General features: G+C 42.3%; 2 protein-coding genes across 4 annotated transcripts; one reads left to right on the top strand and one right to left on the bottom strand.

Moving 5' to 3' along the window:
- Positions 1 to 1,390: 1,390 nt before the first annotated feature.
- USP22 (ubiquitin specific peptidase 22) lies at positions 1,391 to 100,382 on the top strand. Of its 2 annotated transcripts, XM_027469146.3 has the most exons (14): positions 1,392 to 1,663; positions 39,060 to 39,192; positions 50,442 to 50,555; positions 51,102 to 51,146; positions 55,859 to 55,960; positions 74,796 to 74,965; positions 81,727 to 81,874; positions 88,525 to 88,630; positions 90,313 to 90,471; positions 91,231 to 91,357; positions 94,052 to 94,143; positions 95,637 to 95,699; positions 97,586 to 97,735; positions 99,771 to 100,382. In XM_027469146.3, the coding sequence occupies exons 1-14, from the start codon at positions 1,538 to 1,540 to the stop codon at positions 99,811 to 99,813; spliced, it is 1,578 nt and encodes a 525-aa protein (XP_027324947.1). In that variant the 5' UTR covers positions 1,392 to 1,537; the 3' UTR covers positions 99,814 to 100,382. The 2 variants fall into 2 exon arrangements, with proteins under 2 accessions (XP_027324950.1, XP_027324947.1); XM_027469149.3 differs by lacking the exon at positions 51,102 to 51,146 and having other exon boundaries at positions 1,391 to 1,663.
- A 4,049-nt stretch (positions 100,383 to 104,431) lies between these two features.
- On the bottom strand, positions 104,432 to 111,180 carry TNFRSF13B (TNF receptor superfamily member 13B). 2 transcript variants are annotated; one of them, XM_013099438.4, is made up of 5 exons: positions 110,535 to 111,180; positions 108,743 to 108,883; positions 107,820 to 107,936; positions 107,129 to 107,377; positions 104,432 to 105,864 (listed from the first exon to the last, which is right to left on the bottom strand). In XM_013099438.4, the coding sequence occupies exons 1-5, from the start codon at positions 110,839 to 110,841 to the stop codon at positions 105,590 to 105,592; spliced, it is 1,089 nt and encodes a 362-aa protein (XP_012954892.4). In that variant the 5' UTR covers positions 110,842 to 111,180; the 3' UTR covers positions 104,432 to 105,589. The 2 variants fall into 2 exon arrangements, with proteins under 2 accessions (XP_012954892.4, XP_071879950.1); XM_072023849.1 differs by having other exon boundaries at positions 107,129 to 107,380; positions 110,535 to 111,173.
- Positions 111,181 to 113,363: the final 2,183 nt, after the last annotated feature.

Below are 113,363 nucleotides of genomic sequence, written 5' to 3' on the forward strand. Positions count from 1 at the left end.
CAGCCCTCCCAGGGCTTGTGAGAGCCTAGTATCCCCCACAGCACAGCCTCCTGCGTCTCCTCACAAATCAGGGGAAAACTCCCCTTTTTTTGCCTCAATTCCCACCCTTTTGCCTCATTCCCCATCCTTTTGCCTCAATTCCCACCCTTTTGCCTCATTTCCCACCCTTTTGCCTCACTCCCCCACCACCTAACCGCAGCCCGTGGAGCCCCCACACTTGGAACTCTGCACAGATTCCCTACAGACCCCAAACTCAACCATTTTTCACCATTTTCCCCTTTCCCCGTGCAGTCACTGACAGGAAAAAATGACATGACACCCTTTTTGGTTACACAGAGCTTTTATTTCTTCCACCACAGCAGGGAAGGGGGGGCACGGGCGGGCCTGAGGGCGATGCGGGGCCGTGCCCGGCACCTCACCGCCGGTTGGGGCCGGGTACCCCGGGGGGGAGCCGAGCACTGCCCGCCCCGCGGCCCCGCTCCCCTCAGGCAGCCCCGAGGCCGAGCCCGGCGGATGTGACAGCGCCGCTTCCCCCACAGCGCAGGCTGCCGCTGCCGCTGTTGGGAGGCACCGCCCCCGCCGCTCTTCTCCGCCAATCGGCTCGCAGCTCGCTGTGCGATTGACGGGTGATATAACCAATCCGAGTGCAGCGTTCTAAACGGAGGTGCTGCCTCTTCTTTCCGTTGGCTGTGAGACCTGTCAGTCAGACGAGCTCTCCCCGCCTCTATCCGGCAGGGGGAAACGCTAGGTAGGGAGGAGGGGGGAGACGGTAACGAGCCAATGAGACGAGCCTCAGCGGCTGAGTGACAGGCGGGCGGACCAATAGCACCGCTCCTCCCCCCTCCACCTCCCTCCCGTGCGGCGGGGCCGATCACTCCCCCATTTCCCCGTTGGTCTGTCCCACCGCGGGCCTGGCGGGCTGGGTTGACTTAGCGGCTCGGACCAGCGCACCCGGCGGGCGGAGGGGGGTGGGCAGGAAAGGAAAGAAGGAAGGAAGGAAGCAAAGCGGGGAGGGAGGGGGGGGGGCGGCGATTTAAAGAGACAGGCCCCGTGCGGGCGGGAGGGCGGCTGCAGGGGAGCGGCGGCGGCGGCGGGCGGGGCCTCGCTTCCCCCCCCCCCCCCCCCCCCTTTTTTTTTATTTTATTATTTTTTTTTACTTCTTATTCCCCTCCCGGCGGCCTCTATGAGGTAGAGGGCCGCCTGAGGGGAGCCCCCATCTTTGTGTGTGTGGTGTGAGGCTGAGGCAGCGCCGCCGCCGCCTCGCTTTTGTTCGGGGGCCGGGGCTCTATGTGGGGGCGGCGGGCGGCGGGAGGCGGCGGGAGGGGCCCGAGCCCCTGAGGAGGGCGGGGGAAGAAGGAGGGGGGAAAGAGGGGGGGTGGGGGGGGGGCTACACGCGTGCCCGGCGCTGCGGAGGAGGAGGAGGAGGAGGAGGAAGGAGGAGGAAGGAGGAGGGTGAAGGGGCCGGCTCGCTGCCCCCCGGCCCGGCCCGGCCCGGCCCGGCCCGTTCGTCGGGCGGATTGATGTGGGGGGGTCTGACATGAGTCCGCCGGCGGCCGGGTGCTGCCATGTGACCGGCTTCAAGGTGGAGAACTGGAAGCAGAACCTGCGGGCCATCTACCAGTGCTTCGTCTGGAGCGGCTCGGCCGAGACCAGGAAGCGAAAGGTACCCGGGGGGGGGGCGGCTCACCCCCACCCCCCCACCTCCCCATTAACCCTACACCCTCCCCTCTCTCCTTCAGGGGGCTTGGGGGGGGGGACCACGGAGCTCCCGAGCCCCCCTCTCGCCTCCCCATGAGGCCGGGGGAGGGGGCAGCGGGGTTGTAGCGAGGGGCCACGACCCCCTCCCCTCACCCCCTCCCCTCACCCCCTCGGGGGTCTCCTTTCCCTCGTTGCCCCCTTCCCTTCCTCGCCCCCCCCCAGCCGTGCCGGGGCCGTTCCGCAGCGCCGCCGCCTCCCGGAGGTGCGGGAGGCACCGGAGGCTTCCCGGAACCCGGCGGCGGGGGAGGGGAAGGGAAGGGAGGGGAAGGGCCAACAGGGGAGGGGAAGGGAAGGGAGGGGAGCCCCGGGGCCATGGGCACGGCCGGCCCGCGGCCCGGCTTTGTGGGGCCTCGGTGTGTGCTTCTGGGGGGGGGGGGGGGGAAGCCTCGAGGCACAATGGCCGTGGGGTGGGAGGTTTGGGGGGGGGGGGGTGGTTTATTTCCTTTTAAAATGTTTGATCCTTTTTCAAAATCCAGCGCTGCTCCTTGGGGTGAATCCCTAGGGAAACGGGATTCCTGCTGCAGCGGGGTTTGGGGGAAGGAGCCCGCTGTGTAGGGCATGAAAAGGGAAAGGGGAGTTTGTGCCTGGGGTGTGTGGGTGCTCAGGGCAGGCACCAGGAGGGAAAAATCCTCCTGAATTGAGGGGATTCCGGGCTTTTTCCCACGTATCGTTGAAAATTCAGCTCCTGGCCGAATGCACGTTGCTGGAGGATGCCCCTTAACTGTTCACCTCGCTGCTGTTTTCCCGAGAATCAACTAGTTTTTACTTGGAAGTGACTTTGCAGATTTCTATCGGTGATGGTGTTCGTGGCCCAGAAGGGGAGCGCAGCAGCCACACGTAGGAAAAGTTGGGGTTTGGGACAGCCCAGGTCCTGCTGGTGGTGAAGCAAGCCATGAAAAACTTTCTGCTCCTGGTTGGTGCTCGTTATTCCTAACAGAAGCGGTGATGGTGTCGGTGATGGTCTTCAGGGGTGAGGCAGTTCACAGCTCTCCTGTGTTCAGTTTGTGTTCTCAGGACAATCCAGTTGTCCGTTTTTTACTTAAAGGGTAAAAAATGGGATCACAGGAGAAACATTTTAAGTGTAGTCACTCAGTTGGTAGCCCTGCAAAACGTCGCCAAAGTTGTTTTCAACCTATATAATCCATTGCAAACGAACATCATGAAGTATAGTGGTATACATCTGGCTCTATTTAACCTTAAGTATGTCAAAATAAAAATGGGTATATGCTGTGGGGTACTGACAGCTTAAATAGAGGAAAAATACATGTGTGTTTTGGAATAAAAAATCTAGGTGAGGAAAGAAGATGTCTCAGGTGCATTTCATCAGTGAAATTAACACTTCAACTTTCCTATTTTAGTATGGAGCATCCTTGGTAGCCTGCATATCATTGGTATGCTGCAACAGTTTGTGTTTTGTTTTTTTTTTTCTTATGAAATCTAACAGTAGTGATGTGCTCATTATTGGTTAAAAATCAGCTGGCAATAAATAATTTCCTACTGTAATCGGCCTGTTCTCAATTCCTCTTTACTTCTTTGTACAGTCAGGCTCATAAAGCAGAACAAGATTGTTTCAAAATTATCATCTCACGGAAAACATCGATTTTCCAAGTATATGATAAAAATGCATTTATTTTTTTTTTTAAAGCAGGTTACCACCCACCCTGAAAATAGTTGGATTCTTGCATTCAGCCAGCCTGAAACGTGTGGGAGTAAGTGATCACAGACAGAGAGAGACTTTGGCTAGATGAATTTGGGGTTCAGTTCCCAGTCTGCATTCATAAAGACTGAAGAAAGTGCTTAAGCAGTAACGGTACTTAACTCTCCTGTGTGTGGACGTGAGACCTTCTCCTGTAGATTTTTTCTTTACCAAAATCTCTGTCCATATGTGTGCCCTGCAGCTTTAAATGTAAAATTTCATAAACGGCATCTTCTGTTTTGAGGAATATTTGCAGTCTAATAACTAGAAAATCCACTCTCCTTTATATGGGGTTATATATGTACACAGACATACATTCTTTATATATAATATATAGGGCGTGTGTGTATGTACATTTTAGGGGCACGTCTCTGACTTCTTGAGAGTACCAGTGTGTTGGCGAGAATCCCTGTTCTTAATGCTAATCAAGATGAAGAAGTCAAATAAAGGTTTGGTGGGAGGTGATTGTCGTTTCTGTTGCAAAGCCAGGGACAATCACATCGGTCAGGTACCGCAGGAAACATTCAAAGCAGCTAGGTGATCATTAATAGGAAACGTTGATTAATTTAACTGTGATTCAAATGAACCTAGGTATAAAAAAATGTTTTGGCTGTTGGTGCTAGGTAGCCAGATGTTAAATTGTTAGGTTTCTGGAATGCTAATGTACCACCTATCCCTCCTAAGGCTGTCTTAAAAATCGAGATAGCAATAGAAACTGCAGGGGGCAGAAAGTGTCCATTCCTCCCGCTTTACTTAGGCTGCTTACTGCATTATGATTTGGAAGACCATTTTAACACTGCTTGCTGTTTGCTATTAATTTTTAATACGTACCTTTCCCGCGAATAGCCTTTTATTGGCTTTAGCTCTCAGTTCAGCACGCTTTACATCCAGGGTTTTAAATAAAATAGCTGTAGAGCATTGTTTGTGGCTGGAAAGCTATCTCCTGAATGTAGATTTGATTTCTCAATAGGAAGCGAGAGGTAAATACGAGTATACCTGTGAAGATGCTGGAATGCTGGTGAAGGGTTTCAGGACTGTATTTGCTTCTGAAGCGTTGCTTACGTGGGATTTCAGCTCTCAGGCTGGTGCATCGTTGTGTCTGCATCAAGGAGCTAAGCTGTCGCTTGCCTCCCTGCATCTTGGCCAAAGTAGTAAGTGCAGCAGTCGTGCTACGTGCTGTTAGTAGGAAGAGGCTTTGCCGTGGTGTAGATGTGCTGCTGATGGTAAAGCAGAAGTGAAGACAAAACCCGAGCCTCAGATTGTTTGAGGAGTGGAACAGGAGAAGAGGTAGAGGAAGAAATCAGAAGAATGGGTCTTGGAATTGTAATAATAGTGACAAAAAGTTGGAAGTAGATTTCAGCACTGAAGGTGTATGTCAGGTGACACAAAATCAGTGTTGACTGTCTTGACTTTGGGACTTTGACCAGTAAGCCTTGATATTTAATTTGTGGTAGTATCTGTTTAATGAATAAGAGCTTTGCCATCAACTTCTATAGTTCATGGGCTTTACCTTGAGTGTTTTGATGTAGAAAATACCTCCCAAGTAACACTGTATAGGAGGTCTTTAAATTTGACAGCATTGCTCCCTGCTCAGGAATTATGGAAGAGGCAGAGGATGCTAAAAAGACTTACTGCCAGCCCCTCATGTCAGCTTCTCCGTCTTGTCTGTAGAGTCACACTTGAAAAGCTTTGCTTATTCCTTTGCAGTTACAGATGAGAAAATCTGTTTTGCAGTGCTGAACGGTTTCTGGTCCCCATCAGAGAACATTTAGACATGTAGATGCATCTTTGTGTCTGGGAGTCGGTAAGTAATGGCTTCAGCACTTGAAGGGCAGCAGTTGGGCCTCCTGCCTTGGAGGCAAGCTGCCCTCCTGGTTCTGAATGGGTCTTAACATCACTGCTCTGAAAAGGTGCTTGATGTTGTGATGAAGTGATCCGCTAGTCATGAGCATGGCAGTGGTACAGACAAGGTCCTGTCTGAAATCTCAGACTGTTCTGTGTTTCTCACAACAGACCAAAGCACAATTGCCTGTCCCAGGCTGTACGCTCTCTTCGGTAGTGGGTGTGTTCTAGCGTATTTCTTCCTGTTGTTTTTCCATTATTCTTCCATCACATGGACGCTGCAAGCCAATGATGCTCTCAGAAACATTCTCCTTTATTGGTGGTAATCTTTCTGCAGGTATTTCTTCTGACTTTGAATCCTTTCTTCTAATAATTCGCAGAGAATTAATTCATAGATACTTGAAACCAAAATGGCTTTGGTTCATTTCCTAACTTTCAGAGTAGGAAAAGTTTCATAATCTAGCAAATAAATGCTGTGTCATATTTCCAGTAGCAGGTATTGTGGTTCAGTCTGTATTGATGGGTTAAGTTCTTGCTGAAGTGACCTTCTCCTTGAATGCCTGTTGAGGCACGCTTGCTCTCTTGCTTTCTCCCTTGCAGCCTTGCCTCACGTACCTGTCCAGGAACAGGGAAGTGTTGCTGAGGCAATTTGCTTTTTATCATAACAGATGGGCAAAGAACCTAACCAGGCTGTGCTGCCTTCTCAGACGTGGTATTTTTATTTCTTAAATTAATAAGGAAATCTTAGCTTGTTTTTCTTTAACATTTTTAGCATATGCACCAAACTTCTGGATTACAAATCCCGTGGAGAATTTGAAAGAGGATTCCAGGATTCGAGAAGCATGTCTCTCTTTCAGCTGCACGCTCCGCTTTGGCTGCCTGTGTGAGCTATCTGATTCACTCAGGAGGGATGTTCTTGCCATGTGTTGTGGGGACCACCTTCTCCCTGAAGGCCCGTAAGAAGTGTCAAAATCAACTGCAAGCTTCATTATTCAGAAAGCCTCCGGTTTTGTAAACAAACAACCTTCCTTAGCCCTTAACCTCTAAGGAGTAAAAAGGTCCTTAAACGTGCTGAAGGTAATGTTCTCTTTCCTCTGGGAGTGAAGGCACAGCCTGTGGTACAAGAGTGCCCAGGCGTTAGATTTTAGCTCTGCACACAGTAGAGCCTTGCAAAAAGTCCTTCCTCTTCTTGTTGCTCTGTGTCCTGTACCATGGATTTTAAAGAAGTGGTTGGTTTCTTGGCTGAAGGTTAGGAATTAGCCTTGTGCCATGAACTCCAGAGTAACGAGTCCCAGTTCTGAAGCTGTGGGATCCGAACCATCGGGACTTAGCAGAACGCTTGTGCCCACCCTCCCAGGTCAGCACTTACAGTCAGATGTCTGATCCAAAGGTTACACAGGTCCTTATCGTTGAGGCTGATTCATGAGTAGTAAGTAGTTCTGTTCCTTCTTAATAGGGATGGAGAGACAAAAGGGCAAAGGAAACGCAGACTTCCCCCGACTTTCCTCTGAAGAAAGCTGCTTCTTTTTCCATATAGTGCTATCAGGAGTAAAGGTTTCCAAACAGCCAGGCTGTTTTCTGGGAGGCCACTGTAGCATCTCTTTAATTTTGTCTGAAGTCAATGATCTTACTTGCTTAAAAAATAAAAATAAAAAAACACGCCCAAAATGTTGAAACCTTTAAAACCAGAATGACGGCTCATAGCGCGAAGGTGAGCAGAGCAGAATGGGTTTGCTTGATTTGTTGGACTATCTGCTGAGCTTTATTTTAAGCCATCAAAGCTTTAAACCCCAAACAAAGGCTAGCTGATATCCTCATTTTTGTTTCAGGCCTTAATCTGTAGCGCTAACATGAAACCAGGGCTGCAGATCAGTTCTAAACCTTCTACCCTTTTTCTTTCATTTGAGGATTTTCTGTCTTAGTGCTGCAGTAACAAATCAGCGGGTAAATGCTACAGACTGGTGGTGCAAGTCACCTGCTTGCGACTTTGACTCCCTTTCTCCTGGCTTACTATTTCTTGAGTCTTTGAGGAAAGAAAAAAAGCAAGTATGTTTTCTTTTGGATGTGCTCTGCAGGTCCTGCTTTGTAACAATCACAAATGTTTGTGCGAATCCTTGTGGTGGCTGGTCTGTTTTAAACCAGAAAAGGATTATCTCAGGTCAAATGTGTGTGTTTCTCACAAAACATAGCACCCATGGTTCTGTCTTGGTTTTGCATGGTTGACTTCTTGCTGCCTGTTTATTTCCTGGTAGATGCGGAGATGTGGTGCTCTTAACAGCCTGATGAAATTGAAGGCATGGCTGATAACAACTTGTATTTTTTTTTTTTAATTCTTGTATTCTCGTGGTTCTCCAAGTACTTCTGATGGATCTGTAGCATATGGCAGCATCGAAGGTGAGGAGATGCATGCACACTCCTGCTTACATCCGTCAGTGGCATCACAGCAAAGGCAATCTGAAGGTGACCTGTGTGCGTTCTGCTGGATTTACTAGAAATGTACTGTAAAAAAAAAAGTCATCTTTGGTAGAGCCTCTCTGGGGCTTGGACAGCACGAGCTGCCTAGAGCAGCTGTCTCCAGGCTCTTGTTAACCTGTGGGCAGTGGAGCTAAGTGAGTGAAATGCTACGATGGCATTACAGCATATTTTGTTAGCCTGGCCTGTGTTGTCAGCAAGCGGTGCTGGAGTGCGTGGAGAGCCAGATGTTATCCGAGAGGGCTGAGCTGGGAACCTTCCCTGGGCAGAATTGGTTCTGGAAGCTGATGGATGTATTCGGACTGGGTGAAAGCTTTGTCTTGGTAGTGGTGTTCTTCTGCATATCGATCTGGCAGTCCTTTATGTACACCCTGCTTAATTCAAGATAAGAACTTCGCTGCATTAGCTCGTAGTACAATCAAGGCTGTAACGAGTTAGTCGTTGCAAAATTAACCTCTGTTCTCTTCAAAACACGTTTCCAAATAGTGGTACCAGGTGAATGCAACTCGCAGAGCAGCTTCGGAGTGACGCCTGGTTTACTTCAGTGCCAGGACAGCCTCTGCCGTGTCGCTATCTCCTATTTAAGAAAAAGACTTGTTTTATCTACTCAAGACCTATTTGATGATCAGTAAAGTGAACTGTTACCAGACACCAATTGACTCCGGGTAACCTGAGATTCACTTTATCAGTAGGTGACTGATTAGCAAGCAGCCTGTCTCCTCACATTCTTTTGTGCACGAAATAAAGCAAATATTCAGACTTTTTTCAGTTCTTTACTTACATAGAGTTTTAGTCAAGGTTTTTTGAAAGCCTGTCAGCTATGTGTAACACTACTTAAAAATTCTTCTTTTTTTTTTTTTTCTGAATATCTGCTGATTTTTTCCAAGTTGGTAAAGATTTTTTTTGTTTCCTTCTTCCTTTCCTGTGCTTAATGGAGCTCGAAATTAACATGACTCTTCTTGTCTGCCTTGTGCATGGCTGGTGATGTCAGCCTATCCCTGGGAAATACTCCTCTGAAGGTCTACAGTGTACTAAATCTGTCACTGAATTAAAAAATTGTGTATTTGGCAAGGTGAAACACAAAAAAAAAAGAGTGGGCATGGTAACAAAAGTTGTTTTCAACACACTTAACAAATGCAGTATCTCTTTTAGCTTAAACACTGGGGCCAGGGCAAATTCTGGTGTACTGTAACAAATTCTGACAACACAAAACATGCCAAATATTTTAAACATCCTCGTATTCTTCACGGCAGTGAGAAGCAGCTGGCTAAATGTGACATTGCCTTAATAGTAAGTGCAGAAGAGAACCTGCGTTTCGCCGCGCTCCCAGCCCCGTTCTTCCTGCAGCGTGGCGCTTGGTTTCCGTGCCCAGTTGAGCTCTTCTGCTCCTACATGTAGGCTGTAGGAATCTGTGCTTATTCCATGAGTTGTATTTCTGTAGACTTAACTAGTAGAGGTGATTAATCTACGTTTCTGTTTATTAGAATATTTTGTCTTTTTCATTATTGCTGTCGCCCAGAGTTCTGTGCTGCAGTGCATGCCCTGGTGCATTAAACCAATTGTTTTCATCCATGTGTATGCAAATCCACAGGTTGGAAAGCAATATGTAGAACTGTGAAGAGAGAAAATTACAAAATCAGTAATAAGAAATATTTATTTTGCTTAAACACACAAAAGACCTAGTAGTACTTGGTTGCAGCTAAGTGGATAACGGAGTATAAAGCGCTCGGTTCCATTTGTGGTGATTGCCTTGCCTTTCACTCAGGAGTTCATGCATCTAAGGAGGCTTTTTGTTGGGATTTGGCATCAGATTTTTCTTTTTGAATGTAATGTCAGGGCTTTTATATGTATGTTTTGCTTCTGTTTATAAAGGGCTTTTCTTTTCCATAAAATATAAACTTGGGTTGTCTTAGTGCAGTGTGTTGGCACAGAGAGAGAAAACGGCATCTATATAACCTTTATTATTGCACTTCCTCACCCCCTTCCCAATAATTTCTGCAATAAAAATAGAGATGATTCCTCCCATCCCCGTTGTGTCTTTGAACCACCTAATGTTACTTGACAGAGTTACAGTTTGGGCTCCTGTCCTGTGCATTCAGACTTGTTATTGCACGCAAGTGAGGTTTTAAAGGATGTTCTTCAGAATATGCTTGGCAAATAAAAGTAAGATTTATCTCACACCAGATGTATGACAGCTTTATAAGCGAAGACAGCTGAGATAGCTGACTCATTCCGATACCTCCTTTCTGGTAGGTGAGGTTTTGTGACCCTGTGCCCTCTGGTGACAAATGCAGAATTTGTCTTAGGGTTATGTGTTTTTCTTTGCCTAGCTGGGCTTGGTTATCTCCATAATACTGCCCTGTTATGTTCTTAAACTGGCTTGCTCTCCTGCTGGGCAGAAAATTACTGGGGTGAAGTTCTCATGTAGATGTGTTTTCTGTACATCGCTGACCTTAGTCGTGCTCACTTAACAGGCATTTTTCCTCCCCCCAGGTTAATTGTTGGGTATTTTTCATTGTTAACACTGTTATTTCTTCGGGCATTCCTGACTCCAGTGTTTGTGTTATGGTAGTGGGATGATCTTAACAGTGATTTGGAGAGCAGAATAGAAAAGGGAATGAAAGTAGTTTCAGGAGTTATTGTGAGTTGTGTGTAAAGAGGAACAAGGTTTTGTTTTGTTATATGAGGTCATTCCATAAGGAAATTGGTCTTAGTCTTCGTCCAGCGTAATTTTATACTACCCTTAATGATTTGTTTCATTGCCAGGTAGTAATTCTGCTTCTTGCGACTTTTCTTGATGTTTAATTTCAGTGTTGCCCTCAGTAAATTCACTTTCTTTTCTTTATCTCCTTAGAATTTTCTGCATTGATTCAGTTGCCAGGATCGATTCAGACTTGCACGTGCAGAGGAGTCGCTCTCAATCACTTGTTTGCTAATTGAAGGGGCCTGAGTCACAAAGTGGAGTGGTACCAAAATTCATAATTCTATGGAGTAGCAGTGTACGTTTGTGAAATAGTGCCAGGTTTAGAAATAAAAATACACCTGGAGCCTTAGCGAGCTTGCTTTACGATGCTACGTAAATCTTTTGTCCATCCGTGTGGCTAAGTATTTGGCAAAAAGGAAACTTAAGGGAAGGGAACATGTTTCTGAGCTCACAGGGACGTGTCATGGTTGGTATGCGAGCTTTTCAGGCCCTTTATGAAAGGTTTCAGGCAGTAGGAGGTGGGGTCTTTGCCTCTCGTAAAGAGCTGCATACTGCAGAAGTCTGACTGCAGAGGAAGAAGCAATCAGCAAAGAACTCGTTTTGCACTAACCTGAAGAACAACTGTGTTAGAGCAATTCGTTGTAAAGCCAGGCAGTTCTGGACGTGCGTTGTCCCTGCAGGTTGCAGCTGTTGTGCAAACAAATTGTTTTAAGCAGTGGTAAAAAGAACACAGGAAGATGACATCAAGCAGGAAAACACAAGGTAGGAACCTGACAGACGTTAAAAGCTGGAGTTAAAATGTAAAAGCGAGCAATATCTGGGTCTTTGTGAGACACAAACATGTTAATTAGCACACTTTTTGGGTGAGAAAGATCCCTTCAGATACAGTAGGGATGTAGCAGGGCAGCATTTGACTTACTGGACGAACAAGAGACGTGAAGAGACGTGCTCTGGGCAGCGTGTTCTTGCTGTCACGCCATTCACTACATCATATTGGTGTGGTTGTGCTGTGAACCAGAAAGAGGAACAGATAAGGATGAAAAAAACTTTTTTTTTTTTCTTTTTTCTCTCAATACCATTTCATCTGGGTTTGGCTGTATGCTGCGTGTCAGCGTGGGGCTGAACGAGCAGCTGTACAGCTGGTAGCTGGCGGGGAGAGCAACGCCTGGGTGATGGGAGAGGACCTGAGTGCTACTGCTTGGAGGATGCTCAAGGCACTTGGAGTAGCAATCGCTGCAGCGTGCGACTGCAGCCTTTCTCCCGACTTTGCCGCTGACAGATCCTGTTTGAACGTTCCCCACGTACTCCTTGTCTCTTCTGTAAAGCGTGGCTCGTCCCTAACTCCAGCTGAAAGGTGCCGTGATGGTACCTGCTATCGCTGGTGCGGCGTGCTTTCACGGGCGTGCTGCCGTGTGCTGAGCCCGGTGTCTGACACGTGTCTCGTGTTCTGCAGTCATGGGAACTTACCCCTCTATGCAAATAACGCGCTCCTACTCCGGTTTCCTTGTGAAAAATAAATGAACCGGAGAGTGTAGAATGCCTGTAATTTGTGATCAGCTATTACAGAAAATCCACTTTTCACATTGCATTTAATTTAATGAAATGAATAGTGTTTTTCTGAGTAATCAAGTTATGAGCACTTGTTTCCCTATTAACAGGCCTGTCTCTAAGTTAAGATTTCTGTCTCTTATTATCAAACTCTGTTAAGATGTTTCAACTCTTTTTTTTTTTTTAATTTTTAATTTTATTGTTGTTATTTTTGTTTAGAGCATCTGGTCACGGGGCGTGTGGCTAGCTCCATACTGCATATAGTTGAGGATGATGGGATAATGGGATTGTAAATTAGCTATTTATGGTACTGGTTTTCCTCTGGCCTACTCCCTTGTGTAGTCTAGAGCAGCCCGAAGGCTGTTCTAAACTGTGCCAGCTGGCTATAGCCCTGAGGGACTGGGATGCCAGATGGAGACAGCAGGAGAATAGCAGCACTCCAGTAAAACCCCAGCGCACCCATCCTGGGGTCGAGGAGAGGTGCTGGTGCCCTGCAGCCCCACCAGGACATCCTTGGGCAAGGGCTCGTGCTGGTCTCATCCCTCCGGTACCGGAGCAGCCATCAAGGGACTGGATGAGCATCTGTGGACCTGCTGGTGAGGAGATGCGCAGTGTGGCGTGCAGCTCCTGAGATGGTTTGAATGTGTTAGCGCCTCCTTGTTCCCATTTCTGTGTTTCCTTATTGTATCTGCAGAACAGCGTATTCCTTAGGTTGTACATATAATCAAATCAAAAATGTCACAATATTGAGCAACTGCAATATTACCTGATGTGTTACCTTGTTTTTTTTGCCCCACTATTGAAAAATGCTGATATCTATAAAATAGCCAGAAAAGCAGCTTGTAAATAAACACTGATGGGTCTTCTTTTTTCAAAAATACCCTTCGTATTACTGCATGAGAGTGCCTACTTTAAGCATGCTCAAAGTCGAAGGTTTCAGAAGTCTTAATCACTTCATGAGCTGACTTTCTAGCTTCTACTGAAATAAATTTCATAGAAAATCAGTGAAATGTGTGGTTGGTGCTATGGCACTAGGTAGGCCTGCTGGTCCACCTCACCCCTGCACCCCTCTTAATCCTTGAGCTCAGAGACAGTGGTCTTCCAGCAGCAGCTTAGCCTCATACACAGAAGATGTTCTTTGCAAAAAAAAACACCCATTTGGAGATTTCCATCTTGTGGAGGTGAGGGTAGTGAACAGGTGAAACACCTTGGAGAATCCTATCAACTGCTGGCTGCTCAAACAGTAGATGTTTTCTAGAGGAGCTCAGAGCCTCAAACTACCTGATGTTTCATCACACTCTTGCCCCAGAAGGCATTACTCTCGTTGCCCCATTAATGCAGATAACGCTTCTAATCCAGCTGCCTGAAATAGCTGTCAAGCCTGGATTTTACTTCGGTGGCATTTGCCACACAGATAGTTGATGTAACTCAAACAACTGAACTATAGCTTGGAGAAAAATAATAAAGGGGTATAATCTTATTTTTGTCAGATTTAAGCGTCTGATTGAAATAAAACTAATAAACACAACTTTACGTATAGAAGGCCTTTCAGTTCCCTAGAAATGCATACATTCCTTGAGAATAACAGATAAAGAAAGGTGCTGGCCTCCAGACCCCTATGGGTGCCAGCAGGACTAGGTGAGGAAGGATGGATGTGCCCTTCATCTTCCATGCTCCCATGCTTATCCATGCGGGAGGAGAGCTACAAGCAGAACAGACCCCAGAAAGCAGTGACTCACATCGTCTCCCTGAATAGTCATTGTCTCCCTAAATAGCATCTCTTGCTCTATGGCCCAATCTTTTTGTAATCCCCTGGGATGTTTCTGAAATTTGGGATTTGGCATTTTGTCTTTGGTGGAAACGGTGAGTGACTTAAAGCTGTGTCTATCAGAAGTTAGCTTGAAATAATGAAGTACTGGGAAGGAAAGTAAGAAATAAGGTACAAGCAGCCCTGGAGGAACTGAGGACAGAGCTTTCAACACTAGCACGCAACACAGAAGTGGAGATGGTAAAGTAAGTTTCTGTTAGAAAAGCCCACCACCAAATCTATTTTTTTTCCTTTGAGCAATCCATTTGGGATGGGTGCAGGAAGCGAGATGTGGATCAGTGCTGTGACGTACCTGGTGCTGCACTGCAGGGCGGTAGAGTGGAAATGGTGGTGCCGTGCCCCAGAACGCTGAAATCTGGTCTGTGGACACTTCACGTGCAGCTGTGCCCCTGGATGAAGTTTGGTCTTCCCAACCAATACAGCTTTAATTTAATCATTTGAAGCTGCTGTCAAGAAGCTCTAGATGCCCTCTCCTCATTTCTTTCCAAAGTAGATCTTTCCAAACTGACTTCAGTTACAGAACCTGCTGCAGCTCACTTTACTTCTCTTTGCTAGGCGTTTTCACCAACTTTTTGCGTGTAGAGATGAGATGCATCAAATCTCCAGGCATTGGTACTCCCTAGCAAGACATGGGATTAATTATGACCACTTGCTCACAAAATCTTCAGTACATACTGTAACTTAATTCTCTCTCATGTTGTCATGTTTGAGAGTTTAGAGGTATGCTGTACGTACGTATAGGTGTGTGTTTCAACTAAGGTTTTTCAAGGAAACCATAACATTTCTCTTCTGGCATGCAGAATCCTACTTTCCATGTAAAATCATACTGATCGTGATGCCCGTTAGACTGTTCCTGTAACTTGAAGCATACTTTTATATCCAGCAAGTCCTAATTGTGAGTTAGGTGTTTTGGTTTTGTTTTTTTTTAAGAGATTAAATACTCTTGTCCTGGTTTTCTTCGTTGCTGAATGCCATACCCTCACTTACTCATACGCTTCAGGTCATCCTGCTTAGCCTTTGGGGCTCAAATATTTCTTTCAAGTTAAGATCTTGGCTGCAGAATGCTTAATCTGTGAAATCGATTCTATCAGCATTAATATTTTACATTTCTGGCTCATGAAGCAAAATAAAGCTGCGCTCTCTGTGTGGCTGATGGTTGGTGGAATCTCATAACTGCCTCTAGAGAAAAAAATCTAGCAAACCAGATCAAAGACTAGAAGTCATGCTCAATAGTCCTGCCGATTTTGCGAAGCAAAAGGAGGTGTAAATATGATGAGCCTTCAAGCAAGGAGGAGTTCCCACCATGTTTTCATCAGCGTCGTGGCTTTCCTCACTTCTCCCTGTGTTTTTATTTTTATTTTAATGTTAAACTTGTGTTGAGGTTTCTCCTCTCAGTGGTCATTTAGCCGGAGGAGCGGGATGGCAGGAGTCCCGAGTGCAGCTGGTTTGGATGTAATATCTCTGACCTTCCCGTGAGGCCAGAGGTGGCTTGAAGCTGCAGGTAATGGCACGCAGCACTTCAGAACACAACAAATTTGACAAATGCTGAAATACAGCGTGAGTAATGGCCTCGGTGAGTGTTTCTCTCTGCAGTTTGCACCTCGCTTTTGGGGCAGCTTCCCCTGTGTCAGGTTGGTTTGGATGCTCGGTGGTTTTGCTCTAACCAGAAACCTGTCGGGCTGTTCTGTGGTAGTTTCCATTCTGTAACCGGTCCTCAGAGCGTGGCCTCCTTCATGAGCAGCCTTGTTTTCTAGGGCTGCATCCTCTCCCACCCCAAATACCTTGAGTTTCACTTGGTGTTCCTACCTCTTGGGCTGCCTGCTGCCTTTTTCCATGGGAATGGTTTGCTTCCAGTTCAGGGACGTGCCTGCCTTTCTGCGCCATACAGCCCTCACCGGGAGCCCACCCTTTCAGGTCTGGTGCTGGAGCGCTGCTCCTGGCGCTATCTGAGCAGACTGCTCCCCGTGCCAAGGTTGGAAGTGTTAATCTTGCTGCAGACCGGGGTGATAATTCATTGCTGTCACAGCAACACATGCTTAAAGTTGCCTCTTGCCAGATTCGTTGGCTATACGCTGCACCAGAGAAAATTATTTCAAGAGTCTTATTGCATAGCCAGATGCTGTAGGACTCGTGCAATCCACCTCCCTTCCCCCTTTTTATGACTTCAGGGAGGAAAACAGCTCTGCAGTGAGGCACGTTCCTGCCGAGCGCGGGTGAAGAGGTAGAGGAACTTCTGCTCACGGCTACGTTTTCTGGTTTTGCTTTGAGGGAAGTCCTGTTTTGTGCTCAGCCTAGAAAGGACAGAAGGAGTTTAAGGTAGGGGGAGTAGAGTTTAAAAAGAAATAAACTAAGCCAGCAAGGGTGCTCTGTTCATGCTCTCTGCAATAGTTAAGCGTTGTGGAAGTTTTATGTTTTCGTTAAAAACGTGCTAATGACTAGATGGGCTTGACAAACTTTTTCTACCATCTGTGTCTTTTCAGTCTTTCAAAAGAAAGAGAAATTGTGTGAAGTCTTGCACGGGAGTGACCAGCACACCTAGGTGCTCTGCTTGATTTCGTTAGAGCCATTTAGCTCGGTTGTTAGGTTGTTCTAATAGGACCTCACCTGGAATTTTTATTCTATGTAATTGGGCTCTGTAAGTGCCCGAGGATACATATCTTGCTTCTGGTATTTATGGCTATAATTTACTGACTCTTTGTTATTATTTGGGCTAATTGGAAGGTGATGCTGCAAGCCGGATCACAAAGCAGAGGCCACCAGTGTTGCTTGGTCTCATCTCTATCCTTTGCAAGTCTTCTACAAGCCTCTGTATCAGTGGCTGTTTTGTCTCTGGGATATTGCAGACCTCTGAAGAGGGAAATGGGGAGCTTTTTGTTGCAGGATCTAAGGTCACCCAGGCAAGTTACTTAATGCACAGCTTCTGAAAGAACAGCATTCAGTGCACAGTGGTGTTTGATTACCAGGGAAGGGAGATGTGCAGGTTGTTTAGTAGGACAGAAACTTGCTGATGCTCTTCCCAGCATAAATGTCATAATGCCTAGTGGCTAAGTGTTGCATCACCGATAGCTATTGTCTTTTATTTCTCAGAGAAGTTGCTATGGAAGTTAAATTATTCTGGATGCACTCCCGTAGATCAATATCCAGGCGAAAATGTGATGCTGGGAAGTTTGCCGTAGTGTCACGCATGTTATACGTGTTGTGCTACTTTCCCTCCTTTTCATTCTTTGTGTCTTAATTATTTGCACTGCCAGATTGTAAAGAATGCTGTCTTGAGAAGCACATCTGGGAAGGACTTCTTTGGGACCTGTGTAAACCACCTCTTTACTTGGCAAAGATAGCTTTTAAGCAACTTGAGATACTCTTGAGAAGGCCTGAGGCAGTACTCTCAAATTCTTTTTTTAATCCTGCTGTAAAGCATAAAGGCAATGTATTTGTCCACAAAACACTGCACATGTTTATAACCATAGAAACAGAGCAAGAGATCAGGACTCGAAATCTGTATGGATTCGCGTTTAATACTTTTGCTCAAGTCTACGTGAGATTACTGGCAATTTGCAATTGTAATAGTTTGCGTGAGAATCCCCTGGTCATGCTTCAAGCTCTGAACTGTTTTTTTTTTTTTCAAGTGAGGTATGCCAGAGCAATTCTCTTTTGCAGAGGTAGAAGGTGTAGGAATTCTCTTTCACTCCCACGTTTTCCCATCCCAGTGCAGTGGTTATTAGCCCTTCGTTTTTCTGTCTACAGGTGCTTTAAGAACCCAGACAACTTCGTCCTGCTGCCCAGGTAGCCTGCCTAGTGCTCAGGAGCTGTCTCACTGCAGAGAACTCCAGCCCCTCTCTGAGTGAATGATAGATTGAGGTGGAACCTGTATGGCCACGTGTATTGTATATGATGACTTTAGTGCTGGTACCATTTGGGTGAGTACGGGAACAGAGATTTGTTTCGAACAAACTGCAAGACGAGTTCTCTGTTCTTACCAAAATACAGATTGCTCTCTGGCTATTTTTGATGGCAAAGGCAGCTTCATTTTCTTTTTACCAATGCCAAGCGTGCATAAACTTTTGCTATTCTGTTAACTTTAGAGAGGGGTCTGGAGTTTTTAACGAGCTGTTAGTATGCCAGCTAATGCCCTAACCAGCAGGAAGCCTTGGTAAGTAATCTTCGTTTTGGAAACAAGGACAAGCTAGATCAACAGAAGGGCATAGTAAAACGTCTGCCTTATCTGCCAATGAACATTTGTTAGTATGGTGGGAGTAATAATTGTTTTTGAAAGCTGATAACGTTCTTCTAAGTGTGGGGAAGAACAAGGAAGGCAGATAATGATATATACCCTAGTTCCCCGACTCCCGGTGAGGCTGCAGTTTCAGATCCTCAGGTCCAAAGATTACCATCTCAGCAGCCGATCCTCCCCTCCCGAATTCAATTGCTCAGCTGGGAGACGAAGCATTAGGCTTATCTGTTTGCTGAACTGATTGATTTCAGACCTCAGTCATCTGCAGCTTTGGGGCAGGGCTTGCAGAGTCCTACCTTTTGATGACATTTCCCCGTTGGAATGCAATGTGGTAACTTTCTGAGATTGCATCAAATTAGTTCCATACTGAAGGGGAAGCTGTGGATACCGGCAGACCATCGTGTTGATCTGGGGAGAGAACTGAAACTCAGAAGAAAAGGCAGGACACACAGAAACCCTGCCATCAATCATTTGACTTGTTCAGTCATCTCCACAACCCAGTCTTCCGCTTATAGTCCCTTTATATCAATTTCTTACACAGCAAAGGGTGTGTGCGTGTATGTGTGTACATTATATGTATGTACACAGTCATTCCCAGTTTCGGTATGCAAGGTAAATAAACTGAAAATAGCGAGAGATGGAAGCACCTACAGCCCCATATTCAATGTGGGAGGGTAGAAATGTTGGAAGCAAAGCCTCTGTGTTGTGTGTGTGTGTGTCCATGGACAATTTGGGAACCCCTGGTGTATGAAATAACTCAAGCTATTAGTTATTCAAACAAGCTGGAGCGCTGTTCAGGTGTAACGATGCCTTTAGATCTTAAAGGTGAAATATGCTTTTGGCTGCCCAGAGGCTTTCTGTGTTAGAGCTGATCTGTCTGTCCCAGCAGTGCGGGTGGCAAAAGCTCTTCTCACACAAGATTGCCAGCACGAGTCCTTGGAGCCGATGCTGTCAGCCAAGTTTCATTTCCCCAGAGTTTCATTTTCCCATGTAATTATGTCAGGCGAAATTACAGCGTAGACCGACCCTCCCTGTTTGTGTGCATGCACTTTTTCACACTGATGGTCCTTCCTGGTTTTTTCTTGGTTTAAATCCTTAAATTTTGTGCAAAGCCTGTGTAATTGCGTATTAAACGTAACTGGTACCTTTACTGTTGGCATTTGCGTGTGCTGAAACTCAAATCCCCTTAACAAAAGCAAATTTTATCAGTCTGAAAAAGAAGAAGCTGTCACTTGAGTGCTGTGGTAGCACGTCAGATCTGTTGCCTCTACTGCTGCCTTCCTTGTTTTTAGAGGAAATCTTCCAGTAATGCATTTGCTGTTGGGAAGCCAGTTAGAAGTCACTTTCTCTATTGGAAAGCCAACCGAGTATTCTTTTACTTCCCTCAAAAGCACTGCTCATGGTATGTAATGTCTGTTTATCATTTCTTATGGGAAGTTATGGATGTACTACTCACTGTACTAATTTTCTACAGCTTTTTTAATTAGTCCGCTGATTTCGAAGTATCGATTTGTGCCAAGGTACACCAGGGTATATTTGAACAAAATGCAGAGCAATAAATTTGTAATTGTAATTCATGTCTGATGAATAAGCAAAGCATTAATTTTATTAGCTCTGCTGGCAGCCTCAGCGTTCGAGGAGCGTGGCTGGGCTGTTTTTAGGGCTGCGCTTCATGGAAGTCCTTTGCACAGCTCTCATATATCAGGCGGTATCTGGCGTTGAACTGGTGTTTTCTAGGTAGGTGTATATGTTGGTAATCAATTGCCTTTTTTTATAATGTCTAGAAATGTATGGAGAAGCTTGCTTAGTAGTTACTTCAAGTAAAGCTTTCTCCTTCTTTTTATGGTTAAGACAATTTCATGGAGAAGAAAAACATCACTTGGGTTGTTCCCGTTGGCCAACATGTGGTTGTAAGTTCTGGTGTGCTGAACAGTCGCTGCTCTGTGTTAGTGTTACTCATCCTGTGACTTCATCTGCATTGTTTTACTAAAAATGCAGATAATTATTGTAAATGGTTTTTAAAAACTGTTTCTCATTTCCGTAAGTCTCATAGAGGAATCCTAAAGAACTTTGTCTCATATCAAGAGAGACCAGAACTATGTGATGAGAAAAGATTTCAGTGATTAGAAGCTTGTAAGAACACATATTATTCCTTTTGGGGACGTTGCTGCTGGGTATAGATCAGGTGTTTCCTAATTTTCTTTTTTTTTTTAGTCTAAATTCACATTTGTTGGGTTTAATGCGTCATTTCATTGCACGGAACATCATTGTCATGGATTTTGCCTTCAGTTATTTCCATTTTGTGCAGCTGTATATTTTTGTTTGGCTATATATATTTATGGTCGAACAACGGGGGGAAGGGTATATGTAAAAATAAACCAAAACAGTCCAACAGCAGTAAGGTGGTAGTATAGTTGATGGTAATCTGCTTAACCTTGGGACGGAAAAGTGGAGCATGGTAATACGAGATACTTAACAATATGTGGTATCCAGTATTGTACAGAATCTCTCTTTGTCTTTTAAGGATCAGGTTCGCTAATTTAAAGATTAATTATAAAGGATTCGAGTCAGCTGTGTTTTGTCAGAGCAGCACAGTGAGGCCACATGCAGAACTTTTTTCCCCCTTTATCTGTCTTTGTTCATTTCTTTGGATGTACGTGACTGTTCATGTTCCTGTCTCTTCTTTGGTTTAAAGAGGAGCTCAGTAGTTTTTTTTAATTACATATGATATTAATGGTTACTCTGAACTTTTTTCCCTTTTACGAGAGTGTTTGCAAGTGAAAGAACTGCCCAAAACCTTCTGAATTGAAGAACTGCAATCCATTGAAATAGTTGCTCTTCCTGACTTTTTTTTTCCGCAGTAGAAGCAGAATTTAGCTGCCCATGGAGAGAATCTTCTTTTGCTGTAAAGATGGCAAGATGAAACTGCCTCAAAGAAAGGTGAATAGAGATGGTAGTGCTTTGTAAACGCGTACACCATTCCGCTGTTCATTCCCCAAGAGTCCAGTTCAAGAATGATTACGGTAGTGGTTGCTTCTGAAAGATCATTTCTGCTTGGTAGGGTGCTGGTCTTCAGCCCCTTTCGGAAGGATGCCTCAGGAAGAGAAATACAGGAGGGCACACACTTGCCAGGCCTGTTCACATAATGTTTTAGTCAACTTTGGAAAATCTTCATTATTGTGTTGACTGTTAGAGGTAAAGTCTGACCTGTACGCAAAATGTGAAAGCACCCACTTCTGCAGTGAATTTGTGACTAAGACAATGCAGGATTTGTTGTCATTCTCCAAAACCTTGTTTATACTGAAAGTGCAGTGTAATGGCTGGTGAGGATGGACTGTATTTTGAATATTTCTCAAACACAACAAATCTGTATTTCAAGGTGTTGCAGCTGACCGTCTCGTAATGCTTGCAAATCTTTCATGGTAATAAGCCCTTCTCTGAAGAACTGTGGAGTGATTTCTTCTCTCCAAATGGACTTGTGGTTATTTCAACCCATTATCTGCTCACCAAACAGTCTTAGATAACTGAAATTCACCTGTATAGGACTATTTTCTATTCTTCCTCCTCTTTACCTATTTTCCATTGGAGTCCTTAGATACCAGATTTTTGCTTTCCAAATAAAATACTCAATCAAACAGTTATGTTCCTACAGCTTGCTTCATCTTTTCTGCTTTACATGAAAATGCATGCACACCCAAGTACCCTTAAACTCTTTTGATAAGATAAATGTAAATTGTACTTGAGAGTGTTTCTTTCTGAAAAGAGCCTCGCTCTATTGTACAGATGTTCTTTTGGAAAATGGAATGCACTTCTCTTAATTATTAGCGCTGATGGACATGCTGCGAGCCCGGTATTTGCTGATGTCAGGTAGAATCGAAGATCTGGGTTCTTATGCTTGACAAATGTGACAGTAACTGTAGTCCTGGCTGTCTCAGCTGAATGAATCAATCTCACATGCACGAGTACTTATCGGCAATCAGCTATACTGCATAAGCAGACCATCTTCCTTCCCTTATTTTGAGCACAGTCTGCAGGCAGCGTTATTTCTAAAGCACTGCATGCCCCTGATTTGTTAGGTGCGGGAGCTCCGGCTCGCTCTTTGTAGCTGATGAACGTCTTGTAGCTCTTCTGCGTTTCTCTCTTTCTAAAGGTCTCTCTGCTCTTGAGAAACTGATGCACTTCTGTCCAAGCGCATAAGGATGACTACTGAATGTCTGTGGCATTAATATATGTAGACATAAATAGAGCAAGTCCTCTACAAAAAAAAATGTATTTCCCCATCATATCGTATACCTGTATTCAGATACTATTTTTGGATAGAAAATTTGCAAGGACTTCCTGGAGCTCTGTACGTACTCAGGAGTACGTAAACTACCTTCTGAAACCACCTGTACAGGAAACTGAGATTCACATGTCTTTTTTCTTCTAAGTAGAACGATTACATTCATTGATATATATATCTATATAGAGATAAACACAGATATATATGCTGTATTTTCAATTTGACAAGGAAGATTAATGTAAGGACAGTTCTCAAAGGCCAAGGTTTGTCAAGAGCCAGCGGAGGAAGAGGGAGACATGAAAGGAATGGACTGAGACAGTTCTGATCTTATTTGCAGTACTGCTATTTTGTAAGATATATAGAGAAAAATTATTTTTTCTTGGAACACAAAGACTAATGGGTTGCCTTACAGAACTTGAAAGGCTATATACAAATAGCTGTTCTGGCTTACTTGTTATCAGGGTTATTATTTGGAGGTTACAGTCTTCGGTTTTATGACGTAGCTGAAGTTTAGAGGACAACAACGTGTGGGTTTTATATGAAATTGAAGGTAAATCTCTACATTTATGGAGAAATGAATTTTCAGCTGCAATAAATGCTTGCATAGTGAAACGTTCTAGCAGTTGGACACTCGACAGAGCAGCATGGATATGTTCTTCACGCTTCTTGTACCCAGTGCTAAAGGACTTGCCTGCAGTAGTGCTCCTCAGAAGTTTTCTTCATTAGAGTTCTGTTTTTCCCCCTTTCTCCAATGCTCCCAACCACTCAGTGTGATTTTTTTCCCCTTGGTGTCTCTTGTTATTATCATAACTTGACTTTTCGTTAGCAAAACTGTAATGATGAGTTTGCTGTGCAAAAATATCTGTCCAGAGGGTCACGTGGAGTATGAAAACATTTGGTAAAACTTTGTTGTTTTTCTTCGGAGATAAGTTTCACCTGGGGCTGATGAACTGGGGATCTTGGACTAAATCACGTAGGCATTTATTGTTATCCCACATCTCTCCTTCAGTCCCGACTGCCATCACTTGAGTAGCAGAAGCAGTGCTTTAATTCCAAGAATGATTTCATTACTGAGAAAAAAAAAAGAAACAAGGCACATATTAACCGTTCTGATGAAAAACACTTGAACGTGCCTGCAAACTTTCTGAAAAATTTCCCCTCTCTTAGAGAACCTTTTCTCCACGTTCTTAATTTCTGCGTGATTAATCAAAGAATAATTGGGGTAATTCATTAGCGTTGACAGGCAAATTGTCTTCTACATCAAAGTACTGTTCTTTTAGCTCTCTATCAGTGGACAAAATTATATTTCTAATAGAAATCTGAGTCTTCAACAAAAAGAAGAGGAAAATGTTATGTAGCATTGTACTTCTTGCTTGCAGGACACAGGCATTACAACTAACAGAACATCTGAAAGGTGAGAGCATTGTGTTTGAATACCTCGTTGATCTGACACCGTAATGGCAGTATTTAAACTGCTGAAGGTGAATCCATTTGCATTTCTTTCTAAAATCAGGCCTTTGTCTTTTGCTGAGCATTTTTAAATTTGGTTATAGTTTTAAGATGTTCTTTCTCACCTTCTGTAAGCTTTTTTCTTTGTCTTGTAGCTTGAATTCTAATATTTTAATTTCAAGAGCATTCTGTTGCGTGAACGTGAAGCAACATGCGTATTATGAGCTCTAAGCTATTGTCAGAAGGATGCATCATGGAATGAAACAATGGCATTATGTCCAAAGCTGTCTGTGTTGGTGGATATTGTTCTGCTGAACGCTAAATGCTTTCAAAAACTGCAATAGTTTCAGGATTTTTATTTCTTAACCTCAGCTTTTCAACTATGTAAGTAAAAGCTCTGTTCCTTTCAAAAAGTTGCTAACAAAAGTTTGGAGCTGTTGACCTCAAGTGGTTCTCAGAACTCCCCCAGTGTTTTGTTTTGTTTTGTTTTAATTTTTACTTTTTTTTTTCTGATGATACTTGATAGCACATGCCAAGTCTGCTTTTTTTTTTTTTGCTATCATGAGGGTGGACTGGTCCTTTATCTCACCAGTATTGGGTAGCACTTCACCAGAATGTCTTCCTTTTCCATCTTTCATATTCTAACAGAGGCATCAAGTAGCATTAGGAGTTTATGAAACCTAATTAGTTCAGAAAGAAACTGGTGTTTTTACAGCCGCCCTATGATGCTTAGGGCTCTGAGTATGCTCTCATGCTTGATAACAAGGAAGGAAGGGATGGTTTTGGTCCTGAAAGTAATGTTATCTGCACTTAATTACATTTTCACCTTTTCTTGTGCTGCCCTTCCAACATCTTCCTTTGGAACAGTAGAGACAGGCTTCCCTTTGAAATACGGCTAGTAAAATGGCAAAAGAGGAGCCACGTTTTTGTTTTATTTTCTCCTCAATAGGGTAAGAAAAATAGGAAGAAAGATCTCTTGCTGATATGAAATAGGCCTTTGCTGTAATGAATGGCCCGGGAGTTTTTCTGCTTGCTTTTCTTATCCCCATATTGCGAAAGCTTGCTGTCCTGCTGGATTTTTTTTGGAATGCAGAGGTGTGTTCTGGCTAAAAAAGTATGTGCTTTGCCTAACAAGCTTTCCTCACCATCCGGCCCAGCTGGCTGCTGCAGTCTGTATTTGTTTTGTCTTCACTAATTTTTATACCCATGCTTTAAATTAAACTAACACTTTTTGCATTAAGTGGCAACCCAAGCACAATGTCCATAAATGAGACCAAGCACTATAATCTACTAATTTTTGTTTTCAGTGTGCAGCGTTATGTAATCGAGCAGCCTACTAAAAAGGAAGATGTGGAAATAACACTGGTGGCGTGTAAATGGTGCTGAACTTAAAGCGATCGGCCTTTATTGAAAGAGATATTTACATTGAAAAGATATATTGGAAGAGATATTTACACTTCCCTTGGTACGTAGAGAGGACAAGTGAAGAGGGCAGGGTCTGGTCGGTCAGCACAAAATCTGTTCTCGTTACATCTTTGCCTTTTGCTATAGGAGATTACCCATGCCTTCAGCGTGTGGCATGTATTGGAGCCTTCTGGTGAGTTTATTTCCAGGGTTGCCACAATCTTGCATCTGGCTCCAAGTTGAGTTTCAAACTCTGAAATTCAGCTGTGTGCCTTTCAGGTTTGGTCCAAATTACGAATGAACAGAATAAATATTAGAAGAAATGTTAGAAAGACAACGAATGGAATAAAAGTAGTCATAAATTCCTTTTAAATAAATACTCCTTTTAAATCTCTTTTAAATAAATACTCCTTTATAGGATGCAGAAGCTGCTTCAGAGTTAAACAAAGAAACAACAAAACATAACAGACAAACCAAACCAAACCAAGCACCAGGCTGTCAGCAGAATCGCAGAATGGTTAGGGTTGGAAGGGACCTTAAAGATCAGCTAATTCCAGCCCCCCTACCATGGGCAGGGACACCTTCCATCCCGAAATACACATCTTTTTCTGTTTGGATATTTATTCTCACGGTGGTAAGGGCAGACTCTTTTTCTTCTAACGAGTTCATGTAGTATGCTGCTGTGAGCAGAAGCTGCTTTCTCCCTTTGCTGCTGGGGTAAGTGGCACCTGACCTGCACAAAAATGTTTTCCTGTTCTTGTATTCGTTGTAGGCAGCACTCTGAGCTAGGTCAAGATGAAGATTTGAATCTATTTGATGGTTTTCCATGTTACTCTCCAAAGAATTGCATTGCAGTGAGGCTCTAGACTTTTTTTCCTTTACACAAATGTCAGTGGACAGATTTAGGGCCTGGATGTCAATTCAATTCACTTACAGGTTTGCCTCATGTTTATTAAACTGGGCCTGATCTGTATCGAAATAAGTTTCCTGAAGTCAAGATGACTGACAATGAAACCTCACAAAGATATAAATAATTGCATTTGTAATTACACCATTAAGAAAAAAACAAGGCACATTTTTATGTGTGATTTAAAAAAATAATCTTCTAGCACTCCTTTCAGTACTGTGCAGAACAGACTGTTGAAATATCAGGGATGAATTTCTCTACACTTAATTTAATCTCAATACAGAAATGTGTCTGTTTAGGTCTTCTGAACTAAGCACTGATGCTAACACATGAAATGTAATCTGTTAATGGCTTAAGGCACATCTGAGAAGAGAATATATGGATTTTCACTTAATGCCATTGTTCGGCATATAAAAAAGAACAACAAAATATTGTTGCATAGTTGGACATTGCTGGGAAGAAAATAGGAGTATGACAAGGAAATCTCTTTAGCTGTAGTCAACAAACTAAGAACAAACTAAGAAGAGGATCGAAATGAGTATTTCTGCTGTGAGGTTGTTGTCCAAACTTCTGAGCAGAAGGGTTCAGCATTACAACTTAAACCTCCTTCAAAAAAAAAAAAAAAAAAAAGTCCTGATGTCCATGGTGGAGATTCAGAAAGTGCTTCAGAGGCACTCTGAGTTTTACAGTGTCAAACTCATCCAAGGATTGCTATCCAAACTTCTCAGTAGCACTCGGAAGTCATCAAGAAAGTGTCTTTGTTTTTTTTTTTTTTAATTTGCTGCTGGTCTGTATTTGCAGTTCTATAGCATGAGCAGAATTGAGGCTTAACCACAAAATATAAAGGTGTTTTCTTATACTAGACATTCAGTTCAAACACAGGTAAGGTTAAAGGTGCTTCAGGTGTGAGACTACAGCAATTTGCAAACTCTTTAATGGATGCAGGAATAAGCTTTACCGTTAGAATGCTCATTTCCCATTTTTTTTTTCTGAAGATGCTTTCCTTCATCTTCCTCATGACTTAGTCTGAGTAAGAAATGAAGGCTACTTATGTCTTCAAAAATGTATTGTATGTTCTTGTAGGTCAGGAAAACTTACTGAAGTATACTTGCATGTCTGTAGGGCTCAGAATATCCATCTGTCTAAAGCTTAAATCCTTTAAAGAGTGAACTGCGGTTCTCTGGCCACCTCTCTGTAATCTGCATAACTTCTGATTTGTGAATGTGCATGAAAATTTCCCAGTGAATGAAAGACCTCGTGTTTTGTTCTTGTAAAATGAATTATTAATTTGTTTTGTACTGAGGTATGAGGAAATAGAGCTCCGGTTTACTAGATTATCAAAGCGTGTTCTGTACAAGCATATTGAATTAGCTTTCATTCTCTGGATGTTCCAGCCACTAGCACGCTCGTTGGCTTAAAGCATTCCTATACTCGTGTACGTATAGACATAAATACTTCCTCCTGCTGGTGTTACAATATCACGAGTGGAAGTAAATTAAACTAAATTAAATTTCCAGTTTGGCCATTATGCTTCTGTTCTATGCAGCATGCTAGTGAAAGCACTGTTGTTTCAGACCCCGTGAATGTTCTGATTTTCTCCAAAATATTTGCTGTGTAACTTTAGAGGATTCACTTATCCTGTGATAAGACTACTCAGTGCATAGAGGTTCCTGTGTCTGCTTACGTTGCTTGCGTGGTTTTGACGGGGAATGTGCTCTTTGGAAAGGGTTTGTGGTGCTTTGGGCAAATCAGTCTTTGGAAGCAGAAGCAGCAAATGCTGTGCATAGCTTTCCGAAAACTGAAAGGGAAGATTATTGTTTTGTAACAGTTTTTCTTGTGGGCACTGTGAGGGGACTAGAACTTGTCTTCAGCTCCTATTAGACAAAAAAGTTTTATTCTTATGGCAAGAAGCGACTTTGGCTTGTATGCCTTATTTGTTTGTTATATGCATCATCACTGAAACCCACAATTGTCAGAGAAGTTCTAAGCAATGGGGTAAATTTCTGTGCTACCAGTAGGCTTGTTTTGCTACAGAAAATATAAAAACGTCATGCATAATAACTCTTAAAGTCTTGACAGAATGGTGCATAGCTCCTAGGAAGCTTTTAAAAGCAGAAGTGTTTCCTACCAGACTAATGCCTTTCTGGTTAGGCTCAACAATGGTTTTACCCTATTTAGTGTAGCTTTCTTTTTTTTTTTTAATAAAACAAATAGTTGCTAATAGATGCACTCTGTCACTCCATTGCTGCTCATTTTCTACTCGTCTTCCTTTTTTTGCTGAGTGTATTTTGCCTCATAAATAAGTCATGCCACAGAGAGTCTGTGCTGTAGCATTTCCCATCCATCTTTCCTACTAGCAGAATCGCTTTGACTTTGATGTGGACTAATTAAGTTCACATTTTTTTATGGACATCTTAGAGTAGTTAAAGGAAATATAGCTGAAATCTCTCTGCTTTTCTAAATGAGGCTGTAGGACTTGTTAGGACTTTGATCTACGTATCCTGAAGTTTTTTCTTTTCTGAAAGCATGCTATCGAAGTATTTCCATCAAAGTTGTATGGCAAACTTCCCACGAGCATACATCTTCTCATAGGGAGAATCGGATTTCTGTGCATTTTGCTCTGTGTACAGCTATCTCCGCAGCATGGGCAGTTAAATAATGCTTCTCTCCACAACACCGGGCGGGTTTGTCTGTTTAGCCCGCTCCTTGAATTGCTTCCCAAGTCATGTGCTCGCAGATTAGATCAATACATTACCTAATAGGCCGGTTAAAAACATTTCCCCGATCTGCTGACGTGGGGGAACGGGGAGGTAAAGTAATAGATTTTGTACTAGACGTTAGAATACACTACTGCGGTATTGGCAAGCCCCTTCTTCTCATGTGAAATTTGCTACTGCAGTGGTGCATTGCAGGAAATAGATAAAAATCAACTCACTGCACATATCCACACATCATTCATATTCTGTGAGAAGAGGCATGCCTTCAGAACCCGGCGTAGCTTACGTGTTTTCACACGGCGCTTGCCACTTCTGAAAGAATGTTACCGTAGGAGAACATGCAATTTAATTTCAACCTGATCCATTATTTAAATAGTTTAAAAACACAGTAGGCTCTTAAATGCTTCTTTTGTCGAGCACTGGAGAAATCATTTAGACTTGTAAATGCTAGTGGGTTGGGAGGGCACCTACCAAAGGAGAAGCAAATAAGCTATTTCAGCATAGTTGTTTGAATGTAGGGGAACCGCTCTATTTCTTGTCCAAGTGTCACTTTCTATTACTGGGACTTCATATGGGAAAGCCAGAATTACCTTTTTGGAGTATCCTCCTATTTTTCCTCTGGCCTGTGCTTTTAAATTGTACAACTTTTTTTTTTTTCCTACCATCAATTTCATTTCAGCCTTATACCTACCTGCTATGGAATTGCATGTGAAAAGGTTAATTAAAAAAAACAAAACAAACAAACAGGCACAAACATAAACCAGCATCACCACAACAAAATCTGATTTGGTGCCCAGCCCTTGGCAAGGTGCATAATCCAGGGTAAGAAGAGCAGGCAACAAATCTATACGGATAGGTCAAATGATGACTACTGAGATCTTTGATTCACCCTCAGACACGATTCTTAATTTCATCAAAGCACTCCGGCGTTGGGCTGACTCACTGCTCTCTTGAGAAGAGCCTTTTAATCAAAGCGTTGTTTTTAGAGCTTAGGTAGACTTTGGCTGCTATGCTGCTCTCATTTAAGGGCCTGCCTTTGTGCAGCGATGATTCAGATTAACATGTTGTCTCTTCTGAGTGCCATCCATCCATCCAATCCGTCATCCATACCTACAATCCCTTCATATCAGGGTGTTGGAGCCTTTACTGTAAACCCCTTCAGGGTGCAGACACTCCAAGCTTAACATAGCACAAATAGTCGATAGGAAAAACTCTCTGGCTGCATAGCATAATTGTTTCAGAGCGCGGAGGCGTGATTACAGCACAAATAAATACCTGCAGTGCTCTACAAGTGTCGCTGCCCTTTGCTGGGAGACGCAGCACCAAGAGCCAAGGCAGTGGAACAAAGGATGTGAGTGCTCCTCGTCGCCATCCGTGGGAGGTCACCTCTCTCAGGTTAGAAAAATCTGTATTGGGAGCAAATCATAGAGGCGAAACAGGGCAGTTGAAGACAATTCCTGCTCGTAAGAAGGGGACAGATGTGTAATGCAGCCCATGTTGGGAAGCCTGCTGGCTGGGATGAAGGGTAGGGCTTCCTGATGTGCTCATTTGTGGTCTTGCTGGTGCCCTGTGGTATCCCCTTTTTTATTTTTTGTGGGATCAGCATCATTCTTTGTGGGGCAACACGGTATAGAAGACAAAACGGTTTAAAAGAATGGTGCCGTGTAAATTTAGATGGATCAACAGAGACATCTGAAGTGATACTGAAAGTCTGGGGGAAGACGCTGCGGTGTCAAGAAGCTGGCATCTCCGCATGAATCCGAGGCCTTATTTAAAAATAAATGAAGTCTTCATTTCTGAAAAGAAATTTTGCAGGAATTACTTGCTTGGACACTAATAGGAAACTGTTTCATGGGGACAAACAAGATGAATGTACTGATGTTTTCCATCCTGCCTTTCAGTGCAGAGCCACATTTGGGCTTTGATCTAATTGAATGAAGGACCACATAAAAGCAAGTCATTATTCTTGTTCTGAATCCTTGGGGAAAAAAAAAATGACTTCCTTGAAGTAGCTCACTCTGGAATAGGGAAAGGTCACTTTAGGATAGGGTAATCCTAGCATCTGGCTGTATAATGGCTTATAATATTAGGAATTACTAGATCAAGTTTTGTAGGTGACAACTAGGCACAAGGCCTGGTTCTTTGTGGTTTAAAGCTAGCAGCACGCTTCCAGGAAGGCTTTCCTGACTCTTACAGGTTGATCTTTGTAAATATTAATCCAAAATCCATGTTTATGCAGAGGAAAAGAAGGTTCTTTTCTGAAAGAACTTTTTTTTTTCCGTTCTCTTACTGATTTCAGAGCAGCTGTAGTGTGTTGGGGCACACTGAAAATGGTCTTTAACTTGTTTTTCTAAATTAATGCCCTGCCCACAAGAATTCAGGGAAGCATGTGGAGTTGTTCAATAGAACAAACAAACCCGGTATTACCTGATATTTAGTATATGTGGAAGCTTTTTAAAAATTTCTATGTGGAACTTGTTTGCAGGTGGGTTTTTTGTTTGTTTCTGGCTTGGGTATGTTTTGTTTGTTTTTTTTTTATTTATTTTGATGGTCTCAAAGTTATTTAAGGGTTGCACCTTACAGTGCAGACTGAGCCCTAGACAGGACCAGTTTCCACCTGCTGGCTAGGGAAAAATTCCCCATATTTTCCTTAATTGTGCTAGGGAGTAACCCCCTGCCAATTTGGTGCTGAAATCGTCCTGTTATGTGAATGAGCTATTCCAGCAACTGGTCATTGTGCTCTGGAACCGTTCCCTAATATCCATTCCTATTGTACGGAGAGTTTGGAGAAGAAAAGTGAATGGTCTGGCTCCTGAGTCATAAGTCCGTGGGCACTGGGATAGTACTGGCTTTGTGAAAATTCCTGGGATAACTTGATCCAGACTTTTAATCCTTCAGCGGAACAGCCAAATGTTACTTCAGAATTACTCGGAGCGTTTCTGCTTCCAGTGGATTTGATGGAAGATGTTTTTATAGCTGGCCTCTTCTCAGTCGTGTTGTGGAGCAGCCCCTCCGTGTTGCTTGCAGTTCATGAACCTGAGGGGTTCACCTGTGTGCCTCCCATGCCTTTGGGTCAGTATACTGGCTTTCTTACTGACAATTCACTTTTATATACAGCACTTTTCTGGTGTTCAGCTCTTGAAAGCGTTGTGCCTCGTATCATCATCCCTCCCTTCGAGCAGGAGGGTCCGAAGATCCACGACAAAATACTCTCAGATGGGCTTCCGACGTCATTTTTGTGGTTAACCTTACATTTGAGAAGATGTGAGCTTCAGGAACTGGAAGCAACTGAGCCATTCTGATTTCTCTGGATGGGGATCCTGGTCCAGTCAAAATATTTGGCCAGCTGTGCGCTGGTTCCTGGTGGGTTAGCCACACTGTTGTGACATGTCGTCACTCCCCGAGAAGGTAGCTCAGGCTGCCTTGTTCATTAGGATAAAATTCCGTTCCTCCAGCCTCCAGAAAATTTGTCAGCCTGGCAGCACAGCACCCCAGAACACTTAGCAGAGGCTCGGCATTGCCAGATGAGGAAATTGAGATAATTTGTCAAGACCAAAAAAACACAACTGAAAAAGGAATAGGATTAGCATACTTCTAAATCCTTTGGACCAAAACATACTAATTAAGGACATCATTCAAAATACTCTGATACTGGCCTCCAACGCTTCGTCTCCCTTGTGTGGTTGCTAATGTGTCTTCCATGAAGATAGGAGGAGAAAAAAAAAAGAAAATAAAGGCAATTAAAAACACTGCCTTCAGAATTTGATTAAAAAATCAGAAAGCAAAGACTGCAGAAAAAAATATATTTTCCTCTAGCAGTGGTACTTTGCAAGCATACTTTGCACAAGTTTAATCCGTTTGGAAGAAAAAGGAAAAAAAAAAGATGTCTCCACAGCTTCTCTTAAGCATCTTTTTTCAGCAAGTTCAGCAATGCTTTTTCCCTCTCTCATTTTTTTCCCTCTTTTATTTTTCCCCCCTTATAGGCAGAAGTATGTTCTGTCAGAACTTGCCTTGGGTTTAAGCTAATCTACATAAGGACAACAAACTGCTGGTGTGGTCTGATGGTATATTTTTGCTCCTGCTTGAGAACTGTGATGTTTCTTAACTTTGGCTTTCTCGTGTTGAATTCTCACTTTCCACACCGTTGTGCTCCAACTTGTGGTGAGATGATCGGAGCCAGGCGTCCTGCGTGGAGCACCCGGTGGCAGGAGGGAGCCGGCCAACGCACCGGCGCAGAGCAAACGCCTTGTATTTAATGCTTGCCGTGGAACAGAGCTGAAATAGCTAACAGTCTTTTTCTGCTGCTGTAAGAGATCTAAATAAATTGTTTGGAATAGCCCAATTTAAGAAGTCACCTGTATTTGTCTTTTTTTTTTTTTGAAGGTGACTTTCTGAACATGAGTCAAACCCACAAAATTAGCGCACGGTTTTGCTGGCACTGGTAAGCCTCTCACTAGGACCCCTGACCCTAGTGGGACTGGAAAAAAAAGTGCAGAATTGATAAAATGTTCTTTAAAAAGCAAAAGTCTAATCAGACAATACCCTGATTAAGACTTGGTTGCAGGAAGTGAGTGAACAATACTCAAGCTGATTTTTTTCTGAATCTGATGTGTCAGAAACGTGCGCTTACTCAGAGCAGCTCTGAATCATCCTGTCAGCGCGGGGAGGAGAGATTTCTGTGCCGTGCCACAGACCCGAGGAAATCAGTCCCCTGGTTTTGCTGCTTGAAATCTAAGAGCTCTGCTTTCAAGTTTTAAGTATTTAAATTTGCAAAATACCCCAGCCACCGTATTGATGGATGATGGGTCGGTGGCATGCCTGCACTAGGAAAGCAAGACAGTAAATCTTGAGGTAGATTTGGACTAAGAAGTGATAGAAGAGTGTAAGGCAAATTTGACCTGAATTTGTTACTTTTGAGGTACAAAGAGTACTCCGAAGATTACTGAATCTTGTCAGCTGTGCTCTGCTGTTGGTTTTGTCTTCCCACATGGCCAAAGCAACACTGCTGTTTGAGTAGCCTCGGGGTCTCTGTCTTCAGCACAGGAAGAAGCAGCGGTCGGTCATATGATCTTTTGGGTTTATCTGTCCCTTTTTCTTCAAAAAGTAGGCTCAGTGAAGCATGCTGCTCTTCGCTTCATGTGCTGCTGTGTCTGCATTACATTTGGACAAGAATTGGTTGCAGGGGCTTGGCCGTGGTATTGGGCAAGCTGATGCTCCTCCATCGCTTTTCTCCTACCCACCTTTCCCCCAGTGTATGGAAAATATCACTGTGAGAAGGGGATGGGACTTGAATGGATGTATTATCTCATAATATCTAGTTTAAAATCTAATTTGAATACAGAAATAAAATTGGAGCAGGAGGGAAAAGATTGAGAATTACAGGTAACTCCACTTTGAGGCATCTCATGGTGTTGCCACGTTTTGCCTCTGTACATCAAGCAGAGCACCTTATTCTGCCTAAATCGCAGCAGGAGTGTTGGAAGCAATGCTGGCTTTGGAACAGGCTTCCCGATTTCTGACAGAAATCCACTTCGAGTTCAACAACTGGAACTCCTCAGCATCTCCCTGTGACTGGAGTTCACCTGTTTTTGTTGAAGTACCACCTTGTCAGGAACGGTTTGTTGAGCCAAAGTGACGTGGTTGCAGAACAGATGTGCCTCTCTGGGGGCGAAGCAGATGATGGTGTGACAGACGTGTGCTAGGAGGGAGAATTTCCCACATACACCTATATGCTGTGAGTAGGCATATTTAGAGCTGCACAGCAAGTCCCTTAATTGGTGTGGACTGTGATTAAAGATTTTTCTGAAAAATTAGACTTGGTTTGGGGCTGGAAATTTTGATAATATATTAGAAAATGAAATAATCTTATCTCTTGTTTCTGATGTGGCTCAATATCTTCCAACCTAGAAATTCTGTGATTCTGTGAATATTGTGTCTTGATTTACACAAAGCTGACTTCCAAGCTGGGGAAAGTAAAGTAGGTTTATCGTGGGAAAATTTTACTTTCCTAATACTTGTGCTCCTGCAGAAGAATTTGTACATGATAAAACACTTGCGGGGTTCCATAGCTAGTTTATGGGCAATGTGTTAACTGCTTTGAGGGTATCTTAAGAATCTGCTTTTCTGAGTTGTGAATACGTATAGTGTGGCAACACCTTTCTTATGATCTTTTAACCTCCCGAGCCTCCCACTGTCTTGTAAGTGTTACCTAGTTCATCTTTTCCTGGGGACCTTTGTGGTGAATATGGGTTGCAGATCGCGAAAGGTAGGAGGTCTTTGGCTCATAAATTTGTAACTGAAAGCAGCTTTATCCTGAAGGTGCTTTGATATATTTGGCGTGAGTGTAAGAGTGCAAGACTGCTGAAATACCCTAATGGAAAACTTCTTAATAAAGATGTTTTCTTCTCGTGTACAATTAAATAAAAACGGAGCCTCTAAAGCTAATTCTAGAATAGTTGGAAATGTGGAAGAATGATTTGCAGTGGCTAAGGACTATTGTATGGCTCCATTTTTTCTGCACAGTTGGCTTTGCAGGAATAGCATATTGCCATTCAAAGCTGCTATTTGCTGGTTTGAGGGGCCGGTGAGATGTGAAGCTGAAGCAGGTTTGTAGGTTTTTGAGCACCTGACACCATATGCCCAGCGTGACCTTCTTGCTGTAGGGGGAGCCTGTGCTGACCTGGAAAATGAGATTTGGGACTGAAACTGTCAGACAACGAACTGCCAGGGCAAACCCGAGTGAAGATGATGCGCTCGTTTTCTCCACCACTGTTTGGATGGTAGAATGGTAAACTAATCATAAGCTGTTCTGACAACTTGGAGAGACTTGAAGTGTCAGCAGACTCATTCGTTTAACCTACTAATGCCTGCTGCTTTTTTTTTTAACTCACTTCATGTCACAGCTGTTAACAATGTCACGAGCAGGTAGCCTGCCAGGGGTGGATTCTGGATACTGGTGCTTTGTGGTCGGTTCCCTTTTGTGCACTAGGTTTTACATCCTCATTTGCTAGGCTGGTTAAACCTCCTTCAGAAGGAGGTACAGAGCCATGGCTGGGAGGTCTGGACTTGTCAGCTAACCTTGTTTTATATAGCAATAAAAGGAGATTAGCAGAGGAAAAAACACTGCTGAGGAAATTGGGCTGCGTAGCGGTGCTAACTACTGTAGTTCTGTCAGGAATCGTGCTAGTTACTGTGGGTGCCCGTACACAGCTTAACAGGTGTGGGACCATTATTTCCAATTTTCTGTCACTTTGAAACCTGCCTTTAGTATTCTACTGGACAGAAAGTGGTCAGGGCCTCTTCTGGTCTCCCCATGTGGTTCATCAGAAAGTCGAGGCAGAGCTAAAGGGGAGCAGACGGACAGAGGCTCCGTGTGGCCTGAGGAAAGGCTGGCGAGGGATGGGAAGGGAGAACGGGGTTAAGGGTGGGGAGCGGGATATCTGAGGGTCGGGAGTGTAAAGGAGAGGCAGGATGGAGCCCAGCAGTCATGGCGAGGGTGTAGAGGAAGGGGGAGACCTCAGGTTTACACCTCTGGGTGAGGTGAGGGGCGTTGTGGTGGCAGGGCCGTACCCGGGGCAGGAGCAGAGGCAGGCTTTGGGCTTTGCCTTCCCTGAAGCAGCAGGCCGCGAGCGGGACCGGGCTCGCTTTTTGGCAAAGTCGAGGCTTGTTTTAAAGCAGACTTGTGGCTTTGTGGGTCCGGCCGATTCTGATTACTCATTTGCAGCGTTCTGTTGCCTCTTAGTCAGAGCGTAGCCTCAAGAGATGGGAGCGGGGTGGGAGTATTATGAAACACGGTAATTGGATTATTTGGGGGGGGGGGGTGGCAGGGTGGCAGCTTTGTTGTAACTTAGCAAATTGTTTAAAAGCACATACAGATGAAAAGGAGACAGCTAATCTGGTTAAGAATAGCCGCTATGGTTTTTGATATCGATTTCTTTCCTCACTCTTGTCTTTTAACCTTGTTTTCTTACAATTTTAGAAAAAGAGTCTTGAGCGATACTGAACCGATAGAGGATTTAGATAAAAACAGCTTCTTTAAATAAATGATTGAACTTATTTTAACTGACTACCGAGTTCTTCCACATTCTGACATTTCTTTTAATTTTCATTCAAATGAAAATTAATATCCCAAGAGTTTTTGTCTTTTTGCCTAAAATGATCAGTTTTTACATACTTATGTCATCTGTTTACAATACATTTAATGCTAAAAGATTTATTTTTAGCTGGCTAAGTAAAATAGCTAGTTGCTCGAGTTGTTGTCATAGCAGCAATCTTAACAGATAGGCTGATCCTATTTAGCTTTTGCAGCCAAAGAGCAACCGTTAGGCAACAGTTTGACAGTTCTGCAGTATTTTTCTAAAGATGGAAATTGTGCTGCTGGTGGTGTGTGTTTTTTTTTGGGGGGGGGGGGCTACTTTAAAATATTTTTCTGTAGGTGTGTAGAGTTTGTATCAACTGGTTTATTTTCATCTAACAACTTCGGAGAACTTTGGATGCATGGCATGTGAAATTCAGGATTTAAGTCTTAATTTGTAGAAGCTTGAAATTCACAATGCAGGATATTGCAAGCTGCTTTTTTTTTTTTTTTTCCTAATTTATTTTAAAATGTTTTATTTTTAAAGCCATGAATATTCTGAAAGAAAAATGCCAGACTAGAAAACAGCATTGTGCATCACTTATTCAGCACTAATTTTAAGTTGTGGCAGACTGGGCAAAGTTCTTCAGACCGCTGAAGAACTTTGGGGCTTGTCTTGGATTAACTTCGCTGCCTTAGTTAGTAGGTCATAGCCCTCAGTGTTTTAGTAAATCCTGATTTTTATTATTTTTTAATGTGAAAGGGGAAAAACTGCTTCTACATTGATGAGCAAAGGTATTTTCAAATCAGTCTATGAAATAAGATGCAATCAATGCCTCTACAAGTGGTATTTGTAGCTCTGAGCTGCTACAGAAGTCCAGTTGCTCTTAAACTTGTTTGAAAGTAGTTGTCTGTGAGTAAAGTGAATTTATTTGCAGTGAGGAATTCTTCATGTCTGGATCTTCCGATCAGATGGTATTGGACTTGAAGTCTTTTTGGTGTTACTGAGCAAAAGGCTTATCTCTCAAGCCCTCTGAAGTCTCTGACTAGACAGCCATTTTTCGGTGGATCTGTTGAAGCACCTGAGTTGAATGCCAATAAAAGGTTTCGGGTGTTGTTGGCTTAAAGAATGCTTTGAATACGATGAGAGTCAAAAAGTCCATTTAATCTTCTGGTTGTTTTGTGCAAGCCTACTTAAAAAGTATCGTTGTCTTAGGACTGTAAACTCTCATGTCAGGTTTATGTACTTATTTCAACTGAATGAATCACGGTAACTCATTTCATATTTTCCCATTTTGCATCTCTTGGGAATAGTCAGCTCTTCACTTGCCAAACTTGAATCAAATCCAGTCTGTGAGAGTGGTAACAGCGACTTCTGTGACTCCCCACCTGGAATGAATTTGCAGTTGCACCTCTCTTTCATGGACTGGTATAAGGAAACATAATGAATGAATCTGGCAGGATCTCCTGGCAGAGAAAGAAAGTCATAGAATAACCCGAGTTGGCAGGGACCCACAGGGATAGAATCAAAGAATCATTAAGGTTGGAAAAGACCTTCAAGATCATCTGGTCCTATCCCTCTACCACCAATATTACCCACTAAACCATGTCTCTGGATCATCAAGTCCAACTCCTGGCTCCACACAGGGCCACCTAAAAAACAAACCCCGTGTCTGAAAGTAGCATCCAAACACCTCTTGAACTCTGGCATGTTCAGGGCCATGACCACTGCCCTGGGGAGCCTGTTTAGTGCCTGACCACCCTCTTGGGGAAGAACCTTTTCCCAAAGAACCGAGAGAGAATGCATCCAGATCTCTCCCTGGTCTCAATATAAGGAGCAGTGCCTGCTTACCTCTGCTTAAAGGGTTCATTAAACTACAGGCTGTAAATGGTTTGGCTGTCGTCAGCTCTTAGAGGAGACTTACTCTCTGTCAAGACTTGGAAATGTATTGGGTAAATGGAAGAGAGTTCTCTGATAATACATCTAATTGGTGGTTTTGTCACATGGAGGCAAACTTCTGTTTCTCCTGCTGGCCTGCAACATTCAAAAGGCATTGAGTAGTGGTTTGATGTACATCCACTTAGTTGGACTTGGACATATATATAATTTCTGTTGTTCTTATAGTGTGTATCTTTCTCTGTTTCAGGCAAAGTCGTGCATTTGTCATATGTGTGGTGCCCACCTGAATAGACTCCACTCTTGCCTCTACTGTGTCTTCTTTGGCTGTTTTACAAAGAAACATATTCACGAGCACGCGAAGACAAAGCGACACAATTTAGGTAAGCTGTCATCCTGATGTACTCACCATTGCTTTGTAGCTCGCTGTGTTAGCCTCTCCAATTCCAGGCCAGTAAGGTGGTGTGTTCTTGTAGCAAGCTCATTAGACAGGAAGATCAATTTTTTGTGTTCTGGGTTGATGAGTGGCATTATTTTAAACCTGGTGCTTAAATTTGCATTGTATTACTGATAAGCTTTTTGTCTACAGCTTACTAAAAAGCAGCAATTCATTTTTTATCTTAGTGTTTTCAAATTAATATAATATATGGGAAAAATAACAAAAATGTGTGTAGATAGAGCTGACTTTTTTCTAAGTTTGAAAAATGGTCATTTTAGTGACTAAACTGGAATGTTTATCTCAGAGAACTTTATTTAAAGGAGGTGATATTTTTATTTTGGTGTGTGGTGGTTGTTCTTACTAAGGGGGGAAAAATCATTCTTATTACTTGAATGAGAATTAATTAAACTTTTAAAACTTGTTTTCTATATTGGCTTCTTGGGGTTAATAACTGAAATAATAAGAAAACTGAAATAAGAAGGTGTTCCTGATAGAGAGCACCTTTCCCTCAACTGCCTCAGAAACATCAGTTAAAATGCTAAGCAGTTCTTCCCTTCTGTCAGCCTTGGTACTATGTAATACTCAAAGCCAAAATAATTCAACCTTGCTTTCGGATAAATATACTTATTTCTTATAGTTTAGAACACTGTTTTGTTTTGTCTTGATGCTCTAATATTACAAAAATTACAAGAACAATATTCACTGTGGTTCTGCTCTCCCTAGCCACTTGCAGGGAGGGAAAGTATCCTTTTCTTCTCTCCTTATTAAATAAGTTATACTTATTTCCAAAAAATTGAATTCTGTTTACCACATTTAAGTCCATGGTAGCCAAACTTCATGGAACAGCTCTGCATCAAAACTTTTTTTTTGAATAACTGTAATCAGGCATTTCAAGTTTGTGTTGCAGTTGTGTATGAAACCCCTTCCCATGAACAGTAGCACTAAAGAATTACAGGGACAAATGAACGCCTGTTATTTCATACAAGTCCATACATTATCCAAAACATTTTCCTATCCCTTTTCCAAGATCAGGTCAGCTTTGCAAATTTTCTGGGTTTTGAGGTTTTCCTTGTACTGCACTTCCATGTTGTGCTTGTTACTATGACACAGTGATATCCTGAACAACAATTAGCCCAAAATAATAATAACTTAAAAAGTTATTCTTCTTTCCTTTTTTTTTTTTTTTTTTTTTTACTTTATTTGGAGGATGAAGTCACCAAGGTTGGTTCCAATGGGACTAAATTGGTTCTGAATGTCAAATGACCATGACCTATTTGTGACAAACGTTTATTAGCTTATGTAAGGAAAATGAGGATGCTAGACCTTGGGATTTCGTGTTGCTTAGCTTGCTACTTAAAGCCACAACAAAACCAGAAGCAAGCACTGGTTTGAAGGAAGAAACCAGAAGAAAGCATTGGTCTTGAAAGAAGGAAGTAGTGTGCAGTACAGAGAACATCTTTAATGAAATATTTATTGAGGGGGGAAATAAGATCATGAAAAATCAGAACTACAGTTGAATCCAAATTTGCTTGCTATATAACACAGCTTTTCTTTGAATGAAGGAAGATATGTTCTTGATAGAATGATACAGGAAAAAAGACATACTTTCCTGGAATAAATTTTCTCTTTACTGTTGTGGCTACCTTCTCATTTCACTTACTGTAAGTGCTAATGGAACAGTCTTTATTTTCCTTGAAGACAAAGGTGCACTATAAGGCCATAGTGCTGTGTAATGCTGCGCTTAAGAAACCGGTATGTAAGTTTACTGTTTATGGAAAAGATGACTTAAACCAGCAAACTGTTATACTTTCTTCCTTCATGTGTCAAGAAAGAAAAATGTAGACTTTGTAGTGGTGTAGCTTAAGTTTCTAAACTCTCTGAAAAATAGAATACTGTAAAAATAGTACTGAATATCCACAATGCTTATGAAATTGCTGGCCTTTTAGAGAGTGACATGGTCATAATTCTTAGCGTCAAGGTAGGCATCAATATTCAGTACAAACTGAAGCCCAGATAGCTGTACTGTAAATAAGAACCGTAAGAAGAAAAATGAAATGTGCTACTGTGAGAAAACACCTGACATCAGTGAGCACTGATAAGGCCACATCTGGAAATGTGGATGTAGTCCTGGGCAACGTGCTCTAGGTGGCCCTGATGGAGCAGGGTGATGAGACAAGATAACCTCCGGAGGTCCCTTCCAACCTCAGCCCTTCTTTGAATTTTTTTTCTTTGCATGATGGCTCAGTGGCAACGTGTTGCTCACTGTAATAGAAAGGTTGAGGTTTGGAAGTGGGTTGTTGTTTGGTTTAGAAATGCTGGAAACAGAAGTAGGCCAATGAAGTCATATTCCAGGACGCACAAAAAAAAGGCAACCAAAAAACCTACATGATATTTTAAATCACTTTTTACAGGGTATAATCTCCGAAGAGCTGTTAAGGTCAGTTCTTTTGGTTAGGTTGCTTGGGAATCTTTACCAATGCAGAAGTAGAAATTAGTAAAACTCTAAGGATTTTACTCTAGTGAAAAAAAAAATAATCTAAGTTTTTCTGGTAATATATATATATATGTATAAAAGACCACTTTGTGCCACTTTAAGCTTATGGACAGCCTTAGGGTTTAAAAAAATATAGTGCTAAATTAAGACCATTAGAAGGTATTTGGCTATTTATCTGTGGATACTGCGTAAACACTGTAATATTTTTACCTTCAAGCTTGCTGTATTTAAGGACAGCTCCTTTAAAAGAGCCTTTTAATTGTATGAGTTGTGAGCTATGTATTTGGGAAGCCTAAATTTTTCCATGCTTATTTTTGTGCAAGTTAGAATTCGCTGGTGTCTGTTATAGTGAAATGTCTTGGGTTTCCTTGGAATATAGGAAAAGCAGAAACTGGACAGAGGAGGTAGGTGCTTTGAGGATGCACTCTTGCTTCAAGACTTAATTGTGTCACACCATGAAAATAACTGCAGAAGTGCGTAAGAGAAGGTACTTACCAAAAGATACACAGCCTTTGGATAAAAAGGGGCAAAGTTGACACAGATTATCATCTAATATCATTCCAAAGAAGTATTTGTTTGTGGTTAAATGGAAAGTACTCAGTGCTCACACGCTTACAGTGTGAAGATAGTACAACTGACTGCTTGATTTCTGCTTTTGGAGGTTCCTTTTTTTTAATGTATGTTTTGGTGTTTAACTTCCAGCTGCATGTGAAATGAGCTGTAAAAATGTGTAGTTTTGCTAGTATTTTTGGTTGCATTTACTGCTGCAATTTTCGTTGGGGAAATAACATCCGATAGGCAGAAATGGGTTAAGTGCTTAAAAATTTCAAAACGAACAGGAATTATTTTAAAACACTTGGTGACTTTTTGCTGAGCCAACATCAGTCTCCATGGAGACTAGCAGGAGTTGCACACTTAATCAGGGTTCTAAGAAATATCATAGATTTCAGCTGTAACAGCTGTCTGAGCACTGGCAGTGATGTTTTTTCAGCTAACTGCTATATGTTTCAGGAGCCTTCAGGATCGCAGTCTAGAGTGTTCTTAAAATACATCCCTTGTTATCTCTGCTTCCCTGAGCAATACAAATTAGACACTTGCATCATGACCTTACAGTGATACCTGTGCTCTTGCATCTGCTTGCCTGTTAATAATACTGTACTTACTTGAATACATTCCTTGAATTGTGGATATGGGTGGTGGGTAGGTGAAGTAAAATCCAGCTATACGGATTTTTTAACCCCCTTTTTTTTTTTTTTTTTTTAACCTTCTGCATTGCACAGGCTCACCATGGTAGGTTGATACTTCCACTAGGATGGGAATTGTTCGAGCAATATGCAGTTTCTACACAGATGTGAAAACTTTTAGGAAGTGGTATATAAAGCCAGCCTTTCCAGGACCTCAAAGTCTTGAGGCTACTTGGATTTTTCCTGTTCTGTTTCAGAGCTATGTTGCTGTTAGGTAGTTTTTCGGTTTTATTTTTAATGTTCTCTGTGAGTGAATAGTTTGTTTCCTTTACATAATATCTAAAACTTTTTAGGGAGGTTTATCGTATGAGAAAACAAAATTGCTGATTTTTCAGAATGGAATATTTATGTGACCTTGCTTGGCAGTTTTCCCCCACATGCTTTTATTTTTATATATGAATGCAGACATGCATGTGTGCAAGAAAAATAACTGGTGTGAGGCTAAGGAAGATCCACGTTACAGATACTCTGAGTTAGATCAGTTCACTTAAAATGTCAAAGCTCTGTAGACCTACTCCTTGGTAGGAGCCAACTCCTGCATTTCCATACTATGCTTGTATCTGTTTCAGATACTCTCTTGACACGTTTAGTAGTATCTTAGAATGGCACCTAATATATTTTTTGGTTGAAGTCTTGGTCTACTCTGAAGCCCTGTTAGAGATAAGTGAACCAGAAGGACAGGGGTTCGTTGGTTAAAAGACTGAATAAGAAAAAGCTGGGAAACTGACATACCAATTGGTTTCTAAGAAGACTGGCAAACATAGTCCTTTTCAAAATGAGTCCTCTTAGAGTGCATTCATTATTTATTAGATCACAAACTGTTTGTTGAGGAACTGGTTTTTCTAAGTATATGCTCCTATAAGTCTGTTTGTGGTGAGAGGAACTGGATGGGTGAGCACAGTGGTAATGCTCGTAGAGTAAGGTGAGGGTGTTTGTTTGTAGAATTCAGAAAATTTCCACTTTCCTTACAAAACAACTAAAAATGTTCATCTGATTCAAACGAAACAACAAAAAAATGGTTTCTATACTTGAAGTTGGTCAAAGGAAAAACAAAATCCTGTCACTGCTGCTAATGTGTGGCTGCCTCTTAGAATTTAATATGTAGAAACAGAACAATTTTATGTTAAGACATGACAGTAAAAAATATTTAATTTCCATTTGAGTTGGAAAGCATTGACAGTAATGTTAATTCTGCAGGACGGCAGCAAAGTAGAGTTCTTTTGTAAACAAGTGAGACTTTGATTGTACCTCTCTGCGCGGAAGGGCAATTAACACAGCTCCCAGTGCAGTGTATCGCAGTGCTGGAGTAGCAGTCTGGTTTTTCCTTTTGCATCCACCTCCAGAAAGGGGTAGAAAAGGTCATCTGGGCATTTTACCAGCCTCTTGATTTGACTTCGGTTCTAATGCTTTGCTTTACTGTAGGTGTTGGAGCAAAAAGCCTCTTAAGGAGATGAGGGCAAATGGAAAATAGGATTTAATATATTACAGTTCTGTCAGAGATCGATCATGTCAGGTTAATGTCTTTCTGATAATTGCTTACTTCCTTTCTCTTAAAACAAACAAACTGAACTAATTTGTCTAGATCAAGTGAAGAATTTGACATTTTGTTCCTTTGGAAATCTCTACTTGGGTAGAAATGACAGGGATTAATATAAGAATTGTAGATGTGAGGCCAAATAAAGGGAGGCTGATGACAAATGCATTGAAAGTAGTGTGTGCAGGATGCAGCCTTCACTTGCAGAACCAGACCACGTTTTCTGCTATTTGGCTGAGGAGAAGGAGTTAGGTCTCTGGGTGGAATTTGTGGCGGTCACAAAGTTCAGAGGTATTGCTTACACCGAGGAGGGCTGGGTAGTCCCATGATAAGAACTAAATAGCCTCATTGCCTACAGGAATAAAAATGATATGAAACTTCATAATAGGAAGCATGAACTCTTTGTATCTCAACCTAATAATATCCTTGTGATGTGAAGCAGAGGAGGAGGAAAGCATTTTGGATATGTTGGTCAGCCATAGGGGGTATGAATGTGAACCTCCGTTGTTTCTCATAGCCATTAAAAATCTGTTCTAGGATGCATCATGCAAAGTATTGCATTAAAAAAAAAACAAAAAAACTCATTTGCTTCTACTGTGGCATAAATTTTACAAACCAGACTGAAGTAGTAAGAAGCTGGCAGGCAGTTGTTTATTGCAATTTGTCTTTTGCTAGGAGCTGCTCTGGTAACTGTGCAGGTGGTTGCGAGCTCTTGTAAGTCTTCTCACAGAAGCTCTTCTTGGTATCAGAAATGACTCCTGAAGAGTTCTCTGTGCTCCTGGACTATTCTTAGCCCTCGGAAAGCCTCCTCCTGAATATTGTCAGCTTGCTCCTTGCCTGCATATTGTCAGCTCTGCATACATCTGCTTGCCTCAGCCCCAGCTACTAACTTCTGTGCAGTTCTGGATTTTACTGCTGCATTTTTTTTGAAGATGGTGCTTTGAGGGAAGTCTGCATTGATCAGATGAGAATATGCAGATGAGTGTAAGCAGTTCGCATCGTGTCATATGGAGCAGCACAAAATCTGGTAACCGACATCGGGATTCTGTCCCCAAATTTCAAAGGAAGATTGCATCTGCAGCGTTTAACAATTTCTCCCTTTTAAAGCTGAGTAAAATTTTGTGGGATCAAGAAAAGGTGCTTCAGCCACAAGGCCTTTTCATCCTTTTAAATTTTCAAAGGTTTGCTGCAAACAAGGGAATGGTTGAAGTTTGTAAGGTCACAGAAGGGCAGGGAAAAGACTGGAAAAAGACAAAGCATCTTGTACAATAGGAACTGCAGGGCAGCTTTAGGTATAGGCTTGCAATGGGCTCCTCTTTTGTGTACTGTGTGCATCCACACATGTGTAGGTAGTGTGCGTGTATATGATACGTATATTTCCTGAATGAGGTCAAGTTGGAGTTAATATTTTGTTCTTAATAAATGCACAGAAATATTCTAACAGACCATGATTCCTATAAACTAACAGTTAAAAACATTTTTGGTGTCTAGACTCCATAAGGGTTACCAGGGCATCTCTCTCTCTATATGCACACATGCTTGTACATATACCTGTTGTGTAACTTGGGGGCTTAATAACGCTGCAATTGCTGTGACAAACACAAAAGATGAGGGAAAAGAGTAAGTAACTAGCCTTTAATGTGTCTGCTCACCTTTTCCTTGTAAAAGATCAAGTATACAAGTCAATGAATGCTTCAGATGAGTCTGTTAGGGTGTTTTGGTGTGTGTGTGTATGTATCTTTTAATGGAGATCAGTGAGATTTTGTCTTGCCTGTAAATTTTAATATCTTATCAGTTAAGAATCTTATCTGTGGTGAAGTTTCCAGGTACGAGGAAAACAGGAAGAAGGCAATCAGAAACTTACCGTGAACTTGAGACTAATATCTGAAAATGGTTTAACGATTAACAGTTAAGGTGTGAAACGAAAGGAGTATGAATTAGCCTAGAATATTGGCTTAGAATACTGTCTTAAAAACTAGCAATTTAGTTTATATGTTGGAGTTGGACGGAATATAAGTAACTTGGAAAGAACGTGCATGTGTGTTGATTTCAGGTTGGTAACATGCCAAGATTGAGTCGCAGAAATTCTTATCAGAATTAATTTTATTATAGGTATCATCCTAAAATAAAGGTGTGAATTTAGCATAGTAATTCACAGACCTTAATTCTGTGTTGCTGTCAATTTTGTTGTCCTTCAATGCTGTGAGCTTTCCAAGGAAGATACCAAAATGTGAATCACAAATAAGTCACCTAATGAAAGGCTATCGTATATTACACTGAAACATCCCATGTTTAGCTGAGCAGCATTAGTTCTATTCACCTGGGCCTTTCAAAAACTAAACATGCACGTTTCTTACTTAGGTAAGATTTGCATGCACACGTGCTCTAGGTGTGGCGTGGTTTTACCTGCTTTTTTACGTACCGTTATCTTGTTCCCACTATCTGATCTCAACATTTTCACGAGGACGTCAGTGGATATAGTTGGCAAAGTAAAGCACTCAAGCTGAAACAAAACACTTCACATGGCTCCCAGATGGGGAGGGGTTGAAGACCTTTTGCTGCCTGGATTTATACTTTCACCTCTGAATTGTTGTCTTTTGAAATTTATTGTCACTTGCACCGGTTGATAAAGTTGCTCTTGTTCTTGCATGGTTTTCTGTGGTGCCTATGTTTCTTCTGGCCGATGGCTTTATTTTAAAACAAAAATATTTCGGCTTTTTCTCTGCTTTTGTTGCATCTGTTTAGAGTTTTATATATGAAGGGATATGAGGAGAACTGACTTAGAATAATGGTAGCCTGTTGTCAGTATAGAAGGTATAAAAGGCAAAGAAAAATGTTACGTTGCAAGAGGCCTTTTCATTATTGAATTATTTTGCCTCTGAACCCCTAAATACGTATTTTGTGTTCCTGGGTCAAGAATGCAGAATAATAAAATTTAATAAAATGACATGACATGATATTTTTTTAAAGCTTCTGGTTCTTTCCTATTAAAGAAAAAACCCTGTACTTCTACTGAATGCATATTTTAGTTTTGCAGAGTAATCAATTTTGTATGTGTATTAAGATAAAAACTGAATTAAAATACACTGATAAGAGCTAATTAAATGTTTGCTTTGATTTTTGGAGGGAAGAAAAGAAGTATCTTCAAACTCATGAATTGTTTCTTGCTTGTTTTCAGAGGGGGGAGTAGTAGTGTGAAGAAAAGCAGATACCTGGAAGGTAGGAGTAGCAGCCTTACAGAGGAGCCTAGTAAAAGGGACATTCATAGTGAGGAATGTGGGACATCGTGGCAAAGTTGGCAGTAGTTTAATCTGAAATGTCTAGGCATTGTTTCTAGGTCAGTAGCTCCCAAACTTCTTATGAAATTGAGGCCCATTTTTGTTAGGTTTGTGATCCCAAATGCTAATGTGAATATGAAATTCATAAATGTGCATTTGCATACTTAACTGTTGTAGTGTTTTTTACTGAATTTTCCGGTTGGTGTTTCAATTTGAGCTAGAGCCTCAGAGCAATTCAGTTTAAAAATTCAAATCACACTAATTTGAAACTTACAGACCTTACCAGTGGGCTCTCTTTTTCTCGGATCCTGAAACTGAGCAGCTGTCTTTTGTCTTTCATTAGAAATTCCTGCCCTTCCTCTGCGTTACAATCAGGCCTGTGTAACCTCCTTTTTATTGGTGCTTGAGGTAATTTGTCCAAAACCTATTGCAGTCTTTTTAATGACATTAAAAGTGTTGGCATATATACAACTGTATTGTTCACATAAGTATGCTGAAGAGAGGACGTTTTCTCAAGAGTCCTTAATCAGGCAGTGGACAATTACGGCTTTTACTAAGCCAGTGTTTCTGTTAAACTTTCTGATTCTTTACACCAGAAATTCATTCTGCTCTGAATAAGTGGCTTATGTAAGGTGATCTCTTGTTGGTTTTGGTCTTGACATTCATCACTCACACGTGTAAAGCTAGAAAGCTTGGAGAAGTAAGGAAGCACAACATACGGCTACCCTTTCTGATCATAGAGTGAACATATTAGTGCACACAAAGTGCCCCATTTATCTTATATTCTGCTAGAATCTAATACTCCAGCCTTTTTTATTTGACTGGGCTGTTTTGGGGTCTTTTAGAAGTATAAAATGTAGAGGGCAACATGAGATTTTATTTTTCAAAACTGATACTTGAATTTTTCTTTTTTTTTTTAATAATTGTACATAACTGGTGGTGCATTAGATAATAGGGTAAATATTGTTTAACTCTGAAACTGGGTAGCTTAATTGTGATTTTTTTCTAGCATAGTGCTTTGTTACTGGTCTCCATTGCAGTTAAGGTTCTCATCCCTTTCTGTGATAACCTGTTAAAGGACTTGACGTCTTCCAGATAGCAGGGTGAAAACCCTGGTGGCCCAGACATTACACAAGGTAATGCAAGCCGTCCTTATCCTTTTCCACAAACTGATTGTGGTCCAAATACACAAAGCAAAAGAATAAAATAATGCGACAGATAATAGACGTTACACAAACTTCTTTAAAGTTACTGATCTATTTATTACTTAACAGAAGTAATAAACAAATTGACCTAATGATTGAAAGAGAGATCTTGAAAGAGGAGGAAAAAAGGACACAAAGGACTAAATGATAGGGGTAGAGGCCGTGAAGGATGAATGAGATATGGTTAGAAACCTTACCAATCTTAATTTTATTACTGAAGTTAAAAGTGGAGCACTAATCAGAGCCCACATCTGATACCGTTGCAACTTCTAATTCCACCTCTGCTGAAGCTGATGGGTTTTTTGCTGCTCACAGTTGCTGCAGATTGGCTTGGGCACAGTGTGGCTGGAGCTGGTCGTGGCACCGTGAGCGTGGAAGATTTACCTTTGCTGCCTGGTAGCACGGACGGCGGAATTCCTGCCGTGTGGCGTGTGGTTACGCTTATTTACGACTTCAGAGTAATTCGGTGCTGTTTCTTGCAGGCCACCTAATGTGGTAATCGTTTCCTTTGTTTAGAACTAGTTTCCACTGCAGTGAGATTATTTTCGTAGTATTTTTATCCAGAAATAAAAGGAATTTAGAAATAAAATAAATGGGGGATATACTCCAGAGGGAAGATGGTGATGTGCTACTCAGCTGTTTGCTAGATGCAGATTGTATTTTATTATTACTATTTTATTTACTGTTTTTCTTTTTGGCTTTTGTATGTTTCAATGTGCTGGAAAACAGCAGTTTGCTACAATTAATTTGCACTTTATTCCTCCCTCGGCCTATCTACAAGCAAAAGGTCATATCCCAGTTAGCTGATTTATTTTGTTTATTGGCTTTATTTTCTTTAGGGTTGTGAAAGAAAAATGTTGTTAACATTCATATGTCCATTTAAAAAGAACATTTTAAACAAAGCGAATTGTGAGATACCTAACCTGTGGAATAAACTACTGCAGAAAACTGTGTCCCTGGACAAGTATCTGATAAGTTTTCTATTCTGTTTGAGTTTTCAGTTGTTTTTTAAATAGGTGCTTTCTAATCATTCTAATGGCTTTGAATATATGTCATAGAAGAAACTATTCAATATCAAATCTTAAGATTACGGTACAGTGCTAGTTTTGCATATAGAGCAGTCAGTGACTGAAATTATGACTTTTGGTTACTTACGTCTTTGTCTGAAAGGTATATTGTGAGTTGCCAACAATTTTGAGGCAGCTAGCACTTTGTTGTCTTGCTGTGCCAGAAGCAATTGAATAAGTCATACAATCACTGGAAAATTTGTTTTTTCTGTTTTTTTTTCTTTTTTTTTTTTAGACTCTAAGGTACAGATGTTTTGTTGTGGAATGTATAGAAGAAGGAGTGCCTAACTCAGAAGCCTGCTTGTAAAATGTCTTCTAGTTTATGAACTCATGTCTTTTTCCTCTTCCCCAACTTCCCTTCTGTTTTGCAGCCATAGACCTTTTGTATGGGGGTATATACTGCTTTATGTGTCAAGATTACATATACGACAAAGACATGGAACAAATTGCCAAAGAAGAACAACGAAAAGCTTGGAAATTACAAGGTTTGGTTTTCCTGCCTGAATTTCTTGTTTGTTTTTAATCATACCTGTCCCTCCCATTTGTCAATGGCAAAAAACAGTAAGGGGAAGAAAAGAGCTCTTTAGAAATAGCTGTGCAGGCCATGGGAGAGAGATGTTTAGTGCTTTCCAGGAGTTAGACTGTTAGTTTTTAACATGTGCGCCACACCTAATTGTAGGTATTGTAAAAATATGTTAGTTTTAATTGCAAAAAATATATATAAAAGATCTAACATTAATCCTGCAAAACGTGCATATCAGTCAGATCTGTACTAGGTAGAAAATGTGACGATCTGCTCCTTTAGGCTAATGTGTAGGTGTTATAGGCAAGAAGTCTGTTCCCCTCACATGAAATGCCACCTTTGTGTGTGATTTTTGTTTTTGTTTTTTAATAGAACGTGCCAGCTTACTTTCACACCTGTGCTTTCACGTTACACGCACAGTATCTATGTAGAAATATTTACACACAAATATATGTACACACATTTGTTTTATTATTCAGTTTGCTTTCCCTAATTTTTTCTTTTTTAGCCTTCACCCCAACAGTGGTTTCTCACTACCAGTGTACAATGACAGGTAAGAGGCGTGGGCTGGCGACGCACTTCACTAACAAGCGTCCCTTTGCTGATTATCCTGCCATTTTAGACATGAATCACAGTTAAGAATGCCAGTTTTATCATGCAAATTGTTTTCCTCTTGTTTGGATAAGTTCCAATGAGTGAATAATTACAGCAGACTTAATTTCATATGCCCTTCCCATGACAGAACTACTCCAAAACAAACCTTTTGTCTTTTTTTTTTTTTTGGAAGGGAAAGGAAGTAGCATTTATCTTAAACCAAGTAGTTTTTAAGCATCAGTGACAGTAGCTCATCATCCATTTTCAGTGGCCTCTAGGGGTGTGTTTTCTTAAAGTGGGAAAGTCTCTATTTGAAGACAGACAACTTCTGTCTACTAATGTCTCGTAGTGAATCCACGGCATCCTGTTTCAATGTGACAGCCTTAGTCAGGGCTGATATGACTTCAAACCATTCTTAACCTCATTTCCAATTTTAAAAATAGCAGCTAACATCGTATTAACTAGAGCTTTTCTGATGGTCTATCAAAAGTACAGCTGCTTTTACTTAGTTCCTACTACAGATCGCGTTCTGCTTTCTGTTTATTCGCCGTTTTGAAGGAGTTCAGTCAGAGGAAGGGAGGACAGAGAGGTTGCCAGTGAGCTCTCCAGAAAGTAAAGAATAAAACGCATTAGCATAAAGTACTTTTCAAAGCATGATGAAACGGAGATGTGGTTTTGGACCTCGCATTTAGGCTATGCCCCTCTTCTGAAGGCTCCTTCAAACCTTTCTAAAATGTGTTGTTGTCCTGGGTCCCAGATTAGTCAACTACAGCAGCATAACATGTGCTCACGATGCTCTAGAAGAGCAAGGCCTCCCACTTCTTACTTCTGAATGTGTAAATTCAAAGAGCATTTTCTTAATTATGTCAGCCTTAATGAATGATAGGCTCGTGCCTTCTGGACCAAGAAGCAGCCAGTTTGTCCTCCGGCCTACTCCCGGCTGCTGTAGCATGTATGCTGAGGTAACTGGTGGTTTGTCTTGTCCCCTTGGGCCATGAAGGCATGTGGTGAAGGGAAGAGTCATTGAGGGAAGAAATGCCAGGCAGAAAGCCTCCTCTGTACTGGTTAACTGGTCTCTGTATTGGTTAAATGGCTAGTTAGTGGCACGGCATTTGTTTGTATATACACACACATACATCTATGTATGAATGCACGTTGCATCTTCTGTCCCCAGAGAGCAAATCTGTAATGACCAGGGAAGATGCAAGATGGAGGAGTAGGCAAAAATACATTTTAGATTACTGGAGTACATCCTATAGGCATTTTTCTTTAAAGTTGTGGCAAAAAAAAAGCTTTTGTTTTATGGCTTTGCATTGTGAAACCATGCATGTTTCTTAGCAAAATTTATCTGAGGAATGAAAAATAAATACGTATGTGAGAAGTAGTAGAGAATTATTCCCTTCTTTCTCCATTGCTTAAATCCATCTCCCCCTATCTGGAAAATCACGAACTATAAAGTGGGAGGGAACCCTCCCTCTTCCAAAATGAATGACAAGATCAGTACATGTACATATTGTCTCATTTTTATATTTCTATGAGAGAGTTAATTTATGTTAGACCCTGTTACCAAATAAAAGAACTGAAGTATGCAAAAACTGAGATTGCCTTAAAAGTGAAGTGTAAATGTTGTATATTTTCAAGCTTCTACCTACAGTACTTGAAGGGTATTAATATACACTTTTAATAATTGCTCACATAACAACATGATGCCTGGAGAAGAAACTTTAAGAAAAACCCCAAATATCATGAGAGTCATTTCATAGTCTTGTAATGTTAACTGTTACAGTACGATGAGTTTACAAGCCCAACTATAGTTCAGGGTTATGTGATATAACTCTGAACAAGTTGTAACTCAACTCAACCTTTTTTTTTTTTTTTAATTCAATATTCTTTAGTAAGGAGGGAGATGAGAATATACTGGGCCCTTCATTTTATTTAATGTTTGGATTTTTTGGTGGGGATGAAATGGGGTTTGCTAAAGGATTGCAAAGTAAGCAATCCATGTTAATGTTTATTTGCAAAATTATGATTTTTATAAACTAGAGCCTTAATTGTCTTCTACTTCATTCATCCCTGATAAATTCTCTGAAAAATGAAAGTCAGCCTAATAAAATTAATTCTTAGGTGGAGATTTCATATCCTAACTTGAATCTCTGGTTTTTCATCTTTAAAATGATGAATATTCACTCTAATAACGCTACTTTCCCGTAATTATAAAGAGTAATCTATGCATGTTTTGCAAATCTTTAAGGTAATTTATATTGGATTTTTTGGCATGTTTGTGGGTGTTATTAAACTTTTTTTTTACTACTATATATATATTTTTAACTTTAAAACATTGAATCATCCCTAATAAGTGGATCTGTTGTGTGTTTTTTTTTCTTTTTCCAAATTTTCAAGGGTAATGAAGTCTAAAGTCTCAATGTTCTTGTTAAAGTATACAGCAGGAACAGATTTTTTTTTTTAATTATTTTTAGTTTCAGTCTCTGGCTTAACTTGTACTCTTTCTAATGAAAGAGTTCTGTAAGAAAGTTTTGTCTGTTTTACGCTGTTTGTTGTGACATTAACTGTACGTGTTTTTCTGTTTTGATTTCATTTATTTTAACTGAACAATATTCAGTTCACCCAGAATCCTGCAAAGTAATTCAGTCTGTCATATTTAACTTTACTTACTTGAAGAGTTGCTCTCATGAAATGCTATTGTTACCATCCTCTATAAGCATTTAAGCCGTATAATTATATATAGATATATATATTTATATATCAGTAGTCTCACTGATATGTGGGACTATTGCATGCCTAAAGTTGAGCGCACATGTGTTTCCAGGTGTTAATTGTTTTTAATTTTTTAAAACCAGGATTTTAACATATCTGAAGTTGTGTTTTTTTTTTTTTTTCTTTTTAATTTTGATTTTGAGATCTCGTTTTGCTCTCACTCTGTACTAACTTCACCAATATGTTTAAAGTATGGTGAAACCAAACACAGGAATTTGAGTTTATAGTAGACCAGTGCAAGATCTGGTGCTAACAATGTGTTGAAAATGATCTTGAGTTCTTTTTTTTTTTAAAGACCAATTTCTGTAAATTCCTAAGGGAATGTTACAAATACGAAAAGGTTGCTGAAGACATCCAATATAAAACTTATTGGAGGCCAACGTTCTGTCATATGTTAACTGTCCATATGTGCGTCTCTAAAGTTGCTTCATTCAGTGTTTGCCTATGCATACTATATAGCGTATTCAAAGCACTGTGGCTGTTTGATCTCATCAGTCTGTTACGCAGTAATTAGTTCCTTTTCTGTTTTCCTGGGTGTGGAGCTTGATGCTGAACCTTGGATAAAGGAAAGGGACTGTATGATTCTGGTATTCTTTCTTATGCTTCTTGCATAATATATTGTTGAATCAAATAAAGTAAAATAGAGAGGTGCATCCATGTAAATATGAATTTTCTTGTCCTCAGGAATCCAAAAATGAGACCTTTTATTGCTAGAACCTGGAGGGTCAGTAGTAACTATGAATTGAACAGTTTGGGGTGGGTAGGTTCTGACAAGCATAGCTATTTCTGAAAATGAAGATCAAAGAGCTATTAAAATTTAATGTATATTATGCAGAATGTGTAAGCCTCTAGCTATATTTTCTACTCTCCTTCTTTTCATATGTATGATTTATAATTTATTTTCTGTAGCACAGCACTGCTTCTGCTCCATGCATTCTGTGAAAAATAACTCTTAATTGACTTTAATCCTCAGTTTTAGAATAGATTGCTTGTCATCTTATTATTCTTTATTTTTAATGCCCAGATGCTTTTGTGACTCACTATAATTGACCTTGCATAGTAATTTTTCTGTGCTACATAAAGCGCTGCAGCAATACTTAGCTGGTCAGCACATGAGTCTGCATTGTTTTTCTTGTATCAGATTTACACTGAGCACAGCTCTGCTTACTTCAAATAAATTCGCTGCACTACTTAACTGATTCATTTCTACTGCACTTCCCTTTGAACAAAAGAAGTGTATTGGAAATAACTGTTAATGTTTAAACAGAATACTGACAGATTATAGCTGCAGCTCATGAGACAGGGCAGATAAGTGTTTGGAGAGTTTGGTTGGTTGTTGCTTTAAACCTACTAATTGTATTTTTAGGTAATATTAGATATGTCATTGAAAGTGAATCTTTAAGTACTAAAATTGCTAATATCCAGTGCTGCATAAGGAGAAGTTATACTTAGTAATAATATATTATGAAACAGGTAGTAAGAAAATATACCTGTTCAGTACTAATTCCTGCTGTTCATCTGTAAAGATAAAGACTGTACCTGTCCATTAAGTTGGCTCAGTTTGGATTTATTTAATAACAAGCCAGAATTCAGTGATGAGATTTCTTGGTTATCCTTTACCTTCTCATAAAATCATTTCCTTTTAACTGGAAGAAGGATTATAATCCAGTAATGGAAGATTAATTTGAGCTAGGTATTTTTTTAGTTCTTGTTTGTTGGGAGGTTGGCTGCAGTCTTTTTGAAGAATTTTTTTTGGAAATCCGTTTCCTTACATAGATTCTGTCTCAATTACATTGGTTCTAACTTAATGGACAGTATGTTGAAATTTTTAACTTGAACAGAGTTTTTAATACTTTTACTAAACAACTTCCTGAACATTTCTTTTCATCTGCTTAGGCATTGGAGAGAAGTATTCAACATGGGAGCCAACCAAACGAGAGTTAGAATTGCTACGACACAACCCCAAGCGGAGAAAAATAACCACAAATTGCACCATAGGTAAGTTCTAGAAATCCTTTCTGAAACTGATTCTCAGCCACTTGAATTTTCAAAATTGTATTGTTCTTCCGTAAATACTTTTTACCTGAGTTAAATTTCCTTAAATTTATTATGTTAATCTATTGGTTATTTTATACCTTCTTCTTACTGTAGAAGGATGTCTGCTCTGTCACTTCAACGACTGATGATAGTTCATCTGTGTAACAGATTTTTTTTGACGATATACGCGTAAAGACTTTAACAGAAATGAATGACATTATCTCAAGCCAGTCTACATCAGATCGCTTGTTAGATGTACAAAGGGAAATCCTCTACTTTCCATAGTATCCTCTAGGATCCTTAATTATAGAAGTATTTTGGTAAATCTATATTCTGCAGACAGAATAAGCAGAGTGGTATCTTTCTGCTTCATGTTTTAAACACTAAATAGGGTCTCTTCAATTTTGTATTGACTCTAAAATGATGCAATCTGTTCTCCAGTGTGTGTCAAATGGCAATTTTCAAATGCATATCAAATTATAGAGTTCAGTAGTCTGGAGCAAAGAACTCTGAAAGGCAAGCATACCTACTAACAGCTGAAGAGTATTTAGGTAACAGTGACGAAAATGAACAGCGTTTTCCAATTTTTTCCTGTTGTGTTTTGATTGTGGGAATAGGGGGGTTAGAATCCGCTTCCTTACAAATTGTAGGCTATTGGACTTTTTTCTATACTGTGCAATGCATGGTAACATTTTAATGGCAAAGGTACAAGGTTGGAAATACAACTATATGTATTAGAGGTAGGAAACTGAAGGTTTTTTCCTAATTTTTACGCTGCTTATTTTTTAATCAGAACGTCATATTTTCTACACATTTGCTGTTGTCAAAATACACCAAACACAATCGATAAAACTACTGCCATGTTTTCAATACAGTAAGTCATAATTAATCCAATATATGCATGTATTTATTTGAAAAAAATGGACTGAGAAGCACAGAGTAAGTTTGTAAGTTGAAAATGTGTATAGAATGGTAACTTTAAAGAAAAGACATATGCATTTGCAGTAGTGGAACAGGAAGGACATTTGGAAAAACATCTGTACTTTGGCAACTTCAAGCAGCCTGGGAAAAAATAAGTAGGCAGAGATTGCTCATATCGTGTTCACAGCAGGATTTTGTGTTCTATGAAACTTCAGTATATTTTGTAAAACTGTTAAAAATTACTTTAATACCACTGCACAGGACAAAAAGAAAAAATGTTGGCTTGATAGAATTTTGAAGGTGAGTGTGACCTTTCTAAGGAATTGAAGCACGTTTGCGTGGTGTTTCTTTCCAGTTTGAAGGAATGCTATGCTTACTCTTAAACGACTTTACATTTTTTCATTCTGTTTAAAAAGGACATGTCTGGTTGCATGAAATCACATACAACACTGAATGGGTGGGGGAGCGTTCATGAAACACAGGGGATAAGGGAAATGACTGATCTCTTTACTTCTGCAGGCATGCTTTTAATAATTTCTCCTACTGAGCCCTGGAGCTGTCTATGCGCTGAGATTTAGAAAGAGGGAAAAAAAAATCAAAGCACCCAGGAGACATAATGCAGTTTTGGGCTACAGTTAAAAGCAAAAGACTAGCTTTCTTTCACAAAAATACTTTGGAGGCTTAGCTGAAGGAAGAAAAGACCTGCCATTGTCCTTGAGCCTTTTCTCTCCATCTAACCTGATGCTAAATATATATCTGCTTCAGAGTATTTTCCCTTCACTTTCCTCACATTGACTTGTCTGTTTGCAGTTTCAGATCAGTGAAGAACCCATATGCAGACTGAAATACTGCAATTATCTGGACATTCCCATTTTTCTCTTTCTAATTCTCAGTTCTTTTGACACCAAGTTTTTATCAATTCCATAGCAGATATTAGTGAATCGAGTGTATCTTCTGAGGTAGGTAAGTGGTTGAGCAAACAGGCATAATGTCCAGTTTTATTGATTCTGAAAATGGAGATTATGTTAATAGCCATCTATGAGCATTGCACATCTGTTGATCAGTCCCATTCACAAAAGAGTTGGTTAAAGCATAACCAGCTGCCTTTTGCATATAAAATGTTCTCGGCAAAGCTTTTTTTAAGAGGAAAAATGGGTGTTTGCGTTCTTCTTATGTCTTAACCTCCAGAGATAACCAGTCCAGAGACTGAGGGCAGTCAGGAGGAAGCATGTTTTAATTGCTCGTTGATAACCTTCTGAAATGTTCTTTTGCTGATAGCAGTTTAAACATTAGTGTAAGGCAGGTATATTATGAGCCTATGAAGAGGCTGCCCTCACTAGGAGAAGGGACTGACCAAGCTCAAGTTCACAGGCAAGTAGTTTATTATGGTGTTGGACTCGAAGTGCGCGCGAGATGGTTCATTCAGGCACCGTTTTCCGAAGCTAGTGTTGCTGTTATCATTAATACCCCCAGAAGATGAGTTCTCCAGAGTACATGTAGTACTAGCTTGGGATCATCTGGTCTCTGATTAGCATATGAAGTGACTTTGTGGCTGAAGATTGGTACATCAACAATAGGAAGAATTAGACTCCCAAGGCACATGGATAATTAGCAGGAGCCACCTGGGATTCCCATTTGCAGTGTTGCAAAAAGGCAGAGGGGATCGCCTTTACAGAAGAGTGAGCAAATCCTCCTCATAAAGAAGGGGGTGTGTGGAGGAGGAGAAGGCAGAAACAATCACCGTGGTGCACTAGCAGGTGGTTTCCTGCAGCTGTGCAAGGCAAAGCAGCGTGATGCGGCGGCAGCACGAGGGGAATACATATTGCAGCAAAGCCCTTGTAAAGGTGGCACGGGAAGGCAAACGGTGGCCTGGAAAATATTTGTGGTTCTCTTCTTCATCCTTCTTCAGGGTCCTGTAAGCTGTTCATGGACAGTTGGCCATGTGTTCATGGCCCTAAGTAGCAGTAACGTGAAGGTTTTAAAGGCTGCATCGATACATGGAATACTTTTGTGAATGTACTGGCTTTCTGGTGTTGGTTTTTTTTTTTTTTTCTTTTAGTTGGATACTAGTTAAGTTAGTTCAAATGGAAAAGTGGAATGAAAAATGTGTTTTGGTACAGCATCAAATTTTTAGCTCTAACTTTAGGTTGCTAATTGGTAAGCAGTAATGGACTTAGGTTTAAAATCAGGACCACGCAAAGTGCACCTTGAATGGAAGTCTCTTTTGATGCTTGAATTTCTTGAACTGCACTGTGATGAGGGAAAGGAAAACCTCCTTTAATTAAGACTACTTGAGTGAAAGTTTCCTTGGTGGCTGATAATTTTTTTTTTCTAACTTCATAATTAGAACTGCCATCTGGTGGGAAAAATGTTTACTAAAAGATAGGTTTGATACAATCAAGAAATATTATTCTGCTATTAGAGGAGTCCTTTTATCCCTCTTTTACTGTGCAACTCTGACCATTGGTCTCGATTCTGTTATATTTCTATGAGATCTGAAATTCATGCACATGATAGTAAAATAAATAATTTCCCTTAAAGCTCCTGGGGAATTTTAAGAAAAAAATAGAAATAGAGGTGGTGGTGGTAAATTTTTCAAGCACCCTTTTATTTAAAGGGTGTTTTTCTTTTATTTACAGGATGCTGTAGAGATACGTTTTCATAAAGTCTTGCTAGACTTTCGAAGTTCAGCTATTTAGGAAGATAAAATACCTTTCACAGGAAAAAAAAAAAAGTGGGGGGACCTAGATTTGATCTTTTGGTATCCTTTTTGTGGATTGATTGTCACTTGAGTGCATTTCACCTGGTTTTCCACAGCTAGTGCCTGGAAGCAATTCTCATTGCTGCTATAACATGACTTTGTATGGCCTATCTTCACTGCAGTCATAGATTGAGTTGTCTACGGTTTAATTGTTCCTGAGTAAACTTAGGGATGGCCATGCATCATTGAAGTTCCTACAGTGTTTACCTGCTTGCAGTGAGCAACTATAATTTTTTATTTTTACAGAAACTTTAGTTTCAGAAAAGTAAAAGTCATCTCACCTTCACAAGGATTTACTAACGGACAGCACTTTCTGAGAATGCTTGTTTGGTCTCGGGACCAAACCTTTTGGAAAGGACATAAGCTGATGTCTCAGCGAATGAGTTGTCCTGCTTATGTTTTGATTTCTTGTCATGTTCCCTCCATGTTGATGCCGTCCTATAAGCAAAAGAACCAGCACTACGCATCCCTCTATCACCTGATAAGGATGAAGACATGCTACTACTGAGGAAGACAGCTTTCTTCCATCAGGGGACAGCCTTTTTCTTTCATTTCACCCTTGTGTATGCTCCCCCTTAATTCCAGCCACATGATCCCACCCTCTCCTGGGCATTTGCTCAGTCTGTTCAGTTCAGTAACCTGGCAGAAAACATTGTGCTTTTTGTTGGCAGGGGTTTTGCAAGAGCAGTGCTCTCCTGCGTTCCTGCACTCAGCAGCTTGCGGAGGTTCCAGCACACAAAGCTGGTGCAGGACGGGATGCCTCAATCTCCTTCGGGTGACAGCAGTCACGCTGCATCTGAGCTGTCCTTTCATTCACCTGCCAGCAAAGATTAACTGCTCTTGGGCTCTCACCTTAATAGGCTTGAGGTTAGAGCATGCCAGGAAGCACATCTCAAACATAAAACAAACTTTTCAGGCTTTTTAGTATCCCACGTGAGGAAGACAGGATAAATTCTTTGAGAAGCTAGCACCAGTGATACACTACTGTGGCCTGGACTATTGGAAATGTAATTGGATTATTTTTTAAAAAAGTAAATATGTAATTATGTGAATTCTTTCTTGTCTCTTACAAATCAATCGGGTGTAAGACTGAAATTTAAACGTTCACTTTGGCTTACGCCATTTAATATTCCTGCTGTATATAGATGGGCTCAAAGTTTATGGCTCTGTATTTTTGTCTTTTCCTCAGAGGGAAAAACAATTCTTTAGAGGTAGCTAATATAAAATTTTACCTATTTTTTCCTTGATCACTGGAGAATAGTTAAAAATTGCAGTGCACATTTTTCAGCTTGTAAAGGTTAAAGAAAGCAGGATACTGATTCCTTTTACAAGAAGGTTTTTGTCCAAGGTTTAGTTCTGCTCTCAAGGTAAGGTTGCTGTAACAAGGTGAAATATAACAGGAGATGCAACATCTTTTCTCCAAGAGCAATCATAATGGGATAGATAGGAAAAGGAATTATGTATTCAAGGAAAACATAACTGGTTTGGGCCATTGTTAGGCCTACTGATATTTTTTCAATTCATCTCTTTTTGCAGTAGTGTACAGGTTGCTAAAGAAACCACCAGGCTTGCTTTTGTAGATGGGGAGTATTCTTAGCAACTCCTGGAAGTAAGATACTTGGAATTTTGGAATAGCTGTGTATAGAAATAAAACCTATGCCTTTTCTTTCCAGTAAAGATTAACAAAATGTCAAAAACAGTTCTGAAGAGAAGTTACCTTGAAGTTTGAGCTTCGTGATAGGCTGGCATTGAAAGCAGCTTTAGCAGTGATGTGCTAAGTGTGTTATGGAGGCAAGTCTTACTTTCAGGGTTCTTAAAGGTTTTAATTTTTGTGGCTTTATGTGGGAGCAGTTTACTTCAAAACAGAATAGCAAGCTGAGTAGAACCTTTGTGTGGACTTGATGCTGGCTAAAGAGTAATGTTTTTTTCATACCGGTTATAAAGAATTATTTAAATGTATATATAAATAACAATAAGTGGTAAATGGTTTGACTTTTTCCTTTCCTATAAAGCTTGTTTTGCATGTTTTGTTAGTAGGGAAATAAAATCAGCAAGAGACACCAGTGTATAAGCACCTGCAATAATGTAAGCATTGAAGTTTGTAAAGCTGCAATACTAACCTCCTGGATGTTTACCTTCAATTCAACCCAGGAAGACAGTCCCAAGTTAAAACTACTTTGTGCAACAGGCAGATTGAGCTGGAGGTTGAATTTTTCTGTTATTCCGTCTTGGAAAACTGCCATACATGTTACTTGCACAGAAAATATTTTAATTTTGTAACTCTGGGGGGCTGAGACAAAGGAAGCTGCACTCTGTGCTCACAGCATGAAAATCCTTGGAAGACAGGGCTCTTGATCCAGGACTGGGATCATGTTCCAAACTTCTAACTCAAGACTCATTTTCTTCCTTTGGATTTTTAAAAGTGGATCCATGGTTGTGGTTCCTCCATACACATAACTTATTTCTCAAGACAGTGTTGCAATTTCACTCTCCTAAAATTTTCTGTACGTCTTTGGATGCAGCTTCTTCATTTTGATACAGACAGGTAGCAGGACTAAAAAGTCCCTTATTCCCCTCCTGTATGCTGACTTAATTTGAAAGTGTAATATGTTTGCTGACTCAATTATTTGTCTGTTATCTCTCTCTCTAATGGTAAAGTAGTTAACTTTTTTTCAGTGCAGGGCTTTCTTCACTAAATCATTATGTAACTTTAATTTGCAGTCAAAACACTAGGCTTTTAACATGAAAAATACAGTAAATGTTAGTTGTCAACATCTCCTTGAACTTTTTTCCTTAAAAAAAGAAAGGAATGGATGCTTCTGATCAAGAAAAGCCCAACAGTAATGTATAGCCAGAACTTTAGATTCTGGCCCTCTGAACAAGGTATCTTTATTTAGATAGAAGCGATTCTCTTAAAAACAAAGCTTTTCTTGGTATGGGGGGTATATTTTTACTATTCAGTGGTGTAGTCAGTGCAAAGATAGTTTCATAATCTCTAAATCAAGAGCCAGATAAGGAAGTTGCGAATTAACCCACATAGCTACTCTGATTGCAGCCTTAACGTGTGCCTGCCTTGTCATGGGCAGAGATGTACCCTTAGCATGAGAAGGTGCTTTTCTTACTAGTAAAAATAAACAAAAAAAATTGATTTGCCACTGTATCTTAACCTGTTTGACTCCATGTCATTAGAGAGCATGACATTTTCAACAAGGCCGGCGATCTCCATCTCAGTTTTGTTCTTTTGTGGATCACTTTTGGATTATATTTACTATGACCTTCCATTCTGCTCTTTCCTTTCTGCTTCTAGAGTTGGGCTTCGTGTGGACAGAAGGTAGATACAGTATATACTGAAACCAGGAATGTGCATAAACAGCATGTGGCATGGTTTGTGTGTTGTGGATCGTTGGAATAGCTCTGTGCCAGTTCATCAACAATAATTTGTGCATATTAATATATTTGGATGCATTAAACTTCATTGGCAGTTATCGTACTCCTTAAGCTATTAATTTATGAAATCTGTTTTGAGGAAGGGTAAAAACTTGTTGGCAGCATATGGTGTGATATTGGGGGGAAAGGATGGCTGCGGGTGTGAATTTTATTTTGTCAGTTTAGTGGGAGTACCTCTTGTTCTTTAAAGATGCCATCTGCACAGGATTCTCACTGCAAGTCTTATGCTTCTGTGCAGATCATGCAAGAGCTCACTGAGCTTTAAGTTTGACTGCTTTGGGGGAGGGCAAGAATACTTCATTCTGTGCTACCTTTTGAAGTATTTTGTTTAAAGGCTTTTTCCTTTGCCATCCACTTGCCATACATAAATATACCTTGAAGGATCTACAACTTAAGTAGCCTTTAAAGGCTGGTTGTCATAAGGCTCTGCATCAATCGTAGAGTAGTTTTGACAAACACAGATCCTGTTCTTCACCTACTGCTGTTCTTTTTAGATGCCGGGTGTCTTCTGTCTGTTCTCCCTGACCTTCCTGCAATTATCAGATTAATCATTCTTTTCACGCTCCGATTCATGGACTTTAATGTCTTGACCTTTGAGTTGTCTGGCGTGTGACACAGGACGGCTCCTGCCTCAGGTTCATGGTTGCTTCAGGGTTTCTCCATACCTTTATTCAACTAGTTTAAATTCATTCAGCTCTGTAGGTCTGAGCGCACAAAGAACCCTGCAGTTGTAAGGGGTCTGGCTTCGTTATTAAATCAATGAATGTTAGGCACTGCATATACCTTTGTGACATTACATGTGGTGGTAGCTACTGTGCAGAAATAGGCACTCCAGCTCTTGATGTGATGCACATGTGCTTGCAGTGCATCGTATTTCATCTTTGTCCTCAAACTGATTGATCTTCAGGTGTTACGGGGCTCAGATAATCAAAGATATTACTAAGTATTAGAGCTCTGCGTGGTTATTTCTAGTGCCATCCATGAAAGACAATTTCTTCTATTGCGTGTTCTGTCAGTTTGAGATCCAGATTGCGTGTGTGCACTCCCTAATGTGCTTCACTCCCTGCTAAGAGATCCTGACAAAGATTGGATCAGGTTGAAGCATAACAGACAAAATATCTTCAGTGGGTCTTGATATGCCAAGATAAGAACTCAGAGAAGTTTGGTGCAAGTTCTGTTTCAGAACTTAAATGTCTTTTTCAGTCTTCGTTGTTTCAGACGAGAGGTTCGACTAGATAGCAATGATTTCCATGGGTGATTACGTGCTGTATAGCTGCTTTCCTTTTTTCTTTTTTTAGAACACGATGCATTAGTTTCTTGACACCTGAGATAAAAATAATTTTGTGATGCAGATGGTCAGTAAAAATGCTGAAGATAATATATTGCAGGTATAAAAAGTGTCGTTTCCCTTATTCTTGGGGGGTGGGGGAGAAGGCCTGCCTTTAGGGATGGATTTAACTATTTTACTTTAGTTTATGAAAAGGCCTTTTCCTGACTTTTTCCAGTTCAGGTTATTCTTCACATTTACAGTACAAGGCAGCCATTGCTTTACTGGGAACAACAGTGCAACTTCACATTCTAGTCAGCAGAAATTGTTGCTGGAATACTTTTCATCCTGCCTAGATGAAAGCTCAACCCTTGTGGACTTGTCACAGCCTTTACTCATCAGGAAACTGTGTGGCTGTCTCAGAATTGTCGTTAAGCTCTGCAGCTCCAAGACAGCGAAAGATTTACTCTAAAGGGAAGTATTTTCACTTGTATTCTGATCTGTTCCTTTTTTACTCTAATTGTGATTAACATGCGGACACATTGTCTGGGTCTGGCCCACAAAAGGCTTCTGTCTAGCTGTTATCTTTTCATGTGGAACCATATGGAGAGATAAAATGGCTCAGGCCATACCCACTCAGGTGCACAGAAATTTCTAGTGGAGAAAATCTGTGAGACTCTCATAACTTGGACAAGGTGTCCCTTTCCACATTTTAGGAGCTTTTGTAAACTTGTTGCTGTTTGAAGTATGACCAAATCTATTACAATTCCAGAGCTCCAATAGTATAGGAGCATATCGATAGATTTCACACTGTATGTGCATTTGCCATAATAATGCTGTAGCAGTTTTTAAACTGTGTTACTTTATTAAGATGACACTGGAACACTTCAGAAAACAAGTGCATCTGGGGTTACTGCAGGATCTCATCACTGGAGAGTTTGAAGAACAATTCTGAAAAGCATTTGTCGGGAGTAATGCAGGCAGTGATAATTCTGCCTTGAAGTAGAGGGAACGACCAGGTGACTTCTCAAGATCTACAGCTGTGCTTTGTGTGATTGTAGCGGAAGATCTGACGTACTATTCAGCTGTTTGGTCAAAAACATTCACTTTATTTTGTTTTGGAAGCATGCTTCTTAATTTAAATCCACAGAGGAACAACATTTGCAGTCCTCTGTCTTGCTTTAAACAACTTCTCTATTTACACAGTTTATATGAAAAATTAACCTTAAGAGGTTTGTTTGTTTATATTGCCAGATATTTTAGGAATGCTGACTCATTTTAGCAGGCAGAGGGTACGTACACATGGGCAAGTTACCATCAAATCAGAAGGATGAGAACTTAAAGGATGTTGGGTGCTCCTGAATTGTGCTCCTGTCTGTGTGCTTGATCTTAACCCAAGCACACAGTCCCTGCGAAGTGACTGGCTGTAACCTCACAGCCTGGCTTACCACACTGCCACAAGGGATCCCTTGCTTTGTAGAAAGTTCCATAAACCAGGGAATTACAGAAATTCAGCATAACACAATTGGTCGGTATTATTCCAGAGAATCAAGGTACAAAGTGCCTGTGTACCACTGAAATCACAAAATATCTACAGGGCAATGAAATCATAGGCAGCATGCCTGGTGGTGAAGAATGGAAATTCGCCTGGATTGTGGAATACTTCGTGTTTTGGCATCATGACTTTAGGCGTTGGTTCTAAGATGTGCATGTCATTAGTACAGAGAGGACCTTCTGTTCTGTGTGCTGTGGAATCACTGGTTTGAAGTTTTTGCTTCGATTTCTGTGCAATAATAGTCTGAAATGCTGTGCTTTTTTGTTTGATTGTACTCGTGGTAAGTTGCTTGATGGGTTTGCTCCAAGGATGTGATTTTTCCATAGGTTCTTCCGCCAACGTGTGTCAGAGCTGCATGTGTGGAAAGGCCAATCTGATGCTCTGAAAAGGAATCTCTAGTAAAGCCTTCCTTGGTTAGAGATGTGCATTTTCCTCCTAAATCTGATGAAGTTGGGGGAAACCTATCTCAAATCGCATCTCCATTTGAGCGTGTTTATTTCCATATCATTAATATTTATTTTATATTCAAGTAACTACAAACTATATCTCCTATGCTGAGCCTTTACTCCAGTTTTGTTAGTGTTAAGCCATTGCTTTTATTTGAAGGTACAGCACGGTACAGGGACACATCAGAGCTCCTCCAGATCTGATTTATAGTATTGCTGATAGCTGCAAACTTCATTTTTTTCTTGACCAATGCTAGCAGGTATGAAACAAAGGAAATGAACTGAAATACCAGATCCTGGTGCTGACTGATCCCTTTGTATTATCCTCTGACCTTTTTCTTGCATTACTAAAGTGAATGAATGATATACTGAGCCGCAAAAGCTCATATGCAGAACATCTGTGTAGTCTAAAAATGACATTGAATATAGTTAGTGACCATGGATTAGAAGCGGTGGTTACCTGTTCTCCATCCCATCCTTTCTTGGCAGCAGGGCAGTTAATTTTGTTTCCAGAGCAGTGAGGTAGGAGTAGGAACACAGGCATTAGGGCTACAGCTGTTTTGCTGCTCAGTTGTTGGCTTTAGGCAGTTGCCTGCATGGATTTTTGTTGCAGCTGAGGAGATGGAAGAGCTGGAGGGCTGGCTGTGAAACAGGATGACAGATCCTGGGTCCCTTCCTCATTCTGGCCCTGGCCTTTTGCCCTGACCTCTGCTGAGCTGTTTGAACCTGATTAAAGGGGTCAAAGATTCATCACTGTTTGCACATGATGGGTTTCACTGCCTCAAGGTGAGACTGTTGTGTTTTTTTTTTTCCATGCTAGCAAGGTAGACCATTCACAATGGAGTCGAGCAGGTACAAGAGGAGGATCCCCTTTGGCACGGGTTAGCTGCTAGATTGGCTTCGTTGTCATGTGAAAATGCCCTCGGCCTCCCCTCCTTGTCAAAGGTGGCTCCTGTATTTTGTATCATACTGTAATATTAACCTGGATGTGTCAACAGTCGCTGAATGAAAACGTGGAGGGGGCACTGCACACCTTTTCTAAGTCCAGGTCAAGTGTACGAGGCCGTTCCTGATGGTTCACAGAGCTGCTTTTGGAGTAGCTCCAGCAGCAGGGAGTCCCCAACTCCCTTGTTGCAATGTTTTCTAACTGTGAGACAATTATTTTTAATATCTAATTAAACTTCTTGTGAGCTCAGTCTTTTCTTATTATTATAGCTTGGGTAGGCCACAAGAGTTAATTACAGTCTTCTTTGCAGTTGCCTTTAACGTATTTGAAAATTGTCAGCCTGTCTGTTCCTCTATCAGCACTATCTCTTTTTTTAATTAACTAAGTCAACCAGTGGGTTCTTCAGTTATTTCTCAAGTCTCATGTATTAATTTCATGCAAATTTTCACTCATGTTCTTGCCTTTTCCTCAGTTTGCATAGATGTCTTAAAACGCGTGCTCAGTTCCAGACGTCATCCAGCTGAGGCTCTGCTGTCACCGGGGCAGAATAATTACCTCTCAGACCTTGTCATAAGATGAAGTTTCAAAATCCCATTTGTCTTTTTTCTTTGGTGCAGTATTACATCGTTTAGGTTGACTTGCTACCATAGGTAGCAACTCAACTGCATGCCCCCTTATTGCCCCCTCAAATGCCCCCTTATTTTCTTCTTTTGCATTTAATTTTTCTTGTTTCCTACTCCACGTTTTTATTGAATTGCTTTCAGATGGTTTCTCCAATATGCCAATTTCCTTTTGGATGATTGTTTTGTCTCCCTACTACATTTGCACTATTTTGATATGGTTTGCCCCTATGTTATGTGATGCTATTGAAGCTGTTGAATAAAAATACTGAATGCAATCAATTCCCCATCAATTAGGAGGGGCAGGGACAAACTAAATGCTGGAAAAAAAAACACAAACATTATTGGTAGCTGGATCCACACTAACTCCAGCCAAATTCAGCTTAGACCTAGAGTAGAATGAGCATTTACGGTGTCAGCTTGGGTCAGTGAACAATGTGAACGTGTTTGCTGTGCCCAAGGTGAAGAACCTTCCAAGAAGTACTGGGGAATGCACTGCGGAGATGCTCAGTCTGCCTACTTAGAGAATGTAACCGCCTTTACTTGGACTACTTAATCGTGCCCATGCAGAACTATTGCTGTTGTTTTCATCTTGTGACACGGATCAGCCTCATGAACTATATCAATTCACAAAGACATGCTAGAAAATCTGTTCATTTCTACTGCTGAGCATAGGACAGATGCTGCAAACATTGCTGTGGATGTTCCAGACAATTTAATATAGGTATGTTGCTACCTATCAGTAACTTAATATTTTTTGGATATTTTAATGGGGAAAAATGTAAAAAGGATGAATTGGGAAAGTCTGCATGAATGCTGATGTCGCTACTGCACTGCCCAGTTGCACACGAATGTGCCAGAAATTATCAACAAAAGGCTTCAGGTTGTCATGTGAACCTGAACAAAGTGCTTGAGCATGCATTTAAATGCTGCTTTTAAGTCTTAGCACTCAATGGTGAGATTTTTCTTAAAGACAGCAAAAGTGGAAAGTAGGAGCTGACACGTTGCTCACATGCGTTGTTTTTCTTCTTCTTTGTGAACCATTTGGTTATCTGAAAGGTGGCGAAGCGACTCTTTCTAAAAGCAAAACCGCTTTTGGCCAGGAATGACTACCTTAGAAAACAAAACCAGACAAAACCAAAACAACAGAAAACAACAGCAAAACAGAAAAAAAAAACACCATTAAACTGCAGAGCATCTTGTTAAGGTCACCACTTGCACTCAATACACAGGATATATTTCCTGGTGCTGTTTTTGTTTGTTTGTTTTGAGTTGTCAGCTGCTCAGCTCTGGAACAAGTTGTATTTGGTTAATTCCTCTAAATGAACTGACCAACCCTTTGCCTCTGGGTAAAATTATATTAATAGGGTAAAGAGATTAATAATGAGGATGAATTGCACTTACTGTACAGCAGTGCCATACCGGAACTGAGCGCTGTCGGGGTTGGGTGATTGATCCATCTATCTTAAATAGTCTTCATCTACTAGTGCTGAAATATATGCAAGGAGGAATACTGTATGCTATTTCTCTCTTTCTGCTGAGTAAAGAAGATTTCTTTTATTGTATGGCAGTTAAATTTTATTATGAGTGGTATCTTTGGGGAGGGAGAGACAAAATAAACCTCCTCTCCACTGTCCTTCCCCAAACAACAAGGTTTCTGTTTGATATGTTTTTGGAATGTGAAGGTGGCATAATACCTAAATACTTTAATCTTAAAAGAATAAGTTCATGCTCTTGTAAAAATAGTAGAAGTAGTATAAGATACGATTGGCAGAACTCAAGTGAATTTCAAAATAGATTTTGATGTCAAAATTCCCTGTTAAATTATAAACTTAATGTGGTCAAACTGTTTCCTTGTATCAGTTAAGAACAAAAATAGGAAAATAAATCCTGCCCTTAAAAACTCTGAAGCAAATCTATAAAACTGTTTGAATTTAAAGAATGCGATTTATGCCTCTCTGGAAACTCAGCTTCTGCTCAACCCCCTTACTTTTCTCTGCAGTTTTGTTTACAGCATTTCGAACACTGTGTGTTTACTGGAGGTTATTAAAAATAAATTGACTTGTTAACTTTGTTTCTAAGATCATGTGGTTGAAATCTTTTTCCTTTAAATTGTGGCAATATTTTTTTGTTGAACTGTTTTCAAAATAAATTAATGTCATCAGTAAGTTTATAAAATACTTGAACAAAACTCCTCTAACTTGACTGTTCCCACTCCTGCAGTTGATGTGGGTCTTGTGCAGCCACTGAGAAAGGATGCTTCACCTGAAGCAGGGCAGAATAAATTACCCAAAACGGCATGTTTTTTTTGATTACTCACGTGATGACTGGTGGCACAGAACATCATGCTTTTTCCAGTGTAGGCTTGTAGTTTCGTGTATTTGCATACTGCTACTCCCTTAAACGTGTAGATTTTTTTTTTTTCTTTCAAAAGGGATTATCTTTTGAGAATCATTGTTATTACCAACCCTATCAGCAGAAGCTGTGCTGCGTCTGGCATTTAAATGGCCCAGTAGTGTGCTGGCCTGGTTAGGACCAATGTTTGTAACGGAGACGTTCTGGAAATGTATGGCCTGGCCTTCACCTGAAACCTGAGAGCTGGGAAATGTATTTATTTTTTTTTTTTTTTGCTTTAGGTACTAAAAAGTAGGACAGTTCTCCCTCGAGATCCGTTTTCAGAAAGATGCACTATAAGGATGTGGCAGTTCTTGTTGTATGAACATAAGATGAAAAAAAAAAACCTGTTCTAAAAATCGTCATTGCTGTGCTGCATCGTGTATTTCCAAGGGTTATGCTGAACTCACTTTCTTTAAATATTTTAGCGAGCACTTCCTCAACTTGCACTGACTTCTGATGCTGTCTGTTGGAGCTTCGGGGAACCATCGGCACCAGATGGGGAACTGGGAGGGTTGGGGACCAGAAAATTGCTCTAAGGTGTTGCCGGCCCGTGCTGAACGTATAAAGGAGCTCAAGCTGGTTGTGCTTTAGCAAATCTGAATGGTTTCCTGATTTTTGTCTCCCAAAGCTGTGTTACATACTGACCTACGGTTTTACTTCCAGAAGGTTCATTCAAATAAATCACAGGTCTCTGCGTGGTAATATTTGTTCAGACTGGTTTGTCTGCTCTTTCTATTCCAGCACCTAGCCTAGTTTTTGAGACAAACTGAGCTCCTTTCAGGAGGGCAAGTTAAGCACCTGATTGTTTTTTTTTCTGTCTTTTATATTCATGTGTGGTCCTCTCCTTTCCATTTCCCCCAGTCCCCCCCGCCCCGTAATAGCTGTACGGTTGCATTTCACAGAGAAGTGGAATTTCCTTATCTTGTTTTGGTTTTTTCATCTCGCCTGCGTGGGTGGACTTGCAGAACCAGTGTTCTAGATCTTCCTGCATCACAACAAGCATGTTTGCCCAGCGTTGCAGATCTATTACATTGAGCATTCGAAAAAAAACAATGCCCGTTACTGGAAGAAGACTGAAGAACCGAAGCTGACAAAGGTAAGCCTGATACTTAGAGCCCAGCTTTGAGACCAAATATAAAAGGAAATTCCCAGGTGGGATTATCTGTGCTCAAGGCATTGTGGAAGTAGATTTCTTCTTTGTTTACACCCTGCCTGTTCAGCATGTGACAGAATGAGAATAGTGGTCATATCCCATGCATGATGATTAAAGAGTATTTTCTTTATGTTTCTACCATACGTGATAATTTTGTCTTGGCAGCAATATTAATTTACTTACAATATTTATATTTTTATCAGTAAGGTTAAGAAGAGAAGTAGTGCTTTTATATGAAATACAATTACAACAAGAGCATACGTCTGTGTTTAGAATATATTAGAGATCTCACGGGTTGCTCTTGCTCATTTCACTAAGAACAGAAATAAAGATACCATTACAGAGAACAGCAGAAATATAACGAGAAGTTGGGTCCTGTTGGCAATCCTTAGAAAATGAGCCCACCCTCTGTGCAAGTACGTCCAGTGGAGACCACTGCTTTGGTAGTAGCAAGAGTGGTGGACTCTTGCATTTGAGGTTTTGGAGCTTTATTTTTCTGCTAATTTATGACCCTCATGTTGCAACGCTGACTATTCCAGTTAAATATTGCCAGGCTCTATTAATGGAGAGGGTGTGGCAGGCACAACTCTTCCACATTCTCAATATTGTGTTGACCAGACTGCTGCATAGGCTTTATTTTTTAGCTGCTTCTCTCCAACAACATTTATTTTTTCCATAAAAGTTGCATGCAAGAGAATTTGTGGATCTGAGTTTTGCCAGCTCTTCAGTTTACATAGATTAATTTTTGATGTTTTCCAAGATGCTGCAATTAGTTACGCAGTAGCTTAGCATTAGTTCAGTGCCGTGTACCTGTTTCATTTCAGATGTCAGTCTAAGAGGCAGTATAGCAGCTGCAGTCATTGTTCCCTCGAGGATAAGAGTCATATATGCTCCTTTACCTTTTTCCCTTTCCAGTCAAGTAAGTTCTTGTCTTCTGCTACATTCACCATTTTCTTATTTTTGTAGGGGTTAGAGGTATTCACATTTCAGCCTTGTCTGTTTTGCAGGTTAATTTGTTGTCGGTTCATTCACGTGAAGTCACAGCTAAGAAGCACTCCATACCCACAGAAAATGTGACACCAAAGACCAAGCAAGTGAAGAGTTAACCAAGAGAGCCTGCCGCCGAGTTTGACGCCTCTGTAACTAGTCTGGTGGAAACTTTGAGGAAGATTGATTCTTCTTGTGGTCACAGGGAAACAAGGTCCAGCCACAGGCATGTAATAAATGATGTTTAATAAATGATTCCAAAAAGCTGCCTTTATGTGTTTGCTTTTACTTGTGATTGCTCAATTAGATACTGAGAAGTGCTAGGGCGAGTCTCCCGATGTACCTACTGATTTTCCACTAGTCTTCTGCGCTGTGCACGCTGACTTTGAGTTCTGCTGCTGAACAGAGGGACCAAGTTTTCCAGGGAGAAATAGGGAGGGATTTTTCTGCTCAAAATGCCCTCGTGCATCTTGGGGGCACGTCCAGGGAGCCTCCCGAGCTTCTGTTGGCACCGACTGATTTAAATAAAAAGCAGTAAGTTTTAAATAGAGAACACAGGGGAGAGGCAGGCAGGAGATACCAACCAAACATTTCTCCACTTGCACAGCGTGACCACCTTTCTGTTGTGATAATGTTTGCAGCGATGTGTAGGCTGGGGATTCAACTAGGACTGTGTACAGTGTCGAAGCCTCACACCGTATTTCAGGCTGCTACAACAAATTAACGATTTAACACTTTGCTAATGTTGTGCACACATTTCGTTTGGACTCCCAGCATGAAAATAAAGGGAATTATTGCAATAAGCTTCCTGCCCAGTAGAAGTTGTTACCATATAAATGAGAAACTTTGTCCTGTACTTTGAGTAAACAGAAGCGACAGGAAGCTGTTGGAAGGAGGACTGTGTTTCACTAGGTACGGAAAGAAAATTTCAGAGGGCTCTGTGTCCATCGCCTACAGCTCAGTGTGCAGCTCAAGCTGATGTAGTGCCGTTTCTCTCCGGTAACATAGCAACTGGACCACACCTCCTCCTGCTGAAGGATGCTAAAGAGCCCTTTGAGCACTATCTGGTGTACTGCAAGGGAACTGCACCATTTTTAATTACCACGGCATTGCCAGCTGATGCTTTTTTTTTTTCGTGGAATCGCGAGGATATTCTTTGTTCTCTATCAAGTAATCCATTTTTTCATTCACAGTTTGCGTAGTAATCCCATTTATATTTCAGAAGAGGACTGAGTTAAATTGAAATGAATATCAGAAATGTGTACATGTATCAGTGCATTTTTTTTCTTGTTTCAAAGTAAGCTTTTGATTAAAAAATAAGCATTCTTGTCCACCTGATGATCTTCTCGTTTAGCACTCCTGTATGGTGGTAGTATGTTAACATTTTGGAAGAGTACTCAAGGATTTGAGCATGTTTTTCTTCTCACTTAGACTTTGCAAATGACTGAAAAGCTTTCCCCACTCCTAACCTCTCTTCTGTTGTGCAACAAAAGAGCTTTCCTTTAAGCATCTTGGTTTCCAAGCACAAGAAATCGTCTCTGGGCATTACTGAACGTTTGACTTAAGGTGTGATGAATCCTCTTATGCCAAGTTAAATTTCGTGATGTGTACTGTAGATTAATGTTTAACTTAGTTCCACTCGCTTGTTTTAGCTAGCATTGTTCAGAGTTTTCCTTTAAGGTCGTTTTGCTCAGATCTCAGGTTTTGTGCAAAAAGAAGGATGCGCTAAGTCTGTATTGGACATCCCAGCCTGACTTTTTGTTTTGCTCATGTTGAGGCTGTTCCCTTTGCTGCCTGTCTTAGGAAGATGTTTGTTGCATTTTAACAGTATAAAACCCTTATTTCGGCTTTGTGACCTGCATGAGGGAAAGCCTTTTAAGCAATCTGAAAACTTATTGATTGATTTTAATATATTGGTACCATACCATAGTGATTTATCAGTTGTTGTCATTGCCATTTGGTATCAGCTTGGGGAGGGGGCGTGTTTTGGTGAGCTGTGGCAAAACAGCCCCTTCAAAATAACTCTGTTGGTGTTGCTGTACTTTGAGTTTTACATTCTGCTAAGAATTTAAAACAAAAAACAATAAACTGTAGTGTATTTGTGAGAGCTTGTGACTCAAGTACATCAAAACCAATAGCCTACCTGAAACAACGTAAAGTTTGGAGCTACGCATACTTAGTAAATCTGTGTTGTTGTTGTGCAGACTGTATAAAAATGCAAATAAGTTAAATGTACCTTTTTTTTTTTTTTAACTTGATAATACTTATGTGTCCCCTCCCCCTTCTGTCTTTATAGGTCTACGAGGGCTAATCAATCTTGGGAACACATGTTTTATGAACTGTATTGTCCAGGCACTTACCCACACTCCACTGCTGCGAGATTTCTTCCTCTCCGACAGGCACAAATGTGAAATGCAAAGCCCCAGCTCATGTCTGGTCTGTGAAATGTCTACGCTTTTTCAGGAGGTGAGTGCTGTTTGCCACGATAACATCACCTTTCCACAGATGTTGACTATTTTGTATTCCGAAAGGAATTGTGTTCTATTTGCAAATAGAAAGGGAATGCAAATTCTGTTTCCCCTCAAGGTGGTAAAACACAGACTAAGATCCCACTCTCAAAAATACCTGACTGCTGAAAATGAAATTATTGGCCTTTAAGTCCTACACATAAGTCATCCTTGTTTAGGAAAACGTGCTATTGGGCATAATTACAGTCCTGCCTGCTCTTCTGAGACTGACCTGCAGTCCTTAGTCTTAAAGCTGAATGTGTGCATTAATTAAAGGTGCAAGTTTTAACTTGAAAATGTGTCACAGGCTCTTCAGGTTATAATGGGAATAAGAATAAAGCGATACACAGCCTTGTGGTTTTAGGCACTGGATTAGGTAGGTTTGTATAAATATTTTACGGATCTTGATTCAGTGCTTTCCAAGGGGAAAACATCTTTGTTACCATCTCTTAGGTGGAAATACGTTAATAGCCAGGAGAATGTAAACAATTGAATGCGTTGGTACAGTTTGTACCTTGCATAGAGGAACTCCTGTTCTTTCGCTTTCTCCCCCAGGTGAATAGCTTTGTGATGTGCCTTTCCCTAGGTCTAATCTGTGGTGGATATGACGGGCGCATTCTTTTCATTAGTAAATAGTAGAAGAGCTTTACTATCTTAATTCCACATGAGTAATGTAAGGACTACATGGCTAGACATGAGCTTCTACTTTTAAAAAGAGTCTTTTTTAAAAAACATGTGCATGCACACATAGTCCTTTGCCTTTCCCTCAGTGACTGATATGCTTCATGGTAAGCAAACGAAAAAAAAATATATAGGGCCATAATATATGCTCTTACAGAGCATTTAAGGTAGCTGGAGACATCTGTACACAGAGGAGGTCATTGCAGGTGAGTTAAACGTATGTGAAAGGTAAAGTTCCCCCTTAGCCTTTCCAGTACAAAGTTTTTTTCTAATAGTGCTCAGTACTTGTGTCACTTTGCAACTTTTCATGCTACGTATCAGTCATTACTTGCATATTACAGTACTTGTTTTTGGATATGTGTTTCAATTATTCCCAAGTCTGTCAGAAGCAAAGGTAAAAACAAGAGACAGACATACCAATAGGTTGCAGCTGAGAATTACTCATACCAGATGTGCTGTTAATGGGGAGATATTACTCTGCCTAGATAAAAATTCAGTTATGGTGTAGAAATACTAGTTTCTGTAGATTGTTAAAAAACAAAACAAAACAAAACAAAAAAACCACTACTATTTGCTTATTTGAAAAAGAAAAATAGCTGCTGTTAAAATCTTTCATCATGTTGTAGTATAAAGTCTCATTTTGATAAATGTCACCACATTTTGCTTATACACTTGTATTTTAAAAAGCAAAAACAAAACACACCTTTGGGAAATGAGGAAATGAATTTTGCATTACAGGTGGAGGGGCTGCAGGAAAGATCAAGACTTCTCAGGCAATTATTTATATTTCCTTTTCTATATGTGGAGCTCTGTTGATGGCCTAGGATTCCTATTGCTAGACTACACACAAGCATGTCGTGAAGATGGGGGCTGTTATCCATAATGGGGTTTATATGCAGTGTTCTCATTAAATTCAACTGTAATCAAATTTAATTTCGCACACAACTTTGGGAATCTCAGCCTTCATTTCCCCAATCAAAATTCATGCCTACACTTGAATTAAGTTCTAATAATTAATGCCCGGCAAGTTGAGGGTATGTAAATGAGGGAAGAGCCACCTCTGATTTTAGACTGTGAAGATAGCAGTACGGTAGTCTGTGTCCTTATTTCATGTTGAAGTATTGCAGCTAAGAGCTGTGGGAGGACAACAAAAAGTGACTCAACCGCTTTAAAGTAAAACTAGAGCTTAGTCCTCCACAAGCAAAAGGGTAGCGTCGCATCGAACTTCATATATTTCAACACGCAAACGGTAATTACTACGTTATGTTTATAGCTCTCTGAGCACTCATTGTAAAATTCTGTTTCCCAGTCAGTTTAATTTTTTTAATGTTCAGAAATATGACCAGGATCTTGCAATTCTGGAGTGGTTATCTTTCATGTCTCAGCTCTATGCAATAGTTTTGGCGAATGTTCCTATGCCATCTCTGCAGAGAAGAGATCTGAACGAAGGACAGCTAACCAGTGGAGACCGCGGTGCTCTGGTTCTCAAGAATTCCTTCCTAATTGAATTACTAGAGAAACTTTGGGTCAGGTTCTAGCTTGTTTTTATGGAGCTTTCCCACTGGAATTAACCGATGCAGTTATCCCAAGGCATCTTGCCCAGTGACAGATGATCAGGGCAAGGGTTAATTTCATCTCCCCTCCACCCTTTTTTCTGAAGGTGTGATCTTAGGCAAAAGGAATGCCGGGGGATCCAGTGAATGCACAGAGTAAGAATTCCTGGGGAGAAAAAGACTGTTTTGAACATTAAGCAAAACTTACTATATATCAATAAGCATATTTTTGCTCTTTTGCTTTTGAAACAGAATAGGAGGGTCAGTTGTTGTTGTTGAAGGTCATTCAGTTATGTAGGTTGTGTCGGTGTCTTCTCTTTGATAAATAGGGAGGCGCAAAGTTCTTCTACCTTGAAGTAGGTTGGTGGTGAGTAATGAGTGTCAGATGGTTCTCCGAATGGAGTTCTTGCCTAATAGCTTTTCTTGCAAATATGCCAAGCATTGAATCTCCATTTGTTTTAGAAAATATCTAACTGCATCAATTAGCATTCTCATTTGTGCTACTTGAAACCTATTTCTCAATAGAATCATGACATGAATTACAGTGCATGAGAAAGGGAATGAAAAGGGTTTGGGAATAACAGATAGTGGTGAAACTGGATGGAGGAACGACAGAACACAAACCATTCATTGAGCCTTTTGGCTGAAAGGGTTTGTGCACTACTCTTACCTACTGGTATTGGTGCTTTAGTTTTGTTTTGCCAATAAAAATTAATTCTGAAATGGTCCACGTCCCAAGGTTTATGGAAGTCCTTTTACAGAATAACCATTCGGTATGTTAAGATTAGTGGACCTGCACTCTGTGACCAGAATAGCAAGAATACCTGAGAATATAGTAGAATGCAGTGCATCCACTCAGAAAAGTAAAGAACAAAGCCTTTTTTATTCCCATCATTACTCATCCTCACAAGCCTATCAACGTGCGCAGTGCAACTATGTGGAGAGTTGAGAAGTGAGGACAAGAAGGAAAAAGAATGAGAAGATTTATGGCTTTGCTATCTCAAGATGGTACAGTATTGAAACAGCTTATGTATAAAATAAGTTACAACAAATGTACAAAGGCAAAAAAGTAGCTGTGACCCTTAACATAGGCAGTGCACGTTGTAAGGGAAAATGCAGATTTTGTGCCTATGTAGTAAAATCTTTACTCTAAAGTAAGTACAGAAAATATTACATATGCCTGCAAGCACAGCGGTTTTTCTGATTCCTTGAAGCATTACTTTTTGTTGGAAAACCTCTAGTAGGTGTTCTCGTATTCTGAGAGATACGTGTTACCCATCCCTGTATCCGTTGTAAATTTTCTGTACGTTTAGGTCTTAATTGAGAACCAATTTCCAAGAGGAGCTTTTAGCTTCTCAAATTGGACTGGAGCCTGGGACAGGATTTATGCCTCTGAATTTGATTACGAAGCCAGGAGAATGTTAAGTTGATATGTATGCAGGATAGATCAGATGTATCTGTTCACGTAATTGGGAAACTACCTTGTATGTGGTTTTGGCAGGAGGAGGAGAAACAAGTACAGATGCTTGGTTGTTTTTTTTTGTTTTTTTTTTTCCCCCTTCCTCACTGGTATTGATATATATTTTTGGTAACAATAATGCAAACTACAAAGCCTAAAATCCTCCAAGTAGTATTCAAGGGGGTGGGGTGGGATGGGGAAGTTACGGCTACTTGGGTTGTATGTAAGAATGGGGACTTCGGATCCTGTTTTGTCCCAGAATAGCAATTAAATAGCATCTTACCAATCATTTCCAAATTGCTTGAACTAGTTCTCTTCAAAATAAGCAATTAATACTGCTGGATTGCAAACAATTTAAAACAAAGATTATTTTAAACTGTTGGGAAGAGTTGTGCCATTGAAGTATTTTAAAGGTGACTTGCAAAGACATCATTGTTTGTATTTGCACACTTAAATGAAAAGGTTTGTATAACAGTGAATTAATAAGGCTTTAAATGGATTTTTTTTACATCTCCTTTTTTTTTCCTTTTCATGGATTGGATCAGCTCTGATAGTCTTTTTTTTTTTTTTTTCCAGCAACAAGGAAACAGCATGGCTGGGATGGGTGTTTTGTACATTCCAGTTAAAATATTGCTGTTGAATATGCTCAGGTCCTTTTGTTTCATTTTTGATGTATTAGAACCGGGAAGCTTTCCCTACCCCCTCTACATATATTCAATTGCATTTTTACTAGTTGTGTTTCTAGTTTGTGTGATAATAGCTAATAATGTGATAAAGCTTCTTGTTAGATTCTTCTAATCCTAATGAAGCACCAGAGAATGTAAAAATCTGCTGGCAGGTCTAGCGTCTGCAGTGGAGTAATTACGGAGAGTGCTGTTGGTTAAAATGACCAGAGAGCTCTGGGACTAATTGTAAGGAGTGACAGAACAGAGAAGTTTTATTGCTGCAGTTCCCTGAATTATGTTGAGCAGCAGCTGCGTCAGCAGATTTCAATTACCATCCCACTGCTCCAGTCCCCTGGTGTCATTCTTGTTGGCATCAGAGTTAACTATTGATCTTTTTATTTATAGAAGCATTTTGTGGTGTTTGGCTGCAGAGGTATATCTTCTTATTTGGAAAAACTTGAGCTTGCAGTAAAGAAATTTCTTTGTAAGGAAATACACTAAATCCCGACAGACGTGAGGACTAGATGAGAAAATTGTGCTACCTTTTGCCTACCCATCCCTCAAAAGACAATCTGTTTTATCCAGGGAGGTTTGTAGCACCAGACCTGTGCTTGCACTGAGACGAAATGCTCAACCTTTGCAGGGAAAAACATGGGGTTGGGAAAAGAAGCCCCCCCTTTTCCAGTAAGAGTGAGAAATTCCACACTAATGCGTTGTTTTTTTTTTTTTTTTTTTTAGTCTTATATTTGTTATGTGTATTTGCTGCTTACTGTCTTCTGTGTTTGGGAAAAGGAACTAAAAATAAATGGCCGTCGATTTGATAGGATCTTGGCAAAATGCAATCGTGGTGTTGCAGGCACCCTTTACTGGCAAGCATCTCTTTGAAAGGTTAGAGAAGGCAAAAGGCTTTATGAATTTCCACTTGTCGAAAATAAAATATTGCCCCTTTAAATACTTTTTATTTTTTTTTAAACTTTCTCAGTTAAATACCAGTGTGATCAATATGTGTTGGTACATTGCCATGGGGAAATTTGCCATTGCAGTTATTCTGTTCTTATCAGGCTGCAGACCAGTGATTCCAAATCCAGATGGAGCCTGAAGCCCAAGTGAATAAACTCTCCTGGGCCTTTCCCAGCTCCCTGTAGGGGCACCATGAGTATCTCTGCCTTCCTTTTGGAACCAGTATCATGGTGCAGGAGTTCTTGAACAAACACAGAAGTCAGCTTGCTCCAGAAGGGCTTGTTAGCTTTAGCCTCAGACTATGGATGCCAGACTTAGTGGCAGAAGTAAGGAACAGGTGATGGGAGACTCGAGAAGATGAGAATTAAGGAGTTGCAGTGGTAGCACTTGGGTGGAAAGGGAGAGGGGAGTGGAAGGAGCTGAACCTCAGTCCAGGGAAGCAGAGACCATTACCTTTTTTTCTTTCCTTTTTATTTATTTATTTATTTATTTATTTTTGTTTAAGTGGGACCTGGCTGTTAGTTTTTTATTTAAAACCCAAAAGCAAAACAGTGCACAAATTTCTGTAGGCTCCCTCATGCTGATAGAAGACTGTGTCTCCCCAGCTGTGTGCTACCATTCGCCAGTGATGTTTCACATCATCACAGTTTTGCAGACTGAATAATTTGTCTGTGCACTCCCTAATATGCTTCTGGCAAAATCTGCTGGGGCAATTTCAGTTGCTACTGTGGCTGATGCGACAGATTTTGACTAAGGCAGATTATGAAGCAGATGCAGGAGCTGGTCCAGGAGCAGAACTTCGGGCAGCGAGACCCTGCAGGAGTGGTAATAGGCAGCTGACTTTGGGGAGTGGGGTAGATGTTGAGTAAATTTGTTCCCAAAGCCTTGCAGGGCCACAGTATACAATGAAAGGCCAACACCTACATGAGGCTGCTATCCTGCTTGTATTTTTCCTGTAAGATAGGACTGGGTCTTGGTTCAGGGGCTGGATGGTGGTTGACATCTGATACTCTCATCCTCACTGTTTGTCCCCAGTTTTGAAGGCTGTAATTTGTGAACAGAATTGCTGATCTCTTGCAAATACAGTATTTTTTTTTCAGACTATTTTAATAAAAGGCGGTGGTATCAGAAAGGAAGTTTTGAGTTGTTTGTCCCCCTTTTTTAATGCCAATCCACTGTAAAATAAAGGAAATTCCAGGGAGAAAACTGAGGTGCTCAGTTCTGGGATCACTCCTTCGGTAGTCTGTGACAAAAGGCTGTCTGTGTATCTCATTATTAAGGCCATCAGAGTTAAATGGTTTAAATTTATTTGACTAATTGCACTCATTAATTTTTTAATAATTAAATGCATTGAGGCTGTGTAACTTGTTAACAGTCATGTCCTTCTCTTTGCTTTGAGCAGTTTTACTCTGGGCACCGATCTCCTCACATTCCATATAGGTTATTGCACCTGGTATGGACTCATGCACGGCATTTAGCAGGGTACGAGCAACAAGATGCACACGAGTTCCTCATTGCTGCATTAGATGTGCTACACAGACACTGCAAAGGTAAGGCTTGTGCTGAGTCTTCAATCAACAAGGAATATTGGATCAAAAGGAGGTAGAGCAAAGTGTGTGTCTTCCAGTACAGCAGTCTTAGCAAATTCCTTTAAAAACATTTGGTAGACTTAAAGGAAAAGACTTAAATAAACTATTCCTACTGTCAAAAATTACCTAGAGTTAAAAACAGAGAAGCCTTTACATTGGTTTGAATCACCATCCTGTTCTGTTATTGGTTGTGAGTCACTGTCTTTTCTTTTAAATTGCCATTTAAATTCTATTTATACTTGAGGTAGTTGGAACTCTTTCGTGTGTCATCGCTGATGAAAATAACATATAGAGGAGGCTGTGGTTTTGCTTAAATAGTATTCCGCTGTTTTTATGTTGCCCAATTGCTTACAGAAATGTGAATAAGAAAAAGAGTATTTGTTTTTGATATATTTTATTATTCTGTATATGAAATGCATAATTGCACAATACAGTAAAAAACGGTCAATGACATCCTTCTAAGAAGGAAGTATCTAAGGCTTAAATAAGTGGATTTGGTAATACCATATGAAATTACATATTTTAATGTTTGTTAACCGAATTAAATCTAAACTGAAAATTCTCCAAATTGCCAATGGTTGATCCAGCTTGATTCACTTACAAGCATAGTAAAAATCACTGGGAAGGTAAGGGAAATAGAGTAGGGTTGATACTAGGGAAAAAAAAATCCTTCGTCACTAAAAATAAGCTTTAAAGCACTCAGATTTCCTCTAGTGCTTTTAGAATAAGCACTTAGAGGTTAGCTTTCTGTCTTATCAGAGGACTTTCAAAGGGAAGGCTGCTACTGTTCCTTGAAACATTTTGAAGTCTTGCTTTTATCTTCGAGATAATCTTACATGGTAGCAGATGTGCTTGTTCAGATTCATAATAGGTGTCCTCCAAAAGAGTCTTCTCCAAAAGGAGTATTTCCAAGGAAAAGAGTACGTAGGACAGTTTTTTAGTTGTTATTAATATCTGTCAGTTGATAATCACTATCAGAAATTCAATAACCTTAATGAAACGAGTGTTGAAGTGCTGAATTGCTATCAAAATACTGACCTCCTTCTTACTTTGTGTTAACACTGAAAAAACTCTGCTGCGAACAGAAATACTTTGTGGTTCCTGTAAAACTTCTGAACCGTTGACCTAACAAATCTTGAAGCTTTTTCATCTTCTCTGATATAAAATGATGCTCACATTTCTTGTATGCTTCATGATCACTTAGTGAAGGAGTATTTTCTCCTAAGCATTGAAGAAAAAAACACCTTGCAACAATAAAGGTCCTTGCACTGTTTTGAAACTGATAATCTGAAAAGACTTCTTTTTTTCTTGTGTTCTGGCTTTAAGTGAAGACTATGTTATGCATCTTCTGCAATTACCAACAAAATTGAGCTTTCCCAACTGTTTCTTTACTCTTGGTTCTATTTGGCTTCTCTGGCCAAACTGAAAATGTGAAAGAAGATATGTGGAGCATACGTTGTTGGGAAGGGTATATGCATACGTGGGGGTTATTTTACAGTTGTTTGGGTATCACAAACTAGCTGTAAACACTGACTTTTTGTTCACTATCAAACTGAATAGTGGTTTCAGATGGATTGAATTAGGTTTTTGCATCTTTAGCACTGAGTTGTTTTGGCTTGTGGGCACCACTCGCATTCAATGCGATGACTGAAGTTCAGTTGTTCAATGAGTCTCCCTAAATTTGAGCTCTTTGCATGACTATGACTAAACTGTTAAAACGCTGCCAGTGGGAGGGTGCTACCGCTAAATCCTTGATATCTGTGCACCCAGGTTTTTAAACTACAGTTTCTGAAGAAACGGAGAGGCTTTTAATCAACTACGGTAAATTATCTGTGCCACATCAAGGTAGTTTAAAATAAGTGGTTGAGCAGTTGTGTGGGAACCAAAGCAGTTCATATAAACCAGAATTTCAAGTACGATCAAGATAAGCCACTTCTGGAATGAGCTAGTTATTTCGCTCTATAATGAGAACATTTTCCCACTTATATACTTATGTATACAGACAGATACGCACATGCAAAGTACACATATGAAAAATATTATTACTACTAATAAGAATGCCCTAAAGCTACAATAAGCAAATAATGCCTCCCCTGCCAGTATTAAATGCTTGTTTCACTGAATTAAAAAAGAAAGCCACACTAATCAAGTTCTGCCATTGAAACGCATTCAAGAAAAAAATAATCATGGGGAAAAGTTTGTCCAAAAGCCCCAGCTTCTGGATTCATGATTATCAAGTATTTAGGGATGCAAATAAATGCAAGTATGCCTTATGCTAAGACCTATATAAATACCCAGTGATACTTGTTTGGGTAACTTTAGTCATTTATCCTTTTTCCATTCCATTTACTCTTTAAAGGAAATGTTCTAATGCAAGTCAGAATGCTGTGAATTCTCGTTATTGATATCTGTCGTTGCCTAAATTAGGAAAACCAGAAGATTTTGTTGTCCATTAAAAGATCAGTTTTTGTAATACTGCATCTTACGAAATAAGCTTCCCCAGGACTCATGTATGGACTGGCCCAAACATTCAGAAGAAAAGCTCTATTTATCTTCGGATTTGTTTGAGTGTTTGTCTGACTTTTGCTTTGCCACCCTTTCTTTTTCAAGGGGAAAGTGAGTATGGTATGGTGATCTTTTTTAGGGAAGGGTTGTTCAGATGGCTTTAAGGCAGTGTGTGTGAACAAAACAGGAACTTCTTATTTCTGGATCCTTTTTTTTCCTTTGGAAATGGTTCTGCATAAGAGCATTTTAAAGCTCCTGCTGAATGTCGGATCTGATTTCAGCAAGCCCCTAATTATCTTTAAGGTATATGCAGAGGTATACACACCCTTTAAAACTTTTATTCCTTTTTGTTAAACACTGGTTGGATGAGTACTAAATTTTAATGGCCTCTGAGAAATTTTGGAAGCTCGGGGTACCACGTAAATCGTGTCCCAGGGGTGATAGCTCTTCTTGTGATAGCACTGTTGTGTTCAGCTGTGGCATCAAGGCAGGGCATTTTCTGAGCATTTACCAGGGCTTCTCTGTGCTGCTGGAGTGATACAAAATGTGTCTGAATAAAAAGGAATTGAGTCTGTTGTGCATATGCATTGCTATTGTTCATTCCAACAGCTGGAGAAGGATGGATTAACTGAAAAGTAGTATGGGGGGGGAGCTAAGCTATTAATTCCTCCTTGTGCTACCATTCACCAAACTGCACAAGATCTGTTCTTAAAAGCATACTCCAAATAAAAACAAGATTATTTTTTTGAATACTGAATTATTTTTCAAGCATTACTACTGAAAATGACTTTTACAACTGTACCTGCATTGCTTGCTGTTCCAACCTCTTGCTGGTTTGATAGTGCTTAAAGTTCTACATTGTTGTTGTTTGCTGGCATTGGTGGTCCTCCTCCCCACAAAAGCTTTGAAATAAGATTCAGAGCTTACTCTACAGTCAGGTATTGGCCTCTTTGCCAGAGTAATGCTCAATATGACGAGCCAGTTCTAATTACCAGTGCTGTGGAAGAAATTTAAAGAGTTCTGATTTTGCAGACTCCTGTGACAGTGAGGTTCCAGTACGTCGTGTTTTACCATGTCTTGGGCATCCTCAAACTGGGAGAAACTCAGACCACAATTGTTGCTTTCTTACAGGGAGCAAGACTGTGCTTCAAAAGTTAATATTCAGCCCAGTGAAATCTGTCTATTTTTTTTTCCTTTTATTGCAAGAGCAATACCACTTAAGCAGCAAAGAGCAGTAGCTGTGATGTGCATTTATACACAAAGATTTGAAAACAAGTTAGAAAATTTGAAGTAATGCTGTGTGAGTGATGCCAAACTCAGCCAGTATTATCCAATTGCAAAACACACAATGGAAGTTGGTGACAAAACATACTTATTATTGGCTTTAACTTGGAGTTCGGTTTTGAAATAACCTGTTTTTACTGTTGATACTTGTGATTTACCTTTAGAAGTATATCAAATGTGTATACATTTGAGCCAAAGTTAATGTGCTTCATTATTGCACAGGCACAGTAGCAATTTCTTTGTAAGTTTCATTTAATTTGAATCCAAGCTCTTATACTCTTTTTTGTCATTTATAATTACGTTAATGTGTATATTGATGTATTTTCAAGTTTGTTTTAGTCTTGTGCTCACAAATTTCTTACGATAAGCTGCTGGTTTTCCTAGTAGGAATTGTGAACAGCTTTAAAAATGTAACTATGAAAGTGAAACCTACTTGGTAAGATAGAAATGTTGAAGAGAACCTTAACTCGAGCACAACAACCTAGCAGCTTCCAGTTCTCAGCTGCATAATATACCTCCTCTCAGCATCTGTTACATACTGACAAGTGTGAGTAGGTGGTAATCTTACTTTTTTTTCCCCTCCTCTCCAACCAAATGTCATGGGAACTAATGTTGAGTGGGTAATGCCCTTCTGTTTGGCTGTGAACAAGCTTGCAGGATATTCTTTTGAGACCCTCTCGTCACTGATCCTGATTGACTTGTGTAATTGAAAAGGGAGCTTCGGTGCTCTCCTCTAGTCAGACACGGCTGTCCAGTAGAGGTGTCTAACAGGGATGTTACCTGTGGTCCAGTGAATGAATCGGGATGCTTTATCTCTGCTTCTGCCCCCTGAAAACAAAGTAGAGGGAGGGAATCGATCTCAAACGGTGAGGCTACAGGAATGTAGTTGTGTGTTGTTCCTTTAAAAAGGGGAGCTTTAAAAACAAAGATTTAAAAAAAAAAAAAAGGGAATTACTTTTTTAAATTACTTTTTTAAAGCTTGTATGTGATCTTTTTGTAAAGGTGAAGAATGTCTTGTACAGTCTCTCTATATATGCTCTATTTATTAGCTTAACATATCATCATAGACCTTCTAAGGATCTGGAGTTCAGTAAGATTTAGCTGTAGTTCAGATCAAGAAGTGTATGAGTCTGAAAACCCCCAACTGAAAGCACGTATATTTGAAATCTTATTTTAGAGCATTTTGTTCAAGAGACATTTTAAGGAAACAATATGTTTTCCTTGGCAATTCAAACACATTTCTAAAGCAGGCAATTGAGAGCTTTTCTGAGGCATTTAGGATCTAATAGACTCAAGTGGCCAACTGCAGCTTAGTAGGTATCACCTTTGTCTTTTTTTCCCACGTCCAGTATCAGGTGAAACCTTTGTCATTTTATAAAACATCTTCTACAAACTTCTGAAGCTTTGTTTGGAAAAAATCTCATCCCTTCTTGATACTGCTGCAAGCAGACTCCAGCAAGAGCACCTTATGAGAAAAGTGTTGGGTTTTTTTGGTCCTGTGTTTTTGAGTTTGTTTTGGTGTTTTTTGACACACTTGACTAGAAAATAATTATTTTAGAGTAATAACTGTGATTTGAGGAGTCAGCACCGTAGTATTTAATTTCTGAAAGTGAAATATTTACTACTAAGTTAAATATACCAGGAAACCTGTCAAAATTTAATTGTCTTAGCAGTTTCTATTTTACAGGATATTGGAAGAAACCTGAAAATGTGCTTTACAAAATGATTAGCCCCTGCTGTAAATACCTTGTGTGTGCATCTCTGTTTACAAAGCAAAACTAATTGCATCTATCCTACCTAAGGAAGTAAAGCATAAGTGGCAGAAATCAAAGGAAAAGCATATCACTCCTATTTTACCTATGGGGAGTGGAAGGAGTGTGCTTCAACACCGAGAACTGTGCCAAGAAGGTTTTGGTTGTTTATGTAATGCTCTGGTTAGTCTCAGAAAGCTGAATTGGCCTAATCTTGGCACTCAAATCCTAAAAATGAATCGCTGCACTCCTGAGACCCGCAGTGACAGTGTATAATGAGATAGGTACGTGTTCTTCGTGCCCCGTGGGAAGTCAGAGGGTTGCCGTGTCTCTGTGAAGAAGCTGGGGGAAGACACAGCACTCACCTTCCCACTCCTGATAAGGACATCTTCCATTTTTTCACTGGTGAAAACTTGAACTGGCAGTAAATGCTGGAAGAACAGGCTGCACGCAGCAGGCTGGAGCTTTATGGGTCTTAACAAAGCTCCTCCCCTTGCTGGAGTCTCAGAAGTTTGCCGTGTTAAAATTAAAAAGTAGTATTTGCTGACGTTTTTCCTCTGTGTTCATTTAGGAAAATAATGTGCTATTGAATGCCCTGCCTAAGCAGAAATTAGTGCTTCTGTGGTGAAGTGCTGGCCATTTGTGTAGATACAAATGTTGCACGGCGGCCCTCTTAGTGAAGTTTAAATAGTTATTTTCATTAACCACCTTGGCAGCTCCTTCATCTTAGGGGCTGATCTTCATACCACATAGTACAAAGTAAATCTCTGCAGAGGGAGGCAGGGCTATGGCTTGGAAAGGGGGTTTGTTGACTGCCGTTACAGCCTAAAGCTTCACCTCTATAGATAGAGTTAATTGCAACTGGTCACCTTCTGATTCTCTTCTGTATTTTGCTAGAAGCTCCTTGTTTTTCTTTGCACAGCATTTTCAGGATTGTCTGAATTGTCTGTGTGAACGTGTAGTATGCTTATGAGTGTGCATTATAATGAGTTACCGGAGAGGCAGTCCAAGACAAACCACCATTCCCCAGGAAGATTTTTGACTTCTCAGTCTGTGTTTGCATTCCTCCAGGTGATGATAATGGGAAGAAGGCCAACAACCCCAACCACTGTAACTGCATCATAGACCAAATCTTCACAGGCGGACTGCAGTCTGATGTTACCTGTCAAGTCTGCCAGTAAGTGCTTTGTTTCTAATTCCATGCTCTGATTTGAAGCTGCACTCTGTACTGCAACAGTGTTGTGAATCTTTTCTTTCTTGAATAAAATAAGTTCCTGCAAGACAACAACTGTTTTAAGAACAAGATGAGCTAAATACAGTCAATTACCAGTTAACCATCATATATTAAGACATGCCAAAGAAAAAAAATAAAAGAAAAGCTATCTGGAAAGCATCACCGGCTTATGAATGTAAGCTGCTTACTACTCTGAAGAAGGTTGTTATTTTCCAAGTTTGTGAGAAAAAGACTTCCGAGATCTCATTGGTTTTGGAAGTATGCAATTGCCACTGCATTTGAGGAAAGTTCTGATATGTAATCGTATTTTCCTTCAGTTAAGAGCCTTGTGTATCATCAGGAGAGGTTTGAAAGAGACTGATGTTATGTAATCTCAGGTACCAGCAAGTGTGTGTCTTACAAGAGTAAGAAAAATTGTATTTGTTGTTCTACTGTGTACTGGAGCAAGCTGACTTCTCTTTCAAGATGTTTGGTGTTGCCACAGTTCAGAAGTTAGATCTCTTGTGTGGGGATTTTTGTTCTCACATTCTTTATAATTAGCCATGGTGTCCTGTAGATGGACCATTGTGCTCTCTTTATTTGAATTTGGTTTTATTCTCAATTTTCTGGGGAGATTTGCGGAAGATTCATTGTAGGAAAAAATACGAAATTATGTTCTTTGCCTGGTAGAGCCACAGAATCATATCATAATAAAAAGTTTGTTGTGTAATGATACTGTATTAACATCGAAGCAATTTTAACAAAACAAGTTCGTTTTGAAAATTCACAAGATCTGCACAAATGGAAATGGAAAAAAGGCAGAATATTGTACGCTTAGTGAAATCTTGGAGACAAAGACACGAGTTTTAGAGGAAGAGGGAACTCAACAAGAAAAAAGCATAATGACCACAAACAGAAAATGTTTCTAAAGTAGAACCCAAAACTAAGGTTTCCATTAATATGTAAATGGTAGAAGAAAAAGGATTTGAGTCAGTACAAGATAAAATTTTGAGAAGTTTTCTCCATAGTCTAGGTGATGACTTATATTCAGCTGACTTGCACAGAAATCTGATCAAGAACATGTACTTCTTGATGCAGTTATTCTTTGGCTTCTCAAATTCCAAACGTTGCAAGGGATTCTCATAAGTACTGCAATGCTTAATTCATTGCAGTATTGTGTAGCAGAAATATTTGGCTTTCTTTTTATTTAAGTACTTTTAAGCACTATCTTCCATGTCTGAGCAGAGGACCAGCCTACTGAAGTAGCTGGACTACATGTCGCTCTCATTGTAGGTGTTAGCTGGTAGTATGACCAGATCCTCTATCTCCAAGCAACGCCCAACTGGTTCACTTGGAGTCACGGGACTCCGCTAGGTGGGAGAATGTATTCAACAACCAGATTTCTGCATTCGCTGTAACAAATACATTACCTAAAACATATGGCTTTTAAATATGCAGAAAAACAATCAGTTGTGGGAAGACACTCTCGAGCAAATTGTATTTCTTTTGTCATCTTTGAGTGCCCTCTAGGGGCGATGTAAATCCCATAGTTCTTTAAAGTACAGTATCTGGTGTGCACTCTGAAATGAGAGATCTGTTCATTTTACTTCCTTTAAATATGTATTAAACTGCTTTCTTTTTCATAGTGGCGTTTCCACAACGATAGACCCATTTTGGGACATCAGTTTGGATTTGCCAGGCTCTTCCACCCCGTTCTGGCCACTGAGTCCGGGGAGTGATGGCAGTGTCGTAAATGGGGAAAGCCATGTATCAGGCACCACCACTCTCACAGACTGCTTGCGAAGGTATGAATTGAGACAAATACAATTTTGGTGGGTAAAAAGAATTTGGCTTCATTCTGTTTTCCACAGGTGGCATTGAGAAATGGGAACAAGTGGTGCTTTGTCATGGCATTATCCACAAACAACATTTCATACATATTTTAGATTTTTGCACAAGACAAAATGAGAAAGATATAGAAGTTTCAGAGCAAAAGTAGGCTTAACGATAAGCAGACAAACCCAGTTGCCATGTGATGCAAAAAGAAAATAAATTTTACACTGCCTGCTGCCAGGCAGTGTGATTTTATATCATCAAAACCTCAAGTGTCTCTCTCCATGTCAGCTGAGCTTTTGACCCCAGCCCTAGAAGGCTACAAGCAAGAAGAGTGTCCTGCAGACTAGTGTGCAACTGATCACAGAAATCTGTTGTACCGCTTCATAATTTCCATATCAGTGTTTTGGGGTTTGAAAATGAACTGTCTTTGTCTGAAAATAAGATGTCCAGTTCCAGGAGGTGAGGAAACATTTAGCTTCTTTCTCAGTTATTTATGCATTTCAGTGCAACGTGCCCAAGTAGAGCAATGATAGATGTGCAGTTTGGATGTCTAAACCAGAGCACTTTACACTATTATATTTTTTTCTGAATTATGACATAAAAGCCATGAGCAACTTCTCTTGTGGTGTCAATGAGTCACAAGGAAAAGTGAAAGAAGCAGTTTCAGCGTGTGTGGAAAATAGTCTGATCATGTTGTGCATCCTTTTGTTTTTTATTTTTTAATTCAGGTTTACAAGGCCAGAACATCTAGGAAGCAGTGCCAAAATCAAATGTAGTGGTTGCCATAGCTACCAGGAATCTACCAAACAACTCACTATGAAGAAATTACCCATTGTGGCCTGTTTTCATCTCAAAGTAAGTTCACAGGGGGCAGACAGAGCAGGGAACATACATTCCTCTTTGAGAGGATGAGCTAAATTCCTGGACATATCTTCTGGCTTTCACTGGCTGTTCTTTTATGATATAAATTAATATAAGGAACAGCTTGCATGCCTAGCTAGATTTTCTATTAAGATATTATTACATTACATATAATGTAGCTTTGCAGTATGTCTCTGGGAACCTAACAAGAATCTAGAAACAAAATGGAAGGTTAGTACAATACCTGAACGATTGTAAAGACCAATCTTCGATAACATTTACTCATACTGCACAGTAACATTTTTACCCTTCATTTCTACTGGAAGGATACCACAGAAAAGCTCTGTGTTGAAGGGAAGATATAAAAAAAAGTTAGCAGTTGCAAAAGATTCTTTTATATTCCCAACTAATTAGCTCAAGATAGTTTAGTCCTGTAAGATTTGTGTCTTAAATATAAAGAGCGTGACTGTGGTGCAGAGCAGGCATCTATCACAGGAGACGACTGTCATTCTGTGTCAAGAGGCAAAGGGTCCTTGAAAAGTGATGCCACAGGCTTTTATGGAGGCAGCCACCATTATAACTTAACTGCATCTTTGATCTGCTTGAACAGATGCAGCCCTCTAATATTTCGAGTGTCTCCTGGGTCAGAATGACAGTCCTCTCATTGCTAGGCAGCAACTGACGGTCACTGTCCTCACCTCTAACTATGATCAGTGCTTCAAGAAACTCTGTATCTGGTGGTACTAATGTCACATAAACTACCTAAAGAATAGCAGCACTTTATACCTATGGCCACAGTGACTGGAAACATACAAATCAGCAACCTCTGTGCTGTGCACCAGTGAAGGCTTGCATTGCTTCTCCTTTTCCAGTGGGGAAATCACACACACTCCTACCTTTTGCACCAGAAGCTACTTTTGGTTATTTAATTCCTACATGGTTTCTAGGCTTTGAACGTTGGCAAAACACCCAAGTAACTTTAATAGTTTTGGAAGTAGACCTTTATCTTGTACTTGTCACAGTCTGGAGTTTTGCTGTAGCAAACAGGTTGTTTTTCTGGTTTATTTTCCAGTAGTCCTCTAAGCTAGTTCAGTACATTCATACTGGAAAATCTAATAAGGTGCAACCACAGTGTCACGGTCTCACTGAGCAAGCCGTGTATTGTATTCAATATACCATTGTAGTTTGGAACTGTTGAATAACATAGCAGCTCCATTTCCAGCGTGGCAGCAATTTCAAAGTTTATTTTCAAAATCTGGCTTGTACAGAAGCTTGCTAATGAAATGAAGTCTTGGCATGAAAGCACGGGGTGCCGTAGGAAGGTCTGCATTCATGAGAAAGGGCTGGTTCTGCTTTCTACTAGAGAAGGATTTTACAGGCAGAGAGAATTCCCAGTCCTCTAACTTAGAGGCCTTTTGAGACTGTTTGGCACAATAATGCCTTCAGATGTTCACCCCCAAATATGCCAGCATTTCCTCAGTTATACCTTGAGTATTAACCAAGGTGATCTGCAGTGTGATAAGCTAAGACAGGAGCCTGACTGGAATAGGTACAGGCACAGCTCCTTTGTTTTCCTGCTGCTCTTTGTGGTCATCCTGAAGGATGTTCCTGCGTGGCTGACTTGGTTGCCTTTTTTTTTTTATTTAAGAGAGGGAGAGATGTTTGAGGGCATTGGCTTTTTTTTTTTTTTTTTTAATGCAGAGCAGTTGGCAAGATGTGTAGGTGATTCTGCTCTTTGGACAAGGCAATGTGAATACGCTAACCCCCCCCCGCTACACTCAGTTCAATATTTGTGTTATGCAGAATGACTGAAGAATTGTTTTTGATTTTTTTCCTAAATGATTGTGTTGTCCCATCCATCCAAAATGCAAATTCAATTTCATGAGTTAAAGTAAAAAAAATAAATAAATACAAAAGGTAAGAATTAAAGAAGTCTCAGCTTTTCACGTCTGGATCTGTTGCTAGGGAATTGTTACGGCACCACAATTGGAAAATAATTAACTTGAAGTGTAAATAGAGCAGAATTTCTGAGAAATGGGGAAAGAAGCTGCCTTTAAATAGCAACTCATTCATCTCTTTCTGTTATTTATTCCTGTTACCATTAAATGTTCGATTGACAAGATGAAGAAAGGGTGGTGGGTATTGCAGGCTGCTTTTGGCCAAGGGACAAGGCTTTTTTATTATCATATTCCATTTTTGCCTTAATTTGAATTGGTATTCCTGTGTAGTCTTGACTTCTGTCATTTGAGATGATTGGATGGGTGGATTAAGTGTGTGAATCCGATAGCTAGAGCTCTGTCACCAGTTCTGTGTGCTAGTGTAGGCAGCAGCCCTGCATTCAAATATTACACAGTACAAATGAATGTGGGGCTGGTTAAAGGCTGTGTGTGCTGACTAATGTATTATTTTAATATCGTTTGGGAATACATTTGTGTGGATAGGTACTAAGGTAAACAATCTAATGAATTTTATATTTTTCCTCTACAAATCGTGACTTATTTTCCTAGTAGAAATTGTGTTTTATCATTTCCTTGGGGATCCTCCCAGAAAAAAAATCTGGGAGTGTCCCTAGCTGCTGACTGCTAATATGCTTTCATGTCATTGTACCTAAGCTTAGAACACTTATAATAGGCTAAATTTTCTGTCTATCTCAAAAAAACAACAAAAATTCTTCCACTTTGTCTCCAGCGGTTTGAACACTCAGCCAAACTGAGGCGAAAGATCACTACGTATGTCTCGTTTCCGCTGGAGCTGGACATGACACCATTCATGGCTTCCAGGTGTGTACCGAGTTCAAAATCCCCAAAGACCCTGGACAGAACTGTTTACCAGTTCCATAAATGTGCAGCATGAAACATGGAACATCCTTGAATCAAGGTTATAGAACAGTATGTATAATGGTGCTTCTCCTGTAAGCTTCTCCTTGAGATGTGCATCGTTTCTAAACTAATTTCAGATACACTATTGAGTTTTGTGTGCCAGAAAGGGCTTGATATTTAAACATTTTTTTATTATTAATGTGTGTTATGTTTGTGGTTGCATGTTAAACTTGTAGATTCAGATCCATCGTGCCTTCAGATTTTAAAGATCTGTGCTTTGAGCATCACCTGAATGCACACCCACCGGGTCATCTTGTGTTAGTAGGCAGATTAGACATTAAAATAGTGTCCAACCTAGTAATTCTGAGGTTGTAAAATTCCTTCCTCTCTATTCCTGTGCACATACAAAACTGTTTTTTTGTTTTGTTTTGTACATTCAACTTCTGTTTAAAAAACGCTTCCAGAAAAGCACAAAGTCCAAGTTAAAATAGGTTAAAATTTCTATTTGGCATTTAAACAAACAGTAAGACTTCTCCCACCTCCCAGGTTCGGGAAAGACACAACACTTATATTAAAAGTACCTTTAAAAAAGGAACTTGATCAGCTCAGTAAAACAAGTATCTATCAGGTATTCCCTTCAACTATACAAGAAGGTATTCAGATTTAATTTGTATTTGAAGCAACACAGAAAGCTCCAAAACGTGGCATCTCTTAACACAGGGGCTCTATTTGAGGCTAAAATTGTAAAAGTAATTTCAAACATTTTTTTTTTCTCCCTGGAGAAAAGTAGATGCTTCTGCCAGTAGAGAAAGGAGAGCCCTGCAGCTCTGTTAAATAGTGTTATATTAAGAATATATGGTTTATTCCAGTTTATTCTGGAGAATTTGAGACTTTTCTGTTCCTCTGTGCTGAATTCTCCCTGGATAGAACAGGCTCTGCTGATGAAAGGTATCAAGCATAATGGAATATAGATGGGATAATCAGGAGGCATAGCTCAGTAATCTGAATTTCATCGCCTATGAAATCAACAGCATAATCCTATTGCTGCTGTCAAAACACAAAATGAATTTACAAGTCAGAGCCAGGATGATTGACCCATCAGAGGATAAGGGATTGATGTAATTAGATATTTTTACAGGTTTAAAATACAAATCGTTTCTTAACCTTTTTTAAAGCTTTTTGGATAGGGCATCTGACGTAAACAGATCTGTATTTGCAGCTCCGAAGCCTTGACCGGCTGGAGAAATGCTGCTTCCTATGTAGCACTGCTGCAAGAACAAATAAAGCATCTTTTAGCATCCTAATCAGCAGCCCTTCTCTGCTGCTAAGCAGCATTGTGCCTTTGAATTAGGACCTGGATTCAGCTAACAGGCTGTGTCGTGTAAAACCTATTTCCTCGGTTTGGGAAGCCACTGCTTTAAGTGACTGGATTTTTGTGTGTGTGTGTGTTGCAGTAAAGAGAGCAGAATGAACGGGCAATACCAGCAGCCGACGGATAGTCTAAACAATGATAATAAGTAAGTGGTACATTCCGTGACTCCTATTGTGAAAGGTAGTTGTCTTCTAGAAGGAGATGTACAGGCTGCTGTACATCCTGCAGCGCGAAGTGCGTTACCGTGTTTGACAGCACAGTAAGTCTGAACTGTTGCAAAATAAAGCTTCATTTGCTCTGATTGCATACCCTTTCGTGGTTCTGTGGCAGCTCACTTGCTAATCTGAAGATGCTAACCCCAGCAATCGGTCTGTGGGCAATGTTAAAGGCTATGGGTCCAGTATTAAAAGGGGTGGGTGTTTCCTTTAAATAATCAAATTTCTATTGCAATGGCAAAGGAGGTTCCAGAGGATTGAAAGTAAGTCCCAGTTAGATGACCCCAGTAATTGCGGGGTCTGTTGGTCAGGCACGAATTGCAGTCAGAATAACAGAGTGGCTGACACATGACTCGCTCAAGAATTTAAAGGAGAGTAATTGAAACGAACACTCAGAGCTTTATGGAAAAAGAGATGGTCACACAAACTTCTTTTTTAATTAAGGTTACAAATTTGGTTGCTGCTGCCATATGCTAATGTTGTGTGTTTAAATTCCTCAAGGCATTTCATTTGCACTAAAAGTTTCATTAAGAAACTGGAATTACAGAACAGATCGAAAAACTAACCACCTAGGTCTTGGTGCAGTTGTCATAGAAGCAGATAGCAATCAGGTGTGCCACCTGTGCTCCTGTAGGGATTGGCTCGTGAGAGGTCTAGCGTTTAATAACTGTTAGCAAAGAGCTAAAAGAAAACAAAATCGATCACTGTTGAGGCTTGCACGCAACATAGGTTGAAGTAGCTGTTAATGCAGAAAAAGATGAGGTAATTAGGTAACAGCAGAGATGTCTGAGTTGCTCAGTGTGCTGGATGCCAGTAAACAGTTGGGGCAGTCCTAGAATCCTGCATCTAGGACTGAAGTGTTGTCCAGCCTAATAAGATTTCCACCCAGGAAGAGGGTGACTTTAACACGTGTGGCTCTGTAGACAGTCAGCTGAATTAAGAGCCTTGTTGTGGCACCACTGTGTCAAAAGAGCTCTGTGGTTTTTGAAGATAAGTAGGACAATATCAAGGGAGATTAGAGAGATTATTTTACCATGGTGTAGCTGTGTTTGCATCCAGGTTGGAGGATACCATTTTAAAAACAGGCAAAGATTGGAGAACATTACAAAAAGAGCCGCAAATATAGCTGGGAACAAAATCTTACCTTTGAACAAAAAAAGGACTTCAGTCTTTCCTGTTAAAGAAAAAAAAGTTGAAGCTAACTTAGTATATCAGTACCTATCTTTACAGCAGAGATGTCAGGTAGTTTTCAGGTTAGCAAATAAATTCACAGCGACATCCAAAAGCTGGAAGTTGAGGCTGAAAATATTCGGCATTTCAAAATAAGTACAGACTTTCCAGATTAAGGACAATTACTCAGTACAGCAGTTTATCGCTGGAAATAGTTAAGATTAGCTATACTTTAGATTACCTCCTTCCTCAACCCCAAAATGCTTTTTTTCTGGTTCACCAGAGTAGCTAGTTCACTAGAGGGAAATAGGAGGTCAGACTAGATAATAGTGGTCCTCTGCAGGAATGCATCAAGATCGATCTATTTTAGAAGAAAAATCTTCAGTAGCTAGTATTGGTGAAGCTGATGGCTGTCATCAGACTGGAAAGTTGCAGTAATGGCAAGCCAGGGAAAGAAAAATGTGGTTCTTTTTCCCTGGGCAAGGGTGCCCCATTTCCAGTCAGTGTTAAGAGCTGGTGTTTTATTGATGGATCTGATCCCTTACCATTTCTGTATGTGCTTATGAACACAAGCTTTTGCCTCTTTAAAATGTCATTTATTTTTCCCCTTTTGATCCACGTATTGATTAACTCTCTTCTGCACCAGGTATTCCTTGTTTGCAGTAGTTAATCACCAGGGAACCTTGGAGAGCGGGCACTATACCAGCTTCATCCGGCAGCACAAGGACCAGTGGTTCAAGTGTGATGATGCCATTATCACCAAGGCTAGCATTAAGGATGTACTAGACAGTGAAGGGTAAGTTACGAACTGAAAAGGGAGAAGGAAAAAAAAAATAGTCCTTTGGGTTTTTCTTACTTACAGGTGAAAGCCCCTATAACCTCTGAGAAGACTTAATTACTCTCTTCGAATATGTAATGGTTCTTAATGTATGTATCGGTGCTTCAGAGTGTTGATTTGTAGTAGTGAATTGGATTAAGGAAGAAAAGGGGAAGGACACGGGAGCATTGGCAGTGTTTGTAACTGGTGCTCCAAACTCTGGCTTGCTAACGGAGGGGAATCTGAAAAGTGTTATGGTCACCCCGTGGAGGAGCAGGGCTGTTTGAGTATTCATCTTAGGAAGAATTTCTTTACTGAAAGGGTTGTTAGGCACTGGAACGGGCTGCCCAGGGAGGTGGTGGAGTCACCATCCCTGGAAGTCTTCAAAAGACGTTTAGATGTAGAGCTTAGGGATATGGTTTAGTGGGGACTGTTAGTGTTAGGTTAGAGGTTGGACTCGGTGATCTTGAGGTCTCTTCCAACCTAGAAATTCTGTGATTCTGTGACACACTCTGATCTTTGCGTAACCTTTGGGTTATTGTGAGTGTAACAGATTTGAGGAAGAGCCATTAAGAAAATAGCACGAGGCAGTTGCAAGGCTATATGGGAGGCAGGCATAGAACATGAGCTGTTTCTTAGTTCATGTCTTTAAATTGATTTCAGGTTGACATCATGATTTCAGATGCTTGCATTAGACAAGCAGTGGGAGCGCAGAGCAGTAGTTTGCAAGGGAAGCATCTTGGTGTTCCTCATTTGAGGGAAGCACTGGGGATTGGTATATATTTCAAGAATAAGGTAACTTCAAAACTGAAGTCTTCGTTTTGGCATTTTCAACTGTGGAAAGATAAGCCTGCTTTGTTTTTCTTTTAATTATTCATGACATTTCCATTGATTTCTGCAGGCACAGATGTTCAGCTTGCAATTTTTAAAACAGATTTTGCCATCCTTTTTTGAACTTCAACTGGAAAGTGCAAAATTTCTCCTATGGTACCTGAATTTTAGTGTTAAATGATTTGAGTAACTCGTGCTTTGAGGTCAGCAGAAGAAATAAGCTTTTCTTCAGTAAGAACTGGCTAGCTTTGGACCTGGGATGGGGTATGTTGGAGAAGAAACTGCCATATGCAAGGAGGAGAGGATATGCAACACAACTGCTGCACATCCATCTCAGTAAAGGCTAGTTTGATCTCTGATCCATTTTCCTTGGTTCAGATTAAATCTGGCACTGAGTAGATCTGCATTGTGTGAGGGAAGCTCTGTAGGACTGGAAATGGAAAAATAATAATTGGAAAGTCTAAAAATTATGCTGAAGCTTTTTAACAGAGTCATGCAATGACCCTGTCAGTGTGTGGTGTGTAAAGGGTACGTAGAGATCACTCTGCTTCCCTCTACACGTAACTGCTTGAGAGCTGGGCTCTGTTATGTAGCAGTACACACACAGTAATTAAGGACAGGAAGAATTTCATCTTGTTAAAACACCAGATTTGAGTGCAGATTGAGACATTAGACACATGAGCTGTATTTGATTGGGACACACGAGTTTTCACCCATGTGCCTGGTTCTTCATTTTGTTCTGTCAGTAAATGGCAGGCAGTTTGCAGTAATCCTAAATGTCTGATGCTGTGGTCATACGAGTCTAAAGCAACAGTTGCATCCTGAAGCCACCACGGTTATGTTTTGTGTCATGGTTGTGTTAAACGGATGCTGCCTGTCTGGACATCAACACAGCCCAATCTTGCAGAGCTTCCAGGTTCTAAGTAGGTTGTACAACAAGAGGGGTTTGACTGCTTGATGGACAAATGTTCCGTTTCCTGAGTTACTGGTAAAATTATTTCAGTTGGCTTCCCTCCTTCTCTTCCATGGTTACTGTGGGGAGCTGGCGTGTCCCTGGACTTGCTTCAAATTGAAAAGAAAAACAAAATTAATAGTCCTCATTTTTCACAATTGCATCAATGGAAATACTAATCTGCTATGATGCACAGCAGAAAGCTGAAACTGTACCTCTGCTTTCTTGCAGATATTTGCTGTTCTATCACAAACAGTTCCTGGAGTATGAATAGCCTTATCCAGCAGCTTGTCAGATATAAACAAGGAAGAAAATAAGCAAGCCTTCTGAATCGACACACAAACCTACCTGAAATGAAAAGACCCATTAAAAAACAACTAGCACTGAGCTGTAACAGGACCTACTTGACACTGGCTCAAAGCCTGGCGGAGTAAGAAATGAACAATGTCCAACGTGTATGCAGTCCCGCAAGGACAGAAAGGGGGAAAAAGGAGGCTACAGTCAGTCACTTAACAGAGGAAATATAAAATGAAAGGAATGCTCTGGGTGGGGGAAATGGGAGCAGAGGAGTCCAGGCACTGGTACATCTCCTATGTTCCTCCAAAATGTGTGTGGGAAGGCAAGGGGGTGTACCCTCATCTCCATAAAGCATCTTCTCCATTGGTGCTTCAGCTCCAACGACCAATCATATAACAGTTAAAATTAAAAATCCAAGCCCATTTTTTATGCATATGGGTCTGAAAGCAGTAGAGTGGAGGAGGATGGGATGACACAACTAAAGGACTTTGCAAGTATCTTTTTATTTGTGAATTTTAGTTATTAAATAAATACAGTATGAAACTATTAGGCTCTTTTTTTTTCCAACAAATAAAAGAAATCCTGGATTGTGGAACTGAAGCTACAGTACAGACAGGTTTTCAAGCATGCCTGCTTGCACAGGTAATGTTCAATGCCATCGGACTGCTCGTCAAAAGCATCAGCACAGATTCTTTTCTGTTTTGAGCCCTTTTTTTGTTTTCTATAAATAGCTATTTTCTTAATTTTTTTTCCTTTATTCCCTTTTTTCACGAGAATGAGATTCATTAATGCAACCATCAGTAAAAATGAATGAATTGGCGTGTTTATACTGTAAGAGTGGTCTTGGTTCTTTTTTTAAATCTTGTGAATAAGTTCGAATTTCTCAGAATTGCTTGTTTTGTTGTTGCTGGTTTGGGTTGTTGTTTATTTTTTCCCCCCTGTTGCCTTCCAAAGGCATATAGAGCTGATACTTGAAAGAACCTCGGTATTGAAAAATATACCATCTGTTAGAAACGGTTGCTGCTGGGGGCAGCATTGAGCGATAGATCTGCTGCTATTGAGCACTTCTGCAGTGCACTAGGTTTTTAAGTAAACAACACATTTTCCTGGTATGTGCTAGGCTGGTATTGGTTCCTTGTACCCTCCCACATGTATTAACTCCTCACATACTCTCCTTCTCTTTGCAGCCTCCGTATCCGTGTCCTTACCCTACAGCAGCTGGTGCACCAGCTTGCTTTTGCTTTGTCACAAACGCAGTTTTGTTCCCGTTTCTCTCCCTTCGTCGCTGTCTTTTAAAGCAGCTCGTTGGCCTGCCTGGATACCAGCAGTAGCTGCTCGTGTGCTCTGTCTTGCTCCCAGGAGGCTGGGCTGTGGATTGAATTGCAGCCCATGAGAGAAACCATTCAGAACACAGAGCTTAAAAGAGCAAAAAATAACTTTGCTCTCCCTTAAGGAGCCTGGAGAGAGCCATGTGTTGAGTTAGGCACTATGTAAACTGGCCTAAGGGCCACACCAAAAAGGTCACTGAGCTCTGGATGTGTACCCAAACAGCTGATCCTTGACTTCAACAGCACTTAAAAACATGGATGGGGCCTGTCTTTTAAATCAGTATTGCAGAAATAGGTACGGGCCATCTCTAACCTGTCTGAGAGACAGATAGAAAGCAGTCTGTGTAATGACAGAAATGAGAGGAAAATAAGTGAAGCCTGGCTTTGTTTGTTTTTTAAATGAGCGTCTTACAAGAGATGCTACACAAAAGGGTGGTGGAATTGCATTTGATTTGTAGGCAAGCTGGAGAGTACAAGGTGGTTTTGTGCATCAGGAGATCTCTGTGACAGTTTGCAACTAGGAGGGAAGAAGAACCGACTAATTGAAGCTCCTTGAATACCAAATCAGACACAGAAAACGTACCGCACAGTGTGCGAGTTACCTAGGCAGCGCGGTTTCTGCAGAAGCGAGAGCGTACTCTGGTTTCATAACCTGTCTTTCCCTATCGTCATGCTTGAAATAATTTTCAGTTGTAATTGGGTACTGCAAAATTTAACCTGAGTGTTCTTGTCGCAAATGAAACGCTGCTGGAGAAATGCGGATGAATGGCACACCCTGCAGGAAAGGGTGGGGGGGGGCCCTCCTCTCCCTCCCGGAATTGGGCACAGCATCGTGCAGATGCTTGACAACGCTTTCTGCTACCTTTTAATAATGCAGCAAGCTTGCAGAGGAAGACGAGAATCAGCCTTTCATTATTCCCATGGCTGCTGCAGCCCGCGTCGCCGCCGCCTCGCCCCGATGCTGGAGGAGCAGTGCCACCGCGCGGCAGCTGGGCTGGTGCTGCGGGGCCGCCGCCGCTTTGTGATGCTGAGCTCGGAGCCTTTGGCTGCTGGTCTCCAGCTGGAGCCTGAACAAGTGAATTCTGTTCTCCGCCAGCACGCGCTTGGCCACCGGAGCTAACGCGGTCTGTTTTGTTAATCCTTCAGCAATGAACTGTTTAGGGACAAGGCCAGCCACATAAATCAGCCTTATTTATTTTCTTTCCCCCCCCCTCCACACACACACACACCCCTCTCGAGCTGGTGAAGAGGGCTGCGCTCTGTGCAACTGCACCAGCACGGCTGGTTTTCAGTGGGAGACGGAGAGCAAGGCAGATTTCAGTGCTTTAGTTTGGGCTTTTAAAGCAGAATTCCTGGTGTATTAAAAGCTCTTCTTTCTCCCTAAATTATACCAGGCAGGTTTCTATTTCCAGCAACAGTAAATCAGCACAGGTTGATAGAGAAGCAGAGAACACTTTCCCTCTCCCTATAAAAATGGAAGGACAGCTGCTCTCACACAAACAGCGCTGCCCCTCGTTATGTTTTTCCCCAAACGCAGCCCTTCTCTTTCCCTTCATCTGCCGAGGAGCTCAGGCACGAGGTTTATCCCCTGCAGAGCTGGGAGGCTGCTCTTTGCAGAACTCAGCGTCACCTTCAGGAAGATGCAGAAGTCCTCGCAGAGCAGTGAGACGCTGACGAAGGACTGATGGAGTTGTGCCTCCCTGGTGTGCTAGCAGACGGCAGCGAGAGGCAATTGCTGCAGTGCTTCAGCTGCTGACCCTGCTCGTGCCGGGGAGCAGTTTGGGGCTGACGGGTTTATTTTGAAGCATGATTTTTTATTGGCGCGGCTTGCTCTGTTACAGGGAAGCATCGGGAGAAATGACTGAAACCAAAGCCTGGTACCAGGATGCGGGTTGGTACCGGAGCGTACCCTGGGGTTGTACACCAGCGCCGAACTGCGTGCAGCACAAAACCAGCCCGAAGGTGGCTGTCGGTGTCGTACCTTCTCATCGCAGCCCCTGGACTGGGGAGAAAGCTTTGGTTGAGGCTGGTGCCTAATGAAAACCTGAGCAAAAGCAGGAAAGTTGGAAGCAGCTTAAGCCCCCCTGTGGATGCTCGGGCTTGAAGTCAGTGCCCTTAATTACCGAAAGTATTTGTCCCAGGTAGTGACTGCTATTCAGAGGGATCTCTCTAAGCATGCTCTGTCAGAGCTGTTGGCCAGTGACTTCAAATGTGATAGCAAACCCGCTGATTTCTCTTAATTCCCCAGCACATATCTTGGAGCCTGTGTGTTACTGCTGATCTGACCTCTGTGACGCTCAGTGTTACCTTTTCTTCTCCGTGCTGATAACAGTATTTACCTTCCCAGAAGGAGAGGAGACCACGCCTGACTGAACCGAACGCTCCCCTCTCGCTTATCAGGGCTCGAAGGAGGGACCTGGCGTCTGATGGGTGTTTTCCCCCAGTTTCTAGGACCCAAACTGCAGGGTGCTGCTTCCCCTGTGTATTGCAGCGAGTATTTTAGGAGACCAGGGAGCACTTGCCAGCAGTAAGCAGCAGCCGGGGCTGCATGGAGGCGAGGGGGACAGGACCAGCCCCACACGGGCTCTGCCCCCCATGGGCAGCCAGAGCCAGGCAGGGTGAGCTCTTGTGGCAGCTCGCATAAAAGCTTTCCTAAAGCCTTGGTTTGAATAATTGATGCTTCCTCAGCCTCGAGAGATGCTCTAATTGCAAAACTGGTTCGCGTGTTCAGGTTTATTGTTTGTTTGTTTTAAATCGGGTGCTGGCTCCTCACACAAGCAGTGTGGGAGGGTTCCCGTTACATGGTAGGTACCTGTCCCCTGAGGTGACACCTGAGCAGGGCTGAAGCTGCCTGTCCCCTCGGTGTTGGGGTCAGGCAGTGCGAGGTGACACTGCGCCTGCTCACAGGTGTCCTCCTGGAGTCCCCGGCCTTGCTGGGAAGTGTTTGGGGTGGTGGGGACATGGGGTAGGTGGAAATGTGCAGGAGCTGCCCCATGGTGAGTGCAAAGCCCCTTCATCGGCCGAGCCTGAGAGGGGGAGGCTCTGGGAGACAAAATCAAGGAAAGGAAAAGAAAGCCTGGAGAGAGGGAGGAGGATGAGAGGGTGGGGAGCCTCACATGGCCTCAGATACCATGGCCTGTGCTTTACTATCACCAGTTCATGCATCTGTTGCCCCTTCCCCGTGTATTCTCTCAAGTTTAAAGGCCTAGTCTGAGAAACTTTTGGTAATGATCTCCTATCGGGAGGGATTTTTCACCAAGCAAAACATTCCTACGCTCTCCTTTAATGAGAATGAGAGAACTTGACGTTACATGTTGAAACTCACATTTTTCCATAGTAGCTTTCAAATACAGGTCAGACAAAAACCTTTCCTCAAATCAGCCACGCCACAGCCCGGCACTTTTACCAGCTGTTTCAGGTAATCCAGACCAGGAGTACATCAAAGCATCAAGTCTTCCAGAAAGTTCTCAGCTTTGGATGATTTTTCACATCTAAACCCAGTCCCGTCGGTGATTTTGGTGCCTCCGGAGCAATTTGTGCACTACCGTATCCAGTCAAAAGGCAAAGCCTCACCGCCCCGTGTCCTTTCCTCCCCTCAAAGCAGTGTTGAAAGCTGCCTGTGGAGCTCATGTACTGTGAATACTCTTGCTGTAAAAGAACTTTGTTGAAGTCAGAAAACGTGCCCCACCTAGGAGCATGGCAGTGGCACTCGATGGTCATCATGTCTGTGTGGAACATCCTGGGAGGCTGGAGTAGGCCAGGCCGCAGCTTTGTCTGAAAGGCCCGAGATGCTTTAAAACACTTCAAACTGATTCTTTGGAAAACTCCCCATAGTCCTGAGGAGAGGAGACCTCTTGGTGAAGGAGGCAGGCACCCAGGGGCGATGGATCGAGGTCAGGCTGCTGTCACACCTGGCGAATTCTCGAGATGGCACCTGGCACCACCACTTCATCCACTTTCTGTCCATCGAGTGCGTCCCACATGAGCACAGCTCTGCTCGGAAGCCACTTGTGGTGCAAGACAGAGTTTTAAAATGGGGAAAGGCGGGGGCCTGGCGCTTGCCACAGGCTGCTCCTGGCCAGGCATCGGCACACTTCGTAGACGCAAAGTGATGCTGATGAGGGAACCAGGCTGAGAAGCCCACACGGGCCTCCGGTCCCAAGGGCCAGGAAGCATGGAGGTGTCTGTGGAGGTCAGGTTGGAGCATGGAGGCACGGCTGAACGGGGAGCAACATCCATCACTGGAACAAGGAGAGTTTGGGTTTCCAAGAAGAGAAAGGCACTGTCCGTGACCCACAGCCCCTGAGCTGTGTCCACCTGCCCTGGCAGGAGCTGGGGCTTGGGATCAGAGGGAGAAGCAGCTGTGTTTTGGGGGCAGGAGGGACAGCCCTCCTTTCTGAGCCCGTGCAGGAGTGTTCACCGCGGTCACGCCATGGGCGTCTTCTCTTGCGAAGGAGAGCAAATGATCTTAAAATGGCCGTCGTCAGGGCTGGGAATCGCCCCGGCACTTCCCGTGCTGCACACCCTGCTGTGAGCGGCCGCAGCCCTCTCCCCCGGGGGGCAGGAGGGGCTGTGGTGCCCTTTGCTCTCCTGTACAGCCGAGCCGTGTCCGGGGAAGCAGAAGCCGCAGGTTTCCACTGGCTCGGGGACCTTGCTGCCGGTGGAACCATCACCAACGCTGCCCGCTTCCACCAGGCGATCTGCAAATGAACTTTGTGGGTTAGCCTGAGGTGTTGAGGAGCAGCTTTTACCCAGGAAAGGCTCTGCAGTGCTGCCCTGAGGCCTGCAGGGAGGCAGTGCTGGAGCCCCCCTCCCACCATGTCATGCCCCCATGTCATGCCCGCAGCGTGGCCTGCAGCACACAGCCCGTCCTGTGAATGGGGCAGTGCCTCGAGCAGGCAGGCCGGAGCTTTAGCACTGAAGTAATTTTAATATTTATAGCACCGCGTGTAAATTGTCTTGTCATGAAGTGCTCGTTTTGTAGCAGACATGAATGAAACGGTGCGGCGCCGTGCAAGGTGCAGGGGCTGCAGCAGGGCAGGCTGAAGGGCCACGTAATGCTCTGTGGGCTGTCAGAGGGCTCTGCTCCATCAGCTGAGGTCTGATAAGCACGGCTAGGCCGGGGCTACGAAGAAGCATGCAGTAAATCGCTTTGAACCTGTCAGCCTCCCTCAGAAGCCAGCGCCCAGTGCCAGTGTCCTGGGACGGAGCCAACAGTGCCTCAAATTGCAGCGCTGCTGGGGACTGAGCCCAGCTGGAGCAGCGCCTCGTGTGCTCTTCCTGATTTTCCTCATCCAGCTCTTCAGGTACGTAAACTAATGTCTGTCTACATAAATAAGTATGTAATATATATATATTTTTAAGAGAAGGCAGGGGAGAACAGGAGGGGGGAAAGTCAACGCATCTTTTCTATGTTGCTTTACTCCCCGTTATCCTTTCCCTAGCTTTTCTTCCTACGCCAAAGACTTGTGAAGCCCCCCTGGCTCCAAGGCCAAAACTTTGGGCTTTGATGCTATGCTGCAAGGCAATTCAGCTGCTGGGCTGGGACATTTCAAGGCGGCAAACTCGTGTGACGTGGTCCTGGCCAGGTAGCCGTCAGCCCCAGAGCAGCCCCGAGTGAATAAACCCAGAGCTGTAATTGCTGTGAAAGCCCCAGATCTTCACAAAGGTGGATTTTGGGGGAAACCAAAGGAAACAGCCACAAAGGTGGCTCCTTGGGAAAACGGGTTGGCTTTTTGCTGTTCCTCCTCATGCTTTGGGGAATCGCTGGTGGGCAGCACAGCTCGCACCCTCTGTTCAGCCCAGCGTGAGTGCCCGAGAAGGGCGATAGGGGAGGAATTGGGGCACAGGGCCCTGGTCCTGCTCTCTTCAGGCTCAGCCTGGGCTGTGCAGCACCTCGCTGGCAGAACCCAAGTGCCAGCCACCCCCAGCTCCCCGTCCCCTCCCGGTGCCCCCAGCACTCACCCTTGGAGGAATCCTCCCTGCGGTGGCAGGTCCCGGTGCCGGCCTGGCAGGATCCCACCTCTCCTTTCCTCCTCAGGTGCGTCCAGCCCAGGACGAGGGAGCAGATGAGGGCGCAGAGGCAGAGCCCCAGCAGCAGGTACACCACCAGCCACGGCTCCTGCTCCGCGCACGCCTTCTGCTCCAGTGCGGCCGCGGGAGGCAGCGCCGTGACCAGGGCGGCCGGCGGAGGGGGGGTGGTGGCCAGGGCACCTGCTGGGGGCCAGGCAGAGACAAAGGAGAGCTTAGACCCCCCCCCGGCACACAGCTCACCCTTGTTGACTTTTTGATAGGGGCAGGGTGCTGCTAAGGGCACTCATGTGCTCCGCTTGGGAAGGAGCTGAAAGCAGCACTGCAGCTCCTCCGTTTGGTTGTGTTTTTTTATGGCTAATGGAGGAGATCTGCCCTCCCTCCCCATTTCTCCAGCACCCACATCTCAACCCCAAGCTGGGACTGGTTGATCTGAGGCAAAAAGAGCCCATCCCTTCCCTCACCCCCTCCCCAAGGCCGTGCACCAAGCCCTGGGATCAGAGAGCAGGGTTTGCTGCCTCTTCCCTAGCTTCCACCCCATAACCCGGCTCCTCTTTTAGCCCAGCCCCATGTGGGACCCTGCCCCACAGCCCCCCGCTCCCCCTGCCCTCACACACAGCCTTACATCCGCAGGAGGGGTCGCACTGCTTGGGGTGCTGCCCGCAGACCGTGGCACAGTTGATGCATTTTTTCAGGAGCTTGTCGTAGTAGAAGCCGGCTTTCCTGTTGCAAACCATGGACTCTGTGGGAAGGCAGGGAAAGGAACGGGGCTCGTCCTGAGCACGTCCTTGACCTGAGCACGTCCTTCTGCCCGCACGGCTCCTCCTGCCTCCCCGTCACCTGAGCAGGAGGCTCCCAGCCTGGGGCCCTCCCTGCTGGGGTTCACGCGGGGACGAGCCCACGGCCGCTTGGAACAAGTGCACAGCTCCCATGGGTGCAGGGTGAGATCTGTTTGATGCTGTTGGAAGCGTTGAAAACATCTCTGGGGCTGGCAGGTGGAGGTTTTCAGCCAGATGATGAATATTGGGGAAGGGGACGGGGTGCAGCCGTGCCTGCCCATGGCAGCGAGCTCCTGGTGCTGCTCTTACAGCTCCCGGCCTCTGGGGCTTGCGTGGCTTTTTGGGGCACACCAAAACCTGCCTGAGCATGGGCTTGGGGCCGTGGGGACAGCATCTCCCACCCTCAGCCCCCTCGGAGATGTGACACCTCGCTGTGTGCAGGCTTCAGCTGCGCTGCGCCTCTGCTCAGCAGCACCCAGCCTCGGTGCCTGCCACAGCACGGGGATCACATTCTGCTTGAGGTTGTCATTACCCACATTAGCAGGGCCTGATATGTCCCTCCTGAGGGCAGGGTGCCACAGATGAGGCCTAACTCTATTAATACAGCTCCGGGAAGGCTCCCTAGGATCCCAGGAAGGAGCAGTGCAGAGGTGTGGACAACTTGATCCCGGTCAACGCAGTCACATCCCTCAGTGCTTTGGGCTTGAAGGTAAGCCGAGCTGTCCCAGAGCCTGCCCCGTGGGTCCTCCCAGAGCCTTTCCCCACTCACCACACAGGGCAGCACACCTCCTCACCGCGGACCGGCCGCATATGAGGCTGCAGGGGATGCACTGGCAGACGAGGGCGTCCCAGTACTGCTGGTCGGTGCAGTTGTTCATGGCATCACAGCCCAGGGGCGTCCCATCCATGGCTGCAGAACGGGAGGAAAGCGGCTATGGGGCAGGTGGTGCTGCCGGGGACCCTGCCCTGGGGACCCCCGTGCAGGGGGACGCCTGCTGTGCCTCAGGCTTGGGTTAAAAGCATGCAGAAAAATCAGCTTCAGGCTTAGCAAGCACTTCAGCACAGGACGTCCTCGTGGGGGTTATAATCTGGGCCCTGGGGACATGCAGGGTGAGCACCCTGGTCCCTGCCTGGCCCCTCGCTGTGCCCCGAGGGCGTGGGGATGTGTGAAACTGCCTGCAGCAATAAGGGCAGGGACCTGCTCCTGCCTTTACATCTTTTACCAAAAGGAACAGAAACGCAACCAGAATGACTGCTAGCACCATCTTCTGAAACGATTTGTAAATCTGGAAACTTCTGAGCTCCCCTGTGGCCGAGGGGCAGTTTCTGCCATGCTGTGTGTAATTTCTGACGTCTCTGTTTGGCGTCCTGGCATCATCCCGAAAGCAGGTTTTGATGTGTCACACTCCCCTAGGCAGCAGAAGGAGAGAGGCCTCTCTGGGAGAGCTTTAAGCACCGCTTCCACCAGCACCAGCTGGGACACATGGCACTGGAAGGGATTTTGTCCCCACAAGGAGCCATTCGTCCCATCCTACGTGGCCGCGATGTGCCCCATACCCCTGGGCTGGGGAGAGGGAAGGGGTTTGATGAGGGAGGGGCAGGAGCAAGGCATCGCTTGGAGCCCTGAGCAGCAGCAAAGTCCCGAACAAATTAAAATTTAAAATTTTAGCTTGCTAAAAAGCATTTAGTTGTTAGCAGCCCTTTGCTGACCGAGAGGCTCGTGGGCGACCGCATCCCTCTGCGGAGCGCAGCTGTTTCCTGTGCGGGCGGCCGGTGCCGGTGCCAAGGGGCCCGAAACAATTAAAAACCATCACTGCCCAGCACGGCGCCAGCCTCCACGTGCCTGGAAGCCGCCTCTGGCCTCGGCTGGGGCTGCTGTGATGCTGCCTTTTGAAGCCCAACTCTGATTTTGGTATAGAAATGCCCCTGCGCTCTGATGGGGATCTGTCTCTGTGCCTCTCGTCCTTGGGGGCGCACAGCAATTGGGGGTTTTGTGTGTCGGTCTGTCTGTCCTGCTGCTGCCCAGAGCAGAAATGTCCCTGCTGAGGGGCTGAGAACAGGCTTCCAGCTCTGGCTGTGAGCTGGATCCCACCCGGGGCAGCGTGGGTGAAGCCCTCCCAGCCTCACAAAGTAAAGGATAAATCAGCTCTGCGCAGGGCTGCGGCCCCTCTAGCCCTGCTGTTCAATGAACGCCGCTATGAAATTAAACAATTCCTTTCTCTCGAGCTGGCTGAAGAGGATCCCTGGGGCACAGCGAGGCTCAGACCCATGCTCTCCTCCAATGCTTTTTGGAGACTTTTTGTCCCCAAAGAGAAGACCCCCAGGCAGGGGGGCTCTTTATTTTTTAAGCAAAATTGCTGCCTGGTGGCTGAGCTCCCTGCCCGGGATGCCCCACCACAGCACCCAAACTCCTGAAACCTCCACCCAAAGCGAAGCGACCATTTCATCCCCAAGGAGCCCCTCTGCTCCCTGCTGGCTCTCTGGAAACATCCCCGCAGCCCCAGCACAAGCAAACCCCTTGCCCCCAGCCCCCTTGCAGCCCCTCCGCGGGCACAACTCACGCTTGGCTCTGGCACGGCGGCTACTCCCCCTTGGCTCCTGCCATCGCACTGCGCGCTCCGAGCCCGCGCATTGCTGGGGAGGTTTATTATTAGAGGTAGATTTGATTAATGCCTGGGCCATGCGTTTCCTGGGGCTTCCCCTTATCCCTCCGATGCAAATCGGCCGCTCGCAGCGCGCTGCATTGGTTCCAGGGCTGCCGGGGGAGCGGGGGGCGTGCGGGGAGGGGATGTGCCGGTCCTGGTGGCCACGTTGCAGCAGGGAGAGCTCCCAGCTGGGTGTCTGGCTCTGCAGCACCTGCCCTTTCATCACCCACCACCAGCAGGAGGTTTTCTTCTGCAGAGAAAGCAGCTGCCCTGGGGCAGGAAAGGGTCACTTTTTTTTTCCCAGCTTTGCCAAGAAAAGGAGCAGCTCTGGCGTGGGCACCACAGGTCGCAGCCGGGCTCCGTGCTGCTGGCAGTGGGTGCAGGAAGCCTCAACAACACAGCCCGGGTGGCACGGGGCAAAGGGCCACCACTGCGCTGCTGGCAGCCTCCAGGGATGCAGCTATACAGTTATTTTTAGGGCTCACCTCACCCCGAAAACGGGGCTTTGGGCAGCTGAGCAGGGAAGGAGCGGAGCCGCGGGGCCCCTCGCCGAGCTGGCACGGGAGGGAGCGGGCTGCTGGCACCGAGCCCCAGCCCCGTGTCCCTACAGTGACCCGTGGCACCTCAAAATACAACGAATCAGACTGGGCAGCTACTGGTTTTGCCCCCTTTCCCCTTCTGCATCATCTCCTGGTGGTTTTTCCCCCTTATCCACGTGGCCGGGAAGGTGCGAGGGCACCGCGAGTGCGGTGGGACGGTGACTCAGCTCAGCCCCGGGGACGTTTTCTGCAGAAGCAGCCGGAGGGGGAAGGAAGAAGCAATGCCTGAGACTTTCTATAAACATCAGCAGGGCAGTGTCAAGGTTTTTCCGCTCAGTTAAAAAAACTCCAGCTCCAGCTCTGTACTCGCCACGGTGTCACTCTGTCACTCACCCCACCATGGCAGCCCCAGGGGGAAGCAGAGCCCAGGGCTCATTTGCCTGCAGGACGAAGGAAATTGTGATTTTTGGGGTCTGCCTGCAGTGCTCGAGCATGGTGCGACGAGGGCCTGGAGCTACGGCCCCAGCCCTGCCCGCCGGCTCTCGGGGTTTTGCAGGGGAAACCTGCCCCCGTAAATAGCAGTGGGGGACTTGCAGTTTCCACCCTCCCGTGCCCTCAAGAGGGAAGTGAGAAGCACTTTGGGGGCGGTTTGTCCCTCCTCGCTGAGCAGAGACCAAGCCCTGTGAGCTCAGCTCTAAAATCCTCCGGGGGTGCTGCGGCTGCGCCCCCGTCACCCGGCCGGGCACCGCGAGTGCCCCGAGTGGCATCGCACCTCCGAGGATGCCGCGTGGCTCTGAAGGGCCTCCAAATGCAGTCCCCTGCCTGCTGCTTTCTTGCCACGGGTGCTTTGCCCCTCTCCTGGCTTAAATCCTGCCCTTGCCGTGTGGTGCTGGAGGGAGAGCATCCTACGGCCGCTCCCCATGCGCCCTCCCAGTGTGGCTCTGGGTCCTTCGGCACCCACCTGCAGACAGCTCCAGCAGTGCCCAGGTCCATTTTGGGGGCTTGGAGCCCAGTTTTGTCTCACCAAAAAAATGGTTTTATTCCTCCGGGCTCGTGCCCCAGTGCTGCTGCTGCAAGGAGCACGGGCACGCAGCGTGAGCAGCGTTCGGCTCCCAGCCTTTTTGGGGCAGCCTCGCCTTCCCGCTGGTGCTCGCAGCAGCTTTCCCGGGATATTTTCCTTCCAGCCCGCTCTCGGCCCCCTTTCTGATTTGTGAAACCTCAGCCAAGGCATTTGCTTGCACGTGTGCTCCCTTTGGGACCCCAAAAGAGGGGCCGTGAGGGGGGGGAAGGGGAAGAGGAGCCGTTTTGGGTTGAAACCGTGAGGCCGAGCTGAGCACAGCTGGCTGCTGGGGACTCATTTCTCTCACCCTAATTCCCCGTGGACACCTGATCTCGAGCGTGCTGGGGTCGGGATGCACCCAATGACCCCCGCTGCCCGACCATCGCGTGTCCCACCGCCTCCTGCCGTGCCTCGCAGCAGCTGCTCTGTGATTGAATCCCCCAGTTTTGGGGTACGGGCAAGCCCAGCGGCAGAGCTGCACCCATCCCATCCCTATAGAATAAAATAAAATAAAATAAAATAAAATAAAATAAAATAAAATAAAATAAAATAAAATAAAATAAAATATAAAATATAAAATAAAATATAGAATAAAATAAAATATAAAATAAAAATAAAATAAATTTGCCACCAGGGCTTGTGCCCGTGTCCCCGGGATGCCACCGCCAGCGAGTGCCAGCCCCCTGCTGCCACCCCCGGCTGGGCACAACTGGGAGCCGATGGGGGGCACAATTTAGGGCCGGGGGGGGCACAACCGAGGGATGCGGCCCCCTCTGCCCCATTTCTGCTGCCGGGGGGGGGCAGAGAAGCAGGGCCCGGCTTTTCGTGGCTCTGCCCAGGAGGTGGCAGCCTCGGCTCGCCCAGCCCGGCTGGGTGCTGGGTGCTGGGTGCTGGGGGCTCTGCTTGCAGCCCACCCCCCCTCCAGCTCCTGCCCTGCCTGGATAGGGGCTCGGCAGCACCTGGGCATCCTTTTTCACCAGCCCCCCACACAATTTGGGGTTCGGACAGCCCCTGACCAGCCCATGTTGCTCTGTTCCCTGCCTTGGGGCATTGCCTCAAGGGTGCTCAGCACCCATCGGGGTGCCAGGCACTGCTGCAGCCCCCATGCTGCAGGGGGGTCTGGGGGTGTCTGGTGGCTGGGCAAAG

The sequence above is a fragment of the Anas platyrhynchos genome, chromosome 15, assembly GCF_047663525.1.
Source record: "Anas platyrhynchos isolate ZD024472 breed Pekin duck chromosome 15, IASCAAS_PekinDuck_T2T, whole genome shotgun sequence".
Lineage (NCBI taxonomy): Eukaryota > Metazoa > Chordata > Aves > Anseriformes > Anatidae > Anas > Anas platyrhynchos.

Excerpts from the sequence above, each read along its gene's own strand:
- USP22 (XM_027469146.3), top strand. The coding sequence starts at position 1,538 with ATGAGTCCGCCGGCGGCCGGGTGCTGCCATGTGACCGGCTTCAAGGTG. Across the intron at positions 39,193-50,441 it reads GACAAAGCGACACAATTTAG|CCATAGACCTTTTGTATGGG; the intron begins GTAAGCTGTCAT and ends TCTGTTTTGCAG. Across the intron at positions 90,472-91,230 it reads CTCACAGACTGCTTGCGAAG|GTTTACAAGGCCAGAACATC; the intron begins GTATGAATTGAG and ends TTTTTAATTCAG.
- TNFRSF13B (XM_072023849.1), bottom strand. The coding sequence starts at position 110,841 with ATGAAAGGGCAGGTGCTGCAGAGCCAGACACCCAGCTGGGAGCTCTCC. Across the intron at positions 108,884-110,534 it reads CCGCCGTGCCAGAGCCAAGC|CCATGGATGGGACGCCCCTG; the intron begins GTGAGTTGTGCC and ends CCCGTTCTGCAG. Across the intron at positions 107,381-107,819 it reads GTGCGACCCCTCCTGCGGAT|CAGGTGCCCTGGCCACCACC; the intron begins GTAAGGCTGTGT and ends CCTGGCCCCCAG.